At 36.5% G+C, this 144,179-nt stretch overlaps 4 protein-coding genes across 8 annotated transcripts; 3 read left to right on the top strand and 1 right to left on the bottom strand.

The window, feature by feature from the left end:
* Positions 1-6,104: 6,104 nt before the first annotated feature.
* On the top strand, positions 6,105-16,532 carry LOC306860292 (copine-9-like). The gene is made up of 11 exons (XM_079401912.1): positions 6,105-6,477; positions 6,671-6,746; positions 7,417-7,470; positions 7,573-7,634; positions 9,387-9,433; positions 9,585-9,766; positions 11,032-11,159; positions 13,222-13,324; positions 13,426-13,483; positions 13,568-13,641; positions 15,801-16,532. The coding sequence occupies exons 6-11, from the start codon at positions 9,617-9,619 to the stop codon at positions 15,981-15,983; spliced, it is 696 nt and encodes a 231-aa protein (XP_079258038.1). The 5' UTR covers positions 6,105-6,477; positions 6,671-6,746; positions 7,417-7,470; positions 7,573-7,634; positions 9,387-9,433; positions 9,585-9,616; the 3' UTR covers positions 15,984-16,532.
* Positions 16,533-41,070: 24,538 nt separating this feature from the next.
* Positions 41,071-52,072, top strand: LOC306860825 (Krueppel-like factor 15). 2 transcript variants are annotated; one of them, XM_079402771.1, is made up of 3 exons: positions 41,071-41,244; positions 44,955-46,206; positions 49,828-52,072. In XM_079402771.1, exons 2-3 carry the CDS (start codon positions 45,029-45,031, stop codon positions 49,994-49,996), a joined length of 1,347 nt encoding a protein of 448 aa, XP_079258897.1. In that variant the 5' UTR covers positions 41,071-41,244; positions 44,955-45,028; the 3' UTR covers positions 49,997-52,072. The 2 variants fall into 2 exon arrangements, with proteins under 2 accessions (XP_079258897.1, XP_079258896.1); XM_079402770.1 differs by lacking the exon at positions 41,071-41,244 and adding an exon at positions 42,466-42,592.
* A 39,481-nt stretch (positions 52,073-91,553) lies between these two features.
* LOC306860765 (solute carrier family 41 member 3-like) lies at positions 91,554-121,007 on the top strand. Of its 4 annotated transcripts, XM_079402655.1 has the most exons (12): positions 91,554-91,886; positions 100,219-100,305; positions 104,563-104,880; positions 110,116-110,223; positions 110,399-110,470; positions 110,807-110,951; positions 113,078-113,224; positions 113,897-114,041; positions 117,129-117,208; positions 118,229-118,363; positions 118,733-118,881; positions 119,779-121,007. In XM_079402655.1, exons 3-12 carry the CDS (start codon positions 104,587-104,589, stop codon positions 119,950-119,952), a joined length of 1,449 nt encoding a protein of 482 aa, XP_079258781.1. In that variant the 5' UTR covers positions 91,554-91,886; positions 100,219-100,305; positions 104,563-104,586; the 3' UTR covers positions 119,953-121,007. The 4 variants fall into 4 exon arrangements, with proteins under 4 accessions (XP_079258781.1, XP_079258780.1, XP_079258782.1 ...); XM_079402654.1 differs by lacking the exons at positions 91,554-91,886; positions 100,219-100,305 and adding an exon at positions 103,570-103,720; XM_079402656.1 differs by lacking the exons at positions 91,554-91,886; positions 100,219-100,305; positions 104,563-104,880 and adding an exon at positions 106,173-107,220.
* LOC306860766 (carbohydrate sulfotransferase 11-like) lies at positions 120,836-135,043 on the bottom strand. Its single transcript, XM_079402658.1, has 3 exons — positions 134,546-135,043; positions 124,799-124,881; positions 120,836-123,677 (listed from the first exon to the last, which is right to left on the bottom strand). The coding sequence occupies exons 1-3, from the start codon at positions 134,637-134,639 to the stop codon at positions 122,832-122,834; spliced, it is 1,023 nt and encodes a 340-aa protein (XP_079258784.1). The 5' UTR covers positions 134,640-135,043; the 3' UTR covers positions 120,836-122,831.
* Between the last annotated feature and the right edge of the window lie 9,136 nt (positions 135,044-144,179).

Here is a 144,179-nt window from a genome sequence, read left to right as displayed (position 1 = left end):
CACCACTTGGAATATAGATAGACAAGTCAAAAGTTTAAAGTTTTTTTTTTACTTTTTTGAAAGAAGCCTCTTTTGCTTACCAAGGCTATAATTATTTGATCAAAAAAACAATTACTCTTAAATATTATTACAATGTAAAAGATATTTTCTATTGTAATATATATATATAATATAATTTATTTTTGGGATTGCAAAGCTGAATTTTCAGCATCATTACACTCCAGTCTTCAGTGTCACATGATTCTTCAGAAATCATTCTAATTTGCTGATTTGCTTCTCAGTTATTATCAATTATTGGTGCTCAGTTATCAGTGATGGTTCTTATTCTTATCTATGTTGAAAATGCTACTTATTATTTTCTTTGATGAATAGAAAGTTCAAAAGAACAGCATTTATTTGTAATTTTGTAACATTATAAATGTCTTACTGTCACTTGATTAATTTAATGCATCCTTGCTGAAAAAATATATTTTAATATATATTTAAATAGTAAATATAATATATCACATTATTAGTGTTTCTAATATATTTTAGATCAAAGAAATGCAGCCTTTGTGAGCATAAGAGACTACTTTCAAAAAATATTTTTATAAAAAAAAATCACAATTATTTTAACCATTGAATATCCTCTTTCACTCAGAAATATGTCAGTTCATGAATGCTAAATGGTTTGTTATCTTCACTTATTAACTTCCAAAATCAAACTGTGTTCAGCGTCTTTCGTTGAGTTTATGTTCCATCACTTAATTTTTTGCTGCTTCCTCTCTTTCACTCAGAATCCCTCTCTTTTCCCTCACAGTCTTTCAGTCCTCAGCCTTTAATCTTTTTTCTAGCTAACCCTCATCACCTTTTCCCCCTCATTCCCTACAATTTCCCTCTTTTCAGGTGAATCATGTTCTTTTCAGAGGTTCGATGTGGGCTTTTCAGCGACTGAAGTGGCCCACCATTACCGGCAGTGCAATCGAATTGTTCCGCAGAAAGCTCTTAGCAGCAAAAAGCGCTCGAGCAACTCTGTAAAAAGCACACAAAAATGGATTCGTCTTATTTATCCTGATTTTGAGTGGGCTCGCAGTGTGCTTAGAATTGTGCCAGTCTCCACGAGGGGTTGACTTGAACTCTTGTCTTTAAAAACGTTACCCCACATTTTATTGAAAGTTTAAAAGCATTTATCTATCTTTTCTCAAGGGGCATTCCTGGGAAGAAATGCGGGAACATTATCTTCACAGCTGAGGAACTCAGCAATTGTCGGGTCAGTACAAAATATTCTCATACACACACACTTAGTCTGACTCTACAGTCTTTCATCAAGCTGAATGCCTGAGGCATTGTATTTAAATATCAGAGGTGAAGATTTTTTTGTTTTTGCTAAGATTAGGCACAGAGAGACAGAAAAAGGAATGAATATCTAGATTTACCAAGTTCATCCACCATGGATCTCTCGTAGTCGCTCAAGAGTGAACGAGTGAATCTCTTGAAAACTTTCAAGCACGTTATATTTTATCACAGGGAAAATTCTTAAAGTAAAGGAAGCTTGTTGGCGTGTTAAGATTATTTTTATGGAAATTAGCATATTTCCAGCTTCAATTGACATCACATCACTGCTATGCAAAATATGAATTAAAAAATTGTGCAAATTATATATTTTATTCAAAAGGTAAAAATATTTATGGATCATTGAAGTATTTGTTGCACTTTAATTTACTCTTTAAAAAAAATAAAACATTACATTTTGTTTAAAGGAAAGGAAGTTTGTAGGACCATTAAAATTTATTTTGCATTACATTTACATTATTGATGCAAAAGAACAAATAAATAAATGATAGATATATTTTATTTGATATATAAAAATATTGATCTGTTATTAAAGTAGATTTGCACATTAATTTACTGCTTGTTGATTAAAATAAAATAAAACATTACATTTTGTTTAAAGGAAAGGAAGCTTGTAGGGCATTATTTTTTTATGATAATTAGCATGTTTTCTGCCCCAATTCATATTATTGCTAAAACAAACAAATAAACAAATCAAATAAATAAATAATAATACAAAATAATGATATAATAAAATGTTAAATAATAAAATTTACTGTATGTTGGTTTCAAATAATGCTGTATATATATATATATATATATATATATATATATATTTTATTTCTTTTTTTTTTTTTTTTACAAAAATGAGAATTATGTATATACGATATATACTGTACAAATGTTTGCGGTCGGTAGGACTTTTCTTTCTTTTTTGAACACATTTATTCAGCAAGGATGCATTAAATTTATCAAAAGGGACAGTAAAAAACATTTAATGTATAATGTTACAAAATATTTCTATTTCATATAAATGCTGTTCTTTTGACCTTTCTGTTAATTAAAGAATCCTGAATAAACCGTATTATGATTTAAAAAAAATATTAAGCAATCAGAACTGTTTTCAAATTTGATTATAGTAAGAAATGTTTCTTGAGGTGCAAACCAGCATATTAGAATGATTTCTGAAGGATCACGTGGCACTGAAGACTGGAGTAATGATGCTGGAAATTCAGCTTTGCATCCCAGGAATTTATTGCATTTTAAAATAAATTGAAGTACAAAACAATTAATCTAAATTGAAATAATATTTTACAATATTACTATATTTTTGAGTGAATAAATGCAGCTTTGCTGAAACAATAAATGTGACTGACCTCAGACATTTGAACTGTATTTATATGCAGGTTGGTGGGGTAAATGTGCTTAATGATCCTGAAAATGATGCACAAGAAAACAAATTTGGGATGAAATGTGACCCCGGATATAATTTTGTGAGATTCCCTCACACATTCAATCCTAAACCCTTGTAGACTTGGCGATGCCAAGTTTAGCATTTGACTCACTATTTTGACCTGTCCATGTTAATAACCGTTTTAAACCGTCCATCTCTTTTCAGTCATTCCACTCACAATTTGACTGTTTCAGTGCCATGGGCCAGTTCATAAAACCACATAAATATCATTTCAGATGACAGAAATTATGTATATATATTCAATTTCGTCCCTCTGTGTCCTTGTAATAGCATGTAGCTACAGCGAGTGTTTGGCAGAAAGCCGTGACAGTTCACCTCAAATACAGCTTCAGTCTCCCCAAGAGAGATGGGCGTTTTAAAAGGCAGATGAGCTGTCTGTCCAGTGTGACACCCGGACCGTAGTTCCTCGAGTGCTCCCTAGACATTCTCTCTCTATCAAGATCCAATTAAATCTGTTGCATGTGTGACTTCCCTCCTGGTCTTGAGGGTCTCCCTGGAGATCTGGTATTCTGAAGAGAACGGCACCAATAAATAGCTAAACACTGGAGACCTCCGCACAACATTAATATGTATGAACCAATTGCTGTTCTCCTCTAACACGAGTGCGTCCTCTCTGTGGAATTGATTTCTTGTCCTAGTATTTTGCCTTTGTTGTGTCCTGAACTCCTGCTCTGGAGAGATGTTAACTGAGGCTAACGATTAAAATGCATTGTTGGATGTAATAGTGCCGGTATTGAAGACTCTGTGCCAGGGGTGCATGTGTTTTGTTTGCTTGTTTGTGCACCTTGTTTGTTTTTGGTATATTCTATTCACATCTATCCCGAAGTAATCAAGTGTTTTATAACAGGACATTGCAACCATGCAGCTCTGTGCTAACAAGTTGGATAAGAAGGATTTCTTCGGGAAGTCTGATCCCTTCCTGGTGTTTTACCGCAGCAATGAAGACGGCACGTGAGTATCAGCGGATAAAGGAGTCAATTTATTCACCCTCAGACCATTCAAGATATAGATGAGTTTGTTTCTTCTTCGCAACAGAATTGGAGAAATTTAGCATTACAACACTTGCTCACCAGTGCATCCTCTGTAGTGAATGGGTGCCGTCAGAATGAGAGTCCAAATAGCTGATAAAAACATTACAGTAAGTAATCTTCATGACTCCAGTCCATCAATGAATGTCTTCTGAAGTAAAAATCTGCTTGTTTATAAGAAATAAATCCATCATCAAGGAATTTTAACTTTAAACTGACACTTCTGGCCAAAATGTGACTCCATAATCCATAATAATGCTTCCTCTAGCACATAAAACATATTTGTTTAGAACTGTTTTGGACTGTTTTCCCTTGTAAACAGTGCTTGATCTGTGCATGTTTCTCTCATGATTCATTTTTCACATTAGAAAGCAATATTATGGATGGAGGATATTCATATTTAGCTGGAAGCAATGGTTTGAAGTTAAAAAGATCTTGATGGATTTGTGTATTACAGACATGCAGTTTTTCTCTTCACAAGAATTGATGGACTTGAGTTGTGTGAATTACTTATGACCTGTTTTTATCACATGTTTTGCCTCTCTTTCTGACGGCACCCATTCACTGCAGAGGATTATGCTAAATTTCTCCAAATCTGTTTTGATGAAGAAACAAACTCATCTACATCTTGAAAGGCCCGAGGATGGGTACATTTTCATTTTTGGGTGAACTATTCCTTTAACAACATGCCCTAACCAGGCATGATGCAACACGCGCTTTTTTTTGGCAACTGTCCTGAAAGAAGAAACATGTTAGAGCAAAGATTTATTGCTTTTTTATTATAATTTCGTGCCTGGTTGGGTCATGGTATTAGTTAAATGTTTCTAGTCTGAACATAAAACCCCATAAAAGTCAAAATTATCCATAAGTGTTAGCTCACTTGACTGATAACAGAGGGTTATGTTAGTGTTGTGAAACCCAAGAGGCTCTTCATGCCCACCATGAGCTGCTCTTGATGATAACCACTTTTATTGATGTTTTGCTGTATTTGGTTGGTATTCATGTTCAAACGTATTCCTTTAAAGAAAACCATACAGGTGTCATAACAAGCCTTTGAGTAAGATTTCCTTTTTGATTTGGCTCTTTTGTAGGTTCACTATCTGTCACAAAACAGAGGTGATAAAGAATACTTTGAACCCTGTGTGGCAGCCCTTCACCATCCCGGTGCGAGCTCTGTGTAACGGAGACTATGACAGGTGAGGCGCTTAAAATCCTTACGAAGAGTATAACCCTGCTGCATGGCTACTTAATGTTGACATCAAGTCATTTTTCTCTGTATTAACTTTCTTAATACATATTCCAGGTCTTGCTGTGAATAATTAATTGACTCATGTTTTCCAGAGTTATTATATATTCACTTGTTTCACTTAAAAATATATTTTTTATTATGGAGTTAAAATGGGTTTAAATAGCTTTTCTTGTTTACTTAAAATATGTAAGGGTTAATGTGTAAACATATTAGGGCTGTCAATCAATTAAATGCTTTATTGTAATATTGTAATTCCTAGTCAATGCATTCAGTTCATCTTTCAGGAAAGAAAACTAAATAATGTGTAATTATTGTTCTCTACACTTAAATACAACTGCATCAAAAAAGGGGAATTTCAAATCAGAATTACATTATAAAACTTTATTCTTTCTCTACTTTATAGACTTAATGAGGTTTGATGATAATTCAATTTCACCACATAAAGAATGCAAATTTTTGTTAAACGTCCCATCTGGGTTTGGTTTATAAATAAGTTATCCATAACAGGGTTATTTTAGTATCATTGAGATATTATTATAGTATTTATTAATAGTTTGAATCAGTTTTATTTTTACATTTACATTTAACATTTTAGTAACTGTGTTGTGTTTTTGTTATTTTAGTAGTTTTTGTTTCTATATAGTTTACATAAATTTTTATTTATACGTTTTAAATGTAATAATTTAGCACATCAAGTTAAACTAAATTAAAATAAAATGGCAACTAGTTGGAATAAAAGATAGTTTTTTTTATTTTGGTTAATGTTTATTTTATTTCAAGTAATGGCATAACCCTGATAAATAAGAAATGACTTTATTTAATAAGAAATGCAGTTTCTGTTTTCATATTTTATCATATTGAATAAATGCATCAACAATGCAAAAAAACAAACAAACAATTAACTAAAAGATTTTTAAATATGTGTTAGTGCATCATTTTGACAGCCCTAATACAATAAAAATACAGTATGATATATTTATATGTAATATATGATATGCTTTAGATTCTTTGGTGCATTCTGAGAGCCAGTACATTTGTATTTATGTCCGTAACATGTAAATAATCTTGCACAAAATAGAGTTGCACCTTTAAAGCATCTCTCAGACTTGTGTCTCGAGCTCTGAGGTGTTTAAACGAGACGCCGCTGGTGCCGTGAGCTGTGGAAACGGGCAGCTGTGTCACTGTGGCAATCGTAATAATCCCAGCAGTCAGCTGGAGTGAGGTAGCGGCCGGTGCTGGTGTTATTTTGGACTGGCTCTGTGGACTCACCAGGCTGCTGTCATACTCTGACCTTTAGAGAAAATTCAGGCTGTCTGCACTTCATTTTAGATATTGACTTGCTGTGCGGTTTGATTTGTTTGTAATCTCTCCAGAACAGTGAAGGTTGATGTTTATGACTGGGACAGAGATGGAAGGTACGCTGTTCTTCATGGCTTGTGTTCCCCCTCGTGGGTAGTAAATATTGTGTTTATGAATACATAAATTATCCCGTGTAACAAGAATAACTCAAGTCAAATTTTCATTAGCCAAAATAATTTCTTCTCAGCATGCTCGTGCAATGTTCATTAAATATTCCTCGCTCAAGTAAACGCTTTCATTTTTCTTCAGTCATGACTTCATCGGAGAGTTTACGACCAGCTATAGAGAGCTGTCTCGTGGACAGAGCCAGTTCAATGTTTATGAGGTAAAAAAAAAAAATGATTGTTTTGTACAAATACATTTTGATTCTGAGTTCTGGCAAAACATCATTTTTCAGTACTTTTAGTTTTATTTTGATGTGATTTAAAAACACTTACCATGAACAGAGTAAAGAATTAGACTTGCAAATCTTAAAAAGTAAAAAAGGATTTAAAAAATAAAATAAAAAACAGTTGGTTTAATTTTGAATGTGTTGCTTGTATGTGTATAAATTATACAAAAAATGTGGGACACAGCTAAATGTGTTTTGGAACTTAAAATGTTAGTTGAAATAATTTTTTATGACAATGATTTGAATATAAATTCATTAATTGCTGATTTTCATTTTCATACAGCAGTTATAGTGAAGACAGGCCAAAGGAGGTTGAATGTGTTGAAAACTAGTTACTATTCATGCAATGATTTTTTTTAATGTTAGATAACTGTTTATCTAACATATCTAATTTATCTAAATAAAGAAACGAACAAACAAACAAAAAAACAGGTGCTTCTGATGCCTCCAAAAAAGTAAAGGGACAACAACGTGGGCTGTGTTCGTGAAGTGCCAAAAATGTTTCATGAATCATAAGAGAAATAAAAAACCATATGAGGACACTTCAGTAAAATGTCATATTTCTTTCAGCCATGCTTGATGGGTGTCTTTTTGTTTCTTTCAGGTTCTGAATCCTAAGAAGAAAGGGAGGAAAAAGAAATACGTCAACTCTGGCACGGTACGTGTGAATGGATTACCTGTCAAGCGCTCTCCTCTTCTGATTTATTTTCATAATGACTTCCATTATCTCTCCTCTCTCTCTCTCTTTCACTCTCTCTAGGTAACACTTTTGTCCTTCAAAGTGGAATCGGAGTACACATTTGTGGACTTCATTCGAGGCGGGTGAGTGCCCTTTAAAAGTCCCTGGATAAATTAGGCTGGAGAAAGATGCAGATTTACTGGTTAGAGAGCAGCTGGAATAGGCGTGCTTGTAAACTTTTTGTGGAATTATGATTAGTCGATTTGGATAACTTGCGATCAAGACAATACCAATAAACCAGAGTGGATCTTAATGTTATTGAGCCTTTAGGGCAGTTCACTTACTATTTATTTTTTCAGGCATTGCTAGCATGTGTGTTGAATACTGACACATAGAATAGATTAAAAATGGAATATAGGAGATATTTTTGCATTACCTAGTCCTGGATATGTGCTTCAAGGCTAAACCCATAGTAATGGTCAAATAGTTCAATGGATCATATAAAAATGGGACTGTCAATATGATATATTAATTTAATGTGATAGAAAAAAAAGTGAAAATTGACACAATGTCACTTACATAAATTCCATAACTGGAGCCATGCAAGCATTCAAGCTTTCATGTTTTTGAAAGTAGCCAGCAACCTGGTTCCCCAAGCCATGGTTACTGAGAGCAGGCAGTAAAGAATGAGTAAGAAGCACATATTTAATCAACTGAAAAAAATCGAAAGCAAACATCACATACTCATTTCCAGACATCTGAAATCTAGGCAGTGATTCAGTATGCCAGTATATCATACCATATGCTTGCCTTTTAATTGCAGCTGGACCTTTAATTATACATTGACTTGACAAAAAAATTACTTTGTGATTTATTTTAAACAAAAACAAGAGTATTTATTTCTTTTTTATTTATTGATTGATTTAACATGTCTAGGTTAGACGAGTTTTGATAATTTGCTCAGATGATTAAATTCAAGTTTTAGCATAATTTACTAGTATTGCTATAAATATGCTTTTATAGTTTTTTGACTATAAAAAAATTGCATATACAGTGGCATCCAAAAGCTCCATGTTGAAAATCAATTAAATTTAAACCTTGAAATAAAAAAATTAGTAGTGTTTTGAACATTTAACAAAGAAATTTCGATGCAAATGAATTCATTGAATAGGAGAAATTTGGACTATAATATTTGGACTCTGGACTATTTCTAGATTACTAATCATTGAGTATGCAAACTCCTTTGTACTAAAGGTCAGGTGTCTTGCTACCTTTGAAGTATGAGTAATATGGATTAGGTTTTGTTCATGTCAGCTTGAGTACTGCTGTCATTAAAACAAAAGGGAGACCGAATGAATACTAAGATCTTCTGAAGTTTTTCAATTCAGTTTTTGCAATAAATAAATGTGCAATAAATAAATAAGCATTTTGACTAGTAGCCTTTGTATACACCACCAATCAGAAGTTTGGAGTCTGTAAGATTTTTTAAAAATGTTTAAAAAAATGTTTTAATAAATTTTAATATTTTCTATGTTAACGTATTTTAACATGTAATTTATTGGCAAAGCTGAATTTTCATGAATAGAATTCATGAAATGATGAATAGAATTTTCAAAATAACTGCATTTTTTAAATAGTAAAAAAAAAATGTTTTGTAACATAATGAATGTCTTTACTTTCACTTTTGAACAATTTAAAGCAGCCTTTGTCAATAAAAATCTTAATAAAAAAAATAAACCAACAAAAATTTTTTACTGCTGCAAAACTTTTGAACCGTAGTATATATATTTACACACCCTGGACGTGTAATATAGCATGTTATATGAAGTATCCATATGTATGTACTGCATTGGTTACAAACTTTTGACTGTGATTCTTTTCAATGTTGAAAACAGAACACAGCTCAACTTCACTGTAGCCATAGACTTCACTGCCTCTAATGGTAAGACCATCTTCATTACATAAGCATTGGTGTTTGTGTGGCATGCCATTGTCTCATGTCCGTTTTAGATTTAGAGCTTGGCACTGATGTGCATGACCATGATGTCTTTGCACTTGTGTCTAAACTTGTATTGATTGATACCTGAACTCAGGAAACCCATCTCAGCCGACATCGCTCCACTACATGAACCCGTATCAGCTGAATGCGTACGCCATGGCCCTTAAAGCCGTGGGGGAAATCGTCCAGGATTATGACAGTGACAAACTCTTCCCTGCCTACGGCTTTGGAGCTAAACTCCCTCTTGATGGCAAGATCTCTCATGCTTTTCCTCTGGTGAGTAACAGCTTGAAAAGAGCCATCATTAACCCTTGAAAGCCTGACATATCAAATATCAAATCATAGTTAGAAAAATCTTTTTTGCTGTAATTGAACAGTTTTTGAACCTTTAGACTAAATATCAAATATTTTATATAATGTAGTATAATATTTAATATATCAAGCTTTTATTACTCATTTAGAAGGATATGGGAGAATATGGAGCTCATACTTGAATAGGAAAGAAACACCTCAATTTTATTCAGAGTCCCAAACTGTGCAAAAATATGCAATTTGGTGCAATTGCTAATATTTATATAGCCGGAACATTTGATCAAATTCTGATAGCTTGTAATGTACATTAATGAGAGCATTATAACAGTATAACAGACATAAACATACATAAAATGCATTTTTGCCAATCTGTATTTTCCAATAATATGTCTTAGTAAGATGATATTTAAATACTTTGTTTTATGATCAAACACTACAGTTTTTATTGTGGAGGTGAAATAAATGCAATAATACAATTATAACTGAAAGATGTACAAATAAACGTTCCTCAGAAGCCTGAATTATCATATTTGATGCTCACGTTTCTGTTACTTTAGCAAAGTAAGTGTTCATCTTGAAATATTGCTGACAATATGAAAATTATTCTTACATTTACTATAAAAAAAATTAGTAAAGATTTCACAGTAAAAAGACACAACCTGAAGGTGGACGGTTTAAGAATGATACTAAAAGTACATGCTAAAAATGTTTAGTAGATAGTGTACAACAGGTTTTTATCATGAGGATCTTTTAAAAAGTGTATCAAATATGATACAGTAGGCTTTAAAGGGTTAAAAACCCACATACAATAACACAGCAGTAATGCTGGATGGTTAAAAGAAGAAAATGCAAAGTCTGTTATCATTTACTCTCTCTGTCATTCCTTACCTGAATGACGTTTTCTTTCCTCCTAAATTTTTAAAAATCTTTTTGCTAAAATAGACAATGAATTTGAATTTTGAATTAAGTAAGGTTTGGAATAACAAATAGTCACAGCATTTTCATTTTTGAGTGAACTATCACTTTAAAACACAAACCACACAGACGTGATATTCATTATTAAAGCTAAACTATGCTGTCATGAATTTTGAGCTTTGGACATAGCATATAACAATAAAATATGCCTCTGTCCAGTATGAATAAGCCAGAAATGACTGGCGTTATTCCTCATGTGTTATATATGAACTTGTGGAGATCTTCTCGAACGCGTATGTATTCTGACCTCGTAGAACTCGGACTGTGAGAACGCAAACTGCGTTGGCATCGAAGGCGTGCTGGAGGCGTACTATGACTGTCTCCGGAAAGTGCAGCTCTACGGCCCCACCAACTTTGCCCCTGTCATCAACCAGGTGGCACAGTAAGCTAAACAGTTCTCCTGCAATTGACACCAGGTTGAGCTCTCTTTCTGTCTCCCCTGCCCTGCTCTTTTTTCTGTCTCCCCTGCGAGCTGAACTCCTTCCTGTCACTATCCACTTGTTATTCACTCTAAAGCATGTCCTCTCTCCACACAAATGCACTTTCGCGCACACGCGCTCCAAAGACTGCTCCAGAATCCTGCGCTTGACTAAGTGTACCTTCACTCAGTGTACCTGCTGCTCAGATGCAGTCGAGGTCTGATGTTTACCACGCAGGAAAAAATAACTTCTTTAAAAGGAACATGTCATGGAAAACAGGATTTTTCTTGTTTGTTTGAAAAACAAGATTTTGATGTGATACTATGTAGGCAGCGCTCGCAACACAACCCTCTCGCACAGCGATTATTTAATGAGGCTGAGCTGCAAAAATGGGTCATTTAGAAATTAGGATGGTTGTGATGTGAAGCCACGAGCACATTAACATTTGAAATTTAAATATCACGGCATGAATGAGAGTTCGAACTATTTAAAATATGAAGAGGTTAGCCAGTCATAAGAGAGGTCATTTACATGAAGTGTCACAAGTACAGTAGCAAAATAACCAGATTCATTTTAAGGCTCAGATACTGAAATAGAATATATAAACAAAAATAATACAGATTTAAAAAATTTATTTATTTCTACAAAAGCTACAAAAGTGGGGATGAAAATTTTACAATTAAAAATGTTTGTGACGTTAAACACTAAATTTTGAATTAAATAAAAAAAATTTTGGTACCATTTTGAAACAATTTTTTTCTCAGAAATTCCTAGTAAATTACAAAGATAATTACAAAGAAAAGACATATAATACATATATAATAAACATATTATATAATAAATATAACAGATAATAAATGTGACATTTTTAAGCAGACAAATTGAAATGTTCTTTTTTTCTTAGAAATCAAAACTACAGTAATATCTTTCTAGTTGTTTTATTTACAATTTAGAATTTTTTTTTTTTTACAGCATAGAATAAAGATTATTATATAGAATGTTGGCAGGTACAATTACCACTACTATTTGATAATAATAATAATAATAATAATAATAAATTGCAATAAAAATACAGAATATTATTTATTTATATATATTTTTGGTTTATTTATTTATTAAAAATATCCATTTTCCTTTAAGGCCAACAGTATTTTTTTGTACTTTTATGCTATTATTCTGTTTTTAATTAAACAGAATTAATTTCAATGTAATGCAATTTCAAAGTAATATATTTTTTTTATATTTTCCACAGAAATTTGTTATATAATCAGGCCCAGTATGTGAATGTATCATGATAAAATAAACCAGAAAACATGGACAGTTAGTATACTTTAAATTAGCCACAGAAGAAGAATGTTGGGTTTGAATTAAAAAAAAAAAATTGAATCTCTGATCTGCTTCAAATATCACGTATATCATGAACCGCTTATCACACAATATAACAAAAGATCTAAACCTTGTACGTACATGTGAAGAGGCTTTTAATTGCTCTTGACAGTTTCAAGGCTTTTTTCAAATCCAGCTAAATCTCTCAATCTGAAGAAAGTCAAACTCCCAGAACTGCAGAGGTGCTTTAAGAGGCAGATATTGATCGGCCATTGCTGCAGTGGGCAACTTTTCAGAGTTGGTATGAGTCTCCTCTCTCAGCTCTCCACTTCTTACGTGCCGTGACTGAGACAATATCTGGAGGTGGGTATTAGGGTCGATGAACTGGATTGAACAGACAGATTTAATAAGGAAAGTTCAGAAAAAGGCTTATATAAAATAATCAGGATTTTACCAGGTATTTCTAGTCACATCCAAATTATTAGCAGTGCTTGTTAAGTCATATAATGTCCAAACCCTTATTCAAGCCATTTCTTTGCATCAGAATATTTGTTTTGACTTGGGCCCGTTAGAAATCACCCATAATTCCATAGCAACTGCTTTAGCTTTAGTGCAACCATACTGCAACATTTTCAGTTTCTGAAAAGCATGTTCTTGTCTTGCTTAAATATAGAGGCGTTTAACTCTGTAAATCCTCAGGTGCGCGTCAGAGGTGACAGATGGCTCTCAGTACTTCGTTCTGCTGATCATCACAGACGGTGTCATTTCCGACATGGTACAGACTAGAGAAGCCGTGGTCACCGTGAGTCATTTTTGCTTGTAGACCTTCACAATGTTCTGTACAGACAATAATCTTTTTAGCAGGGCATTGATCAAATACTGCTACCCCTTCCCGGTTTACAGGCGGCATCTCTGCCCATGTCGATCATAATTGTGGGAGTCGGCCCTGCTGAATTTGATGGTGAGATTGTGGCACTGCAAACACAGAAGCTCTCAAAATAAGAATATAATATGTGATGTAACTGTTCTCATGTTAATGTAACAGCAATGGAAGAATTGGATGGAGATGAGGTCAGGGTATCCTCCAGGGGACGTGTTGCTGAGAGAGACATTGTCCAGGTACATAATGTTACCCATCTTTATGTGGTACTTTGGTCTTTTTTCAAAAATATTTTTTCCCCCTTTGATTTAATATTTAGAATTTTACCACTTGCTTTTTTGCCATTTTGATTTCTTTTTTTGTGCAATCAAAAAGCCTTTTTTAAACTTCAATTCAGATTTTTTGAAAGGTCCCCTGAAGTGCTTTGAAACACGCAGCGTTATTCTATGTGATGACGTTATTTCAACTGAAACAGGAAAACAAGGCGGGACATATCGAGCAGCTCTGCCGCCTTTTTAAAATAGCCAATAGCGTTTTGTTTATATCTGCTCGGGCCAGAGCCAAACTTGAGCTTGGTAAAGCCGCATTTGACAGCCATAGTCTAGAGGTCTTCACAGGTCCAAACATTCGTACCCAAAAGAAGAGACCTGTAAATGTGCTGCGCGGAATCGACCCGGACCTGAATTTTATTTGAAAGTGGAACTCGAACCCGTGCAGACCCGAGAAATGCCTTAAATGTACTACACGGACCCAACCATTATTCGAAAGTTGGACCCAAACCCAGCTGGGAAGACATAGACCCGACTACACCTGTCCCGATCGGCACATATTGCACAGCAAATGCTATTAAGTCAATAAACATGTTGCGAAAAAAAAAAACTTTTTGCCTCAACTACTGTAGCCCTCTCCCTGACTGCGATGCATACAATCCTCCTTGCCAATAAACTTCCATCCATGTTAGGCTGTTCCTCTCTCTTGCTGTCTGAAAGAGCCTTCTTAATCAACTCATTATTCCAGATTCAAAAGTACTTGCTGTCACGGAGACGGATGACTAATGCAACTTCGTAGTTTTTTTTTCATCTCGAGTCAACTTCGACTGTTACATTTACCCTTTTGAACTACAATAACGATACGTTTTGTTGGTTGTAATAAAGACTCGGAGCAATTTTTTTTTTTAGCAAAAAATGCACAGAATTAGGGTAACGCATGTTTTTTTTACCTTATTTCCCGCTCACACGTTTCTCATCCTAATTTTACAAACTGCAAGTTACAAAACACACGCATGCTGATTGACACTGATCACAATGTTAAAAAGACCCCGAACCCGAAGTAATAGATTAGGACCCGACTCGGACCCGACTGACCATTTAAAATATAGACCCGAACCCTCAGGTCTCGGGTCCTCCGTGAAGACCTCTACCATAGTCTAATCATAGTCTGATTTGACAACCATAGCCATAATCATGCTGAGGCTATGTAGTTTTAAAAGTGTTTAATATATGCCGACTAGCACATATGATCTGCTCCGTGCGATCGCGTCTCTGGACCGGAGCCAAAGTCCAGATCAGACTGTGCGTGCTGCTGCGGTTTGCGTGACACAACGTGAAAGCAGACCTCATTTATCCCAATCGAAAGTATATTTACACTGTCTGAATCGTTCCCTATCGCCTACATTGTGCACTACTTGCCATTCACAGTACAGGAAATACTGCACTGTGAACAATTGACTGATCTCAGCCGCGGCTTCAGCGTCTATTTATAATGTAGGGGGCAGGCGCTACGGATTCTAGAGAGCATTTGATTGGCCAGAAGACTCGATGAGAAGCTGAAGTACGATGTGACGTCAAACAAATCGTTGAACCGTTTTGGCGGAAGTGACGAACTGCAAGCTTTGAATGCTTATATCTTCTAAATGCAAATATTAGGTGCGTCTCAATCAGCTCCCTTGTTCAGTAGTCAGGGCACTGATCAGGGAATCAGCCATTTTAAGGGCTGTCTCAATTGTGAGAAATGAGAACTGAGACAAAAAGTGTTTTACAATGTTTACACACTAAATATGTTTACACACTTTGGTATTCCATGAGTTTCACACAATTTTTTTTTTAATTTTGAAAACTATATTAGTTAAGTAAATTATTGTCTCTCCAATGATAATTTTATTTTAGGATTTCTAAATATTTATAATTGTTAATAAAATATGAAATCCTTATTTAAATTATATAATTTGTATATCATTTTTAATATGCTTTACCACTCACCTTCCATTTTTTAAATAAAATCAATCAATATTATATTATATTATATTTATATTATAATATTCTTTTTTATCACTTACCTTAAATTATTTATTGCAATTAGAAAGCTGTTTTTAATAAGATTCATCTTTGTATTTCTCTAGTTTGTGCCATTCCGGGACTACATCGACCGATCCGGGAATCAGGTGCTCAGCATGGCCCGACTGGCCAAAGATGTACTGGCCGAGATACCCGACCAGCTGCTGTCGTTCATGAAGAGCAGAGGCATTGAACCCAGACCAGCCCTCTCCCCCTCTCCCACACTACAGATAAACGTCCACCTCTGATCCTAGAGCAGTGTTTCATCCACAGCTAAATGTTCACGTTTGAACCCCCCGACTCATTGGGGATGCACATTTTTACTTTCCACATCGGTTAGCAGTAGCACATAATGTAGTTACAATAATAATCAACTGAAATCAGGAATATGTTAATGTAAGTGTGTGGTGTAATACTTTATAATCAACCAGCGATCAATCAAAAAACACAACAGTTTTTGCTTGCCTTGGAATAAAGATGTGGAAGTAAAAAGAGGGTGAAATTACTGAATAGAAATGTCTGGGTCATATTTTCTCAAAAAATCTAAAGACAAGGAAAAACCAAAAAATATGCATAAACTTGTACATGAAATGCAATACATAAATTACATAAAACAAGTGAATCCCATATACAGTAAATGGAAATGCATTGCTTTAAGACATTATTTTCTCATTCTCAAATTCTAAAATCTCTCATTACCTAAAAAATACTTTAGTTAAACTCTATTGAACATTTATAAATGCAATTGTAAGTAGACTAGGAGAAATGTACTAAATTGTCATGAAAATGTCACAATGAACAAAAAAAATCCCATTTTATGTCCTGATTAAATTTATTGATAATAATGTTATAATTGTATAATTATATAATTGTAATATGGTATAGTTTAGTATCCTGTGACTTTTTAAAGCTTTAGAGACACTTTAGACTCCCTTTATTATATCATGTTGTTTAGTTTTTTCTCCTTTATTTGGTGTTGAAATATCATCTGGACATTTCTTATACTGAAATTTCCCCAGGAACATGAGACTCTGTGTTCTCACACCCGGCAGAGACAGATGGAGTGCATGCTTGCACAGGCTGTGCTGTATGCTGTAATACCCAACCACGCATGCACAGGTCACCTTTAACATCATCATCTTTATATTTCACGTAGTTTCTTAGGCCAAGATATTTTTTTTTCATTTTCTCACTGGCTGAATTAGTTGCGCCGGCACACTCTTGAGTGTGTAAATATTTTCTAATTTGTGCCCGGTTTTGAAAGGAGCTAATAAGTAGCTGCGTGTGGCAGAAAAACAGATGCCTGTGCGGGAACACCGACGCATCCGGAGTCTTCCGCATACCTCGAGTGGATACAGCTAATTACCTGCAGAAACAGAGGTGCCAATCAGTGCAATTCAACCAGAGAGAGGAAGATTGAGGGAAGAAATATCCAGAGTGAAATCAGCAGAGGTTAATGGGCACAGGAAGTCGGCAGACGTATGGTGTGACAAAGATAAATCAGGTGATCAGCAGAACGACAGGAAAAGAGGGGGATTTTACAGGTGAATCTCATGGAGAAACGTCTGGGTCAGGGATGGGCAACTTCGGTCCTGGAGGGCCACTGTCCTGCAGAGTTTAGCTCCAACCCCAATCAAACACACCTGAACCAGCTAATCAAGGTCTTCAAGATCACTAGAAAGCTACAGGCAGATGTGTTTGATTAGGGTTGGAGCTAAACTCTGCAGGACAGTGGCCCTCCAGGACCGAAGTTGCCACCCCCCCCCAGACCCAATTATATATATATTTTTTAAGTCAGCACAAATTTAATACATTGAATGCAACCATTATATACACAAACAACTGCACTTTAAAAATATACTTTCCAATTTAAATTAGGTATGCACTATACTGTATATTGGTACTTTATTGGTTATAGGTTAATGTTGGATATCTAATTGTACATCCTGTTTTTGATCATCTTTGGTTTTGATAGTGCTCACCTAAAGTTTATATTTAAAAACACTAATTTAAATACTAATCTGTCTGTTAAATATATTCAGCAAATATCAAAATAAATATCTATTTTTCATACTGTACATTATAGTTGTTTACAATGTTGTGATGCCTAAATTCACTTGTAGCATTTAAAATACTTATTTTTATTAAGTGCTTTATTTTTAATGTATTTAGACAAAGTATTATAGAATTTTAGTATCAGTATCGGTTTGATTTATTGGTTATTGGCCATAACAAGAAAATTATTAGATTTTAATAGTAAAAATAATAGTCAACATTGGTGCATAGCTAATTTAAATAATTGGTCTTTTTTCAGTATTGATATTGACATTAAAAAGCTCTTAACTGCCATGAAAATAATGGTGCAATGCAACAACGACGAACCCCCCCCCCCCCCCCCCCCCCACCTCAAATGTTGAATTCAGGATGACACATGACCTGGACATTTCTTGACATTTTTCCATGGGGTTCACCCTTGCATACACTGCCATGTTGCAAATTTAATTCCAAAAATGATTGTAGACTCATTGAATGTTTGCCAAGATTGGAACATTCGTTAATTTTTCCATTCTTTCATTCTGCTGTACATAATGAATAGTGCAATAACATTTGACATGCATTATTGCATCGCACCACAATTTATGGCTGCATTTCCGTCACAACCCTTGTTGCTGTGACAACATATAATATTGCTCAGATACTTAAAACCGTTTTCTCCATATTTATATATACAGTAATCTATCGGAAATGTTCTAACTGTTCTAACATAGTAAAGACAGCTATAGTAAACTGCTTGTGCCAAAGTGCTACCATGTAAAACATTCCTGCCAAGGTTGTGTATTGATATGTGAGGCAAAGATGTTCCTTTTATATTTCCTTGTCGTGTTTTTAATAAAGCATGAACGTCTTGTGCTGACTTCTGAAGAGTTTGTCATGCTTATTCACAGAATGGATGTGAGGTGTGCGTTTGTGAATCTTGTCAATCCCCGTTCATTGTAATTGCATGGAAAAGAGGAACAAGGACATTCTTCAGAATTTCTCCTTTTGTTTTTCCCTCAAGAAATAACACCATGCAGATTTGGAACCACATGAGGGTGAGTAAACTGTGACAATTTTATTTTATTTCTTTTAGTGATCCAACACATGAACATGTTTCTGAACCACTAATTTTTTATGGGCTGATTGTTAAGTTGAAAAGTCACCAACCATAATTACCAAACCTGATGACAACTATTCGAGAAGAGCAACTGAAAAGCTATTATGCTAGATTCGTGTTTTGGAATTCTAATGTAGGCACTTGACTGGCATCTGGTGGTGAATATATAGCTGTTTATTCCCTCCAGTTGCATGTGTGTAGGAAGGGATGGATGTGTCACAGTTTGCAGAGGTAAAAGGTGAGATGTTGTACAAGTTGTACTCTTAGAATATGACAAAGCAGCCTTAACAAACACCAAAGCACATTATATGATAGTGCACATTTATTCATTTAGCGTTGCATGGCATTCTCAAACTACATGGAGTGGTAGTTTGAGAGTGAATTGTATTGCAAACCATGTTCCAAGACTGCATTAGTCAGCTCATCTTGCTATAGGGACGAGTCTCCAGTGGTGATCAGTGTGAAGTGTTGATTGTGTGTGACACTCAAGGGTCTCTTGACATCCACTGGATCTCTCTAGAACTTACCATCTGTCCTCAATGTTGGCTTGTGGATATGCACATTTCATTCTACTGCCTATGAGAGGAGGGAACATTTGTCATCATTTACTCACCTTCATGTGGCTACAAACCAATGGAACACAGAAGGAGATGTTTAGAAGGATCTCCAAAATGTTGAAAATGCTCCAAAAAGTAGTTCATATGACTAGAGTGCTGTATTTCAAGTCATATGATAGTTATGTGTGAGGAACAGATAAAATGTTTTTTTTTCTTCACATAACTAGTTTTGAAAATGTGGTAGCATGATGTAGGTTTCTTCACTCTTAAAAATAAATAATAATAATAATAATTTGTTACATTTATATAGTGCTTTTCTGGGTACTCAAAGCGCTTTACATGTAAGGGGGGAATCTCCTCATCCACCACCAATGTGCAGCATCCACCTGGATGATGCGACGGCAGCCATAATGCGCCAGCTTATTGGTGGAGAGGAGACAGAGTGATGCAGCCAATCAGTGTATGGGGGTGATTAGGAGGCCATGATGGTCAGAGGCCAATGGGGAAATTTGGCCAGGATGCCGGGGTTACATCCCTACTCTTATTGAAGGACATCCTGGGATTTTTAATGACCACAGAGAGTCAGGACCTCGGTTTAACATCTAATCCGAAGGACGGTGCGTTTTACAGTATAGTGTCCTTGTCACTATACTGGGGCATTAAGACCCACACAGACTGCAGGGTGACCACCCCCTGCTGGCCTCACTAACATCTCTTCCAGCAGCAACCTAGTTTTCTCATGAGGTCTCCCATCCAGGTACTGACCAGGCTCAACCCTGCTTAGCTTCAGTGGGTAACCAGTCTTGGGCTGCTGGCTTCAAAGGTTCCAAAAGGAATTTTCACAGTGATTCCATAGAACTTATGTAAGAGTAAGATTAGGATTCTTCAAAGAAACCTTCAGTGAACAGATCTTAATGATATTTTCTTAGTGTGAAGAACATTTTAATAATCTAAAGAACCTTTATATTATCTTTTGTGCAATGGATAGTTTCTTTATGGAACGATAATACCAATAAAAGTTTCAAATAGGGGTTTTCACAGTGATGCCATAAAATAACTATTTTTGGTTCCTCAAAGAACCTCTTTTCTAAGAGTGAAGAACATTTTAATAATCTAATAAAACTGTCTCCACTATAAAGAACCTTTTGTGAAATAGAAAGATTCCATGGATGTTAAAGGTTCTTAATGGAACCACTGAGGCCAATAAAGAACCCTTATTTTAAGAGTGTAGGTTTCTTCACTCTTAAAAATAAAAGTTCCAAGAGGGTTTGTTTGCAGTGATTCCATAAAAAATAAATAAAAAAACATTCAAGATTCTCCAAAGAAACAGTGAACACATATTTAAATATTTTTTCTTAGTGTGAAGAACATTAACAATACAAAGAACCTTTTTTTGCAATGAATAAGGTTCTTCATAGAACCACTGATTCCAATAAAGAATCTTTATTTTTAAAAGTGCACTTCATTGATGCTTCGATGAAGAACCTGTAACATCCATGGAATCTTTCCATTTCACAAAAGGTTCTTTATAGTGGAAAATGTTTGTTGGATTATTAAAATGTTCACTGAACGGGTCTTAGAGTAACCAAAAACGGTTTTCTGTGGCATCACTGCGAAAGCCCCCATTCAAAACCTTTATTTGTATTATGGTTCCATGAAGAAACTTTCTATTGCACAAAAGATTCTTAATAGTGGAAAAAGGTTCTTCAAATTATTAAAATTTTCTTCACACTATAAGAAATAATGGCTCTTTTAAGAACTATTTACAGAAAGGTTCTTTGGGGAACCCTAAATGGTTCTTCTGCAAAAACTCCTTTTCGGAACCTTTATTTTTAAGAGTCTATCTTATGATTCTTACCTGATTTAAAACCACAACTATCGAACTTTGAGATTTTTCAACATCTCGGGAACGATCTGCCTGGCAACACGTTGGCCGTTCTCAGTTCATTTCTTCAAACATTTCCCCTGCAGACAGATACCGCATGTGTGTTTTATGTAGGTACTATTCTGGCTCTCCTCTCTTTCCCATGGGTCTTCTCAGAAGATTCAAGTCCTCCAGCGCTTCTCCCACATGGATCTCGATGAGTAAACATCTCCGGAAGGCTAAGTTTACCCTCACACCTCTCCACACATGCTTCTCCAGCACCTATGTAATATTCTCACCAGTCCTCCTCAGAGAGACAGAGGTGGGTATAGCAGTACTGCAAGGGAACATTTTGTTCGATCACTGTCCTCTAGTGGTAACAGAAAACATCTTCAAAGTGCAAGTTCTTATTGGCAGTGCATGCTAAGTAAGGCATGTTTGTATTGGAGGTTAAGGGTTTTTCAACCCTATATTTAGCTGTACTTAGGGGACAGATTTCCTCAGAAGTGACCTTAATTTGACACAATGTTTGGGGATATTCCCATTTGAAGAAGAAGAAAAAAACCCCAACCGTAAATCACTTTTTAGTTGTTTTTACTTCTAAAAATGCCTTTTTTTTGGAATATGTTTAGGTTTAGTTTGTGGTAACTATGATTAAATAAGCATTTAATTCAAGTTTAGCTCATTTTCTCTTTCTCAATGGAGAGAAGGCAAAAGGAAAATGCAATCAAAGAGGCTGCTGTATCTTTACAACGGACTGTAACATAATCTCAACTCTCTTACTTCCATTTCCTTTAGATTAGATAATCTTTGGTCTAAATGGAGCTGTTAGGTAATGATTATAACTGAAAACTCTCAGCGGATTGATCGACCGCAGCAGAGGACGTTTGGGAGAGCATGAATCACTCTCATGTTTTTCAAACCTGTATGCATTTCTTTCTTCTGCAGAACACAAAAAATATATATTTTGAAGTGCATTGACATCAGATGGACAAAAGACATATCCTCTGTTATGTTCCACAGAAAAAGTCAGTCATAAGTCATACAGTTTTGGATTGACACGAGGGTAATAAGTGATGACAGATTTTTCAATTTTGTGTGAAGGATCTCTTTAACTTCAACCACACCATATGAGCAAACCTTATGTCAGCAAGACTTAACACAAAATGATTGACAGGCAGATAATAGAATCTGTCAGGCAAATTTTTTATTTATTAATTTTTTTTGGGTGAAATTTAATAAAACAATACTTGTGTTTAGTATTGTAAAGATGTTAAAATAGATATAGGCTACATATAAAGTATGCCGTCTTAAATGTAAACGTTAAAGCTAACAAGAAAATGTTTATGAATTCACCAAATCATCTGGATTGTGAAAAGTGGTGTCTATTTGGTAATGGAGTAAATCTTTATTTATTTTTATTCTTTTTATATAGTAATTTAAATTTGTTCATATATATTATGAACACATAATAGGCAAGGTTATTTTAGTATCATTGAGATACTATTATAGTTATTAATATTTAGAATTATTTATAATTTTTTATTTTAATAAAAATTTTACTAATTTTGTTTTAGTACATTAAGATAAACTAAAATGAGAAATTTTGCCTGGGAAGCTAGCTGAAATAAAGTAAGTGTACATATTTTTTATATTTTATTATTTTAATTAAAGTTTTATTTTATTTCAAGTAACAAAAATTGTTTTAGGATTTAGTTAACTAAAAGTAAATAAAGTAAGGTCACATTTGATTTCATACAAGTCTAAATGTTAAATATAAATCTACGTAGATGCGCAATTAACCTTATGTGATAATTTACAACTCTCAAACTATGTAAAATATTTTTTTTTATTTTCAACTACATTTTCACATTGCCTAAGTTGTGCATTACAGTGTTGAATTACAAAAAGTCCATTATATCCTTTCCTTTTAAATCGAAAAGCTTTCCATCTGGTTTCGCATGTCATTATGTGCCTAAAATGTCATCAAAATGTAAACTGGCAGTCAAATCTCATTTCACTGGATGAGACCTCTCAGGTACGTCATAGCTACCATTTAGATTTACATTTTAAGGTTTATATTTACAAAGTGGCACGTAAAAATTTCTGTTGTTGTGTTTTCTTTTCTCCTGATTTGTAGCTTTTGGCTTTTTGAGCTTCAGAACCCCCTTCAAAACTTTCTTTTTCCTTCCTGCTCAAAGATGAGGATGGATGATGGTTGGAAAAATCGATGAAAGCACAACATTATAGAGCTCTCGCTGGGAAAGCAGCACGTGAGCGCAACAGAAGTGACGTCCCAGGACGTGACCAGAGTTTACTCATAAATGCGAATTCTTGTTAAACGACCTCTCGTTACTCAGGAGGCGCCTGTGCTTCTGAGAAATGTTGTCTCCTGGGCTTGAAGGAGGTGGTGGGGTGGCTGTAGAAGAAATACGGTGTCGTTTACCAATCCTGATCAAACTAGCTGTTTTCCATCTTAACCTGTTTCCCATTACCAGCAACAACTGGCTGACTTTGCGAAAAACAGCTTGTTTCATCATCTTAAAGGGTGTAGAGAATGTAAGCAGTGAAGAACAGGGATATTCATAACATTTGCAGTGAGCTCACACTAAACACAAACACTTAGCTTGCCATGTGTCTTGTGCATTCATGGAAAATAAGCGGTTTGTGGATTTTAGGTTTCATTAGCATACGTAACATCTCCGCTCAGATTGATTACGCACGCCGCTAAGTTGCCTGTGGACTGATGGTTTTCAGGTGTTTATATATTCTTCACTTTATTTATTCGCGCTGGAAAAGTAACAGCAGGACAGCATCATTCAAGCCCGTGACGCTTCGCCTGCTTTAACGAGGGAGCGGAAAGAAATAAGGCAAACATGTGTTGAAAATGGAACGGTTTAAAGAGGCTCAAACAAAAACTGTTTTGTCAGAATGTGGTAGTAGGTCAGACGTGAGCTTAGCTCAGGGAAACTGGGCAAATATCACCAGCGGCTCTGAGGGAGACGGACATGTGTACTTAGCTTCTGGTGAAGTGCGCTCTCTGTTAGTGGAAAACAATGATAGATTTGGCTGCATGATTCCACTTACCTCATCTCCACTGGTTTTATGTAACAATGCGTTTGAAGTCATTTTTTAATGACGCAGACAAAGACGCCTCAGAATTGTCTGCAAAATTAATAGTGTTAGTATCGCTGCTATACATTGCTTATGTTTTCTGGAACAGTGGTATCAGTCCTCAACACACATCTCTCTTTCTCACAACAAACTCTTTTCATCTTATTGCCACCTTTAAAAAAAGCTTATTATTATTTTTAGCAGTTTTCAAGGGTATCAAAGGGATAGTCAGCTTAAAAATGAATTATTTGTTAATATATACTATACAGTTATTTGCTGTTTATATATTTTCATAGAGGTTCAAGTACCTTATTAAATAAGACTGCAACGAACATATGTACTATATACATTTTTACATGTAAAATTAAATTTTAAAAGCCAATATATAGAATTTAAAAGACATTTTTGACCATTCATTCGTTTGTTCGTGCGTTCGTCTGTCTGTTTGCCTAACTATATTTGTCATTCAAAATCTTGGGTACGTCAGTAAGGTTTTGTTTTTTCAAAAACAAAACAACACTTTATTTTGATGGTCCACTTTAGAAATTCTACTAACATTAAGTAACTTTGCAACTACATGTCAACTAGCAGTCATTAGAGTATTAGTAGACTGTCTGCTAACACTTTGTTTTGATGGGTCCACAACATACAACATACTGATTATGAGAAACATTTCAAGTGTTGCAGTTCTACTCGACCTGCTCCAAACGGGATTCGAACTGCGGTCTCTGGCATGGGAGGCGGGCGCTCTAACAAAGAGGCTAAAGGCCATGGCCTCTTGTGTCTGTCGCTAGAGCAGCACTCGAGATCGGGGAGTGAGGTTTTACCTGCACAGCACTTACTCGCTGGCCTCTGCTACACTCACCCCCCTATACCTCACTCCCATCCGGGTCACGGCACCAATGTTGCAGTCCTACTCACCCCGCTCCGAGCAGGATTCAAACCACAGTCTCAGGCGTGGGAGGCAGGTGCTCTAACGAGGAGGCACTTACCCACTGACCTCTTCTACACTCACCCCCCTAAACCTCACTCCCATCCGGGTCACGGCACCAATGTTGCGGTCCTACTCGCCTCTAGCGACAGGCGATGTGTTTCATACTTTTCTGGACCTTGACAGTGTTAATTACTTGTTAGTCAATGGGACAATCACAAACCTCCCGGTTTTCATAAAAAAAATCTTAAATTGTGTTCCGAAGATGAACGAAGCTTTTACGGGTTTGGAACGACATGGGGGTAAGTGATTAATGACAAAATTGTCATTTTGGGGTGGAGTATGCATTTAACATTAATGAAATATTTAACATGACCTAATAATAATGTTGATAAAAAAGCAATTTTAATGTAGGTTAATTATTAACAAACGTGAATTAACAAATGTATTCATAAATGAACAATAGTATTTATAAATGAACATTAACCTTGAATACATGTTGTACAAATTGTTGTTCATTGTTAGCTCATGATATCTAATGCATTAACTAATATGAATGAATTGGCAATTATTGAAAAGTGTTACCAAAAATGTATCCATTTATGTATCTATTTATAGATACTTTTGCTAGACTTTTGCATCAAGATCATATTTATGTCAAATGCTCTCAGATGCTTTTACTTGAAACAATTCTAAACCATACTCTCATTGTTAGGCAGCACATGCACTGATATTTGATTGAGTCAACAATGTATGAGTCAACAAATATACAAACTCAAAGGTGGACAAACATGAACAGATATATTGTAAGTGCAGTTTACAAGGGGGAAAAAGGCAATTTAGTGCTACAGTGAGTAATAAGTATACAGCCTACAGCCCAGGAGAATTGCACTAAAATTGAGAGTTTCACTAGTTACATATAATTTACATAATTGCACTTGATGTGCTTTGTAAGTGTTCAGCCGATGGTGCTGAGGAGGCAGATGGCCGCTTTCTTTTCTACTCTCTCAGCCTTCTGATACTGTGCTTTTAAATGCATCTGAGTGAATTTACATTGATCGGCCGGTGCACACAGTCCCGGAATTATATCTAATGTAATGTTTACTATAACAAAATCAGCTTTTTTTAAAATCAGAATTCACAGTTATGTTTGCATGCAGAAACATGCTTTTTGTCCAGCAGCTTGTGTGAACTGATAAAGCCTTGCTAGCTATGCTGAAAATTGAAAAGGTATTTTAACATCGAAAAAATTGCCCCCATCACCTTTAATCAGCTTCATAGGGTTTGAGATTTGCACCCAGCAACAACAAGGTGGTGTTATTAAGAGTGGAACAACAGGATGTCTGGAAATAAATATTAAAACAATTCGAGCTCCCCCCCGTGACATTAGCACACTGCTTTAACAGCAGGTTGTTTCACTGGTTCAACCTCGCTGTGTGCGAGAGGCTTGAGGCCTTGGCTTTCACAGAGGGTGTTCCCATCAGCCCGCTGTCTTCTTAAGCCCTGCTGAAGTTCAGCGTCTTACAGGCCCTTATCATGTATCACAGGGGCTAAAGTGCTAAAGACCCTCCTGATAAAGATTATAGGAAGTGTGCTATTCCTAAAAAAAGGTTTGTGTTTGCAGCTATATTGAAAAGTTGCACTTTTTTGACCTTGAAGAAATTTTTCACTTGTGTTGGTTCAGAAGACTTAGAGAAGAATTCTTTAATACTTTTATAGCAATGTTTTTTTGTGTGTTTTGGAGTTCGACAGTTGGTCACCATCAATTTTTTGATTTCTGGAAAAGAGCAGCCTGGACAATCTGCTAAATTTCTCATCAGAAAAATCAGACAATGCTTGAGCGACATGAGCAGGGTCTTAAAATGCCTTATTAAAAAGTTTTATATTAAAGTATTACATAAAAAAATCTGAAATCTAAGCCGAAAGTTTAAAATTATTGCAATAAATGTTACGTTAAATGTTTACTACAATTTTTTTTTATTTCTTTCTCAGTATATTTGTCTTATTTTGCAGCTATCCAAATATCTAAACATCCTTAAATGAATATAAACCTACATTTATTTGAGATGAAAAATAAAGAAATTAATTCTTGACTTTGCAAGAAATTACTTTCTATAAACTTTTTTTTTTTCCCTTTGATTTAAGTTGATTTTTCAGATCTGTTCTTGTTTTAATCATAAACTCCATTTGATACATTTATCGGAAAACAAGACTTTGATTTAACTTGATTTAAGATATTTTAGACATTTGCACAAGAATCAAGCAATGATAGCAAAAATAATTACCAAAAATGTAATAAAGATATGTTGGAAATTGTATTTTCAAGTGTTGCTATAATTTGTGCTTCCTGGACACTTAGAGAACATATTGACCAATTGTGTTCCTTTAATTTATTCCTTACATATTCTTTACTTGGTCTTAAAAGGGTCTTTAAAAAAAAATCTTAAATTCACCATCATAAAACCTGAACAAACCCTGATGAGAGTGAGTAAAAGATGACCAAATTATAATAAATAACTATTGTTTTAATGGGACCAGATGCATTCTGTGATTTTCAAAAACCTTTTAGATGAAGTTAATTTACATTCTGTCTGTTGGCTGGTTTTAGAGGGGTTTTGGACAGGTTTTTTACTGGTCAGAGTGGAATATTAGCAGGTAAACAGCTGGCTAGGAGACCATATGAAACCAGTTAAGACCAGTAAACCAACCAGCTTTGTCAGTTTATTTTATTTATTTATTTATTTATTTTTGGCAGAGCGACTACATTGCTTTTATCTTTCATTTTTCAGATTTTCACAGTTTAATATTTCATTACAATGGATAATTTTTTTTCTTCTTTTAATACTCTGTCTTTTGAATTCTTGAGTCTTTTATGTGTTTTCTCATTCAGTATTCAGACCTGGTTTTGTCCGGTTTTCCTCTGGTGGTGTGACCAGCATAAAGTTCAGCAAAAGTTTCGTGTCTCGAGACGCAAGGCCTCCCGTCCCACCTGTCACTAGGGGAGGAAATTAACATGTCCAGGTTGCTGGTATTTATAGGTATGTGAAAGACTTAAATACTTTATTTTGACCCAGAATTCGACCACACTAAAGTTTTCTCCTTTCTTAATGATACGCTGCTAGTGACATTTACATAATAAGTACCTTTTGGACTCAAATTGTGCTTCCACCCAGCAAATTGTGCCTTTTTTAGTTACACTTTATTATTTATGGACTATTACCAGCAGCCAAATCACCCTGCAGCCCAAGACTGGTTACCCACTGAAGCTAAGCAGAGTTGAGCCTGGTCAGTACCTGGATGGGAGACCTCATGAGAAAACTAGGTTGCTGTTGGAAGAGGTGTTAGTGAGGCCAGCAGGGGGTGGTCACCCTGCAGTCTGTGTGGGTCCTAACGCCCCAGTGTAGTGACGGGGACACTATACTGTAAAAAGCACCGTCCTTCGGATGAGACGTTAAACCGAGGTCCTGACTCTCTGTGGTCATTAAAAATTCCAGGATGTCCTTCGAAAAAGAGTAGGGGTGTAACCCCGGCATTCTGGCCAAATTTCCCCATTGGCCTCTGACCATCATGGCCTCCTAATCATCCCCATACACTGATTGGCTGCATCACTCTATCTCCTCTCCGCTAGTAAGCTGGTGTGTGGTGGGCGTTCTGGCGCAATATGGCTGCCGTCGCATCATCCAGGTGGATGCTGCACATTGGTGGTGGTTGAGGAGGACCCCCCCCCCCCTTCTATGTAAAGCGCTTTGTGTACACATGCAGAAAAGCACTATATAAATGTAACAAATTAATTATTAACAGTGATAAAAATATGAGCGATTTGATCAAAGTAGAGATGTGTTTTTCAGTTGATAATGGCTCAGTTGATGACTTGTTTTTGTTGCTGATATGGCTCTGACGTAAGAAAGCTTTAACAGATGACAGGTGTTTGACAGTTCAAGGCTTGTTGGTTGACTGACAGAAGGATTCAATGGTTCGCCATGTTATTGTAACCATTACAAAGAACAATAATGTTTTGTTGACAGTGTTTCTGAACAAATAGTCCAAATTAAGATATCTAATTATTGGATACATCAACAACAAAATTATTATATATGTCATTTCAATAATTATTATGACATTCATTACAGTAATTAACAATATAAAAATAATATTGTTTTGTTGACAGCATTACTGAACAAATAATACAACTATATCCTTTTTACTCATACATATGAATAATAATAATATTAATAATGTTGTTTTCTGGTATTAACACCAACAATAATACATCTCATATTGTTATTATTATTATTGTTGTTAATAATTTATCAAAATCATTATCATTAGTATTAGTTATCATTACTAATACTACTACTAATATAATTGTAATAATTATAATAGTAATAATAGTAGTAGTAATAATTCATATAATAAAATAATAATAATAATGATTATTATTATTCTTGTTATTGTTGTATCTAAAGATTTGTTATCATAATTAACTATAACAACAACAACAACAGTAACAATAATAAAACAATTATTATTGTAATTATGACAACAATAACAACAACAACAACAACGATGATTAATATTCTTGTTATTGTTGTATCTAAAGATTTGTTATCATAATTAACACCAACAATAACATAATAATAAAACAATTATTATTATTACTATTACAACAACAACAATAATTTTGCTGTTGTTTTCTGGTAATATCACCAAACATATCATATTGTTATTATTATTATTATTATTATTTATTATTATAGTTGTTGTTTATAAAAACAGCACTGGCCCCCTGTGAATATGTTCTTTGAACCTTGGCCGCAGAAGGAAAACAGCAATTATCATTCTGTGTAAGTTTACTTGTTGACCACACTGTGGCTAAAAACGACCTTGAGGACAATCAAAGTGCAAGTGCCCCTTGAACACAGTGAACTGTGGTGAAAGCTCTTGCCTCTGTCCCCCTTTATGTGTTATGATACAAACGCACATTCATCAACACTTGTCACAACAATGTTAATTTCTCCTTGTTTTCCTTATTTGAAAATCTGAGGCCTGATAAACATCAGATTTTATAGACACTTTTTTGAATTTCACGTTGTGGAGTAAAACGGCAGTATATTCTGTTTTAATAGAAAATACATCACATTATAGAAATAAATTGAGTGATCTTGACTTCAAAACTATAACTTCTTTGAGTTTTAAAGAACTCTTTTTTTTTTTTTTTGCTTAAAGTGTTTGTTTTCATAGAAAAAAATGACAAATGATAGTATATTTGTTTAATCTCATATCACCTGGACACACACAGTCTGGCCTGCTATCATAGGAAGTGGGTGAAAGGCTGTACAGTAATCCTCTATAGCAGATACAGAAACACTCTTAGCTGCTTAACACATGTAGTAAACGAGAGGAAGTTCAGCAGGGGACGAGCCATGTGGTGATTTCAGACAGCATTAGTGCTCAGAAAACATCTTATGTAACATGTTGGTCTCGTCTTGTTTGGTGACTGGCATTTCTCCAGTCCCAGTCTCTGTAAATGTTCTACAATGGTTCTTTGCAGCACCTTAGAACCCTTTTTCGTTGTATACATAGTGTTATTAGTTGATTATACTTGTTCTTCTTGTTATGTTATAAGCTTCTTCAGGTCATTTTATTGGTTCCAGGCATCATGTTACCAGAAGAAGCCCATCTGGGTTTCTTCTTCTGTTTTGTCACCACTGAACTTCATAAGGTTCTCCTACAGCATCCGATGAATAAAAAAATAACAAAATAAAATAATTGTGGCATCAGGCTGTAATACCTTTAAAGAACCATTATTTTAAGAGTATGTTAGAGTATGTTAGTGTACATTATGTTTAAGAGTATGTTGTATGTCCACTAGGATGAGTTTCACTGACAGATTTTACTTTGAGTGGTTGCTTCGAAATTAAGTTAATTATAAATTAATCAGCTAATCCAATGGCATTTTTGATGTTTGTCGGCATGTTCTCTCCTTCTTTTGCCAGGAATTGTAACAGTGTTATCAGACTCAGAATAAGAGTCACTGGTCTCATGACTCAAGACTTTCATATCTTTCTTGATGTCCTGTTGTCTCTTCAGCTGATGGATTCAGTCTCCTTTGTCCTTCTTCTTGGTTCTTCAAGCAGTTGGTGCAGGTATTGTGGTGTATGCAATGTAAGTTGGCCCCCTTCCTGATTTTTTATTTTATTGCATGTTTGTCACATTTTAATGTTTCAGATCATCAAACAAATTTAAATATTAATCAAAGATAACAGAAGTAAACACAACATGCAGTTTTTAAATGAAGGGTTTTTTTTTTATGAAGGGAAAACAAAATCCAAACCCACATGGTGGTGGTAGTGTGATGGTCTGGGGCTGTTTTGCTGCTTCAGGACCTGGAAGACTTGCTGTGATAAATGGAACCATGAATTCAGCCGTCTACCAAAAAATCCTGAAGGACAATGTCCGGCCATCTGTTGGTGACCTCAAGCTGAAGAGAACTTGGGTTCTGCAGCAGGACAATGATCCAAAACACACCAGCAAATCCACCTCTGAATGGCTGAAGAAAAACAAAATGAAGACTTTGGAGTGGCTTAGTCAAAGTCCTGACCTGAATCCTAATGAGATGCTGTGGCATGACCTTAAAAAGGCGGTTCATGCTCGAAAACCCTCCAATGTGGCTGAATTACAACAATTCTGCCAAAATTCCCCCACAGCGCTGTAACAGACTCATTGCAAGTTATCGCAAACGCTTGATTGCAGTTGTTGCTGCTAAGGGTGGCCCAACCAGTTATTAGGTTTAGGGGGCAAGCACTTTTTCACACAGGGCCATGTGGGTTTGGATTTTGTTTTCCCTTCATAATAAAAAACTTCATTCAAAAACTGCATTTGTGTTTACTTGTTATCTTTGATTAATATTTAAATTTGTTTGATGATCTGAAACATTGAAGTGTGACAAACATGCAAAAAAATTAAAAATCAGGAAGGGGAACAACACTTTTTCACACCACTGTATATTACTATAATGTGGTTGTTTGTTTCTTCATCAGAACACATTTGCAGAAATTTAGCATTACTTCACTTGCTCACCAATGGATCCTCTGCAGTGAATGGGTACCGTCAGAATGAGAGTCCAATCACTGATTAAAAGAATCACAATATTCAACAAGTAATTCACAACTATCATGTTTGTGAGGAATAAATCCATCATTTTTAACTTAACTGTTGTTTCCATATAAAATATGAGGAACTATCCCATGTTTCTACATACATTTCAATAGTATGTGAACACTGAGGAAGGTCCTGCATGACCAAAACATCTTTTGATTTTAATATGCACTGAGCACTTTATAAGAATAAAAAGATTGCTAGGATCTCAGCATGTAATCCTTTTATTTGGATACACGGCGGGAAAAAATAAAATAAAATCACTTGCATAGGGGGATTGAGGTCCTGGGGCAAACTGACTTGTGGTCCCAAGAGACTGGACAGACCCACTGTGAAATCTACTCATCCCTTGTGAGGCAAAACTTGTAGAGGCCCCAAACTGAGCCCCAGAGCTGCTCTGGGAGGCAGAGGTAAACTGCTTCTGTAAACTAGACTGACTAGCAACACCTTGGGGTGAAGACAATGATAAATCTGGATACGAGGATGGAGACCCAGGGGCAAACGTGCCAGCCTTATCTTGAGGTTGAGGTGATCCACCATAAGCACGGCTTCCCAGCAGGGTGAAGCGAGTAGAGGACCCTGCCTGGGTGCCAGAGCTGCCTGTGAAGATAGAGGTAAGCTGCTTCCGAGAGCCCTGAACAGTAGTAGACCGACTGGTAACATCTTGAGATGGGGATGATACACTTGGATATGAGCGAGACACAGGGGTAAAATGACTTGCAGTACTTTGAGGCTGTGGTGACCCATCATAAGCGATACTTCCTTGCAGGGTGAAGGTAGAAGACCCTGACTGGGTGTCATAGCCAGAGGTGAACTGCTTACTTGAACTCTGAATAGTAGACTGACTATCTACACCTTGGGGTGACAGCACACACTTGCAATATAAACTATCATATGGAGAGCCAGCAGCAAACTGACCTGTGGTACCTTGAGACTGGACAGAACCACTGGAAGAACTGCTCATTCCCTGCGAGGCAAAACCAGTACAGGCCCCAAACTGAGCTCCAGAGCTGCCCTGGGAGGCAGAGGCATATTGCTTACGGGAAGGCAAGACACTGGCAGACTGACTGGAAGTCCTTTGGGGTGAGGAAATGGGCTTGGAATAGCCAAGAGCATATTGACTAGAGGTAGCTTGAGACTGTGGAAGCAACCCACTGTAATAGTTCCCTCCCTGAGATGTAAACGGACCAGAAGCTCCCGTTTGAGACCGAACCAACTTGTGAAACTGTTCTATAGGAAGACACGCTACTTGTGGTCTGGCTATAAATAGCTTGGGGTGAAGACAGGGGTGCACTTACATATTTGGTAGGGGATGCAGGAGCATACTGACCCAGAGCGCCCTGAGGCTTGAAAGAAAAACTAGTAGCGCTACTACCTCCCTGTACAGGGACATAACCACTAGAATGTGCTAACCGAGTGCCAGACCTGCTCTGGGTGCTTGACGTAGACACTAGGTGAACTTTGAGTACTTGTTGAATGGCTAGAAACCCCCAGGGGTAAAGCATCAAGCTTGTTAGACAGCAAGGATCCTGGAGTATATAGACTAGAGGCAGTGAGAGACTGGGACACACCATTGTAATTGTTACTCCCTTCTTGAGTGGGGAAGGATTGGACAGAACTTGCAGACAATTCAGCCCCAGAGCTGCCCTGAGAAGTGGCAGAGCCTTGAGCCTGGCTGAACAAGCTACTATAAGAGACACTGCCCTGAGTATGTGGAGATGTAGTAGCATCTGTTGACTTGGAATCAAAACGCTGAGGACTAACTACATGCAGACTAGGGGAGCTTTGACCACTAGTAGACTGGCTAGATACCACCAAGGGTAACCTACAAATAATAATAATAAAAAAAGTATAATTAATAAATGTTTGCAGAATCAAACTCACTTTTTCCACCCTTGATACAAAAAAAAGACACAAGTACTCCCCAAAAAATAAATAAATAAAAATCCCCAAATGTTCACGTTCTCAAACCACTCCACATAATCCACAAATCCAAACATATGTGCAGCTGGAGGTACGTGCATTTTAAAAGCCTTCACCAGTGCAATTAGAGCAAATGACTAATTACATGACATATTGTTCTCCTGGGAAACTGGTCGTTAAAATATAATTAATGCTTGTTTTGTGAAGGCTCTGATACCCTCTGCAGTTTCAACATTCTAAAGCAGCTACTTAATCCCAGAACATTACTTCACTGTGTAACGTCTACATAAGATACCCCCATTCATACACTTTGTACAAAATATACCACATATATAGAATATATATATATATATATATGTATAAATTGTATTTATTGGATTATGTACTAATTATATTACTTTCAAATATATGATATGAAAGTTATAGTAAATTAAATGGAGATTAAAAACAATCCTGTCCCTTTTCTTATTATCTGAGTTAGCAAACTACATGAACAAGGCTAAGCAAAACTACAAAATTTCCTGGTGAAATTAATATTTACATTTAACGAGAAGCACCTTATATTTTGTAAAGCCCCTATACCCTTTTGCACAAATTACATCAGTATAGAAATTAATCAATACCAAACCGTCAATAATTATAGTTGATTACTAGCAGAATGATTATCAATTTATATCACATCAAGTTTTATTTCATGAAGCGAGTGTTCACATACATATTTTCAATATAGCGTTCATGCATTAGGACACAACAATCACTTAATTTATGAATTCACTTGATATCACACACTTTAACACAGTACATATATTCATGGCACAAAAATAAATTATAATAAACAAATTGCTTACAAAAACAGAAAATTACACATATTTATACAAAATGTAAAATAACTAACAGTACATGTTAAAAGATAAATCTATTGCTCTGTTTGGTTTTCATCCTTTGATTTGATTGTGCCACTATGCTTTTCCATACCTTTGTAATGCATTCTATGAACATATGGCTTCTTTTTCATACTTTATGATAATATGACCATCGACAGCTCGACTGTGGAGAGAGTCAGCAGCACTAAATTCCTGGGGGTGCACATCACAGAGGATTTCACCTGGACCACCAACACCATGTCACTCTCCAAAAAGGCACACCAGCGCCTACACTTTCTCCGCCGGCTGAAAAGAGCAAGTCTCCCTCCACCCATCCTCACCACATTCTACAGAGGCACCATTGAGAGTGTGCTGACCAGCTGCATCACTGTCTGGTACGGGAACTGCAGTGCTGCTGACCGCAAGACCCTCCAGCGGACAGTGAACACAGCTGCAAAGATCATCGGTGCCCCTCTCCCCTCCATCCTGGACATTTTCCTTACACGATGCTCCAGCAAAACCAACAGCATCGTGAAGGACTCCACCCATCCCTCCCACAGTCTCTTCCAGCTCCTACCATCAGGAAGACGGTACCGGAGCATCAGAGCCCGCTCTGCCAGACTGCTCAACAGCTTTTTCCCCCAGGCTGTGAGAGCCCTGAACTCAAATCACCCTGCCCCCCTCTGAAACCCCATGCAAACCCCTACCTCCTGAAACATGGACCACCCCCCACCCCAAACCTTACCACACCAAAGAAAAACTGTATGGAACTTTTTTTTTTTTTTTTTTTTTGTGCAATTCGAAGTGTGCTACACACAGGTGAGTAGGCCTGTACAAACCACCTGTAGTAACACACTCTCCTCTATGTGCACTATGGACACTTTACACTATGGACACTTTACACTATGTGCACTATGGACACTTACACACACTGCTGCGTGTGCACAATCCCACAAAAGACTCAGCAATATATGTATGTTACATGCTCATGCACTACAAATCATCCTGCACTGTTCCCCAACCAGCTGCTGACTCAAATGTCTCTCTTTGCACATGTACAGTATTTGTGAAGCATTCGTATAGTTTGTATTTTTTATCTTCTATTTTTTAGTTTGTATAGAGTAATATTTATGTGAAGCATTCGTATAGTTTGTATTTTTTATCCTTTATTCTTTTAGTTTGATAAATACTTATATATAGTATATTTAATGGCCAAATCAAAGTCTCTTGTATTCCAAGCAGGTCGAAATTCTTATCTAGAAATATTGTTTTGACCTATTTGAGAGCCTATTATCAGTACTTATTGTACTGAATGGACTTATTTGACTTAAATGTGAAAGCCTTGTTTTGTTCTGTCATGATCTTTGGGCACACCCTGGAAAGGCTGCAAAAAAGAAAAACAAAGGCTGGTTCAAAGTCTTACTTCCCTCCCATACCTTTAAATTAGACTGGTTAAAGTTAAGCCAATGTTGCAGGCCCCGCCTTCAGAGACCCCGCAGACAGATTACTGTTACCTGTAAAACAGGAACAATGTCAGAAGAACGGGAGAGTCGCGCCTATTCTTTCACAGCTCCTCTGCTGATCTGAGGATGCATGCACAGTTCGTCGTTCTGTCTGTGACTCTCCAATCAGAATGTCAAAATAAGAGTCCCTTTTGTTCTGTCCATGTAGATCAATATACAATTGTTAATATGCACATAAACACTGCATTAGGAAATAATGCAATCGATGAACTTAAAACAATACAAATAATCAGAGGAAAATAAAGCAAACATAACACAATCGTGTACATACTTTGTGTGTATCACACTCTCCCTGACAAAATAAGAAAAGCTCCAGTGATCAACCTCTCATTTCCCATTTCCAAACACTTTAACCATTCTCAATAAACAGCTGTTGTAACCCCATAAGGTGTGTGGACTGAAGGTAAGTACCAGTGAGGGTAAGTAATGGGTGTGGTGTAGTTTTGTAAACCCCAAACAGGTATGTGTGGGATGGAGTAAAGCAGTAACTGAGTTCAGTGTGGGGGTGTAGGGGTGGATCGCAGGTTGGCCCAACATGTCATACGTATAAATCTGCCTTGGTCTCCTCTCCCTAGCTGACCTTCTCACACTGGTCTCTTCATCCATTCCCATAGCCTCAGCTCTGTCAACAAAATCAGGCTCAAAATCTGGAGCTTCTACTGGTAGGTCGTCCACCAGTAACAACAGGTTTCGATGTAGTGTCCTGGTCTTTCCACAGTCACTGTTCTCAAGATATATGACATACACAGGGTTGTTTGATACTTGTTCCTTCACCACATATACAGCTTTTTCCCAGTAGGACCGTAACTTTCCTGGTCCTCCTTGCTCCCCAAGGTTCCTGACCAACACTCGGTCTCCTGCCTTCAGCACAACCCCCCTCACTTTCCGGTCATACTGCGCTTTCCCTCTCACGACTCATGACTTTTGGGACTTCACCTTGTCCGTCCAACAAAGATCTTTACTGTTGGCTGCTCTCACAGCAGCAAAAAAATTGCTGGTCAACCGTTGGAATCCTCCTCACACAATGGACAGACGAACCTGGACTGTGTATTTGTTGGACATTATCTCAATGGAACTCTCTACTTCTCGTATACATGGATCTAACGTGAAAACTGTTAATTCATGGCATTCAGCTTTTAATGCTGTCTTCTTTTCTAAAATCTTTGTAAAAATGATTTTATTGTTATTTGTTTATCTATTCATATTAATTCATACATTTTTATTATTATTTTTTATTTTTTATTTTTTTAAGTCTACCAAGGGGTGGGATGGGTTGGGGTGGGTTCTAAATTTGTACAGCTGCTTTTTGTTTAGTACTACTGTTCCACAGAATAAAATTCAATAAACAGTTGTTAACGATTAGGGTTTGTGCCTTCTCGTTTGGGACATCAATAGCTCCAGCTAATAGAGCGATGAGTGTTTGCATGAGCTGTTCGGGTTGCCCCTGAATCAGTTCCTCAATCACGTTGAAGCCCAGGAGTGGTCTCTCAATTGGCATTTTGCTTACCAGGAACGGTACATTGATGGAAAGGCTGGGATCCTCGTTTCCTTGTAAGTTGACTGTAATGACTGTCCATCCGTCGAATGGAATAGGATCTCCATTAACCGCACATACCTCCAGATCTTTCCCATATCCCAGTAGGTCTCGCAGTGGTCTCACCTCAATATCAGGTAGGTATTTCTGTTTCCACACACGATCAACTATGCTGACCTGTGCCCGTGTGTCCAGCAGTGCCCTAACGTTCAGTCCGTTCAAGTTGCACTGGGTTAATGCTTTGCTTCCTATCAGTTTAATTATGGTGTCAGTTTTGGTCTGACAAGTCCTGTGTTCCACTTTCAGGTCTGTTGATTCGCCATTTTGTCTCTGGTTGGTGCGTCTTTGATCTATGGCTTTTCTTCCTCCAGGTCTGTACAGCATTGAGTAGGCTGAATCAGTTTGGGACATTCGCTCTGTGGTCACTGGCTGTCCTTCTGCAGTGGCCGGTTCCCGTTTCCCTGCCGCTGAGGTCGTCTCAAGCATCCAGCTGCCCGGTGCCCCTCCTCACTGCAGATGAAGCAATGTGGACAGTCCTGTCGCCCTTCTCCTGTACACTTTGGACAGCACCGCAAGTGACTCACTTTGCGGGAAACTGGTTGACTGGCTAAGCATTGGCAACCTCTCTCCACCTGTGTTGCCATGGAGTGTTGTAGTGCATCCACCATGTTGGTTAGGGCGTTGATTCTCGCGGTCAGTTGGGTCATTTTGGCTTTTTTTCGCAACAGCCTCTGTCCTTCCCCCCGCGTCACTGCCAGGTTCACTGTGATACTTGCTGTGGATGGTTTTGTTCTGGTCGGCGGGCCCAGCCGTCACAGTCTCTCATTTTCATCGCTTGTGACTTTCATTACGTGTCTGAGGATGGCATCATCTGTCACATTACTGTCAACAAGCAGTGGCTTCAATTCGCTGCGAATGTCTTTGCATCGGTGACTCAGTCCCTGGTACACTGTGTGTAAAAACACGTCTTGCACAGTGGCTGCACTATACTTGCGGTCTGAATCAGCTTGCCTCGCTGCAAAAAGTATTTTCTGTTTCAACCCCATTACACGGTATAAGAACTGTTAAGGGGTCTCGTGGTCGCTTTGTTTGGTGCACATAAATTCTTGAAATAGTTCTGTGCTGCTCCGATCTCCCAGGTGTGACTGTAGGAACCCTTTTAACTCGTTTACCGTCATGTCGTCTTTTTTTATCAGCATGTCCTTGAAGATGCCGGGCTTAATGATTCTTAGCACACCTCCGACAATGTCGGTATCGCTGAAGTTCTCTTCTGGGGCCCCCTTAACACCCCTTAAATCAGTTGCAGCATGAGGTGGTGTCAGGTAAGTGCCATTAGTAGTCAGCGTCTGTTCATCAGTGGTGAGTGGATGTGACACATGTGTAAGGTGAGTGTCTGTATCAACATTAGGTGTACATATAGCAGTGCAAATCTGTTTTGCTGATTTTACAGTCTCTTGCAACGACAACAGTCCACTCATACCTTGATCCTCAGTCTCAAGCAAGGATTCACTTGACATGAAGACATTGATGTACTCGAAACAACCCTCACTGTCCTCCAGGTCCAGTTCAGATGAATCTTTACCTTGTACAGGCCCGATGGCCTTGGCAATGTGGAACAGTTCATCCTGCCGGTAGTGTGATCAGATCTTTTCGGGTGTCCCACACCAAGCGTTTCCTTGTACGATCCGCCATGACGTTATTCTCCGTCGTCCTTTCCGGAATCTCCTTAACCTCAGGATGAAGACAGGCAGTCTGTGTGCCTCGTTGTCACCGTTGACGCAGCAGCCACGGACTTCTAGCCCCAGCGCTACCTGGTCCCACGGTCCTAGAATCTTTGAATCAGCCTCCGCATGTCACATGGAGTCGATCCCGGACGAGCCCCCAATAATCTGTTGCAGGCCAGAGACCTGTAAAACAGGAATAATGTAAGAAGAACGGGAGAGTCGCGTCTGCTCTTTCACAGCTTCTCCTGATCTGAGGACGCATGCGCAGTTCGTCGTTCTGTCCGCGAATCTCCAATCAGAATGTCAAAATAAGAGAGTCCCTTTTTTTTTCTCCATGTAGTTCAATATACAATTGTTAATTTGCACATAAACACTGCATTAGGAAATAATGCAATCAATGAACTTAAAACAATACAAATAATCAGAGGAAAATAAAGCAAACATAACACAATCGTGTACATACTTTGTGTGTATCACACCAAGGCACAGAAATATTTTTGGAAACTCGTAGCCTATTTATCAATGAAAAGGCATGAATAGAGCAGTCATTAACATGTTATCACATTTAAATTTTTGTTATGCAGTTTGTCTTTATGGGGTCAGTACTTTAATCCCATATTAAATTGCCAGCAGTAAGCTTTTCAATTTAATCTCACAACACCATTTGAGATACATTTATTATATTATAGTGCTGTTATTAAAATGTGAAATAAAATACTCACTTCATTAATGATCTTTCCGTTAATGACAGCTTTTGCACTTTGAGCTCATTTTCTGTAGTTAACTTTCTTTTGCCAGATGCGTTGCTATTACAGCACCGCTGCAAGAGTTAAAGATCCCTCAGTTGACAGAAGCAAATGTCTACTTCAGTAAAAGCTGTTCATTGACGACAAAAGGCAAGACTCCTGCCTCCATCGACGGCTCCACCAATCCCAGCGTGTGGAGCAGACGAGCCTTCAGCAGCCTTCCCCAAATCTACTCTTAAAGCCCACAAGACAAGATCGTGTGACAGCAGCGTAATACTAGTGACGAGAGCATGATCTGCCACGAGACGCTTTATGTCTCAAGGGCACATTTAACGGTTTATGAAGCATTCTTCAGCAAAGAGAAACGGATCGTACTAGAACTTTAAACACCAGGGATTAATGCGAGTGATTTAGAAAGGTAAGTTTGCTTGTTTTTATGTTTTCATTTGCGCGTCGAGTAGTCGCGTGGCAAGCGCGGAAATTGTGTGCAACTCTGTGCTGCGTCGAAACGTGAGGCGCGTAATGCAGAATAACAATAATAATAATAATACTAAAATGCAGAATAGCCTGGATTAACTGTGCTCATTATACAGTTTAACTATATACCAAGACAGGGAGATCAACAAGTTTAGTGGGTAAACAGGGGCTGGATATTTAAATATATTAAAGCTTTATGCAGTAATAGTTTATAAATAGCATAAAGCATGCACATCCATTTTTGTCATAGTTTAGTTTTGCATATTTGAAACTTTATTCTAATTAAAAATGTTTTAGTTATAATTTATTACAATGATGATAATAGAACAAATTTTCAGTAATGTAATCTTACTTTTGTAACAATCTACATTTGAAAAAAATAAAAAAATAAATTTGTAGGTAAAAACTGCCTGGAGTTCGTTCACTGCATATTTCGACCACTTTTAAAAACTGATGAAGAAAATTTATTTTATTTTGAAAACTTTATTACAAATGGCAGAACGTGATTAGGACAAGTTAGATGGGACCACAGAGATGAAGTGTAATGTTAAGTAATTATAGAGAGATTTAAAGTGATTTTAAGGTGTCTAAGGGCATTTGAAAAAACAATGTCTCCTGAGTTTGCAGTGAACACATGCGGGTGTTAACACTGCCTGTAGATGTCAGGGTTATTCTCGGTCATTCTGCAACAGACAGGGGGCGCTAGAATCACCGCCGCGATTAAACACCAATCAAAGTTTCCAGTATTGATTACTGAACTACTTAAACCAACCGCGAGAAAGCCTAATGACGGTTCTATAGACTTAGAACTAACTAAATTAATGTAGGTTTTAAGGTTGTTATATGCTTTTACTTTTTGCTTAAAGAAAGATTGGGTCTATTGTCACTCAATAATAATGATTTCATATTTTTGTACATTTACACTTACACTTGTCTACTCCATATAGTGTGTATGCTGTATCTTTTTTTTTTTTTTGTAGACAATACTAAGGTTTGTTTCTGTACAAAAGTATTCACTGGAATCAAAAATGTGACAACTAACTTCCAGTCCCCCTATAGACTTATTCTACTTCTTATATGATATGTGTAAAGTCTCTGTTGGAGTGGTTATTATATTGGTGTTGCTGCAGATTCTTTTTTTTCTTTTCAGTGCATGGGCCAAGGAATGCTATAATGAAATTACTAGCTGCAGTATTGAAGTTAGGCTTTGCTGGTCAAATTCCCAGAAATGAACAATGTTGCCTTCTTGAATGTCTTACAGTTGATATGCAGATAGCAGCAGCACTACAGTAAGTCTTTCATGCTAACAATAAAAACACCTCAGAGAGAAAACCAAACATATTATTTATGTATCAAGTACAACACATACCAAAAAAGGAGAAAACGCTAAGTTACTGAACATAGTTCATTGATTAAATGGTGAGTTCTCACACATAACAACGTCATTTTATGTGCTCCTTTGGCAAGAGTCTTGGTTTCCTTGGTTTCATCTGTTTCCATTTGAACACAATAATCTGAGACTCATTGTGTGCAGACAATGCTATCTTGTCTAAATGGTTTAGCTTATAGCAAGACTTGTAGTGAGGGAGTAACATGTTCACATCCTTATTTTAGAGTTGAAGTATACAGCTATTACAGTAAATTGTTTCCAGTGTCTCACACATCCACAAGGCAGGAATTGATGATAGCTTAGCCTTTAGCTGCTTCTTGGGTTTTAAATTTTCTTGTGGACTGGAAAAGAGTCACTGAATCATAATTCGGCCTAGCATCGAGTTTGTTTACATGCATAGTAATACTCTGACTACAGCTGGTTTTTGCCACGTCATTGAATATTTAAAGGATTAAATGCACATTGCACATCGCCTCTGTCTTTGTGTGTGTGCGTGTAAACTGCCAAGGCTAATTGTAGTCTAATAATCATGTATACAGGACATGCTGAATGAATTCAAGCTATTTACTGTAGGTCTGTTAGTCCCTTTGCAAAAGCTGGACTGCTATGAATTCAGTAGGATCAAAGCCTTTTACAAATTATTGTACTGACTGAGATCTTCATCAAAAGTCTGTTCTCAAGATTGCTTCAGTTGGACTTAAATTACTTTGAATGTTATGCATCTATGAAATGTAGGGCTGCACGATTATGACAAAAATCATATTTGTCGATTATTCCCTTGAGATTGTAAATGCGATTATTAATAACGATTATTTTGAACAGATTTATGCCATTGTTTGAAGCTGCATGCCATATTTTTATATAAAATTATTATATATTTAAAAAAGGCTGAAAACACTCTTCCTGTACTTTAATTGCTATTATATAGCATTGAGCCTCAAATGTCAACTATACATTGGTTTGGTTTCTTCTTTAAACAAAAAAAGGTAAAATTATGCATGGTATAATAATGTTATACTAAAACTAAAATAAAAAAATGGTTTACTAAAGCTATATACTTCATTTACAATTAAACAGACAACATTTCAATTTACAGTAACATTTTACAGTACAATTTATATTATCAGGGCTCCAGACTAACATTCGAGAGCAGTGGCACCAGCACCTGATTTGGTAGCACTGAACATGTAATATTACAAGTTTTGTCTCTTAGAAATGCACATTAGAACAGGAGCTTGAGTTCAGAGTAGCAGGAGCTTGAGTTGGGATGCAGGTGTACATTTGACAGTACCATTGTGAAAACTGTAACAGCCTCATCTGTTATACATAACCAAAAGAGCAGCACCTCATTATCATGGTAAAAAAGTAGCCTAACTAAAAGGTTTCTATGGTGTTTGCATTGAAAAACAGTAGCCTAAATACATTCAGCCAATTACAAATCCACATCAACTGATAGAATAATTAACAAAACAATGTAATTATATTCCATTAGGGTACTCCTTTAAAATATTTAGTATATTAATAATATAATAATACTCAATATGAATATCCTACTTTTCTGCCACAGTACCAATGTTGCTGTTAGTGTTACTACAGTAAAACTATGGTAAATGTGGGTGATTTGTGGATTGAAACGTCTTCTAACTGGATCGTTGTTGCACTGTTTCTGCTGCTTTCTGCATCAGTGTTGATGAGAATAACAGCTCCGATTTATTTGGCTTTAAACTAGTTTAAATTAAAGAGATGTGATTTGTACTGGAGAACTCTGCGCTGAACTCGAGTACTGGATTTCACAGCGTTGTTTAGTGCGTGATCGCGACTGGTCACTGCAATAAACTGCATACGCTCTAAGCTCGCGCTGCGCTGTTTTCTTTTGAGGCGAGCGGATGACAGGTCTGTGTGGCACGCTGTTCAAACGAGTACCACTATTTTGTTCTGCTTTTGACACGTTTGGCATTTAACATGTCTATCATGCACAACAGAATGACAACGACTATCGGTTAGACAAAATGTCTTTTATCCAGAGTGTTTGAGTTTGTTAAACCCCGCGCTACAAACACCTCTTAAGCACCCAGAATAATGCAAGTGGGCATTTTTAATTGTTTATTTATTTTAATAAATAAATATCTCGGCCTTGAGCGATTATGTAATCGTGGCATCTATAATCGTAATCGCGATTAGAAATTCGATTAATTGTGCAGCCCTAATGAAATGTGACATTTTTGCTAATCCTGAATATGTTTTTTTTATTTTTTTTATAGACTGAAAACCTGAATCATTCATAGCAGGGAACTGTACAAGTGGTCGCCGCACTTTGGACAGGCAGTAGCCAGGAATGGTGGATCACTTGTTGCTTGATAAAGAGACTTTCTTTCCTTACACTTGTTTGTTGCCAGCCCACAACCCATCGGATATGGTGACAGACGAGGGGGTGTACCATATGCTTCCATCACCATTCTCAGAGGATAACCTGAGTGACTCATCTAGCCCATGTTCCTGTTCCAGCCCTGAGTCTCAGGGTTTGGGCTCTAGTTGTGGGAGTAATTCAAGTGGAGAAAGTCAAGATGGCCTCCTTGACTTCCTTCACTCTCAGTCCCTAACTGTGAGCCAAAACTTGTCATCCTTCAACACCGTGTCTCCCATGGTCCCTCCAATTCTTCCCATGGGTCTGGCTTGGGAGTCACGACGGGACCGCACCACCAAAGAGGAGTGCTTTGAGTTCCCTGTTTTCCCTGGAGATTTGGAGGACCATGCAGGGCTACTGTTTCAGCCCACTCTGGAGGAGATCGAGGAGTTCCTGGAAGAGAACATGGAAGTGGTAGCCTTGAAAGAGGAAGCTGGAGAGGGTCTATTGACCTTTGAGGGCATCCAAGGACCTACATCAGAACCTTGGGCTCAAAGCTTAGACCAAACAGTGCCTGTCTCAAGTGACATAGTTGATGCCAACTCTGATCCCAAAAGTGTACAATCCACAGGAGGGGCCTCCACAAATCCTCAGAACATGTTGAAAAAGGAGGACTCTTCTGGGAAGGTAGTAATGGTGGAGAGTCCTAGCATGCCCGTGATCTTACAGCTCCAGCCCATTCAAGTGAAACAGGAATTGAGCCCTAAAACTGCCCCCTTGACACCAACACCACAACCTGCCTCAGACGTCAAAATAACCCAGCTCCTCGTCAACATCCAGGGTCAAACCTTTGCCCTGGTTCCTCAGGTGATCCCACCGGCAAGCCTTAACAGCTCTTCCTCCAAGTTTGTCCGTATTGCCCCAGTTCCCATTGCCGCTAAGCCCTTAGGTCTAGGGGAGAACGGAACAGTTGATGGCCAGGGAACAGGGCTTGTAGTTGGGGGTCACAAATTCCAGAAGAGCTCGGTAGCTGATCTTATTAAAATGCACAAGTGTACTTTCCCTGGATGTGCCAAGATGTACACCAAGAGCAGCCATCTAAAGGCGCACCTGAGGAGACACACAGGCGAGAAACCATTTGCCTGCACTTGGCCTGGCTGTGGCTGGAGGTGAGTGTTTTTGTTCTGTACATTTGTGTTTTTTTTCCACTCAAGCAGAGGTTAGATGTCAAGGTCTGCATATGTACAAATGGCTTTCACTGCAGTAAGTTGTAGTTATTGCGAAAGCAGTGCGGTACATCATTATCTTTGTTGACCATCCATGAATGGACTTCAAACAGAGACTAGGTAGAGCTCTAGTATGTGGACTATCCAAATCTAAACATCTGTTAGCTTGTCACAAATTTTCCTTGTTTTTGAGGCATTTCGTATCATGCAAGTTGCCAAGAACCAATTACCTTAAGGGTTTCTGAGCTTTTTGCTAAATGGCCAGTGCCTTGCAGAGTTTAATTTAGAAGTTTCTAGTAATCCCGAAGACCTTAATTAGCTGGGTCAGATGTGTTTAATTAGGATTTGGGGTACACTGATTGATAGTGGCCCACCAGGAGCAGGATTGGACACCTCTGAATTACATGAACCAATTCACAAGAACTAATCAAACTTTCCAATGCTACAAAAAAAAAGATATCTAACATTTAGTAGAGAAGTTAAGTAGAACACGTTTGATTATTACCTCAACTCGCTTATGCTGTAAGGTTGCAAAAGGCGAAATACAATGCAATTTAGCATGCAAGTGGTCATTCTGTACCACTACTCATTGGAAACTTTAGCCTGTTACTCTAAAAAAACTATACTATTTTGAAAAGCTGGTCACATTATTGATAAATGTAGTCTACGGTAGTTAGTAGTCTTGCTATTTTTAGGTAGTTACTCCCCAACACTTGATAATGACTTTGTATTGCAGCTGTAAAATTTCATTCAGAATTTGTCCTTAGATTTTGAGTCTTGTTTTGTGTTATCTCTGCTGTTTGGAGATTAGATAAAGTCTTTGAAGAGGCAGACTTTGCTCTATTCACTGCTTCATTTGTTTACTCTTAGTCTATGTCCAGCTTCAATCTCTCTGAACAAGGCCTGGATACTGTTTAAAGTGCACCAGCAGTTGTAGCGAGGTCAGGTTTGACAGTATAGATAAAGCTTCAAGAGAAGAGTTTGGTTCTTGTATTTTTGCATGCTTGGGGGTGTTTACACTTAAAGTACAATCCTGAAATGATTGCATGAGTTACCAAGTTTTGAGTAAATATATTCTTCAAGCACTTGGTTGCAGTAGTATCCCTGATTCCCAGGTTCATCTCTCAGACCCTCTCTCGTTTTGAGAGGTCTGTTGTTATCAGTGACCTTGGTTAGCCTTGCTTCTGGATAGCAGTTGGCAGTGACTGGCCTTTAGCAGTCTGTGAGTCTGACTGAGGTCTCCAGGACACTGTCAGGAAATGGATGTAGGGAAGAAAGCAACAGAAGAATGCCCCATTGGCTGCCTTAAGCCTGGCTGCGGCAATGCTGTGCCAGCATTTTTAGCATTCCTATGGTACTCCGCAAATAAAACTGTCCTAGTGACACAAACACACAAAACCATACTCACACATAGACTGAAAATTTCTTAGACCTAAAAGCACACACAATAGCTTTAAACATGCTACTTGACTGGAAAACACACCAGTTGGCTTGGTGGCTAGATGATAACGTCTTGGCACACATGTCCTGTTCTTTGCTATTTCCCCATGCAGATGGAAACAAACCAGGAAGTACATACTTTGTTTTATGCAGTTTGCACACAAAGGTTAATAGAGGACAAAACTTGCATGAAAACGTTTATTTGAACTAATACAGTTTGCAGTATCAACATGTGAGTGTGGTAGAGTGAACCAAAGTGCTTTAGCGTAACTCTTTTTGTTTTGAAATGGAAAATACAGATTTTCAAGGTGGAATCAAGTTGAGAGCGTACTTATAGTTGGTTGCAAAGGATTAGCTCTTCAAGCACAATGCAAAAATGTGGCCATTTGAATAGAAGTTAATAGCATGTGCAGTAGAGCGTGCTGGAACAGCTCTGTTTGTGAGCTCTGCCGTCGAACAAAGAGGGGCACCCCGTCCCATCCTATCCCACAGGGCAACAATTAGTCTACCACCATCCCATCCCAACGTACTTCAAAGACTTGCTCGCATACCGTACATGTGGTATTTCAGAATGTGAGATACTTTGTCAGTCAAAAACGCATGATGGTATAATTAGCATTACAGTTAGCATATGCTACGTGACTTAAGATTCTGATGTGTTCTCTTTTGATTAAGAAATGAGAATCTTCTTGTTAGATTTGTTAGTCAGGCTGTCGCTGCAGGGGGTTTATTTTTGGATTCAGCACAAAGTTAGCACATTGCTGTTAGCATAGCTACAACTATACCATTCCTGTCTAAGCTTGTTGTAAAAGTGGAAGAAAAGCCAAGCAGGAGAGAGAGACTGGTTTTTATAGCCTTGCAAATACTCTACACATGTTCCCGGGACATTAGAAACAGATACTACTTCGCCTATGGCTTCATATGAAACCATGGCATGGGGTTGAGCAAGAGTTTGTTCTCCTGGTTTTCTCATTTTAAACAGAAGTGAACACTACCTTTAGGTGCTTAGTAAGATGTCTATTGGTAGTATAAAGGTGTAAAGTTGACAGTTATTTGTACACCAGAGATGTAATACAACTGATTTCTCATGAGTCTCTATTACTTTCTGTGCAGAATGTATGGCATAACTTGAGTAAGAGAGAACAGCAAATTGAGTTAAGGAAAATGCTTCCCTATTTTCTAAAAAGAAGCTGTGAGATTTCCCTCTTCTGGGTCTTGCTTTCAGAAAACATTAACAGTCATGAATGTGGTGCAAATCTTCTTTTGGAACTTGAGCACTGGGTTAAGCGCCGGGTTAAATACAGTTGCTCATTAGATCTGCTCCAAGCTCAAACCATTTGCTGCTCAGTAGTGAAGACACTGAGCAATTATTTGACGGTTTTATTTGACATTGCATGCGCTCCGTGTCAGAGTATTCGCCTCAAAGCCTGTGAAAGAGATTTGTTACTCAGTAACTCCAGCACTATTTTCACCTTTTGCCTGATTTCACTGTGACGGTTGCTCTTACCAAATCACAAATACAAGAGAACAAAAAGACGTGCCGTAGGGTTTATTAATGTGAGTAATGAACTGTCTTGTCCAAATAGGCTTTGATTTATGATCTGTTTTGCTCACTATTATATGTTTCCATTATCTTTATCCAGCGATTGACTAATTTATGCATTTATTGTTTAAGTAAATGAAAAATGTTGTTTTTGGCCTTTTCTTTGATAATCTGATGCATTTCTTCATGAAATAAAATATTAGACTAGAGAAAACTTGAAGTGATATTCGTAGGATCAAGAAACGCTGGGCTAAGATTGCAGAGCAGTGTTGAAAAGTAAAGGATAGTTGTTTCAAAGGCGGCTCAAGTTGATATACTTAGATGAATGATTACAACGAGCAACACAAGGAACGTACAGAGTAAATAAGGACCATGTTAACTTCAAAACAACTGTAACTGAAGCATTTAGGCCCTCTGCCTTTTTTAGACATGGTCATAAAACAAAACACCAACGAAAGCAAAATGCCAAGTAGTGCATTTTCTACAATGCGTATTGTTCCAAAGCAGCTTTACAGTAAAAAATGAACTGGATCAGAGCACAACCATTGATATTTGGCTTTATCTCTGGATTCTTCTTGCAGATTCTCCCGGTCGGACGAGCTGTCACGGCATCGTCGGTCTCACTCTGGAGTTAAGCCCTACCAGTGCCCCGTCTGCGAGAAGAAATTTGCCCGCAGCGATCACCTGTCCAAACACATCAAAGTCCATCGCTTTCCACGAAGCAGCAGGACAGCGCGCACTGCACACTGACCCCACACAACCCCCCGCCATGGAGAGAGAGAGAGATAGAAAGACCGAACGAACGAATCAAAGAAAGAAGGAGAGAAAGACAGATTCATTTGTGGTACTGTGATAATTTATTACGTGAGGCTCGGATGAACTGAAGAAGAGTTTGTTCTGAAACTGTTACTTGACTCGTCGGCCTCACGGATGTTGTATGCTTCGTAGATTGTATTTTTGTAGCGTTCATGATTTTTTTATGTTTTGAGAACAAATTTGTTTGCAACATTTAACGTTCAAAGCATTTTTGTTGTACTTTGAGGTATGAATTGTTGATGTATCTGCCAGTCATCAACATTCCTTGTTTAAAATCACGATAAAGTCACTTCTTTTTTGCCAACATGTAATGTGTTTAGCTCCTCTAAACCAAAAAAACTCGGGTTCATTTGAACTACTGATCATTGGTAGGACTGTGCCATTATAAGCTATTGGCAAACACAGAGGCTTTTCCTCTTGACTTTCAGTTGTATGCTAGCAAACTGTGAAACGCCTCTGGACAGACCATAGAGTGAATTTGAGGGAAGTCAAAACACGCACATTTGACGTATGTGAATGGGCCTTCTGATCAGTATTGAATTTTTTACTGATGTTTTAGTTGATGATACAAACTTTTTCATTTTATTCTTCGTTTGTCATTGGTTGCTTTCATCTGAAAAAAAAAAATGAAAACAAGATACCTTCTGGGCCTTTCTCTAATCTAAATGTTTGCAGCTGGGGCCAAGGCATTTGTGGTTAAGTGTTTGCGGTTAGAAGTTATTTTCGACAGCAATGCAACACATTTCATATCTGAGAAATCTGATGATCCGAGTCAGTAAGTTGATAGCTAAGCTAGGTCAATACAGACGATCAAACTTTTCTAACCTGCCTCAAACAGTCCTTTTGACCTGGGACTATCTGCCAAAATGTCTCTGCGAGACGAGCTTGAATGACAGAAACTGGAATTGCAAGGTGCTAACCGGTCTCAACCGCGAGCTCCTGCACAGGGGACGCTTGCAGGTAAAATCCTCCTGCTTGGGAAATGTAGTCTGGGACGCATCTGGAGTTCAAAGAGGACATTCTTTATGGGAACTGTAGTCATGGACACAGCTTGACAACTGACAGGGCACACTGACCATGTGTTCGCTAAAGAATGTGTGTAATATCCAGTGGGGTGCTGATAGTTAACGCTAATAGTTAACGAATTTATACAATTGGATTTTGATGAGAGCTTTGTAACAACCTTGACAATGCAATCTCTTCTATGCAGTCTGTTTTTGCCAAAACAATAGCCCGAATGGAAACAACTACAAATTTACCCAGAGTGCCTCAGGTGGTGAATCAACTCATTGCTCTTTGTACTGCGCTAACAGGCACAACAGGCACCTATAGATGCGTCCACATGTGCACACACGTATAGTGTGATGACAGGAAATTATCTCTTCTGGTTCTCTTACTTGCTCTACGAGTTGACATGTGCTTCAGAGGAATGCATAAAAATTATTATGTATCATTTTGCTGCTCTGCTTATAATATTTAGCAACAGTTGTGGTCAGGAAATCCGATAAGATCAGATATTGTAGAGCGGGAAGAAACCAGAACCACTCAGACCTCTCGCAGACCAGAAGAGTTCTGTAGGAATGAAGGAAACTCGTTTATCTGCATATAGTATAGGGATGTTTTGCTGCTGTTTGTGCCTGTTTAACATACAAATCAGTGCCATGGAGGATCAATATCACTCCAATTACATTATTGTTGCTCTCTGAAAGAGGTAACCATGCACAATCGGTTGTTTTAAAGCCCCACTCATCTAAAACTTAGTAAAAGTACGTCACGAGTAACCCAGACACCCAGGCGGAGGTTGCGTACTGTTAGCATTGCATTCCTTGCCATCTATACAAGACATTTTTGGTGAAATTGGTGCTTATGGCCAACATTGAATGTATGTATACTGTATGTACAGACTTTGTACAAAATGTTGTTGGATCAGAGAGTACCGGATATTCTTCTACTGGCGTATCTCACGTCTTTGATTGTATAAATGTCCCCTGTAAAATGTAAACCAATGTACATAACAATTCAATATATAAATATATATATATATATATTATATATATATAAATATTATATATTTTTTCTTGATATACATCAGATGCATTTACAAATAAATTGAAAATAAGATTTGTTTTGTTTTTGTGTTGTTTTGTTTGTATTTATGTGAAAGCAGAAGCTTCTAGCTACACTGATTTCACGTGAATGCAGAAACGTAGTTATCCACTGCATTAGCGCAGTTTTTTTCTAGTTTGAACCACACAAGTCTTTGCAGAATAATTTAATTCAATAGTTGTGCTTGCAATGCGTCACTCATGCATTCAGTTTATACACCGTTGCCCTGGAATGATTGATGGTCTCATACCAGTGATGTCTAATTACAGTCGTACCAATTTAAAATACTATGCAAGGGGTCGAGAGAGAAATTGTGGCTTATAATTCCAAATCCTACATTAAAACCACTCACTTCCTAAAGAAAGAATGCAATGAAGCACACATGTGCCTCTCTTTAACAGAGTATAAGTGAGCCAAACAGTGAAGATTAAGATGCCATACAATAGGTTTAGTATATCTTTTAAATCTTTTAAAGTTAAACCTTGCATATAGTGATACTGATAAAAGAACCTTGTTTAATTCATTATTTAAAAACAACAGCATTTTAATGTATTATATATTTAGTAGAATTTCTATAACACACACATACAGTATATATTATACTGTCCAGATTATAATAAATAAATATATATATATATATATATATATATATATATACAATGGGGCAAATAAGTATTTGATACATTGCCGATTTTTCAAGTTTTCCCACTTACAAAGAATGGAGAGATCTGTAATTTTCATCGTAGGTTCACCTCAACTGTGAGAGACAGACTATTTAAAAAAATCCAGAAAATCACATTGTATGGTTTTTAAATAATTAACTTCCATTTTATTGCATGAAATAAGTATTTGATACAATAGAAAAATAGTTACATATATATATATACATACATGGAACATTGTAGCATATATATATAATTTTAGATATGTTTAAAACAACAACAACAATAACATAACCCCCCCCCCCCCCCCCCAACATATCCATATATATATGATTTAATAGTGTTTATTGACTTGATGTACATAATCAGATCAGTACATGTGCTAACCTCTAAACAGCAGCTCCAACAGGAACAACAACCAATAGTACAGGAGTCCAGCTCAAAACATTTGCGCATGTTGTTTATGCTGAGTCACCCTGGATAAGGACATATTGAGCATGATGCTTGTGAAGGGCCCTGATGTTTATGGCTGACAACTCCAATTTATGTTGCTCCCTTCACAAGCCCCTGAGCACATGTGGCACTCCTAAAGATGAGAGGAGGCAGTCAGGAAGAGAAGAATGCAGTGAAGTGATGTTCTTTTTATGGCTATCTGTTAGACAGGTTCACTGATGTGAAGGAGATCCTCAGTCTACTGCCAAGTTCTCCAGACGTTAGCTAACATGATCTTGGACCTGCTTGACCATAAACGGCAGTCCTGGCTGGACGATTCCAGATTTGCTTCTTGAAAACTCAACATTTTATATTTGTTTTCTACTCGCTGGATATCATACAGCTCAGACGGGCTATGAGGAAACATTTGGGGTCTTTGAGGAGGGTCGGTTGTTTACTGCCATATTCAGATTCATAGTAAGGGATTGACTTTCAGTGTACCATTTGCAGTAATGAATAACGCAGTTCTGATTCATTCATGTAAGCCTATTAATGTCAGTGGGTTCTTTAGGCAGCTTGATTTATAGTATTATCCAGGCAACTTATTAAATGAACGTGTTTCATGATTTCATTTCAATTTAAAGCTATCAATCAGTCTTCCTGTGTGGCTTCGACACTCGCTGTTGTTTAGGGAACTATAGTTCCTCGGCTCTCCGGCTCTTGTTGTGCTCGGGGAAACGCAATGGTCTTCCAGCCATTTGACAGATTTATTTTTGGAACATTTGCCGTTGTTGGAAAGAGTAGATCCATCTGTCATGACACCAAGGTAACTTTAGGTCAAGTGAATGACAGGTCACAGGAAATGATGTGGTGACTTATTCAATTAACGATTAAATGCAGCTGTTTACAAATGTGGCATTCAGTGAAATATGGATAAGGCTGCAGTTTCCATTTGGTCAATTTCTGTAAGAATTTATATGTTCTGTTCAATAGTAAATGTCTTTTAAGTGTTAATGAATTGCATTGAGCAAAATAAATATGTTGGGACAATTTGGAGCATTTCAAATCAAATCGCCTGTTCTTCGTGTTATCAAGGTTATAGCATCCTGTCACTGTCATTAGATGAATACAAAAAGTTTAAATACTGAACCATCAACTCAAATGTTGTCACGTCCTTTTTATTGCCATTTTTCAAGGTAAAAAATGGGGATACCGAAATATTATTATTATTATTTAATGTAAAAATGTATTTTTTTAAAATATCCTTTAAAATATTTATAAAAAAATTAATCCATCACACCAACATTATAAATAAAAATTTTTAATAAAAGTTTTTTAAATGTTTTATTTATTCATTATCAATATTAACTAGTTTTTTTAAACTGAGGTTTCTGATCATTTGTAAATTATTATATCATAAATATATACACATATCAAAAATAATATTTATGTAATAATAATACAAATAATAATAATACATTTCTATAATATGAAAAACATTATATGATATATTTCTATGAGTGTCTATAAATATTAAAGTGTAAACAATCTTTTAAATATTTATTAAAAACTACTCCATCACACTAATATCATAACTAATATTTTAAATATAGGTTTATAATAAAATTTTAAATAAATCAAATGACTATTTCTATAATATATAAAAATCTGTAATATAATATTTCTATAACAAATTTTTTTTAATATAATATTCAGCAGCAACATTTGACTGACTGTCTGTACATGTAAAAATATTAAAATAAAATATATTATTAATTAACATAAACAGACAGTTTTGTTATAAACAGAAGTTTATAATAATGTTTAAATTAAGTTTAAATTTCTAAAATATATTTCTCTTTTAAAAAGTACTCCTAGTATGAACTCATTTCTATATAGAAGTTGTAAATTATTAGAACTAATTAATTAATTATTTAAAGTAATACGTTTTAAATATTTTTAATATTTTATTAAACTTTTTTTTTTTTTTTTTTTTTACCATTTTCTTTGAAAGGAATGACTCCACTGACAATGAGAAAGCAGTGCATGTTTTATTCTCATTAGAAGCTGACAGCTTTAGTTTGAAAAACAACTTACTGGCGTACATGTGTGAGATGATGTATGAATATTCCTGCACATATTGCCTTGCTTTTGTTCCCTCTGCACAGGATTTCATTATAGCTCACAGCTTTGCGGTGAACATTTGTAGGATTCTCAGTCGAACCTCTGACCGCAGCATTACCATCGAATTCATCTCAGATAATAAAACCCAGATTTGAACATTGTTGCTGTGGTCAGTTTTCTGAAGGCTCTCAGTTATTCCTCTTTCATGCTGTCATATCCAAACTTCATGCGAGCGGGATTCATTTTGTCTTGCAGGAGGCCTCAGGATTTTAGATCCTAGTCCAAAGGATATAAATGTGCTCAAACGTGATCTCTTCATCAAGGTTTCAGCCTAGAAACATCTTGAGGGAACGGAGGAGATATTGGCAGCTCGTCTCGTCTCCATTTCCAACCTGAGACACATTCTTTTCTACCGGAAATAAAACAGGCCATACAGGCCTGATTTTGCAGAAGTGAACTTGAATACATTGGTGTACATAAAACAAAACAAAGCATAAACAGAAACATGCTTTGTTTAACATAACATGATCAGAAACATACACACTGGCAGTTTAACACCCGCAGATTTCTTACACAGGATAAAACACACTAAGTTTAAGGAACAAAACCGTTGAGCTTCAAAAATTTAGTCAGGCCTCAATCCTTGGCAGCCATTCCTTTCCCTGGCGAGTACAAGTCAGATAACAAAAGTGCATTTGTTAACTCTGAAGCCTTTTTTCTTCACAGTTCAAAGGAAAGGCAATTGATTGCTGAAGGGAAAGGACAGCAGCACAATAGAAGATGTCAAACAGCATGGGAAACCCTGTCTAATGTCTTACATCAGTGCTATATACACTCTTCAGAAGTCTGAGGTCAGTATGAGGTTTTTAGTCAACAATGGTGCATTAAATGTATCAAAAGCGACATTAGGTGTAAAGATCTTTACATGCACAAAAGATTTCTAATTTAAGGAAACACTGTTCTCTTGAACTTTCTATTTATCAAAATATCCTGAAAAATCAAGTATCACGCTTTGCCAGAAAAAAAATTAAGCAGCACAACTGTTTTCAACATTGATAATAATAAGAAATGTTTCTTAAGCAGCGATCTAGCACATTTGGTGCAGTTGGTTTCAAGTAAACGCTCAAAATCCATTATTTAAATCCAAGCAGGTGCATGATTTGGCATGGCAGCCAATACAACCTTTCCTTACCTAAATCCTGCATTTGGACCAGGCTCGGTTGCAGAATCACATCACTGTGTGCTTCTGAAACTATTATCTTGATCTCTGTGTCGTAGGCTACGTGGCCGCTGTCAAGCATGAAAAACACAAGTTTTATTTAAATTCTCAATTTATTATCGTTTACAGCTTGCAAAGAGCGCTCCCTTTAAATTTATTAAAAACTGTAACTCATTCATCACGATCTTACAAAGTTCCGTTGAACTTTTCTTACAAAGTTCCGTTGAACAAATGAATGTGACCACACAATGAAACTTTTTTTTAATGAAGTTACGAGCATGATAGGATCGGCGCTGGACAAAAAGCGGTGAGTGCGTGGATTCCAACGTAAACACCTCTGATTGGCCATTGCGTTGTAGAAATCAACAAACATGTCTGTGATTGGCTACTTTGCTCCCCTCTGCTAAAATGCATTGTAAAATCATTTGACGCTTTCCAAAGCAGATGATACATTGGATTGTTTCCCAAATCTATTTCGTGATGCTATTGTTACAAAGAAAACAGATCCTAGACCAGGAGTTATGGGCAGCTTTTCCATCTAAAACCAATCAATTAGACTAATATTACACTATGAGTTAGACTATTATAGACGCTAAACTAAAGTCCGACCATCCCCCTCGGTCCGGTGTAAATATATACACGGAACAAAATTATAAATGCAACACATTTGTTTTTGCCCTCATTTTTCATGAGCTGAACTCAAAGATTTAAGACCTTTTCTATGTGCACAAAAGGCCTATTTTTCTCAAATATTGTTCACAAATCTGTCTAAATCTGTGTTAGTGAGCACTTCTCCTTTGCCGAGATAATCCATCCACCTCACAGGTGTGCTATATCAAGATGCTGATTAGACAGCATGATTATTGCACAGGTGTGCCTTAGGCTGGCCACAATAAAAGGCCACTCTAAAATGTGAAGTTTAACTGTATTGGGGGGGGCACAAGGCCACAGATGTCGCAAGTTTTGAGGGAGCGTGCAATTGCCATGCCGACTGCAGGAATGTCCACCAAAGCTGTTTCCCGTAAATTGAATGTTCATTTCTCTACCATAAGCGGTCTCCAAAGGCGTTTCAGAGAATTTGACAGTACATTCAACCGGCCTCACAACCACAGACCATGTGTAACTACACCAGCCCAGGACCTCCACAGCCAGCATCTTCACCTCCAAGATCATCTGAGACCAGCCACCTGAGACCAGCCACACCTGCTGCAACAATCGGTTTGCATAACCAAAGAATTTCTGCACAAACTATCAGAAACCGTTACAGGGAAGCTCATCTGCATGCTCGTCGTCCTCATCGGGGTCTCGACCTGACTGCAGTTCGTCGTCATAACCGACTTGAGTGGGCAAATGCTCACATTCGATGGCATCTGGCACTTTGGAGAGGTGTTCTCTTCACGGATGAATCCCGGTTTTCACTGTACAGGGCAGATGGCAGACAGCGTGTATGGCGTTGTGTGGGTGAGTGGTTTGCTGATGTCAACGTTGTGGATTGAGTGGCCCATGTTGGCGGTGGGGTTATGGTATGGGCAGGCGAACGTTATGGACAACGAACACAGGTGCATTTTATTGATGGCATTTTGAATGCACAGAGATACCGTGACGAGATCCTGAGGCCCATTGTTGTGCCATTCATCCACGACCATCACCTCATGTTGCAGCATGATAATGCACGGACCCATGTTGCAAGGATCTGCACACAATTCCTGGAAGCTGAAAACATCCCAGTTCTTGCATGGCAATAAAAATCACCTGTGCAATAATTATGCTGTCTAATCAGCATCTTGATATAGCACACCTGTGAGGGGGATGGATTATCTCAGCAAAGGAGACGTGCTCACTAACACAGATTTAGACAGATTTGTGAACAATATTTGAGAGAAATAGGCCTTTTGTGTACATAGATAAAGTCTTAGATCTTTGAGTTCAGCTCATGAAAAATGGGGGCAAAAACAAATGTGTTGCGTTTATAATTTTGTTCAGTGTATATTACAATAGAAATCAAATAAATGCAGCCTTGGTGAGCATAAGAGACTTCTTTAAATAATAATAAAAAAATCTGACCTAAGACTTAGTATTTGGACAAACTGCATATAATGCTGTGATATATTTACTGCATAGAATAAATATTTATTTTTCACACTGAGAATGAATAACTAACTCATAAACCCCAGGGCACCTCTGTTCCACTCCGATACAGATTGAGAAATATATTACCCAGCTGACTGAGGCTGGCATGGACAGGGGTTATCATTAGACAATATGGTGTTTCAAGAACAGAGAGATGAGGCACACACACATTTCACTCTGCTGAAGGTTATTGGCTCACAGCCCCAGTGTGTGTGTGTGTGTGTGTGTGAGTGAGAGAGAGAAATTGGAGGGATTCTGAAGTTTGTTTAATATTGCATAACGTGGTGGCCTTATTTCACACAGCTGTGCAACATTTGCATCGCTGAGACATGCACTTTAGTATGTCTCGGCTGATCCATGGATGTATGTTGTGTTTTGAATGTGTTTTTTTTTTTGACTGATACAGGTGGGTGATATTTAAAGGCAAAATACATAAATGAGCACAAAACAAACAGAACTGCAAGAGTAACGACTGTTTTTGAACAGCTTTCCCAAACAAGACTGGCTTTTTCATCTCAAAGCCGTTTTCCATATGTCATCAGAACAGAACATTTCCAAACCCGCTGACCTCTTCTGGAACTTCAGAAATATTCTGATGAAAAATGTTTGCTCATCACATGCATATGGAACCGTTGCGTGTATGAAAGTACATTTTGTCTACCCTTGGGAACAGTGTGGTTTCAACACTTGAACTGAGTAATCAATATCAAATAAAGCAATAACTGCAGATGCTCCATTTGACCACATTTTGTCTTCAAGTATTCATATCCAGATGTCTGGAAACAGATGAGATTAGTCTTTTATATTCTCAGTACTCTGATGCATGCCATGTAGAAATGCAAATGAATCTCATCACAGAATGTTCTCCTGAACTTTTATGGACCTGCTCAATGAAACTCTGAAATTGTGGCTGCTGATCTTTCTTACAAATTAAAACGCTGTATTTCAGACAGATGAGTCTCTGTGAGCATTTCCCCACATAGAGCTCAAGCAATTTACAACAACTTACATGGTGGCCATAATTTGATGGTTGAGGAATCAAAGTCTATACTAGAATAACAAACCCACAGCTCTAGAAAACACTATTATCTGTGGTTCAGTTTACACACAGGAGACCTAACTTTATATAGAATTAGTCAGCTACAGTTTGTACACATAAAAAGACTTTGATCCAGTACAGAGCAACTTTATCCAAAACTAATAAACCACATTATGTATAGTATATGCAATTTTATTTACTAATATTATTGGAATATTTTCTTGCATAAAAGAATTTGCACAGTTAATGCACAGCGCACAGTTTTGTTAGGTAACCTATTTGAATAAAATTGATGAAAAATTATTATTATTATTTTTTAAAGAAAATTATAATCATATAATATTAATAAGCTATGATTAATGTATTCAGATATAAATCTACTTTTTTCCCCTGAAAGTACAGTAATAGTCATTTATTTATGAGTAAAACTTTTTTAATAGGGAAAAACATGTATATGCAATGAATTGAGACTGGTTGGTAAGGCATATCAGTTATGATAATAAAGAAATATGTTCAAATATGTAGTTTAAACAAACAGCAACCTCTGACGCTTTCTGACGCAGCTTTGTTCGGCTTGACCAGACACAACTTTCTCTCAGTTCTCTGCGTTATCGATCATGTGTTTACAGTGACGGTAACAGCTCAGATTCAATCAATATTTGTCTCTGTGAACCATTGGTGTTCAGGTAGTGGTGACGTAAATGATTTCCAAACAGTCTGCTCTCTGGCAGATAAATGGTTCATAGGGACGTTTTCATCTCGCTGGATGCTGATGACACAATTCAGTTTGATAAAGATTTTTGTCACAAAGTGCTACATGAGGACAGGTCCTGTACGGTGTGTTATTTGCTCTTTGATTAGAAGCTGCTGATTTCTTTTAATTTATTGGTAATGCTGAACAATGACTGTTTTCAAGCAGGTATCCTAAACACTAACCCTACTGGCCAAACAAAAACAATTTTCCCCCCATAAACAACATTTGAAATATTTTATTAATTTTGTTTTATAATAAACATTATTTTACAATGTTTAAAGCAAATATTGCATTCAGTTATTTTAAAAGAAAAAAAAAAAAAGTTGACGGTAGCCATTGACTTCCATACTATTTTCTTCCATACTATGGAAGTCAATGGCTACCATCAACTGTTTGGTTACCAACATTCTTCAAAATATAATCTTTTGTGCTCAACAAAAGAAAGACAATCATACATGTTTGGAAAAAGCGGAGCGTGAGTAAAAAATGACATAATTTTCTTTTTTTGGGTGAACTATTCAGGAATGTTTTTTTTTTAGTCTCAGTAAAATGGCCATAAAAAAAATTCTGTAGTTTTTACAAAATAATTTTGGCAGCTGTGGTTGCCAGAATAATTTAGTAAAAAATACAGAATAACTGTAAACACATTTACAGAACAAAACAGTGTAAAACGGTAATTTACAAACAGGGAAATTTGAATGTAAACCACTAAATTCAACAACACACACTGCTATTAAAATCTGTTTTGTACCTTTAACATACTGACAACCACCATAATAATGCAGGTGGTAAAAGAGAAAGCCACATGAAGAATCAAAGCACATCATAGATAGCTTCACCACAAGCAGAAATATATACTAATATATAGAAGGTGCACAGAGTCATTCATGCAAACACAAAACACCATCATAGTAACGCACATGATACTTAAATAATGCAATAAACTTTCATTAAACAACAGAAGATGTAACATAAAGCCCAAATGTACATAACTGATAACAAAAACTATTAAAAAACATGATTATTTAAACAAAATACTTTCAAATGTGGAGTGTCACGCAGGGAATTCTGGGAATATCAGTTTACCGTTTTTGACTGTAAATTATACATTGATTTGTTATTTTTACTTCTAAAAACAGCATTTTACTGTAAAATTACATGAAATGTCTGGTTAGATCTTTTATAGTTTTCCCCTGTATATAGTACAGGAACTCACTGTTAACATATTAACAGTTTTTTTCAGTAGCGTTTTTACAAAATTTTACAGTTAAAATGACACTTATTTTTTACAGTGCATATATACTATATGGCAGTGTATAGTGTTCCATGAACATGTCTATGTTTCTTGACCCCACTTCACTGCTGCTGTTATTTATGACGTCAGTATTTTTGGGTCATTAAATGCATCTCCAACTGATGTAAGGTGACCGTGGCCTGTCGACAAAAGCCATGTGGATTGCATTGAGGTGGAACGGCAATCCATCTCATCTCAGAAATGGACTGAGAACTTGCAGGCTAAATAGGACACTGCCTTTTGAAAGTTTATCTGTTTCTATTGAAGATTTTAAAACTCTGTAATCATCAGCGTGGATACAATACTATACCCCGAGACTTCAAATATGTTTTTACTAAAGCCTTTTAGTGCTAAGGCAAGGTACAGTTGAAGGTATTAAACTTCAGTGCATAACACATCCAAGAATCCTTGCGCTAACCTCCTAAAAATAAAGGTTCTTTAATTGGCATCGATGGTTCCACAAACAACCTTTGAAAAAGAAAAAGGTAATCCAGATTATTAAATTGTTCTTCACACTAATAAAAAAAATTGTTCTTGTTAGAACTGATCATTGAAACGTTCTTTGAAGAATGCAAAATGTTTCTTTATGACATTGCTTTTTGGAACCATTGTTTTTTTAAGAGTGAGAAAGATCTAATTGATACATCAAACAGCACACTTATGAAGAATGGTGAGCTTTTACTTTTATAACTGATTATTAGAATTGCAATTTTCACTTAGTGAATGATAAAATGCATGGAACCAGATAACTGGGAATGTTGTCAGAACATTGGCTAATGTTCAGGCAAAGTTCTCTCAAAGTTATGAACAAACATTTCCTAAATAGAATATTTATTCAAAGTTATCTGGTTTTCAATAATGTTCTCAAAACATTAGCACAAAACATGATTTGTAACCCTGGACCACAAAATCAGTCTTAAGTCGCTAAGGTATATTTGTAGCAATAGCCAAAAATATATCGTGTGGGTCAAAATTATTGATTTTTCTTTTATGCCAAAAATCATTATGATCATGTTCCATGAAGATATTTAGTAAATTTCCTACTGTAAATATATCAAAACGTAATTTTTGATTAGTAATATGCATTGCTAAGAACTTCATATGGACAAATTTAAAGGCGATTTTCTCAATATTTAGATTTTTTTGTACCCTCAGATTCCAGATTTTCAAATAGTTGTATCTCGACCAAATATTGTCCGATCCTAACAAACCATACATCAATGGAATACTTATTTATTCAGCTTTCAGATGATGTATACATCTCAATTTTGAAAAATTGACCCTTATGACTGGTTTTGTGGTCCAGGGTCACATTTATACATTGAACTTTTCATGGAACTTTTTTCTTGAAACATTTTAGTTGGAAGTTTGTGTAACATTTTATAAATGTTAATACTTGCTTCAAAATCAAAAGGAACATTCCCACAATGTTTGCAAAATGATAAATATAAAAATGGAACATTCACTTGCACATTTAAGCACATTTAATTTGCATAAAAAATAAAATAAAAAAGGTTTTAAAACATTAAAAAGCTGGACATTTTAAACTCTTCAGAAAACTTAATAGGAATGTTAGCAAAATTTATTTTTGATAGCTGGGAAAACAGATCCACTACAGTTTGAAACATTTCTGTAATGTTTTCTTACAAAAATCAAGATCTAAACTAGATAAAAATCTGTTTGTGCACTTGTACCTCAAACACTACGGTAATGAAGTTATTTTCACCCAGCTTATGATCTGCCAACACTCACTTGGCAAAAAAAAGCATAAATCTATCTCATTAATCTTCACTCAAAGATGGAATACTCTAATCTAAGCATGTATACAATAGCTCTGCTTGCCCATGGGTAGAAACAAGCCAAAATCAACACGGCACTTAGTAGTAAAGCGTATTCCCTTAAGACAAACTACTGATCGTATAATCAGGTCTTGAACCACCAACACAGAGACACAATTTAGAAAGAAACGGAGCAATTGTGCCAACGAGCCTGCGGAGAATTACTCAGTGTTGTGTAACATTATACAATGGGCTCTCTTCAACTGTACAAACTTTAAATAAAGCTCTTTCTAAGAGCAGTGGAACAACGCTCTTACGTCCAATAAGAGCTTTTCTCGTTTGCTTCACTTCAGAGTTTGTGGTTGCCAATTTTTTTGCTGATCTCATAAAAGCCACAGCTGTATGTCACCCTCACGGATCTCTCTGCTGAAGTGTGACGCAAGTGTGACGCATGCATACTCCTTGAATAGCATGAATGCTGAGTCATATCTGCAGGCCTAATCGAGGCGATTGCAGAATTTATTCCACTCTGTGAGCTAGTGATCTGTGATCAATGGTCCAAAGAACAGATGGGCAACATCTTGAACAGTTTTACAGGCCCATCGATCAGAGCACAGACAGCTCTAGAAGGGTCAGTGGATATTCGGAGTTTAGCCAGACCTCTGTGGATGCACATGGGCCCATCGCTTGATTAAATATTGCAGTATGATGTTATGAAATTAGACTTTGTTGAAAAGAAAAATCAGTAGGCCTACAAAGTCATTTTTGAATCATAAATAGTACCTACTAAATGAGTTACAACCTCATGCATTTTCAAAGATCAGAAGTCTTGTGTTTGTATTCTTATATGTTTTTTAAAACACAACAAAGTAGTTTTGCTGCTTTCTGCACTTTGTTATTCTTCCACTTATTTACCTATGATTAATTGAAAGTCATGCACGTCCACAGAAAATAGCTATTTCCATGTTGCAAAATAAGGTGGATACTGATGCTAGTTTCTTTCCAATGAGTTTTATTTAGAGGTTAGCAGGATTTTAATGAGAGCTTTCAAGGAAAATATATTTGCCGGATTCAATTTGCAAAGTTCATGCCATCATTCCTTCATAAATGGGTTTTGCAAAAAATGCAAATGTCTTGGCTTGTGCTTTTAAGTTTATTGAACACCACTGCATATCTGCTTTATTTTCAGATTTGAATCTGTGGAAACTCGGTGCTTATTGGATGAGAATGGAGGGAAGCTTTTGCAGCAAAGTCAGCTCCAACAGGAGTTCATTGTTGTCTGAAGCAGCATTATCTCTGCTGCCCCCATCAGGTCTGGAGAATCCACACATTTATGTGATTTTACTGCATGCTTTGGCTTGTGCACCACCGGACAGGTTCACAGTCTACTGGAGTTTAAAGAAGGTGGCTCGAAATTTATGTTTTGTAAGACAGGTTTGGTTATTTTACTGCAAAATGTCTGATGCCTGTCAGTGTGGATGCATGAAATGTATTTACTAACTGCTACCAGTTCAGACTGAAGCTGTAGGTCAATATCTTTTGATTTGTTGTTGTCTCATATACACACATTAATGAAGTGACATTTTTTGGATTCAACCCAACAATTTTCATGTTTATGTTTTGTAATGTGGCTTGTGCATTGGCTGAAAGTTCTATATGAAGAAAACATATTGTTGCTCTTCATAGTTTTAACTGGGTAATCTGCATAACTTGGCAGGTAAAAATGTGACCTCAACATGGCATTGTCTGTTAAAAGACCATCTGCTGTGTTTACACTAAAAAGTTATTTCTAGGCCACTAATAGGACTAATTCTTCAAATAATTCCAATCATATTTCTCAGAATAATTATATATATATATATTTTTTTTTTTTTTTTAATTTAGCATTTCTTTAAGGGATAATAAGAATAAAGGCACCCCATGTCTTAACAATAAATGCCATTAGTCTATTATATTACACATTTCCCCTTTATTTTTATGATTTCTTTATAATAACTTCTCATGTTGTGTTATATTACATTTTCATTGTGCAATTTGCAAAGAAGATTAGACTCCTGGTACACTTTGTATCTGGGGGCACACTTCATTTATACAATTTTTTAAATGACTATTTTCTGCTTGTTACTGCATTTTGTTAATGAGTCCCTGTTTGAACTATCTGTCTTATCCTGAAGTATTGCCAACATAACATGCTTTTGTGCTGCTTCAAAAGGAATGAATTCCGGATATCAGTCTTTGTGCCCAAAATAGAAAATGAGCCAGAGAAAACACTGAATAGATAATGGTAGACTTTGATTGCATCCTGTTTAATTCACTCTGTCAGAACTCATCAGAAATAGACGACCTCGTCAGCTCTTAACAAGCTAATTTCAAAGAATGGAGAAGTAGGCCACAGGCTTCTGTTTGTGTGTGTGTTTGTGTTTTGCTGGCACACGGGGTTAGAACTGGAACAATGAGTGTTTTTCTCTTGTTTGGGGCATCTGGGGTCCATCAGTCTAATATGTTATCATATGATAAATATTTAATAAAAAAAAATGTAGTGTCTGCTATTGGCTACATTAGTGGTCTTTTTCATTTTAATTTTTTTATGAAAAAGTCGCTTATGCTCATCAAGGCTGCATTTATTTGATCAAAAGTACATTAAAAACAGTAATATTGCAAAATTTAGCAAATAAACACTTTTCTTTGGAAACTATTATTCCTCAAAGAATCACAGTTTGCACAAAATATTAAGCAAATGATCAGAAACACTGATAATAATAATAAAAACCAATATTAATAATTGAGAACCAATAATAATTGATCATAAATGAGCATCAAATGCATTAGAATGATATGATTAGGATGTGACACTGAAAATGGAGTACTGACTGCTGAAAATTCAGTTTTGCATCACAGGAATAAATTTAATTTTAAAATATATTAAAATAGAAAACAGTTATTTTCAACTCTAATAATATTTCCCACTAAATTCCTTGTTGCGCTTAAGAGAACAAATAATAAAGTATTCCAACATTTTAAATAGATATAAATGTGTATATATATATATTTATATTTATATATATATATATATATATATATATATATATACAGTGCCCTCCAAAAGTATTGGAACAGTAAGGCCAATTCCTTTATTTTTGCTGTAGACTGTAAACATTTGGGTTTGACATCAAAAGATGAATATGAATAGATGAGAGATTAACATTTCAGCTTTTATTTACAGGTATTTTCATCTGGATCTGATACACAACTTAGAAGATAGCACCTTTTGTTTGAACCCACCCATTTTTCATGTTACCAAAAGTATTGGAACATGTGACTGACAGGTGTGTTTTGTTGCCCTGGTGCGTCCTATTAATTGATTATTCAAACAATAAACAGCACTGAATGTCTGCGCTCAGTTAGACATGTGACCAACATGAAAACCAGAGAGGTGTCTATGGGTGAAAAACGAGCAATTGTGAAGCTGAGAGAAGATGAAAAATCAATCAAACCATTGCACAAACACTGACAATAGCAAGTACAACCATTTGGAATCTCCTGAGGAAGAAAGAAACCACTGGTGTACTAAGTAACACACCTCAAGCAAGATAATGACCCAAAACATAGTGCCAAAACAACAAAGGAGTTCATCAGGGGCAAGAAGTGGAAGGTTTTAGACTGGCCAAGTCAATCTCCACACTTAAACCCTGTAGAGTATGCATTTTACCTGCTAAAGAAGAGACTGAAGGGAGTAACCCCCCAAAACTGAAAGAGGCTGCGGTGAAAGCCTGGAAAAGCATCACAAAAGAAGAATGCAAAAGTTTGGTGATGTCAATGGGTCATAGGCTTGATGCAGTTATTGAAAGCAAAGGATTTGCATCTAAATATTAAGTCTTTTTCACTTTAATCTATGTTAATTCTATCTGTTCCAATACTTTTGGTAACATGAAAAATGGGTGGGTTCAAACAAAAGGTGCTATCTTCTAAGTTGTGTATCAGATCCAGATGAAAATACCTGTAAATAAAAGCAGAAATGTCAAACCCAAATGTTTTCAGTCTACAGCAAAAATAAAGGAATTGGCCTTACTGTTCCAATACTTTTGGAGGGCACTGTAGATAGCTTTGAAAGCACAAATGGCTCATAACACTTGTGTTTTTGTGCACAATTTTGCTAATGATCATAATCTTTATAATAATACTTGTGGAGTTTGATTGATGTTGATGTGAATGGAGTCCTAACAATATTTCTTGGACAAGATAATGATTAAAATTGCAGTATACGTATGTGCGTCTGTCTTCATGTGTTTTTGAGAGTGAGAGAGAACACTGGTACATTTTGTGCCCTCCACAGCCCCGTGACTGCCAAACACATCAAATTAGATCGGTGTTGTTGTGTCTTTGGCTACGAACGGGCACCAGAAGGCCCTTTGTGGTTCCTTCCTTCTCCCGTTTTTCGCATTTTTCCGCTCCAGTGCTTTTAAAAATAAAACAAGCCATTATACAGATCAAATATAGGAATTAGTGGCCTTTGAGATGTATCTAAATTTTCCGTTTTGAATGTGGCACAGTATCCGCATAGTAAATACAAAGTGTATGCTGTAAGGGACATTTTGAACACTTCTTGGGGACAGAAAGGTATAGCAAGGCTGTTTCTGTCTTTTCTCTATATATTTAGCCCTCTTTAACATGCTGTTATGAACGTGATATCATCGCACTGGACCAATCGAGAGCCAAGGAGCCGTCTCTCGTGATCAAATTATATTATTCTTATCACAGAGGGGGTCGTAGAGAGAGCACAAACACATTTCCTTAGCACAATACAGCACGGCTCACATGGAAAGATCGTCCCTCCTCAGGAATGGGAGGGGGGTATTGCTGGGGCCCTTCATTGCTTGGAGGGGTGTTGTGGGGCCCCTGTATCCCCATACCCAAACACGCTCCACAAGTCTTTCACTCGGCACATTTCAAAACAAGCACGTTCTGGCTCAGTTAGGGACCGTGCAAAAGCTCGCTCTCAAAGACAGGACTGGCAAAGCACACTCTGAAAAACTATTCCTTGAAAACCACTCTAAGCCTCAGTCTGGCCCCAGTGAGATGAATGAAATGAAAGGAAGACGATTATAGCCTTTTTTTCTTTCAAATTGCTATGCAGAAAAAAACAGCAAATGGAGTCTGGCATAAAAAGATGAAAACAAGTCTTAATATCAAATGCATTTGGGCTTCTCAAGTAAATTTCTTGTGTTAAGGATATTTTAGGGATTTTTTAAATGGAAAACATGACAAATATACTAAGTCTTTCTTTCTTTCTTTCTTTCTTTCTTTCTTTCTTTCCTTGCTGTTTGGTCTTTGAAACAATGAATGTCATGATGACTAATTGTCAACTTCTGTGTTTTCTATTTATTTTATTTTATTTTATTTATCAGTTCTCGTATTTAGAGTGATTTGAACAATTTGTACATTTATTCAGTCTATGTATATGTGGTAACATATTTTGAGTCAGCTTTGAGGTTTACCAAAAATCGGCTAAACTTCACCTTCAGCAGACATGCACATTTTAAAGTTTTGTCTTTTGGAAAATTTTGCTGACTCATCCTGCACTGCATAGCTTTATGTTCAATAAAATTCTTTCTAGAATGAGAATGTCCTTGAAACAATAAATGCCATGTCTAAATGCCAACTTTTCTCCTTTTTTTACATGTACAATTTAATTAAATAAAATGTATTAGTTATAATCTTTAAAGTGGTTTGAACTGTTTGTACATTTATACAGTCAAATTTGGTAACACGTGTATTGTGTCAGCTTTGAGGCTTACAAAAAATATGCTACAATTTACCTTCAGCAGATATACACATTTAAAATTTTGTCTTTTGGAAAATCACCCTAAAAGTTTTGCTGATTCATCCTGCACTACAAAGGTTTTTGTCCTATATTTGTTCCTTGATTGTTCCTATGTGAGAATGTCTTAATGAATACCATATCTAAATGTCAACTTTTTATTTTCTCCTTATTTATTACAGTAAATTAAATTAAAACATTTTGCTAACTCATCATGCACTATACAGCTTTGTCCATTAAAATTCTTTCTAGAATGAGAATGCCCTTCCTGTTTATACCACATACAATATAAAGTTTGATATGTCCTGCCCCAGCTTCCTAATTGTAAAGTCAATAAAGTCAATAAATTTAATGGGGGAATCTAACACACACTATGAAGGATTCTATAAATCCCCCAGTGTCGACTCGTCACTTCAGTATGCCTCAATCTGTGGCCACTGGGGCTTTCGGCACTTTGCCAAACCTCCTGACAACAGGATCCTGTTCTGCCATTTCACTGATACCCACATGCAGCTTTTTCTGTATGTCCTTGATTCTTTCTCTCTGTGTCTCTCTAATTTTTTCCTGTCTGTATCTCTCTCTCTCTCTCTCTCTTTCTTTCTATCTCTCAATAGACACAGTGCTTGTACCGTGAGGCCCATTGTCTGACTAAAAGCTGTGCTAGTATCTGTAAACATGCTGCATGGTCTGGCCTCATCATGTCCTCAGAAGACTTTGAGGACAAGGCGTCTTGCATAAATTAACATAAGCACTGTTAAGTGTTTGGAATTTCCCTAATTACATTATTATCTTGGGATCCTCATAGACTCGCCTGTTACATCTGATAGCAGCAGTTCGGCGAAGCATTACCCAGAAGTTGTTCAGGTGTGGTGAAAATCACACAAGAAGCACCGCAAGGATTCAAATCAAATTCAGACTACAAATAAGCTAGCTTCGTAAATAACCTCACTTGTGTCAACACAAACCCCTAAAAAAGTTGCTCTCTCAAAAAAGATTTGCTCGGCTGTCGAGTAAACACAGTGTATTTCTATCTTCATGAAAGATCCCTGTTCTGGATGATACATTTTTAGAGGTGTTTGCTGAGGCAAGCGATACTATGACTGTTGCTTATGCTGTGGTTTACTGATCTGAACAAACTCCTAACCATAAGGAATAAATTTAGGTCTTGCACCCACAGTGTTTGAGAAACATACACAAATGATACCTCAAAACTTACAGTGTGCGGCTTTTAGAGAAGATGTGTGCTAGTAGTAAGTAGTAAGTAGTAAGCGATCAGATTTGAGGATTCAAGCTATGTAAAGTAACCAATACAATGGAATAACTGTATAGAAACCACTCAGAACACCCTAGCAACTACATAGTAACCTTTCAGAACCTAGCAACCACCCAGAACACCCTAGCAAAGGCATAGAAATGTACTGAAAAACACCCAGAAAAACCTCTCAGAACACTCTGAATCAACTGCATAGCAACCACTCAGATCAGCCTAGTAACCACATAGCAACAATCCAGAACAGCTTAGTATTGACATGCTAAGATGCCCTAAAATCATAAAACTATCATAAAACTTAGATGCTAAAACATCTCAGAACACCTTAGAAACTGCATAACAACATGCTAAAAGCATTTTAGCCTTAAGACCCTAGCAACCGCATTGCAACCATTCAGAATACCTCATCAATGGCATAGAAATGCTCTGGAAAACACCCAGAAAAAAACAGTCAGAACACCCTAGCAACAACATGGCAACATCCCAGAACGCCATAGTATTGACATAGAGATGCCTAGTCTCAGCCTCAGACATCATGCCCACGGACCGTTGGCTGAACGTCTGATGCATATGGCACACAAAAGTGGACACACTTCAGCAGTTTCGAAGTTGTCATCGGATTGGTTGAATTATACAGGATTTCTAGGAGACGCGTGTGTCGCGTTCTTTAACGTTCCACCTGGAAACAAAGATGCCATGATGCCATACCCCCTCACGAAAGAAGAAAGCCATGGTGTTTACAACTGTGACGACGAGCACTTATCAGGATCAACTAAACGCTGGATTTTCAAAAGTAAGTCAAATATTCAAAATTCGCAGCATAGAATCTTTAAAATACGTCTGACAGTTTTACACACCGGTCTGTTATTGTGGCGACATTTCCATGCCCAGAAACGTGACGCTGAACAAAACAAACTGTGATTGGTTGTTTGACATGTCGGTCAAATGGCCTCATAGGCGGGCCTTGGCCAATAAAAGCTGCCATGGATTCCAGACCTTCAGCTGTCAGTCTGAACGTCTGGCTACACGAGACTAAGAAATGCCCTACAATCATAAAAATATCCAGAACATGCTAAAGCCTCTTAAAACACCTTAGCAACTACATAGTAACCTTTCAGAACACCCTAGAAACTACCCAGGACACCATGGTGTAGAAATACCCTGGAAAAACACCCAGGAAAACCTTTAAGAACACCCTAGCAACTTCATAGCAACACACTAAAACCCTTTTATAACACCCTAACAACCATTCAGAAAATCCAAGCAACCAAATCACTCAGTCAACTTTTTAATCACTCTAGCAACCATCCAGAACACCCTATCAACGGCATACAAATGCCCTGGAAAACATACGGAAAAATATCTCAGAACACCCTAGCAACTGCATAGCACCACACTAGAAACCTTTCAGAACACCCTAGCAACTGCATAGTAACCTTTCAAAACACCCTAGCAACCACACATCAACACCCTACCGTAAAATGCCCTAGAACACCCAGAAGACCTATTAACCATATAGCAACACACAAAAAAACCTTTCAGAACACTCTAGAAACTACATAGCAACACAATAAAAACTTTTCAGAACACCCTAGTAACTGCATAGCAACTTTCCAAAACACCCTAGCAACACTACAGCAACAGAGAACACCCAGAACACATAGTAACCATATAGCAACACACTAAAAACCTTTCAGAATGCCAGGGTAACGCCATAGCAACACCCTGGCAACCGTCTGTACAAATTTAGAATTGTGGTAGTTTTGGGCAGGATACAGCATAAATTGTAAAAACAAACAAACAAAAAAAAACCAAATAAATACACAAAAAACATAATTAGACACAATAAATAAATATCAATTTAAATTTCTGCCTATTTAAATATCTATTTTAATTTAATCTTTAATTTTCGTCAATGCTGTAGAAAGTGTTTCCAAACTGTTTTTCATTTCTTTCGGTAACTCATTAAATTTTGATTAGGAAAAAGACTGTGAAGTGTGAAATGGAAATATGAAGTGCAAGAAACAGGAAAAAGAGTGTTGGGGAAGAGAGAAAGTTTGTCAGCTACAGTGGTGAACAGAGAGAAAAAACAACGCAGAAACCCAATAACCCTAGAGAACTAGTCCGAAAACACAATAAAACTAAAGACCCAGATAGAGGGATTCTACTAACACTGTGACAACAGTAACTATAAACAAGAATGAAACCGAAGGGCCGGAGAAGCTCCACCCCTCCCTCAATTCACTTCAAAGATAGGTGATAATGATCCTGCTTACATAACAGTTGGAAGGAGAATGAGAGAGAAAGAGAGAGAAGCCCGTTCTGTGTGAGTGAGGGTGGATGGGGGCCCGTTTTGTATAGGCCAAAAGAATGCCCATAAAGTGCTGCTTTTCACAGTAATTTATGAGCTCGGGGACATGAGGCCTGTGTTATGTTATTTACATTCACTTTCCATTTATTTTTGCAAAACAGCTCACATCACGAGCCAAAGGTGAAGCTGTATAAAAATGCACGTTGTATGTTGGGCCGGTAAAGTTGTGCTCTCTGCCCTCTCAGAGCACTTTTATGAATGTATGGACCCCACTGTGTGCAGTTTGTACAGAGGAACATTTTGCACGATGGCTGCGCTTCGATCACACACACACGCACATGTGCTCAACAGGGAGCACTTAAACGAATGCAAAGCCAGCTTTAGAGCTGCATGGCTTTCTGAGGCATATTTGTTGCAAATGTAAAGCAGATTGTGGATGTTTGTATATTGTAATGTATTGCCAAAGAAATAAAGCAGGCATTTTTTCATTAATTATCCATTTATTAATGCATATCATGCTAAAATTCAATAGTCTTGGCTGGAATTAGTATGAAATGAGTTTTTTACTTAATTTCACCTCATGAATGCAAGAGCCTCATGCTGCACTTTTCTGAAGGTGAGGCTCATGTTTGCCCTTAACAGGTTTGTTTATTCAGTGGAAAATAAAAGTGGAAACAGTGAGCTCTTTCACCGCGTCTTTACCGTGTGCATGTGTGTTTATGTGCATCTGTGTACGTGTGTGTTTGAGTGGTCGGACAGAGAGAGACCCATCTGGTTCCAAACACCCCCTGAGTTCTAATGAACAGTGCTGTACACATTTTTGCCTTTTATTTTTATTATCTGTTGCATGAGCCAGAATACTTTGATTAGCTGGCCTCATGCTGCATTCATGCCATTTTCACATTATTGTCATCCAACTCCCCAACTAACAGGGGAATGTCAAGTTTCTGGTAAGTTCTGAACAAATGTTCTTGTAAGGTTGATGGAACGTTTGTTCAAAATTCTCTAGTCTTTAACGATGTTCTCAAAACACTGGTACAAAAATGTTATTTATACATCGTTTATGCATCCTTTTTCTGAAATGTTTTAATTGAAAGCTTTTTAAATGTTGATAATTGTTTTAAAATGTTCAAAAATCATTTAAAAGTAACATTCCTATAATGTTTGAAAAATTGAATATTCCCTTTACGATCGCATAACCAAGAAAAACATTTCTAAAGCCTGAGACACACTGCATGATTTTTGGCTGTCCCAGACGAAAGACTGGCATCGTGAAACAATCGTAGTGATTTCTGATTCGCCACGATTGTTTCACGATGCCAGTCTTTTGTCTGGGACAGCCGAAAATCGGGCAGTGTGTCTCAGTCAGGCTTAAAAGGTTTTAAAAACTGAACATTTAGAGCATTCAGAAATAATATTTTTAACATTACCGAAATGTTCTTGAACATCTTATACATCTTTAACAAATTTTTTTATAACAATATTTATTAGCTGGTTCAAAGTCTTTTCTCAGATCCTTGAAATTTGTGGCACAATTTTCTGTAAAGCTAACTGAAATAAATGTATAAAGTAGGGGTTTAATGGTACATTTATTTGTACCAAATATTTTCGGTACGGGTCTTTCGGTTCGGTACGCATGTGTACCAAACAAATGCAGCATTGTTTTTCTCACTGCACAAGTGAAACTTCATTGGAAACTTCCAGTTTTATATATTGTTACTTTTTATAAGAAACAAAGTCTCATCTTTCAAATTATATACTATTTTTCAGGAAATTCAAACAATAAATGTCCCTTTGATGCTCTTTGATGTGGCGCGACAGATTGCTGTATAAACACTTAAGTTCAAACAGCAGCGCAGAGTGCGAGTGAGCATGATAATTTCTTCCTCTTTACTACTAGTTTTAATGTGAAATAAACGTGAATGAACATCTCATGTAATTGCTCAGTCAGTGTTTCAACAGCTTATAAACAAATTGATACGTAGCATTTAATTTACCTCAGGCAAGTCATCCCTGTCCGCAGGTCACTAGCTCGCTAGAGAAATGAAGTCTAGAGAAGAGCATTTCGTGAAATATTAGACTATGTACACATTGTATTTTACTTTAGGCTACCTGTTAGTAATGTCTTAATTATTTAATGTATGTTTAATTAAATCTGTTATGAAACAAGTTATTAAAGCCACTGTAAATTAATATATTTCAACAACAAATAGAAATTTTATAATTTAGTACAACCCGAATTCCGGAAATTTTGGGACGTTTTTAAAATTTGAATAAAATGAAAACTAAAAGAATTTCAAATCATATGAGCCAATATTTTATTCACAATAGAACATAGATAACGTAACAAATGTTTAAACTGAGAAATTTTACAATTTTATGCACAAAATTTGTTCATTTCAAATTTGATGCCTGCTACAGGTCTCAAAATAGTTGGGACGTGGGCATGTTTACCATGGCATCTCCTCTTCTTTTCAAAACAGTTTGAAGACGTCTGGGCATCGAGGTTATGAGTTTCTGGAGTTTTGGTGTTGGAATTTGGTCCCATTCTTGCCTGAAATAGGTTTCCAGCTGCTGAAGAGTTCATGGTCATCTTTGACATATTTTTCATTTAATGACGTGCCAAATGTTCTCTATAGGTGAAAGATCTGGACTGCAGGCATTGTCCTGTTGAAATACACAAGGCTTCCCTGAAATAGACGTAATCTGGAGGGGAGCATATGTTGCTCTAAAATCTTTATATACCTTTCAGCATTCATACTGCCTTCCAAAACATGCAAGCTACCCATACTGTATGCACTTATGCACCCCCATACCATCAGAGATGCTGGCTTTTGAACTGAATGCTGATAACACACTGGACGGTCTCCCTCCTCTTTAACCCAGAGGACACGGCGTCCATGATTTCCAACAAGAATGTCAAATTTGGACTCGTCTGACCATAGAACACTTTTCCACTTTGAAACAGTCCATTTTAAATGAGCCTTGGACCACAGGACACAATGGCGCTTCTGGACCATGCTCACATATGGCTTCCTTTTTGCAGGATAGAGTTTTAGTTGGCATCTGCAGATAGCACGGCGGATTGTGTTTACTGACAGTGGTTTCTGGAAATATTCCAATTAGATGTTTTAGTAATGAAAATTATCTACATTAAAAAATTGTGAGCTCAAACTTGATTTTTACCCCTATTTTGAAGTTAATGTACTCTGCTTTTGCATTATCTGCAAAAAGTGAGAAGTCACACCAGGGCAAAAGGCAGTAACTTCCAAATTATCAATATTTGATTGCTGATCACCATTTACAAAATCGTTATAGTAACACCTGTATAAAATCTACTGATCATGGGCTATCTCAAATTGGCTATTGCATATAGTAATGTGACTGTATTAATTAATTCATTATTATTTTTTTGACCGTAACAAGCAGACTAAAAGTTAAACATGTGAGTGGATACTGTTTTGCAACCAATTTATTTGCTATGCTCAGTAACGTAAAATAATTCTAGACATACCATAATTGCTTATATTGACTTGAACGCCAGCAAACAGGCATGCTCAGAAATGCATGTGGATTAATCATCTCCGACGACGTTCAGCGCCATGGATTGATTTTATCGGGTTACAAGAAAAGGTAGCATATTGATTTAATTGCGAACTGTTAGGCTACTGCTTTTATGATTGATCATGCTACAAGCTACGGCATTCAAGTACACATGCATCCAACTAGAAGTGACAGCCAGGTGAATAATCTGCATTACAAAAAGGGAAAAAAAAATCTTTAAAGGTTATTCATGATTATGTATTGCTGCCGAGGTGTCTGGTCTTTACAGTGCTTTGTTATATGGCGCTGTTTGGTAGATCGCGATCCAAATCGTTTGTCTACACCGTAATTAAAATGCGGCAGACTTTAATGGACAGTAAAAAAAAAGGAACACCGTATAACTCCAACCGGCACCATAAATCTGTAACTTCATTTTGAAGCACGGCTAAACAAAGGCAGAACGCCGTAATTAATTTTGAGTGTTCCAAACAAAGTCAAAGAGCGATTACTGGTGTTATACGGTGTTCTGCCTCGGTTTCTCCAGGACTTTTTGAAGTTACGGTTGAGACCCATTATTTTCTCGGAAAAACAACTAAATTGACTCGAGATACTTAAGTACATGATAAAGGATGTCTTGAATGTACCAAAAATATCAATAACTCATTGTCGACAAAAATGGTCGAAGTTATGGTCTTTTGCCTTTGCACGGCAGTGTAGCAGGTTGATGAATTTGAAATGAGCTCATTTAGTGGATAAAAGTGTAAAATTTCTCCATTTAAACATGTGTTATGTACTGTATGTTCTATTGTGAATAAAATATTGGCTCATGTGGTTTGAAAGTCTTTTAGTTTTCATTTTATTTAAATTTAAAAAGCGTCCCAACATTTCCGGATTTCGGGTTGTAGTTCATTTAAAAACTGCATTATGTGCAATTTACCTTTTTTCATACAATTTTTAAAGTTAAGTGTTGATTATTATATTTAAAAATAAATAGTAATTAAATAAAATTTTAGGCTCTGTTGTTAATTGTAACGTAATAATGTGTGTAAAATGGCTTCCTATAGTTAGAGCGTAAGCTGAGGAAATTTTAAGTATAATTTAATTTATTTAAAGAAAGAACAATTTATTCAGTAAAGCACTGTTTAATAAATAAAGCAATTTTATGTTTAGTTTTTTCCCTCCTGCTTTACAGAAACCATAGCAAACTGTGACATCAAAACCGAGGTACGTACCGAACCTCAAGTTTGTCTACCGCTACACCGCCAGTATAAAGTATATATCCTTTTGCAAAAAAAATAAAAAATGAAGCAACAGGTTACATTAAAAATAAAAATTTATATTAAAAAGGCACAGAGGTTTCTACCAAATTACCTTGTGGTCATTTTGGCTAATTTTGCATGATGTTTAGGTTTGAGTTTGAAGCTTTAGTTTTCTTTTGAGTTTACTAATTGAGTTTGACAAAGATGTGGATAATTTTTTACAAGCATTCACAATTATGTGAATGTTGAATTTATTACCCTAGCAAATTTACATAGATACAGTCTAAAGATACATCTGAAGAGTGTAGTTTGATTGTATTCAAACAGGTTTCCAATGTTTCCAAAGTATTTTACATTGTCTGTAGAAATGACACTGCAATAGTATTTTAGAAGAAATAAATCAATCAATCAAAATCAGTTTAATTAGGATGTGCTTTTTGAATTCATACACTGTAAAAAATGAATCACGGGTCTTGTAATTTTCATAAAAATTAAAGGTGATAATTAAAAATAGTGAGTATATTTCATTAAAGAAATTGTGATTCAGTGTTATATAGAAAATATTGAGGACTTTTTACTAATAAAAACAAGAGATGTGTTTTCCTCATTTTTTTTTAAAGGAAACCTAAGCAGTTTTGAGGCTTGAATTGAGGAACTGATTAACCAAAAAAAATTAAGGAAAGAAGGCTACCAATTTATTTGAAGATAATTATTTTGCTCAATTTTGCTGTTTTATTTTAGAGGTGATTGTTAGTTCCCAGCATGCTTTGCATATGGCTGGATATGGAGAGTAAATTTTGAAATTAAATGCTATTTTAAGTGTTTTTGAGTGAAGGGAAACATCTATTAATGTTTAATGTTTAGTTATGTTTGACATTTGAAAGAGTTTCTGTTACATTGAAGATTCCATTGTGCAGCGCAATCGTTACCGTTGTGCAGAAGAATAGAGCTTATGGTTATGGATACCACTCCTATAAGGAATTAAGTCTTGTTCAATGAGCAGTATTGCTTGTGCTAGTGTAGTATTTCTCAAGTGTTTTCCTATTTGGGCTGTTTGGCTGTATAGTCTTTTAAATGTACAAAATAACTCAAAGTCAAATACAAACAGCCCTCACTCAAAATCACAGACTTTTGAGAATCAACTTAAAATAAATGAGCCCATTTCACTAATTATATTAAATTCGTTGTGTCATAGATTAATTAATTTAGGAGATTTTACATGATTTATTCAGGTAGATTCCATTAAAAAACTAAGCCTTAAAAACTACTCAAAATATTAAGTGTAATAATGTTTTTAAGTAAATAGCCCGTTCCATTTTTTACAGTGTAGCTATCGATGTGGTTAAACAAAGTGTGGTCTTTCCTCACAATATTGCCAGTATTGTGTTGATTTTGACTTTGATTTAAAGGTGCTTGCTCAGCGTTTGCATTTGGAACAGACCTTGAGGTTATCTGAAATTAGGTAAACACAAAAAAGGCCAAAAAACAGCCACAAGAGTTTATGTAACTTTAGGCAAGTTTTATACTAACTTAGATATGGCAAACGTTCATAAGCATATGGATCATAAGAGTTTGCATGCACTTCCTCCTCTGCGGGACGCAATGTGCTCAGGAGTACACAGGTGGGCTTACCGCTTATAGCAGAGGTATGTGGTATACTTACACGCTGCTCTGGGTTGTTTACGCACAAGCATGAGAGGGTCAGAGGGACTGGAAATATCCAAGGTATATCTGTGACTCGGCTGTTTGTATCTCAGGGATGATGGGGTTTAATTTTACACACGTTTAATAGAAAGAGCATTGAATCATGAAAGAGTTTTTTAAGATTGATGGTGACACATTACTGGAGTGTTAATGCCACAGGCCGGTGTGTGTGGTGAGCGAGTGCAGCTCTTTAACACCTTAGGCAGGTCTCTGTAAAGTGCCAGCCGCACCCATCATCAGCAGCTTATAGAGGAAATGCAGGTCTGGAGGTCTGGGACAGGGCAGACAGTGCAAAATTTCCATTAGGGCCTTCTGGCTTGACGTCAACACGAGGTACATTACATTATACCTCATTTCAAAAATACATTAAGTTGTCGTACATGTTTGGGTGTATGAATCACAGAACAAGGCTGGTCCCTTTGAGTCATTTAGAATGACTGAAACCTCAGACTTATTAACCTCTGATGACCAAGGTTTATTTGTATTTTAATGAAAATGTTGCCTGTTGGTACAAAATATTAAAACTGGAACCTGTAATATTACATAAAATAACTACCAGACATGTCACACCACATATAAATGTTACTGCAAATCATTTATAGTGCCTTGGGAAGAGTTTCACCCCTTTTTATAATTGTATTTATTTTTAATTTACATATTTTTTTGAAAATTTCTAATTATATTTTTAACACATTTGTTTTTGTCTTCATTTATAAATTATTTCGATTATTTTAAATATTGTTTTGGGGAAAAAACAAAAAAAAAAACTTTTCTCATTTTCCAGAATGATTTACTCTTCATTACTTTGAATGTGGTCCACTGACATGAATGTTGTGAATTTTTACCAATTCTTCCCAATCCAAATATACTTGAGTAAGCTCATTGGTAGCATCCAAATTTCAGGCCAACCACATATTTTAATTGGATTCAGTTAAATGTTCGAACAATTCCAGAATACTAAGAATTCTTGGACGTGACTTTGTTTGAAAAGATTGAGCTTTATTTCGATTGCACCAAACATTAAGCTTTTCTCTCGAGACAAAGAGCTAAAATGCAGAGTCATATGTCTTCTGGTAAACTGAGTGACTTCATATTGGCCTTCCTCAATAGTGGCTTCCTTATAGCCACTCAAACATAAAGGCCAAATCTGTGACACGCTGAGAGATTGTCCAGACATCCACAGTTTCTTCCATTTCATCCAAAGAGTTCTCGCTGCCTGGTCACTTCTCTAACAATTGCCCTTCTTGTTCAGTTGTGCAGTTTCAGGATGGATTGTTGCATGTTTTTTCCATTTTGTTGTAATGGAACAATCCACGGCCACTAGGAAGACATCAGGTTTCACCAATCATTTTTTTAACCTTTTTAACTTCATCTAAACATACCAAAGCAGTTCTATGGTCTTGAAGATAGCAGAACTAATCTGACCTGATACCTTAGTTATGGTACAAAGCAGATGTAGAGTAAGGAGGAGGCACTTTTTGTGACATACTGTACCAGTAGAAGTTTGTCCCACTACTGTTATATTGTAAACACAGACTACAAGCAAACTACACTATGGTTGCACTATCTTTCTGGGTTTTGGCCTACAAAAAATGTGATCCTTGCAGCACTCTAGACCCAATTTAAAAGTTAAGTTTGTGCCACCAAAGTCTATTGTAATTGTAATTACAAAACAATGATTATTTTCAAACAGGTTTCCCAATCACTCCATCTGCCACTTGTCAGTTAAAACTGATAGTTTCGCCCAGAATCCCATTGGAATATTTCAGAATACTAGAGTGTGTAAGAATCTCAGTGTGTCATATCTTTAGCACTGTGATTTACTCTTCCTCAATATTTGCCGGAAATGTCCAATTCCGAAGTCAATTTTTAGATGCTTACTTTCACATTTAAAATCTAGATATTTTTATTTCATGCTAAGTTAACACTGTGGACGGTTACTGGAGGAACTGAAAAACAGCATATTTAAATCTGTTTGAAAACACTTGATTTATAGCAACTCATTGTGGTTAAAATAATCACTCTGAAACTAAGCCTCAACTTCCTACAGTGCACGGCATCTCAGTTTCTCTGAACATTTGTGTAGCTTAAATTGAAGCTGAGGGATTTTTTAGTGCTGCACCATTCCTCACTGGGTCCCTGTGGCGTAAACTGTCCCAGCAGTAATTGCTCTTGGCTGACAGCAGTGTGTTTAGGTAAAACAGCTCGTAAGCCCCACTGGTGGGTATGGGGCCAATTAAGCAGGAATGAAGCTTACTGTATGGATTATAGTAATCATCATTACTATTACTATTCTACTGGTTAAAGACTAACTAGAAAATTATCATGTGTGTTTCTGCGAAAATGTGAGTGTACATTTGAGTGTTTTTCAAAATTAGGTGTGCACCCAGGAATTGCACCCGAGGCTGATTGAAAATAGGGGTCTGGGGTAGAGTTAGGAAATCAAGAACCGGTTCTCATTTTGAACTGCTTCAATTTAAAACAACAACAACAACACTGTAACCAAATGATTTTGAAATGTGATTTTGAAAATTATTTGAAAATAATCTGCTTTATGATGAAGTCTGGACTATTTCACCAATAGACAGTCTTAACAAACAACAAACGTATGATGCAACCAGTAAAGTTTGATTTACAAATAACTCAGTGAATTGGACAAAAAGACTCATCAATCCATCTAAAAATCATGAGCAGTTTAATATATGTACTAGTATATTTATACAAATACTGTACATAATTCTTGTGAAACTTAAATTGAATGTAAATAATTTCTAAATGATCATGTAACACTGAAGACCAAGTAATGGCTGCTGAAAATTCAGCTTTGTATCACAAAAATAAATTACATTTTAAAATACATTTATATAGAAAACAGCTATAATAAATATAATAAATTATAATAATATTTCATGATATTACTGTTTTTACAGTATTTTTAATCTAATAAATGTAGCCTTAGTAAGCATAAGAGACCTCTTTCAAAAATATAAAAAAATCACATTTTATTTTATTTTTTATTTTTATTGAAAATTTTTGTTTCTGTGGGAATAAAAAAAATCCTATAGTGGTTCGCAATTGGTATAAAATCAGCCCATCCGATTTGTGAAGGTGAACTATCAGGTGAATGAATTCATTTCTGCTTTGCACTTTTGCTAGTAAAATCTAAGAGCCAGAAACATGAGAAAAACTCAAACAAATAGCACTTTCTATTTTTGCCGCCTGTCTCATGTTAAAAATACAATGAGAAAAGAGACCTGCAGAGACAGAGCGAGTAGTGTAATCGAACTTGGGTTTAGACCAAGCAATCGAAGTGTGAAACCAGAGTGTTTGTTTTTCCATGTAAGAGCGATGATACCTGTGAATGTGACAGAGCACAGTCACATGTGTCTAGTACCTGACGAATGTACAGTATGTAAGGACACACAGCTGAGTCACAGTGGTGTGACAGTCAGCTGATAAGAGTGGCTGGATACCAGAGTGCCATACTGGGCACTTTTGGCTCTCTCCCCCCCTCCTCTGTTTCCACAAGCTTTCTCACCCTATGCCAGGATCACAGGGACTCAATCCGAACTGGCAAGCCTTAGGCTGGTGCTTTGAAACCTGACTGACAGAGTTGGCGTCATTTCTACGATTGAGACACAAGCTAATTCTGCTGATTTTGCAGTGTTGCTGTCACGTGCGGAGCCTTTCTATATTTATAAGGCTTTTAATGGGACAGCAGCTGCACTCTCTCATATGTTGAAAACGGAAGGAGAGTGTGTTTAATACAAAAAGCATATGATTATGGTAAAAAGATGATACTCCACAGTTTACATTTGACATTCAAAGTCGGGAGGCCCGTAGTCCCTCATGCATTTTTGCAATTGGTATGATCAAAGTACCACAATATTGCTTGTCACTGCTCTGAATTTCAATAGTTTCCTGTCTTTCCAATCAGTTTATATTAATGGAGTTCACTCAAAAATGAAATTCTGTCATCATTTATTCACATTCTAAAAGCAAATCTAAGTGAAGTGACAATGCCTAATAAGTTAACAAAATGCTAATTTGAGTCAAATCCTTTCAGTGAATCAGTTGAATTGGTTCACAGATCCATTGATGTATGGTTTATTATGATAGGACAATATTTGGCCGAGCTACAACTATTTGAAAATCTGGATTCTGAAGGTGCAAACAAATCAAAATATTGAGAAAATCGCCTTTAAAGTTGTCCAAATGAATTCCTTTGCATTGCATATTACTAATCAAAAATTAAGTTTTCATATATTTACGATTTTGACAAAATATCTTCATGGAACATGATCTTTACTTAATATCCTAATGATTTTTGGCATAAAATAAAAATCGATAACTTTGACCCGTACAATATATTGCTGGCTATTGCTACAAATATACCCGTGCTACTTAAGACTGGTTTTGTGGTCTAAGGTCACATATATATTTAGATTAAAGGTTTCAAAAGATGAACTTCCATATTTTTTGGTGAACTGTTAGTGAAACATCATTCATGCCACTAACAAAAAAGTACTAATAACATTGAAGATACTGAAGATATTTAAATATCTTTATATAAATTTTTGATCTAACTATTTGAGCTAAATGCTTTGATCTAAATTAGAGACGCATTTCTGCAGCACCAAAGCAATAAAGGTTTTTTAATGAATGAAACTGTGATCTGAATGATCTAATTTTGGGAGAAACAATTATAGGAAGTAAATCAAATGAATCGAATACATCCTAATTCATGGAACTGCATCAATAACAAATTAATGAACAGCTGCATTTAAGTCCAGGGACTCAAATTTGTGACTTGTTTTTCTTATTTGGTTTATTTAACTGATTCGCTAGAATGAATCAAGCTTTCCAATGCCTTCATATGTACAATAATCCACTTTTACAACATTGTTGTGTAAACGGTGGATGACGTTGTTTTGTCCACAGAGCTAAATGAAACATATCTGGCCCTGGTTAATAAAGAGAAAAAGAGGACTCTTTCTGTACACTGGGATTATCTTACCTTGTAAACATGGTCATTTATCTTGATAGGGTTTTAAATTCTGATTTGCGGTGCATGAGTTCTCTGTTTTTACTGTATCCATCTGGATTGGAGCCGCCAGGCGCAGTAACGGAGCTGTGGTTTGAAAGCTTGCAGTCCTAAAAAACATGAAGGCTGCATAACTTTATTTCGTATTTGCTTAGCGCAGCATGGCCCAGGGCAGAGGTGCTGTTTCCTGAGCCCCCACAATCATGCGAGACCACCTGCCCACTTATATTCACTGTATGTGGTTGAATATACAGCACGGGGAAATGGCAGGCGAACGTTTCAATCTGACTTATTGGAGTTGGTGTAAATTAAACTAAATTGAACTCCTACCACACACTATTATAAGCTCTCAGCATGGATCTGATATGCTCTTCCAAGATTCAAGTGGGGATCAAAATGAGCCACACAAACACACGTTCTTGTGGTGCTGTTGGCAAAAACAAACCTGCATCTGTGCCTGTGAGCAAAGACGGCAGTATTTAGGTCCCATATTTGCAGGGGAATCATGCGGTAGCCAAATAATGAATGGAATGGAAATCTAATGGATAGCTTTCTATAGGTATTACAGACCTTCTTGGGGAAACCCAAGTTACTGAATAGCGTTGATATGTAAGCGACCGGGTGGTTAGGTGGTCATATGTTAACGTAATCATGGTTTTGACATTAATACCTTCAAAAAAAAATTCTATTAGTAGTCTTACATAACGTTTTCACATACACTATCGTTCAAAGGTTTTTGAAATATATTATTTTGAAAAAGGCTCTTGTTCTCTCTGCATTTCTTTGATAAAACATGTAAAGAAATTTAAAATGACTTTTTAATATATTTTAAAATGCAAGTTATTCTTAAAAGGAGCAGCCGCTACTCTAGAAATCATTCTAATATGCTGAGTTGTTGCTCAAGTAACATTTCTTCTTCTTATTAAAGTTGTGCTGCTTAATATTTTTGTGGGAAACTGTGATTTTTTTCAGGATTATTATTATTTTTATAGAAACTTCAAAAGGACAGCACTCATCTAAAAAAATGTCTTCTATAACTTAATAAATGTCTTTACTGTCACATCTGATCAATTTGATGTGTCCTTGCTGAATTGAAATATCAATTTCTTTAAAAAAAAAAACTTTTGAAGTACTCCAAACATTTAGTGTACAATTTTTGAATGCTTAAACACTGAATCATACAATATCAGCATATTGACAGCATCATGTAAACCCTTTCACATACATACAGCAACATATAAATATTAAAAGACCATCTAATGACTGTCAGAAAATGATTTGCAAGGGCCTCCTGCAGGTGAATGAGCTCTCAAGACCTTTTAAATGGAAAATGTTTACCGTAATTATCATCAAACCTCAAGAATTATGAAATATAATTAAAACAACATCAACGTATGGTGTAACATTCAGGTTTCATATTTTTACTTATATGTGTGTGTGCTATCACTGACGATCTACTAATACCACGAATGAACACTGTATGAAGCTCAAATTATACATAAACATTTGTTAGCCTGAAAAGTTGTTAATTCGTAAATATTTGTGTATTTAGATGCTGTACATATTGGACCACACTTTAAATACAATTATCTATATTTCTAATAAATAAAGATTCTAACTTGTTTTTTGTTTGTTTTTTCAGTGATCCCAAAAAATAACCATTTAGGGTTCCCCAAAGAACCTGAACAGTTCTTAAACGAACCATTATTCATAGTGTGAAGAACATTTTAGTAATCTAAAGAACCTTTTTTCCACTGTAAACACCCTGCATTGGAAAGGTGCCAATAAAGAACCTTGATTTTTAAGAGCGTATGAATGATAATGACATCATGTTGGTTTTTAATGACGTTTTGCATCCTAGTTTTCATAAATGTTCTATGTCTACTAATATATCAGGGGCAGGGCTCTCAATAGATTATGTGTCATACAGTATGTCTAAATTGTACAAATCGTTGTGGATGACACTTAACATACAGCAAAGGTGCATGAAAACCATCTCGCTTCATAAGCGTTTGTAATGCACCAGTGGTTTGTCATTGTTATTCTGCGTGTATTCATTATATAAGGAGAGAAATCTGAATGTATGCCATGATTATATTCCACGGTTCCAGATGAAATCTGGTCATGAAAGATTAATTCCAGCAGCCGAAGCGTTTGTGGTTTTTGTTAGACCATACATTATAGCCACTATTGTGTTCGTGCTTGTAATTGTGAATAGTTTTAACCCCTGTAGTGTGTACTGGGCTGAATGACAGAATTTAACAGGACACACTCCATTCATCATCCTGCAAATGAGAGATGAACGTGTATTTTCATGCATCATTAAGACAAAGGACGCATTATTCTGTCTGCATCAATGCCACAACATCATTTATAAAGTGTTTTTTTTCTTTTCGGTAAAGCAGCATAAGATGGTGTCCAGTCATCTTTGATCAACCAGCAGACACACACACGCACATGATTTCACTTCTGAGAGATGTGTTTTATTACTGCACAAATGCGCTGCTGTTCGTTGTTGCAAAATATTCCAGAAATTCAGTCGAGCTGTTTACAATTAATTGATCAAAAAACATTAATACTGAACATCATATGTCAGGCTAGTCAACAAAGAGCGATCCAAGCCCACCATGTGTCTCTATCGGTCCATATAAGCATGTGTTTGCTTTTCTCTGCAGTCACGCAACAGTGCGCTTAAACTGATTTCCATCCGTTGCTTTTGAATCCTCATACTGTATTTTGTAATACTGATCCTAATGGCCATTGCAGGGACGGATAGACAGATTGTGAACAGAGAGAATAGTCCGCTGTGAAATAAGCTAAAAGAACAAGAGCTGGCAGAGCAGGGCTGAAATTCTGCCAGAGACTTCCATAAGAATGTCTGAGTGAAACAAAACACACACACACACACACACACACACACACACACATACATTTGGGTTTAAGGAGAAGCTTTTTTTGTATCGCAACATATCATTTACGATGGAATCTTGACAATGGGTCTCCTAACAATTGTGGCTTTGGCAGTTTTGTATACAGACTTACAGTGAAAATAAAAAGAAAAGTACAATAGAGCGAGCAGCCAATGACACCTGAGATGGTGAGAGACTGACCGAGGAGAACAACAGAAGTGGCTGGGGAAACTTTGTGGTGTGGGGGAAGAATAATTTTAGCTGGTGTGGGTTCAGAGGTTTATTCTTAAGTGAAAGTCTCTTATACTCACATGCCATTGTATTTACACAAGCTCTAAAGTACTTCCGGAATACCATAGTTTTAGCATGTCCAAAGACTTCCAAAACAAGTACTAGGGTGGTATAATGATGGGATAACTTTATATTATCGTAATACAATTTAAAACATGCTATGTATGTAGTGTGGTAAACATGGTTATACAGTGTTCTGCACCACATGATGTTACCATATTAAATGTTCAAAAAGCCATGTTGATACCATGTTGTAAAAACATGGCATTACCAAGTCCAAAAATATGGTGTTACCATAGTACACCTGAAAACGTGGTATTACCACAGTACATGCACAGTACAAAATTGTATTACCTATAGTACTTCACCAAAACACACGGCTAAGACAAATCAAGGTAGGAGCATACCCTAAAAACCAAATAACATATTTGTACCAGGATCTAAAAAAATATGAAAATATGGCATTACCTTAATACATATTGGAAAACAGGGTATTACTACAGTACATGTCCAGAAACAAAGTATTACTATAGTACAAGCCCCCTAAAAAAATAGTAATCCCATGTAATAAAAAAACAAGGTATTACATGTCAAAAACACTGTATTACCATAGTTAAAGTGAAAGTGAAGTGACGTGTGGCCAAGTACGGTGACCCATGCTCGGAATTTGTGCTCTGCATTTAACTCATCCAAGTGCGCACACACACAGTAGTGAACACACACACTGTGAACACACACCCGGAGCAGTGCTGTGGCGCCCGGAGAGTAGTTGGGGGATCAGTGCCTTGCTCAGAGGTCTCACCTCAGTCATGGTATTGAAGGTGGAGAGAGAGCTGGTTATTCACTCCCCCACCTACAATCCCTGCCGGACCTGATACTCAAACCCACGACCTTCGGGTTACAAGTCCGACTCCCTATCAATTAGGCCATGACCGCCGCATGTCCAAAGACATGGTATTACCATAGTACATATCCAAAATATGGTGGTACTATGACCTACAAAAATTTGTATTACTATAGCACGTTTGAAAACACGGTATTACTGTATACAAGTCCAAACTAACATGGTTGTAGTATGTTCTGCACAGCATGGTATTACCATAGTATATGTGTATAAAAAGTGTGTTCAAACAAAACATTGGTACCATGTTCTAAAAAACATGATATTACTGTAGTACATATCTGAAAACAGGGTATTACCACAGAACATGTCCAGAAATAAAGAATTACCATAGTGCATGTCCCCTAAAAAGTTATAGAATTTTCTTCTTTTCACTGTTTATGTTGGCATTTCAGGTACAGTAAGTAGAAATTAAAAAATAAATTAGTGGGCTGAAAAGATCCTAGTTTCAAGCCAACTTTTCAAACCATATTGTGAATGAATGAATGAATGAATGAATGAATGAAGGATGCATTTATATAGCGCTTTATTGTGTATTGCTATACACCTAAAGCACTTTACAATCATGTGGGGGGGTCTCTCCTCAACCACCACCAGTGTGCAGCATCCACTTGGATGATGCGACGGCAGCCACAGCACAACGGCGCCAGTGCGCTCACCACACACCAGCTACAGGTGGAGAGGAGAGAGTGATAGAGCCAATCAAGTGTATGGGGATTATTAGGAGGCCATGATAGACAAGGGCCATTAGAGGGAATTTGGGAATATTGTGAACCTAAGAACCCTGTGTTATTCTTCTGAAAACACTGTCACTAATATCTGCTATGACTGTCTTTCAGATGACAGGACTGCAAGCAGTGAAATCTCATCTAGCTTCTGTGTGGCGATCAAGAAACCCAAAAAGAGTATCTCAGAGGAGAAAAAAATATTCAGAGCCACTTATAATAATCTACATACCATTGAAATATCACTTGTCTTTCTTTTTAAGACCTTTTTCATCTTAGCAAGTATCCATATCTCAGAGATGGTAAACGAAGACATGATCGATGCCTGGTCCCAAAGACCCTTTATCACATGGTGTCTAGCTTTTTAATGGATGTATTAAATGACTTCTCAGATGATTCTATCTTTTATCAAATATCTATGATATAGTGTTATATCATTACATAACATTACTACTAAACCTGAATCACATAGTAAAAACTGAAGTTCATTTCCCCATTAAATCTTCAAGACTAAAACCACACTCTGGCAGTAATTCAAATACTAGTAAGCACTTCCTGGTAAGGGTTTTTCTAAGAACGGTGATAAGACAATTGCATGAATGTGTGCTTGATGTTCAATCAAGCACAAGCAATATTGTCACATGAAACTTTACAAAAGCTCAGTAAGTAGCATTTGAGCTCAGTGAAGAAGAACAAAAGCTCTTTTTTTAATGAAAATTTATTACACTGCAAAAAAATAGTAATTTTAATGAGTATAATGAGTATTTGACCAATTTAAATATATAAAACACTAAGTTTTGTTTTTTATATAAATTCTATATTAAATATTAGTGTATTTTGACTTACTGCACTAGCAGAGTTCTTTCTTTCTTTCTTTCTTTCTTTTTTTTGTACAAACAGGTTAATAGCAAAGAAAAAACTGCCATTGCAATAAATCTACATACGCTTACAGTACTGTTCAAAAGTAAGATTTTTTAATGTTCACCAAGCCTGCAATTATTTGATCAAAAATGTAACAATATTCTGTAATAATAACAATTTAAAAGAACTATGTTCTGTTTTAAAGTGTGTTAAAATTAGTGCTGTCAATTGATTAAAAATACCAACTAATTAATCGCACATTTTTTTCTGAAATTAATCACGATTAATCTCACCTAACATTAAAGTTTTTAAATCTACTTTTATATTGCAATAATTTCACATGCAATCTAGAAACTAAACAACATGAAGACAATATATTTTTTTATATTTATTTAACAGTATATTTTTTATGACTGAAGGCGAGTATCACTGATTAATTTATTTTTTAGGATTCTCTGATGAATGCAAAAAACATCAACAGATGTTTAGTAACAATCTCTTCGGTGTCACTTTTGATCAATTTATTGTTTTCCTGCTGAATAAAAGTATTAATTTCTTTAAAAAAAAAAGCGTACTGTCCCTTGTTTATTATAGATTAGTTTATAGATATTATAGATGTAATCTATAAAAAGCAATCATATAATATGTATCTTTTTTAAAAGACTTTTAAAATATTTAATGCCACAACTAGTTTCAAAATTTTATATAGTATTTCTTGTTTAACTTTTTTTTTTATCAACCAGTTCTTCATGCAGTGTTTCTGTAATGGTCATTCTTTGAATGTATTTCTAATTGAAATGCATTTGAACATAATTTTTTTAAAAACATTGTTTCTGAAGCACCTCTTCAAACACACCTTTACTGCTTAAAGCTCAGAAGTACTCTGGACTCTTAACACATTCACTTCATTACTCTTGGCATCAGATCATCTTGTTTTTGAACTGTTGTTAAGTACAGTTTTTTCCTCTACTCCTCTGCCACACTATTTACTAGTCTTTTGCGGGTCAACCCAAATGCAAGTGCTATTTCAATTAAAGTTAATTCAAATTCTGCCTCACCACCCCGCTGATTGAGAACAGTTGTTGTTCACAGTTTTCTGAAAGGTGACATTATTAAGCTTCCAGAAGCGTTAAACTTTTGGCTTCAGGAGGTCTGGCAACTTGCCCTCCTGGCTTTTTATCTGTCTCCTGCATCTTTTCTCTCTTCCCTTTTCATTGAGCGTCAGCGGTTTCTTGACTTGTGTACCTCATTATTTCTTAGGTTTGTTTAGGTTGGAGTGGGACGTGGGTGTGCTTTCTGCACTGATATCACTCCAGTGAGCTTGACTTTTTCACAGAAGAGATCAGTCCTCCGGTTAAAGGCTCTTTTTTCCTGCTCACTCTGCAGGTTTGGCTCTTGGGAAATGCTATCAGAGACTCAAGTCACAGAACCCAAAGCGCCAACTGTGTAGACTGATTCATGCGAAACCTCAGTGATGTTTCATTTTCAAGCACAGCGATCACATTCAGCTAATGGAGGGCCACGCCGTTCCCAGCACCCACTGAGACAACCGTCAGATGACGAGGCAAAACAAAGTATCAGTGATTGTGTATATGACCTTTGAACTTCAACTGAGTGAGCAACAAGGTTTTGAGAAATTACTTCAAAAAGGTGTGTGAACTTTTACAGGATGTCTTTAAAGTGATGCTTTGTAAATTTATTGTAGATACCATATTTGACAGCTTTGGCTCATTTAGGCCAGATATTTCAGGGAATTCACTAAACTACCACCACTTTTGCATGTGCTATCAGCACCATCTTATACACTAACCGTTGATATGAAGTTGAGTTCTAAAGTTACATTGTGAGTCAATATGTAACGTTATATCTTATATTTTGGGATATTACATCTCTCAATGTGATTTTATGTCTCACAATATAACTGTATCTCACAATATGACTTTATATGTCACAATGTAACATTATATCTCATAATGTGTCTTCATATCTTACAATGTAATTCTATATCCCATAATGTGACTTACAATGTAACTTTATATTTTGCGATATGACTTTAGCTTGCAATTGTTTCTCATATTTGTGACTTTATATCTCAAAATGTAACTATATATTTATATCTCATAATGTGACTATACTGTATCTTACAATGTATATCTCACAATATAATTATGTAACACAACATTCAATTACAACTTTGTTTCTCATACAGTAGTTTTTTATCTCGCAATGTAACTATATACTGTATTTTGCAATGTAACTGTCTCATAATGCAACTTTATATCTTCCAAAGTAACTTTATATCTCATTCTGGGACTTTTTATTTATACTAATTCATTTCCCATAATATAACTTTATACCTCACAATGTAACTTTATATCACACAATGTAACTATATCTTACAATGTACCTTTATCTTTTACTTGCAGTTGCAACAATCACAGTTGAGACTTTATATCTCATAATGTGACTTTATAACTTGGATATAAATTCACATTGTTACACTGTGAGTCAAAATGTAACTGTATTTCTTATAATGGGAAGTTATATCTCACAATGTGAATTTATATCTTACAATCAACTTTATATATCACAATGGGACTTTTTATCTCACAGTGCGACTTTAATATACATTTACTTTACTACTTGAATGAATGAATAAATACTTTGAGTTGGAAAAAAGGCTTTCCTATCCGTTTATGTAAATTAAGTTTGTTGTAAATTGCACCGTATTAAAAAAATGTCCAGTTCAATAGATTTTTTAGTTTTTTTGTGAATTCCATTCAACATAGATCATAAAAAGGAAGCATGAAGGTCCATACTAACCTGAAAATTTGGAGGAAAAGATTAATGCGAATTAGTCGCATTGTCTATTGTCTGTGTCTGCATCGGTCACAGCGAGATCATCTTACTGTATGGTTGGAACCAGTTGATCTAGTGAGACCTTCTTACTACTTTTTCTGTCAGGGAAAGAGAAATTAAACACTCCCACATGGCTAGAAGAGAAGCGTGATGGAGCCCAGATGTGTATGTATGAGGAGAGCCAGCACTAGCTGCTTTTGGACTGAAACTACACCAGATTGTATGTAATTTTGTTGTCCAACACTGATGGTTTGGAGCGATAGTGGGGCTGATTCAAATGAGTCTGATTGCTGGCCGTTGATCCTATGGATTCTGAACAAATACAGCCATAATGGATGAAGGTCAAGGAATAAGAGTCAATTGATTTGATCCCAAGAGCATTTGCAAAACAGTACAGCAATGTTCATACGAACAGTGCTAGCAAGAAGGTACAGCAGCACTCAGAGTAAATTATGTAATAGCAGTTGGATGAAGACAGAAATACTGTTCTAGAGGCCAACATCATCTTGCATATCATGGTTAATGTTACCCTTCCGTGTGCCGAATATCCCTCTCTGTGTTTCCCCTTCACTTTAAGAGTGTGAGGACGCTGATGTTCCTGTTCCAAGAAAGGCTATGGCCAACCCTCCAGCCTGCTTTAATGCCATAATGACTGTAGCAAATCACAACCAGAAGATAGAGGCGCTCTGACATTTGCCTGCTTCTTCTATGAATGATTGTGAACGCAATTGGTTGTGCATTCTTAAAAATAAAGGTTCATTAATGGCTTTTTGCAGGTTATCGAGCTCAGCAAAGAACCTTTTTTAGAGTTCTTGAGGTCTTTTTTGGAGAATAAAAAGTGTTATTGATGTTGCATTATATGTACATGTCAGAATGCTGTCACCAACACTGCCACTGGGGTCTCAAACACCGCCTTCACCAGACGTTGGTTGGCTTGACGCCTGGCAGCTAGACTGAGTTGCAACTTTAGCCGTAAGGCCCAAGAAAGATTTGCATACAGCAAAGGCAGTCTTCAAGTCCAAGTGATTTTATTTCGACAGCTGTCTCGTCACACGTGTTCACACCAAAAAAAAAACATAACATAAAAATCAAACATGCTAAGAGCAGCAAAGCAACACCTGCACACTAATTTCGAGGGAAAACCCAACTCGCTCACCTCCCATCAAACAGATAGCTTACATAACTGCGACATTTGGCTTCACCAATCATAGCCTATGGCCGCCCAGGGAACATTCCATCCACAGGGTTCACTTAACACCCATGACAGAAAATACACATTTAACCCCCCATCAATATTCACCCATTCACATTCCATTGATAATCATAATCACGAATATCACAGTTAATCAAGCATACACAATACCTACTTAGAATGGAGCCAATTATCATTTCCAAACCTTCAAATGAATCCCCGTGTCCATAAATGGTATAACCATCAATTAAAGGAATTTCGGATATCACATCATCAAAACACTCCCCTACTGAACTCAAGACCACACAGGCAATTCATATTACATCATATCTTACACAATAAACATATGCAAAATAAAAACATATGAAACCTTTAAAGTCTCGTCCCCTTTTATACACAAGTACAGGACACCATTTGAACCCTAGACATTGGTTCCTTACACACATCAAATCATAAACATAAACAACAAATTCATAAACACAGTAACACCTTGAACTGATGGTCACGAGATAACCATGACCATCATCACAGTACATATTAATATCACGTTTTTTTATTGTATACCAATTTTATTTAATATTTTTCTTAAATATTACAAAGACATTTTATATTATCATTATTTTATTTATCAAAATATATGATTGCAACATAATACTTACAGCTAATTGTCTCTTTAAAGCTATTGTTTTTGCTTTTATGAACTTTAAACAAAATATATAGTACATAAAATATTTTTTTATTGTTAAAATAGAATTTTAAAATAAGATTAAAACTGATTTATTACAATTGTGTACGTGCACAAAAATGCAAGCTTGTTGAAAAAGTAAACAACACATTTTCTGTTGTGTTATGTACAATGTTTGCTTTTAATCTGGCCTTTAAATCTCTCTGTGTAATCTTTGATTTTTCACCATTGATTGAATGATATGGTCGGATGCTTTTTGGCTAGTCTGGGCCTGTTTGTTTATCAAATGAAGAACAGATTTTCCTGCTACCATGGTGACTTTGAAGACTTTCAAAGGGGACTGTAACTGTTACAACTGCCACTAATGCAGCTGATGAAGATCATGAGAGCAACAAATGAATTAGATTAAATCAATACTGTACTAATATAGAAACAGGTAGATTCTTCGAATAGATGACAAAGCTGGTCTGAGCTGTTAAAAGCTGTGCTGATGCCAACATTAAAATAATGAAAGTGCATTTCTAGTGAACTGGAATCTGCACATCTTTCTATTGTGAACCTCATTAACACTACATGACATTTTTGGCAAATTAGGAAAAATGTCAAGTTTGTATGTGGAGTGTGTCATTTCTGCACCAAATGAGCAGAACCAATTAAAATGTGTTTATTTGGTTGGCCCAATTGGGATGGACAAAATGGCGCGACCTGTTTATCGACAATGAAAGATGAGGGAGTGTTTGAAAACCTTTTTTTTTTTTTTCTTCAATTCTGTTTGCTGCTGCTGATGGAGAAAAAATTACACACTTCAAGAACCAGTTGCAGATGGAAGAGGTTCTTATGGTTTTATCTGCTTTGGCTCAACAAAAATACAGATGATATTGAGATGATTGTTTTTGACAAATCAACAGAAACTAAATATTGAACAGCCAGGCATTCTTAGATTTTAAAACAAAGTGACTTCAAAGATTCAGCTATAAATGAAGTATGGATGAGGATGAGTCTCACGAGTCCTCAGAGATGTTTTGCAACTCAAAGATGTTCCAGATGAGTTTCCCCTTTTTTCCCCAGGTTTTGCGGTGTTGTTAACTATAACCTCAAGCAGGAAGTTTTAGAGTGAGGCTAAGAGTAAGCTTTTCCTTGTGTGTCATCATCACTATGTCTGAAAATAATTGTGGAGATCATCTAGTGTAACAGAATTTATTTTTAAAACCATAAAGATACTACCCAATACTCTCAACACATGTATTGTATTGATCTATCTATCAAACTTGGGTTCATGAAGTAACTGTGGGGGTTTGTGTATTGATGAAAATCTAATAATTAATATATAATAAAAATGTAAAATAAAGGAATACATCACTTAAATCACTAAAGAAATGTTGCTTACCTGCATGTGACCATTAGTTGACATCAGAGAATCAATAAATTCGGAACATTTTACTACCGATGTTTAATATGTAGTCATTTTATTGATAAATAGTAACTTTAGTTTGACTATTTTGAAATGTAATATAATTTTAAATGTTTTTCTTGGTAATCTGATTACATAATCCATGTTTAATTAGTTACTACCAAGTACTGTTTATTATTTTTCACTTTATGTCACAACTACTTTTTTTTTTACTCTTTTTTTTGTCTAGTATGACAAACCTTATATATAATAGGATATTCTGGTCCCTCGATGGCTGAGATAATGAGATTTTTTTTTTTTTTGCCATTTTATGATCTGCTTGTTTGATGTCCTGAATGTATATAATAGCCACTACACAACTATTCGGGTAATTGAACTATTGCTCATGTGCATATAATACAAACAGTGCAGGATGAGTTATGTGCTCAAATGTAATGTACTTTGATTTAATATTCAAATCCTTACCTCTAATTATGAGCTAAAGCAATAGCATTGCTGCCTTCGCACACACTACTGAATATTAATTAGCAGCTGTCACCTCTCAGGGTAAAGTTTGATTAAGAGTGAACATGTCTCTCTACACCTATGAGTGCTGTAACAGTCCCTAAAAAGCACTGAAGCTTGTTCTGTGAGTCTCCTGTTCAATGATGTGACGTCAAAGAAAGAATGGCTCACTGTCCCCATGAAACCCATTACAGAAGTTTCCCCCCTCTCTTCTCTTGCAAAGTCTGTTTGTTTTTTTTTCTTCTTCTGCTGCACAGTAAAGTTCAAACATTTGATCTGATAAGAGTGGAAAAAAGTTGATAACAGATGTTTAATGGTCTGGCCACATATCAGAATTGAGTAACACTCCGGGCCATTGCAGAAAACCCAGTAGTGAGTGAGCAGCAATGCAAGAAATGTAACATTGCTAGAAAAAAGTTCTGCTCAGGAGACCTTTCTGTTTTCTAAGAGTGCTGCAAGTGCAATACATGTCATTTAATCAGCTTGGTGCATGTTGTGACATGAATGAGATTAAGCTCATAAAACTGGATGACTCAGATTTGCACTTGTGCCCCACCAGCAGACTGTCTTATCATTTCTATTTCTGCAGGATTTGCTTTGCCTCCTCGTTGTCCTATTCTGAAGAAGAATAGATTGAGGTAAGAAAGCGGCGAGAGATGGGAAAGTTTACGCAGAAGACTGAACCGAGGACAGAGAGAGAGAGAGAGAGAATGGACACTTGGCAGTGTGCAGAAATCTGAGAGCTCATCAATCACTCTGTAACGTTATGTAATGGAGCTCTGCTGGAGAGGGTGGAGACCTACACGAACAGCTGCGGCCGATCTGAGCACGCTAAGAAAGAGTAAGCAGCGCTGTGGGAAAGCGAAGAAATGTGGGAGTAAGGGTGGAAAGCAGCTACACTGCATTTACCCTGCGGCTAACATCACGATTGGCATAGTCAGGATGATTTTTACATTATAATGAACTCTGTACACTGAGTCGACAATTCCTTGGCATGTTCGCTAATCCTGGAAACTGTGAATCCATGCATAATGTGTGCACTCCATACACACAGTTTAACAGATAGCCAGTAATGTGGTGGTGTTTTGTTGTAGTGGTTACAATGCAGAGCCTGTAACGGGAACATTCCATGGTTGGGTTCTGGAAATAAAAATCCCATTAATTTTCTTCATAGAGAAATCAATTTTTAACGATTATTAAATCTTGACAGACAGATGAACCATGAGCTTGGAGGTTATTAATTAATGTTATATGCTTCTATTGAAGCAATCAGACAGTGCAATTTTAACATCACTCCAAAAATGATATTTAGTAGCCAAATTTTAGGTGAATAACACAACCCATAAATATTAAGAGAAAAATCGAATGTCAAACTCCCATGAAGATATAATCAAGTCAGTTTCTATACATTCGCAGCTCTCTTGTATACACTGTTCAAAAGTTCGGGGCATGCTAAAACATACAAGAAACCTGTTAACTACATGCTAAGCACATTAGAAATATGTTAGCAACATGCTAATCTTGCTATCAATATGCTAATCATACTAGAAACATGCTAGCAAGACTATCATGCTAATCAAGCTAAAACATGCTAACAACATGTTAGTCATGCTAGAAACATGCTAACAACTTGTTAAATCACGTTGTCAATGTGCTACATAATGCTAGCAGCATGCTATCAACATCTATCTATCTAAATTTTCAAACTGCAAGGTTTTACAACGGCCTCATAGCCTCAGGTTAGGCTTTCTCAAGCCAACCTAAAGTTTACCATGACAAACATTTTTTTAATCTAGTTTATTCCTGTGATGGCAAAGCTGAATTTTCAACGTTGTTATTTATGGTACTTCAAGGGGGTTATGTGCTACAGAAGCCGAGCGTCTGCAATTGAGATGAATGGGAATGCTATGGGCTCTGTGTATTACAGACCTCTGTGGTTCATTCGCTGCAAGGAGCGAGCCAAAAGCCATCACCACTGTGCCCTTGAGGAGGCACTTAACCTCAGGTTTCTCCATGGGAATTGTCCCTATAATAAAATCATGCCATCATTCTGTTGGAACATCTCACAGGCTGTTCATTTGGTAATAACCAAAGATCATATTCTATCCCGAGACAAAATCTGCTAATAACAAATGCACTGATTTCTCTTTGGCAGGCTGTTTGACAGCTACGACAGTAAGACTTGTGTGCCAGACTTATCCTTCATTCAGCATGTGCCATGGCAGGCATTTTCTCAATTGGATCAAACCACGTTTTCATGCACGTTAGGGCTCAGAAACATGAGACATCACGTTTGGTACAACTGTGCCATTGCTCGATCAGGAACCAATGTTGATGCCACTCAAAATAAATTAATGGAGTTACAAGCAAGTACGTGTTGAAAGTTTGCCTCTCATCTTTAACAGCTCAAAGTAGAAAGCTGTCAGTCACGCTCCTGACCTTCACATCAAGAACATGACCTCAGAGGCCTAAAATCAGAGCCATATGATCACCACGCTATGAACGCAGAGCTGAGAGGTCATTTGAGAAGCTGTTATTAGCCCTGATCTCAGGGTGAAGGAAGCATGTATAGTGTTCACAATCACGGTGTAGCTTCTGCTTCAGTAAATGATCCAATTTGCTTTAGATTGTTCTTATCGAATGTGCATCGAGACTGCGAGAAACGTTTCAAGGGTTTTACTCGAGCCCCGCCCAGGTGCTACTAAGCTCCTCGGAATGTGTTGACACTAATCCCATTTCAGTTTAAACTATTAAACCATCTAATAAGTTTTGATTTATCTGTTACCCGCTAAGACCTTGTTAACATGTGAAAAGCTACTGCATTTCAGGAAAGGTTAGGGGTTATGTGTTTCTTGGAACTCTTGTCGATTCCCTCTGTTGGAGTCTCTTCATGTTAGTGAAGAACGCTAGAGATTAAACATATGTAGTTATGGGTTTCATAAAAGCTTCACTGCCTTGTAATTTTTGTGGAAACCGGGCCTGTTTACTTGTTACTGTGATTTCTTTTGATGTGACAGTTTTATGGGGTATGTTTGAGGTGATCTGCTCTGGGGAAGCAATTAGCCATCTTTTCCTGCTTTAGAAGTGGGAAGAGTCCGCCACTTGTCAACTTTTGAATGAATGACTTTGATGGGCACTTACGGGTTAGAAATGGTATAGCATGTAAAGCATGTCTGCATTATGCTCCCTTTTGTCGCTAAGCAATGTTGCATTATATACCGACAGAATGCGCTTTTCCCTTGGTTGTCAAACAGACTGATAGATACAGGATCGGTGCGTTTTCCCCGGCATAACATTCTTTCATTTTTGCTCCTTCTCTTTTGCTTTGAAGTTTGAGATGAAGGGGAGAACAGCTGGGACGTCTGAAGCCAAAGGAAGAGTGTGGGAGGTGGTGTAAAGTGAAAGTTAAGCATTGTGGGTAAGTGTTCGTGTGTGTGTGACAGGTGTCCACTGTGTCTCCTTGGAAAGGGACAGCAGCTATATTTAGCACCTCTGACAAGTTTCCACCACTTCTGTCAGGCAACAGTATACCCATAATTACAGCGTATATGTGAGTGTGTTTGTTTCAGTTTTACTGCGTTTTAGTCTGGTATTTAATGTCAGAGGTCCATACTAGGCATTGTGGGAGTTCTTGTTATTTGTTATCCATCCACCGACATGTTATTTTGCTCTGTTTCTTGATTAAGATGCAAACCCTGCAATTCAACTGTTTCATTTCAATTTCCACGTACTGTTTGCACATAATTACTAAAACACAGTTTCTCCTCAAAATAACCTTCATGTGGCTTATTTCCATTCAGCAACAGAGGCACATGTTCTGCTGTACTTTATTTCCACCTAGTGGATGACTGCAATATCACACAGGACGCAGAAGCATATTTTGGGCATTCTCAAATATTTAGAGAATATTTGTAATAGTAATACATATACTTACTATTCCTACAGTATATACTGTGCACAAAATGCCCATTTTCAGTATGCACACAACACTGTAGTATTTTATGTTGTTTGCATAATTACGCCACCAAATGCGGTCTAAGAGCTTTTTCAAAACCTGTGAATGCAAACATTGTCATTTCAAATTGGGTGGCAGTGAAGTGACTGTGATACGTGTATGGAAAGCGGTTAACTGGCTCTTTAAAGGGAGAGGAGCGGTGGGTTTCCCTGTCAATACCATGTTCTCAGTGGCAGATGAGGTCAGACAGGAGGGGGTTGTTCTAAACTGCCAACAGGATGAAATTTAAGACACTCTCCAAGGCCCCCCTATTTGTGACTCCTCCAATCCTACTTCACGTTGTTATTCTTGGTGCCCTCTTAGATTTATGCTGGTCACTTACGACTTTCCTTTCCTTTGCGACATTGTGGTAGGTAAGACGTTTAAGTGTTAGATTTGCATGGACAAAATCTGTGCTGTATACTTACACCGTAGCTGGATTTGAGATTGATTTGTGTTATCAGCGTCCCATAAAAGGGACCATTCATACACTCAATTATAAGTTGTCTGCCTGTTATGCAACTTTTCATGACCTTTGGAAGTTAGATGCATGCGTGGACACCTGCAATGTGAAAAAATGCAAGGTAGAGCAGTAACGTTATTACATACTTAACTTTAAAAGTAGACAGCGTGTTTATTTTCTCATTCCTTAATATTGTGTTTCATTACAAATTGAGTAATTATCGCTACAAGCAGTGTTGGGAAGGTTACTTTGGAAATGTAATAGGTTACAGACTACAAGTTACCCTACTTTAAATGTAATAAGTAGTGTAACTTTTCAATTACTTTATTAGAGTAATGTAACTAATTACATTTGATTACTTTTTGATTACTTTTCTAAAGTTCTGTCTTCAACTGTTAATGATTTTCAAACATGTAAACCAGGCAGGGTTAACCTTACAGTAGAACTCAACACTGATAACTGACTTTGAAATCCTTCATCTCTTGAATTAAGATTATAATATTTTAATTTTAAAGGAGACATTGGATGCAAAATATCTTCATTTGCATATGAATGTGTCTTAGCAGTGTGTGGACACAACCACCCTGCAATGATAAAAATTCACTCCTTTTTTCACCCAAAAATCTAAACAGTCTCAATTATCAAGCCATTTTGATTTTGAAGTGAATACAGGCACTCTCTTCCACCTTCAATACCATGACTTAGGTGAGACCCTTGAGCAAGGCACCAAACCCCCAATTGTTCCCCGGGTGCCATAGCAATATGGCTGCCCACTGCTCCAGGTGTGTGTGTGTTCACTGCTGTGTGTGTGCACTTGGGTTAAATGCAGAGCACAAATTCAGAGTATGGGTCACCATACTTGGCCACACGTCACTTTCGTGGCAGGGAAAATTCAAGGCAGGTTTTGTTAAAAAGTTAAAACTCAATGATGGATCAGTACCCATTGTTCATGATCCAGCTGCTCCTCCAGAAGAAGTAAGTCTCACTTTTTTTTTATAAATGATTATTTGCGAATCACGTTTGCTCTTCCACAGAAGAGAGGGGCGGGGTGAGCAGTGCTCATTAGCATGTAAAGAGATATGCACCGAAACGAGACGCTGTGAACAGAGCTGTTTTTGACAAGGTAAAAAGGGTGTTGTTTTACACGACCATTGAGACCATTTCAATAATACCCTAAAGAATCATACCGACTTGTGGAAAATGGGCATCCGATGTCCCCTTTGAAGCACAGCCACCACAAAATTCTGACTTCCTTTAAAATCATTCTGAGGTTAAATACAGATATAAAATCATAACAAGAAATAGTTTAATAGCTATGATACTGTTTTTGAAATCAAATCTTTGCATAGCTATGACAGGGAAACTGTAATCAAACAATGCCTTAGAAAAAAACAGTTAACCTTAAAATAAACCCTAAAGGAAATATAAAAGTTATTGGATAAGCATGTTATAAACTTCTGAAACATTGGTGTTTCATATTTTAGAGCAGTCACTGCAATTTATGAAAGAACTCAATTAAATCTGTATGTGGGATTGTGTGTGAAAAAATCAGATGTAACCCCCTTTGTAATCATTAACATTTTCATAAGTAACTGTAATTTAATTACTCAATTTTTCTTAGTAACTGTAACTGATTACAATTACTTTTATTTTGTAATTCCGTTACATGTAACTAGTTACTCCCCAACACTGGCTACAAGGTTGCATTATGCACTAAATAAAACATCTGTATGTATAAAAAGATTAAACGAAATGTATAACTAAAAACACGACATAATTTAAAGTAGATTTGGGTTTGAATTTGGGCATCCTTTTGAAGCACGTGACTTCCTCCCTACCCTGTGATTTGAGAATATCATACTACTCTTAATATTTAAATATATTTATTATTTGTAAATAAGCATAGTAAAAAAATATTCACTACGATAGAAGCACATATGCGTAGATTAAATCCGAGTAGACGTTTCACAGAAAAAAAGCACCTCAAACTAATTTGTAAACATTAAAACATTAACCTAAAATGTTAAAGTTTTAAAACAACAGACTGTGTTAGTTTATTATTTTCAAAAGTACTATAATGTTGTCTTCTGTCGAATTACTGGACAAAATCACGAATCTGCTCATGAATATTAATTTATGCATGCAGACGTTGCTTCGTCAGCTACCAGGCGCGTCCCGTCACGTGACTAATAAATATTCATGAGCTAAGCTTTCTCCGTAGTACTATTGGTGAATTCGTTTCCTATCTAGGAAGTTAAACATTTCGAGTAGTGATTCAACGCGCTTAAGCATTTACAGTGATTAATATCGTTATCGAAAGCGAAGTTTCCTATAATGTGATGAATATAAACTCGAAAGAAGGGCTAATTTGAGACGGTAGGCTGTTCTTTACGTGACTTTCTATTGCTGATGTGGAGCACAAGCCATCATGATCCGTGTGTAAACCATCATTGTTTTCCGCATCTGTCCTTCTCATCAATAACATTCCGTTTCGATGCACACACGTGTGGACGTACATTTATTTGTTAGAGGAACGCTTTATTGTGAGATTTGTCAGTGATATCTATGGGAATGTGCGACTTGATATTGCTATGGCAACGTGTCATCAGTGCTTATGGACCAAAACATGAATATCATCAGTGTGATGAGAGATCAAAGTGAAACCTTTTAGATCAGATTGTTGATACATGTTAGATCATTATATTTGTTTATTTGTATCATTATATTTCTATTTAAAAGTAGCTTGAGTCATTTTAGTATCATTGGTTTTAACCCGTTTTCTATTTTCATTTTATTTATTTTTTCATTTTAAAATAAAATGACAAATTAATTTTTTTTTGAGTTAATGTTTACTTAAAATAACGAAAATGTGTATTTTTTTTATGGCCTTTAGTTTCAGTTTTAGTGTTCAAGTGTTGACTTTTAACATTTAAGATATAAACATTTAAGTGAAAGTGAAGTGACATGTGGCCAAGTACGGTGACCCATACTCGGAATTTGTGCTCTGCATTTAACCCATCCAAGTGCACACACACAGTAGTGAACACACACACACACACCGTGAACACACACCCGGAGCAGTGGGCAGCCAATGCTGCGGCACCCGGGGAGCAGTTTGAGGATCGGTGCCTTGCTCAAGGGTCTCATCTCAGTCGTGGTATTGAAGGTGGAGAGAGCACTGGACATTTGCTGTCTTTAATTGACTTTCTGTTGCTCAGAGGGAGTGGATCGGAGACTCCACCATGGCAGGAGATGAAGTTCGGCAGAGGAAAGGAGGTGGCCGCAAGAAGCCCAAAAAGGGGAAAGGGAAGGGGCAGGGTGGTTTGGATCGGACTGGCAGTCTAGATGGGCAGAATGACCTGCTGTTACCCCCTCCCGCCATACCACCCAAAAAGCCTGTGGAGGACAGGACCAAAACAGCCCAGGCTAAGATAGAGGATGAGTCAGCCGTTTCTATCTGCCTGCAGGTGCTGTTCCCCTACCTGCTGGCTGGGATGGGGATGGTGATGGCAGGCATGGTGCTGGACAGTGTACAGGTAAGAGACTTTTGAAGAACTTTCTGCAAGTTTATGTAACATGTTATAGCCTGACATGACTTTCCAATAGTTTGAGGTTGATGCTATAGCGGCTAATGTGCCCACTTTAATTATCCAGCATGTCAAGTGCTGATATTTATGGTCCTCACTTACAGGAAGCAGAGTGTGAGGGAAATTAATGTGATGATTAAAATTCACTCGGAAGGCGAGGGACTGGAAAAACATTCCAATCATTAAGCATTAATGCAGGTGTTCACCCAAAAATGATGTCATTTTGAAGTCATTGCAAACCTGTATGTTTTGTGGAACACAAATTGAGATGTTTAACAAAATGACCAGGCTATGAATGAACGGTTTTTGAATAGCTTTTTAGGACAGTTAAGCTCCAAAAATGGACAAAATAAACAAACATAATAGGACAGCGTTATCAAAATAGCGTAAAAGTGGTGACTCGTGTCCCTTCTTGAAGCTGGAAAACTGCAGTCACTAGAAAATGAAATGTGGCAAAACATATATTGATCCTTATGTTCACCAAGAGATAAAAACTCAGATCTCAGAAGAAATCAGTCAGAATTGCGAGATTTAAAAAATAATAAAAAGTCGAGATGTAAACCCAGAATTACGAGAAATAAGTCAACTCGGAAATAAGATGTAAACTCGGAATTGCTTGGAAAAAAAGGAAGAATTGTGAGATGTTAATTCATAATTGCAAGATATAAACTCAAAACTGTGAGAAATAAAGTCAAAATTGTGTGTTATTAATTGTGTGAATTGCAAGATGTTAACTTAAAATAGCGAGATATAAATGCAGAGTTGTGAGATAAAAAGTCACAATTACCTTTTTTATTTTTTTACTCTGTAGCGGAAACAGGCTTCCATATGAGAGTAAGTAAATATTGAATAATATATCCTGTGCCTTTGGAACCAGTTGTCATATAATAGTCTTAAGAGATTTGGTGTCCTGACGGTGTTTAATGAATGAGATCAGAGATGTGTGTTGGTGATGTGGGTCTGGATTTGCTGCATCACTGTGCCGTGTTCAAGACCAAGTGGGTTTTTTTTTTTTAGCTGAATTGTGCCCCTCTTTCCAACATGTCCTCTATGTACTGGCAAGCGGTAGAGTGGTGACTAATCGAACAACGCTGGTCTTACAACCCCATGGGTTCTCAATCTGTCTCTTTGTCTCTCGTATACACACTTGTTCAATCTCGATCTATCTTTTCTTCTCCTGTTTTCCTTTCCCCCCTCTCGTCCCTCTGCCAAGCACTCAGCCCATTCACAGCTGATAAGACAGGTTCAGTAATACGTCAGAGGAGACATTAGCAGAGAGCAGGACAGGGGGACAGACGCAAGACTCTGAGCAGATGAAACGATTGATGGGAAGTAATAAGGGTTAGACGAGTGACTGTTCGAGGAGCTGATGCGCTGGTGAGGAGGGGGCCTAAAGGACTGCCCACAGGAACGAGTGGAAATAAAGCCTCAACATGTGTTTCTGTCACATTCTGGACCTGTTAGACCAGGCCTGATGGAGAGGAGTTTAAATCGACGCTGATACGGACAGGACTGTTTGTCATGTGAGTCACGACTCACCGAGAAGCCGCGCTCTGGAGAACGTAGTGTTCGTGTACATGGACGTTCCAGTGACCTGTGTGTGAAAAAAGAGGCAGCTTGGGAATTATTGTTACAGCCGTGGAGAATAACTAGATACTTAATTTCATCAGGCATAAGGCAAGTCTTGAAGTTTTTCAAGAAGTGGATTTTGGCGTTCAGAAAACCAACTGAGCTGAGACTTTTTTGAATGTGAAGGTTCCTGTTGAATTTTGCTCGAAAACCCATGTGGCATTGTTAGATGAATGACTTACATCTTCAAGAAGAACTGAAATATATATACTGCATGCTTCAGCCAACTTTTTGGGCCTTTGCTATCGTGGGACAATCTGAAGATACTAAATCGCCTCATCGTTTAATCGTAAGAACATCCAGGTTTCTGAGTCAGCATATTATTATTGTTCTTCCCAACCTGTTTTGAGCTTATTATTTAGTTTCGAGACATTACAAAAGGAACATTCAGCCATCTAGGAGGGTTCCAGGAACCCTCGTCAATCTCAGCTGTGGCCCTCACCATTGGGGAATGGGGTAACAGAGATGGTGGTCACTCAGTTAGAGCTGGAGCTCTGTTATCAGGGGAAGAAGCTCAGAGGTTTCACCTGCAAGCTCACTCGTTCGGCTCATGGTTTCTTGCCGGAGAGCTCATATCTCATCGCTGCGCAGGTCCTACTGCCTTATCTGCTGGGCGGACTGGGGATGGTGGCGGCCGGTATCGTCATGGACATTGTCCAAGTATGAGCGACTTAATCTAGATTTGGTGTATTTCTTGGTTGTATCTATTATTGAATTTGTAAATAATGCTGTTTTCCAATCGGTATTGATAACCATTGGCGGCACCATGGTTCATGGGATCAGATGATAATAACATGGTATTTTGATATACGAAAAAGTAATTTTTTTGGACATGTGCCATGGTAGTGCCATGATTTTCACTGAAGTACCTTGGAGTATGTGTAACTGCAGTATTTTAGTAAATACTATTATATTCATATACCATGTTATGCTCACGTTACTTCAGAAATATCATGATATACATGTCTAAAAATATGATATTAGCGTTTTTTAAGTTTATTTAGTTAGTGGATAAGTGTTGAAATAGTTGAATGTTAAAGCCGGGCTAATAAGATATGGGTAGTTGACAAAAAAAATTGGACTGTGTCCTATGGTGTGACATAGCAAAAATGTAGAAAAAAAAAACTTCACATACAAATAATATGAGAAAAATGTATCTTCATTCTTAGAGTTACAAATAGCACGTGAGAGGTTTATCTTCAATGTTAGAGGTTTGATTTATTAAACTTTTTCCGTCACACCAAAGGACATAAGTCAACTATCCATATATAGAATAAGAGAAAAAAAATGAAACTTACTTATTCTAGGTAAAATCACTGCGATGCATGGCTTTGAATGGCTTAATGCTTTAATAACATGACAGCAACAACAGCTTGATAATGAAAAAAAAAAATAATAATTTCATAAAGTTAATTGATCAATTCATTTATTTAAAATTTATTTAATTTTTTTTATTTTTATAGAAATATTTTTATATAAAAGGTTCAAATGTTACATTTTTAACCACTTACAAGGCATTGTTGTTATTTTTAACTAACTGTTTTTAACTTTTTTTTTGTTAATTGAAATAAAGAAGGAACTAAGTAAAGTATTAAAGGATAAAATAAACTTAATTAAAACTTAATGAGACTCCTGAAATTAAAATTATATATTTTATTACATAAAAAATTAAATGAAAAATGAAAAAATAAATTAAAATAATAAAATAAAGATGAATAGAAATACACACACACACACACACACATAAACATGGCAAAAACCATTACAAGATTACTGAAACTTTAACTAAAATTATGTAGATCTAAAGTTATTGCAGTCTAGCACAAAATATTATGGATATTTCATATTTGGATATTTCAGTTATCAATTAGCATACTCTTTTTTTGAACACAATACAGTCGTCTCATAGGATATCAGCACACTTCAAGTTCACAATCACATGCTAGCTTCCAGTAACGGTTCCTTGTGTTCCTGTCCTCTAGATAGACGCGGTTGGCATGGACTGTGTTTTGTGTCTATTAATTGAATTCTCATGGGGGTGGGTGAGATAGACCGAGCGAGAGAATGAAAGCTTGTTTCTATAGCAGAAGTGGGCTAGATCCCAGACGGGCCTGTGACGTGACACCCCTCAAAACAGCCTGGACTGTGCCTGTGGTAAAAATACCGGCCCCTGGCTGGCTGGCACCGGTCTCTTATCTGTTCATTTAAACATTATGGCTATTTTTAACTTCTTGAGTGGGTTTGAGAAGAGAGGAGTGCTCAACACATATACTGACACGTACTAAATATAAATGCACACTCGCTCAGTGCAAGAGGCCATTCATATTCAGTGAGTCACTGACACTTTTGTCAGTTTGCCCGTTATGAGATGATATTTATGACTTTGCTGATGACTAGTCTGTGTTTTGACTGGAAGTATCAGAAAAAAAATCTGAAAACTAGTTTGAATTAATCTGTACTCTTTCATTGGATTGAGAGCATCTCAGTGTATAGCTTGTACATTAAAACGTCACTCAGTTTTAAAATATTGACAATGATGGTCACATTAGCAGTGAATGTGAAAGCCAATGCGATGTTCTGTAGGTGTGGGGCTTCAGTTCCCAGCATGCAACACAGCTCAAATCGGTAATGAGAATCACTGTTTTACTGTTTACTGTTGTATTATTGCACCACTGTTGTTATGTTTGTTGTCCCTTTGAGTTATGCAGTGTCAATTTTGAGTGCAATTTCACATGTAAATCATTGTGATTTGCACTCCAAATTAATAGTGGTTATTCTAATTAATTTCATTGAGTGGGTTCGTTTGGATGGATTGCTTCAGTGACTGCATTCAAAAAATAGCTTGTCAGTTTTATTTAGTTTGATAATCTTTTGCGACATTCATAACAAAATACTAGCATTCTCCATGGTATATATTAAATGGCTGCAAATAAAAAGGGAAAAATGCATTTAAATGTTTAAATTAATCAGAATTAATTTATTTTATATATAGAAAATATTAAGATTTTTTTAAATGATTTAAGATTTTTTTTTTTTGTCATGGTGATATTAAAAAAATAAAATAAAAATATTTTATTAAGCATATTCCTTTTCCCAGTGTGTCATTAATCTAATTAAATCTACTGTACTACTGTAATAAAATAATGCTAATGATTTTTATTTAATGTTTTTAAAATGTATCTTAAATCTGCATAAATTACATTAATCATAGTAAATACTACCTTGAATTTCATATAATATGTTGACAATATTATCATGTAATAATGAAATATTTGACAACAATTTTTTAAATAAATTTTCCTGAAAATAAACTTCCTTAAAATTCCAAATTACAGTTTTTAAGAAGATTTTGAAATCTGAGTGTGTTTGTGCCATATACTGTGGTTTTAAAATGCCACGGAAATCTGTTTTTGTTGTTTTTAATTGCTTAATTACACATTTCTCTTTACATTTCATAAATAGTGTTTTAACAGTTCCAGGTCAACCTCTGTATCATGGAGACCTGTTAACTGTTTCAGACTGTTTTTCTATATATCATCTGTATGTGTGTTTCAGCATTGGGATGTGTTTAAAGTGATCACAGAGGTGTTCATCCTAGTACCTGCTCTGGTCGGGCTCAAAGGAAACCTGGAGATGACTCTAGCATCTCGTCTCTCTACTGCTGTATGTAAAAACTCTTATCCAGTTGGATAATATATTCATTAGTGTATGCATATATTACTTATAATCTATCTCAAGCTGTAACCTTAGTGTTTAATGGCCTTGAGATGATCAAGTGTGTCTCGTGATTAAATTAAAATGCTTCAAGCGCTTATCTGCTTCACTGCGTCTTCCTCAGGCTAACACCGGACAGATGGACGACCCCAAACAGCAGTGGCTGATGATGACCTGTAATCTTGCTCTCATTCAGGTGGCTCAATCAGAAACACACAGATGTTTTATATTATTTAGATTATTGATATTTGACCTAATCCACTGGAAACCGGCTTTAGTTCCCGTCAGAGATAAATTATACAATACAAACATGAATTAACCGAACAAACATTCATTAAGTGTTAAATAAATATAAAAGAATATGAACAATTACTCTATGAGACTTCATTCTGCAGGAGTCCTCGGTCTTGAATACCAATGAGTACTCATTATGAAAATACATTTTTAATCCGTTTAATTATGAATGAAGGCATATGATCTTAGGCTCTGATGAGCAGCTGTGATTGTGGAGCTGCTCTGTTGTCTTCCTCAGGTTCAGGCCACTGTGGTGGGCTTCCTGGCAGCTCTTGCGGCCGTAGGTCTTGGCGCTCTGTCCAGAGGGGGTGTAGAGCTGGACCAGGCGGCTGTCCTGTGTGCTAGCAGCGTTACCACCGCATTTGTGGCAGCTCTGTCCTTAGGTACACGACTCCTTATTTCTTCAAAATACCATGAAATCACCATGTACTTTCTTAATAAATATTACAGGTCTTATTGTTTATGATTCACTAGTTTTTGTTATGCTACACAAATATAATTTTCTCATTTGCTACAAATATACAGTCATGGCCAAAAATATCGGCACCCTTGGTAAATATGATCAAAGAAGGCTATGAAAATTAATCTGCATTGGTAATCCTTTTGATCTTTTATTTAAAAAATTGACAAAAATCTAACCTTTCATTGGATAATAAGAATTTAAAATGGGGGGGGGGGGGGGTCATTATGAAATAAATGTTTTTCTCTAATTACACATTGGCCACAATTAACGGCACCCTTTTATTCAATACTTTTTGAAACCTCTGTTTGCCAGTTTAACAGCTCTAAATTTTCTCCTATAATGCCTGATGAGGTTAGAGAACACCTGACGAGAGCTCAGAGACCATTCCTTCATCCAGAATCACTCCAGATCCTTCAGATTCACAGCTCCATGACGGTGCTTCTTCTCTTCAGTTCACCTCACTCATTTTCTACAGGGTTCAGGTCAGAGGACTGGAATGGCCAGCAGAAGCTTGGTTTTGTGCTCAGTGACCCGTTTTTGTGTTGTTTTTGAGGTTTGTGTTTGGATTATTGTCCGGTTGGAAGATCCAAACATTATAAGATTTCTAACAGAGTCAGTCACTTATTGATTTTTTATCTGTTGGTATTTGATAGAATCCATGATGCCATGTGTCTAAACAAGATGTCCTGGACCTCCAGCAGAAATATAGGCCCACAACATCACAAATACAGCAGTATATTTCATTGTACACATGGGGTACTTTTTATCCCTGTGTTCACCAAACCCATCTTGAGTGTTTGCTGCTAAAAAGCTCATTTTTTAGTTTCATCTGACCATAGAAGCCAGCCCCATTTGAACTTCCTGTCGTGTCTGATAACTGAATATGCTGGAGTTTGTTTTTGGATGAGCTAGGAGAATTTTTCTTGAAACCCTCCCAAACAACATGTGGTGATGTAGGTGCTGTTTGACTATTTTTTTTTTTTTAAGGTTTTCTGACCCTGAGACTGAACTATTTTCTGCAATTCTCCAGCTGTGGTCCTTGGAGAGTCTTTAGCCACTCGAACTCTCCTCCTCACCGTGCATTAGGATGATATAGACACATGTCCTCTTCCAGGCAGATTCATAACATTTTATGTTGATTGGACTATGATGTTTTACTCATAAGAATTTCTAGGGGTGCCAATAATTGTGTCCAACATATATTTGAGAAAAACATTTATTTCATAATGAGATTTCCCCCCATTTTAAATTCTTATTATCCAATGAAAGGTTAGATTTTTTGTGATTCTTTTAAAATAAACAATCAAAAGGATTAACAATGCATATTTACCAAGGCTGCCGATATTTTTGGCCATGACCGTATATAGATATTTAATTGCTTCTAAAATGATTGTAGTAACAAGCAACCAAGATTGCATAGGGAAAAATTACATTTCATAAATAAAATATCTTTTCACAATGTACAGTGCAGATAAAATCAAGTTCCAATATTACTTTGTGCTCAGTATATACAAAAATAAGTTAAAAAGTTTGGGGTCAGTCAAAAATGTAAAAAAAAAAAAAAACTTTATTCAGCAAGATTTTATTAAATTGATCAAAAGTGACTGTGAAGACGTTTACATTGATACAAAAATTTGTGTTCTTTCTATTCAACAAAGAATAAAAATAAATAATGCATCACAGTTTGCACATATTAAAAAAATAGGAACACTGAAATCATAGTCGGGGTGTTGTTTGTTATTTTAAAATATTCAGAAATGTATTATACACAGTGCTGCTTTGCACAACATGAATTCCCATTACATTTCCATTAAAATAGCCAAAAGAATGGCAGTCATTACTCCAGTCTTCTGTGTCACATGATCCTTCTAGAAATCATTCTAATAGGCTGCTTAATAAAAGCATTTGCATTCCAAAAAGCAGGACCTTTCTGGATAATGCAACACAATCTTTTAGTCTTTTTCTTTGAATCTTACATTTGTTTGAATATTAAAATCTAACATTATCCTGTCAGTTACTGAGTCTGCTGCTTTTATCTGTGTCCAGGTCTGGTGATGATTGGTGTGGTCATTTGCTCCAGGAAAGTGGGCATCAACCCTGATAATGTGGCCACACCGATAGCAGCCAGTCTGGGAGATCTCATCACTCTTTCTCTGTTGGCTGGAGTCAGCAGCACACTGTTCCAGTACAGAGGTGTGGGGCCTTTTAGTTCATGTATTAATAACTGCTAGTTTAAAATCTAAAAATTGTTCATTACATATGGTTAAAAAAGACTGATATTTATTAACAATTAATTGTCTTAATTATTGACAATCATTAGATTAAAGCAGTGTTTAAAAACAAAACAAACTTTTAGAAATTATTGTGCAATTTAAATTTTCACTTGCTTTTATATATTAAGTGATATGTTATTATATATAATAAAGTATTATTATTTTTATTTATATTAAATGACATCTACATTAAAATATAAATATATATTAAAATATTAACTATAAAAGTTTTTGTAAATTACAATTAAATCAATTAAAAATGAATCACTTTTTCTTTTAGAGCCTCTAAATATCCCTTACTTAAAGAGCATGAACACTTTAAAATGTACCAGAAGAGGGCAGTAGAAATTCACTAAAATATGACTTTATTACAAAGATGTGCATTTTAAGGTGACATGGTTTCCATGGTTAAAGAGTGGGAATCATCTTTGTGTTTAGAAACATCACACATGCATGTACTATGCAGTTTTATTCTCTAGAGTCCTTAAAATCTGGATTTGCTCAAATCATAGCACATTATCTGAAATATTTAACTATTTACTATGTTTAGCATGTGTCACCAGGGTAATCTACAGTGTTTGTGTGTGTCCAGATGTGTGGTACTTGTCTCCGTTGGTGTGTGTCTTCTTCCTGCTGCTCATTCCTCTCTGGGTGCTCATCGCTAGACGGAGTCCACAGATTAAAGAGGTTCTGAAATCCGGCTGGCAGCCTGTTTTAGTGGCCATGTCCATCAGCAGGTACAAATGTGCATACAGAGACAGTCTTCTTTGAGTTAGAATAACAATAAAATGGTTATATATTCATTAATAACAAATTAATTGGGCCTGTAATAGAGGATGCAGGGTTCCCACAGACAATCTATAAATATCAAGAAAATAAAAAATTTATAATTTTTTTTTTAATAATCAATCAGTTGATATATATACATTTTTTTTTTGTAGAAATTGACTTTAAAATGATTAAACATTATTAGCTAGAAATTGCTGTTTAAAGTGTAGTCACTATCAATCAATCAATAATCAATCAATAATATTTTTTTTTTCAGTCAATAATAATTTTATTCCGGGCCTCACAGACAACGTTTCACAAAATAAATAAAAATACATAGTTACCGAAAAAGGTGTAGGCCTACCCTTTATACATAGTTAACTGAATGGGCGACACTTTTCACTAAGTTAAATAATACAACATAAACAATATTACAAAAACATTTCCCAAAATGTACAAACATAATTCAAAACAAACAAAACAGAAATACACAATCCAGCTATTACTTAAATGTTTTAACAATACAACCACAATTTATGAATACTGAGTCATATAATTTATCAACTTATTTTTATAAATTTTCTTAAATTGGCAAAGTGAATTACATACTTTTAGTTCCTTATCACATTTATTCCATAAATTTACCCCTTTAACAGATAAGCACCTACTTTTTGCATTAGTTCTTGCCCTTACTTTTTTGAACATATACAACCGTCTTAAATTATACTGACTTTCTCTTATTTTGAACAGCCTCTGTATACAATTTGAAAGTATATTATTATAAACTTTGTACATTAATTGTAAAGTGTATAATTCAACTAAATCTCCAAATTTTAATTAATGTAAATTAATAAACAATTTATTTGTTGGTTTGTAATAATAAACCCTTTTAACAATCCTAATAGCTTTCTTTTGTAACATATATATATTGAATTTAAGTTGGATTTATATGTGTGACCCCACACCTCCACACAATAAATAATGTATGGAACTATGAGCGCACAATACAATATATATAAAGTTTTATTCTATTTAATATTGCAATGGATTTGGACATCTTTGTTTTTACATGATTAATATGTGATTTCCAACATAATTTATGATCAATTATAACACCCCAAAATTTATTTTCTATTAATTAAAAATGTATCTATTTCCTCAGTATTTATCATTAGTTTCACTTTATTGTTACCTTGTCGATTACTGAATATTATAAACTTTGTTTTACTTAAATTCAGTGAAAGTCTGTTATCATCAAACCATTTTTTGAAAACCCTGTTTGATTTCCGCTGTACTCAGAAGCTGTTCCAAACCTTTCCCAGAACAATATAAATTAGTATCATCCGCAAACAAAACCATTTTTAATACTTTAGGCACTTTACAAATATAATTTATGTACAGTACAAACAACTTGGGGCCTAGCACCGAACCTTGCGGAACACCACAAGTAACTTTTAGTAATTAGTCATTTGTGCAAATTGATATCTGTCATCGAGGTAACCTTTTATCCAAGCAAAAGCTTTTCCTCTTATGCCATATCTCTCCAGTTTCATCATTAGTAATCCATAATCAATAGTGTCAAAAGCTAGGAACTAGCTAGGATCTAGGAACACTCCCACATTATATTCATTATTATCCATTGAAGAAGAAATCTCTTCTACTAGTTCCATCACAGCCATTGAGGTCGAACTGTTTGTTCTAAAACCATACTGTTGATCACTCAATAATTAGTGTTTATCTATAAAATTATCAAGCCCGTGCACAAATATTTTCTCTAAACTTTTCAAGAACTGGGAAAGAAGAGAAATTGGTCTGTAGTTGGAAAAACAGTGACGATCTCCATTTTTATATTACTTGGGAATAGTCCTGTTAAAAAGGACTGATTGCAAATGTGTGTAAATGGTTTTACTATATGTTCTATCATATTGTTTATTAACGACATGTCAATATCATTACAATCAATGGAATATTTATTCTTACAGTTGTTAACAATGTCGAGTATTTCCTTTTCGTCAACTCCCCTTTTAAACATTGAATAATCATTACTGGAAATATTAATTTAATCTATCCTATCCCCAGTTCTTTGCTCCTCGATCACTTTTGCTAAATTGCTCCCAATATTTACAAAATATTGAAAATGTCATTCATTTTAGTTATACTTAATTTATCACCATTAACAAAATAATGTGGGTAATCTACTTTTCAGTATTTTTTAATTATACTATTAAGTACTTTCCAGGTTGTTTGTATATTATTCTTATGCTTGTCCAATAACTTATTGTAATAGTCCTTATTACTAAATCTTATAATACTTAATTTATTTTTATATATTTTTACTATCATAAATAATTGGACAACTAATGAAAATTAGTTGGCCTGAAAGTATGAGAACCCAGATGATTAGCTGTGACATAATTTTGACATTTAATTTTTACATAATTTTTTAGAGTTCACAGAAAAAAATAGAGATTGTTCAGTTTACTCGGTCACTTTATTTTTTTGTGATCTGCACAACACAATTTTGTTTCTCTTCTAAAATATTAAATGTAAATCTCTATGTGTAACCCTAACCCTAACCTACCCTAACATTACAATATATAGAACTATTTAATGTTGAAAAGGTTATTTTTGTTGATATTACTCAAACTAGCATATTAGCATGTGATAGCTTCTTTACTGCATAGCTAGCTAGTACAACTTTGTAATTCAGTAATATAACAAATATAAGAAATATTATATTAAATAAATTTTTCAGGGAACCATATACAATGATTTTTATGTTTTTAAGTGACCCAATTAAGTTGGTCACTTAAAACAACTTAATTCCAATTAAGTTACATGAGCATTTCCTTGTTAGAAATTAGCAAATTGTTTCCTGATTAAGAATGATTAAAAAAAAACAAAAAAATATGTGCATGATTAAACGATGTAAATTCAAAACACTTTATTGAATTTTCTTTAACGTTTACTATGGCAGAATGACCAATGACAGAAATATAATTTGTGGGTTAACTAATCTAAACATTTAAAATTCATGAAACTCTTTCCAATTTAAGTTTCGGAGGCCTTATTCTTGATAAGACTGTGAGCGATCCGAACTTTGAGGGCATGGCGGTCTTCACTCCAGTCATAAATGGTGAGTAAATGTCAATGACAAATCATACTTTGAGCAAAGACACCTTTCACATACTCAGAATCACACTGAATGCACAGTATACAGTACAAATTAACATCAAACCTGAAAAACAAGTTCAGAAACTTAATTTAAGGCCCCTTTCCCTCTTCAACTTCTCATTACAATAAATTGATCACATCTCTTTCTGCGGTTGGAACTCGATTTGTGGATTCAAGGAGGTGATCGGACAGCGCTGCCAAAATAAAACAGTCTCATTCCAAAATCGTCACAATAAATCAGAGCACTGGCTCTTCGCTCGTGACATTTTATAATACATGAAAGAAGTCAAGTAATTTGATGGGAGTTACTAATAGACTGAGGCAGGGTTTGTTTGGTTTTACGTAAAATATCACTTGTGGTGGTTTGTCAATTCTAGCAATCTGGTTTAGATTTCCCCTCGCTGGTTCTGTTCCTACCCAGCTGCACATGTGCTCTACCCGTCCCGTCCCTCTCGAACGATGACTCAACACTATATTGGCGGAAACTACACGCTTCCCAATGGGAATAGAGCATATCGGAGTAGTAAAAGTGGCCTAATCCAGTAGTAGCTGTGATTTCTCAGCCAAAGACTTTTCTGACGTCTTCTCTAGTTGTTTATCTGGATCTGGCACCTTATTTTTCCAGCTCAATCCTGGGACAAACTGCCCTTAATGAGGAGCACATGATGGCTGTGATACAGGAAGACTAATTTGATACTTCATTACCTAGTTTGATATGCCCTCCTGCTGTAATATTCCCCATAGAGCGTCGTTTGCCAGTTTTACATCGAGCAAAATCATGGAAAAGCTATTAATTGTGAACAAAATACTCTGAAAATATGCTTACAATGTATATTTGATGAACGCCAGTGTACATACACCCCTAGCCGCATGCTGCGTTCCAACATACGTTTCATTTGCGACTGAAATGAGGAGAATATGAGAATTGTAATGGTGTAATGATTGGAAAGCTCTCGCATTCTTTCCCTTTTGAACTTTTCAGGTGTGGGGGGGAATCTGGTGGCCATCCAGGCCAGTCGGATCTCCACCTACCTTCATTTCTGGAGCGTACCTGGAGTCCTGCCCTATAAGATGAGACAGCACTGGCCCAACCCATGTGCCACGTTCCTCTCCTCAGGTGAGGTCACTTTCAAACAATTTTTCAACCTCAGATGAATTCTCTCCTTCAGATCCTTGAGATAAAGTGGGCAATTAGTCGTGTTTGATAAGTCAAGCTTTGCTATTGCTGAACAAAGCATGAACCCTGATATTTGCACTTCAGCACATTAATCATCTGAACCCATTGTGCTTCACACATGAATGATATCTCAAGCCATGCTGTTTTTTGAGGAGGGGTGTGCTATTCATTTTCTTAAGTGTTAGACTGTGATTTCACAACAACTATACTGTAGATTTACATTGAAGGAGAGGCTTGAACCTTATTTAGAGACCACTTGGAGATGGGCTTTTGAAGTAGACTAGTAAAGAAGCACATTTTTCTCCTCAGGTGTGAACTCTAAGTCAGCGCGGGTGTTGTTCCTCCTGGTGGTTCCAGGTCATCTGTTGTTTCTTTTTGCTATTAATATGCTCCAAGGAGGCCACACTGCCATCACGCCAGCATTTATCTGCTGCTACCTGGGTGCTGCTCTGCTTCAGGTGAGCCTTAGTGCTAAAAGCGCAAGTGTTGCAAAAATAATTACTAATTGACCACAAAAAAGTGCATAAATTGCTTTTAGGCCAGTTGAAAGATTAGATGAACACTGACTCTTTATTAGTTTTTTTACAGTGATATGAAATAAGCAATGAATTAAATAATGAGATCACTTTAATTTTAAATATATTAATATTTTAGATTTTCATCATCTGGCTAAAAAGCATGAAAATAGAGCTTTTATTGTTTCAGGTCAAATTGGCGTGACTATTCATCCTCCTCCCAACTTCCTAACTGAATGATGTGGCTAAAAATACAATTTATTAGCATTATAAAATAGGGTGTGTTTTTAAATGACTAATCCTGAATTTTACTTAAAGTCTAAGAAATCTCTAAAGGACCCCAAAAGGAAGTAAAGACATTGGTCAGTTTTACTACTATATGTAGAGGAATACAATGTGTACAGGTAATAGTGTGAAATATTATTCTGTTTTTAATAGTTTTTTAATATATTGCAAAATGTAATTAATTCCTGTGATGAAAAGTTGCATTTTCAGCATCATTACTCCTGTCTTCAGTCACATGATCCTTCAGAAATCAATTTTATATGCTGATTTGCTGCTTTATGGGTATCAGTGTTTATCTGTGTTAAAAAAGTGCTGCTTTCTTGTAGTTTTTTGTTGTTGATAAATATAAAGGTCAAAATAACAGCATATATATGTATATGTATATATGTCCTTATACTGTCCCTTTTGATCAATTTTGTGCCTCTTTGCTGACCAAAAGTATTATTAAAAGTTGAATTAATAAAAGATTAATATTAATTTTATTTAAAAAGAAAAATCAGTCTGTTGCCATAATATGGGAAATAATTGGATGTTTATTCTTGTTTTTCCTCACAGGTTGGGATCCTAATTTATACAGCAGACCTGATTGTGCGTTTGATGTGGAGGAAAAGTCTGGACCCGGATAACTTCTCCATCCCATACCTGACTGCACTGGGAGACCTGTTGGGCACAGGTTTCCTGGCCCTGTGTTTCCGTTTGGTCGTGTTAGTGGAGGGGCTTGGCTTGTAAAATGCTAGATGCCTCCTTTACCCACTCCCACCTCCAGATCCCAGTTCACGGGACCTTCGCTGCCCACGTTGGCTACAGTGGCTTTGGAAATGTGAACTTGTCTGTGGGAAGCTAAAGACAGATTATCAGCCACATTGTTTTTGTGCTTACAGGATAGGTTGACTAGAAATATGAAAAACATCGGCAGGTATGGCTTTATTGCCTGACAGTCTGTTATATGATTATACTCTTGGTGTGTTGTCCTGTTACCTCTGTGATGCTGCTTTCATACACACTAGTCACCTGATTACTGTATATTAAGGTATAACTTTAGGTGCAACCGTTACAAATTTTTATGTGCCATGTATAAACTGAATTTGAAGTTTACAAGATTTAAGACCTTGAAGGATTCTGGGATGTTTGTTTGATTTTTTTTTTTTTGTCATATTGTTTTTGAATATATGATTTAGGATTGATTTTAAAGAAAATGGGAAAGTCTCATAACTTTTACATTTACATTTATGCATTTAGCAGACGCTTTTATCCAAAGCGACTTACATTGCATTCAAGTTACAGTTTTTACATTTTATCAGCTCTTGCTTTCCCTGAGAATCGAACCCGTGCTCTTGGCGTTGCTAGCGCCATGCTCTACCATTTCAGCTACAGGAAAGCTCTTTTACGGTCATTCCTTTGCTGTTTTAGTAACTACATACAAGGTCATAATTGCTGCTAGATATTTTTACTAGATACTATATCTCATATACAGAGGGTCTAACGTACCTCTCAGTTTGTAATTTATTTGCACCCGAATTATTTTTTTTTTCTCTCAAAATACCACACTTTGGAAAAGGCAAAATCTTATAATGTTTGTTCTCTTGAATGAATTGATGACAATTATATTGTTCATGTGGCAGTTTTATTCAACACATTTGTAATATCACTCTGAATTATAATTAACATTAAATCACATGATTTTCTACAGTTGAGTGTTGTGGTCCCTAAAACGATAAAAAAAACGTCCAGAAAACAAAGTTTCACTGTCGTACCAGAGGCAGTTTGCCTTTATAATTAAATGTAAAAAAGAAAAAGAAAAAATTAAAGCACATGAAATAATCACTGTTGGTTGATGTATTCCCTGTTGTCCACTGAGAAAAAAAATGCAAAAGTTTATTTACCCTTCAAAGCAGGATTCCATACTGTCTAGTGCACATTGGCATTCACAGTTTTGCAGCACATGTATGCCCACAAGCTTTCAAAACAGGTGCAAACTGTTAGTTACATCACAAATGGCACATACTGTTGCCACACTCTCAACAGCTCAGCTCATTCAGTGAAAGGCTTTCCCACACTCACATTTCTCATATGAATCCTCTAACAGCACATTCATAATTTGACATCAGAATAATTGACATTATGACAGGACAAAAGCACTGGGACTCCTGTAACTTTCAAATCAAGACATGACGTTCCTCTTCAAATAATTACATATAATTGCCCATTGAAATGTATTACAAACCTAGACTTATAGATGACTCCCTTTGTCCTTACAAAAGGCTGTAAGATTCCAGCTCAACATTGAAATAGAGCCTAACTAGCTAGATAGAAAATATTTTCCAACAAAACATTTACAAGAGCAATTTGGGAAGGTTCGTTATGCAATGTGGCACACAAGGTACCCACTGTGCACCAGGACATGTCTGCCTGTCCGCCAGATATTAGTCAGACTCCTTCTCACCCTTTCTCTAAAGATTTCATCATCATTTCAACCATAAAAACGAGGCATTAGCCTTTTTCGCAGACAAGAAGAAATACCTAAATTATTGAGGGTCATTTCAACCACGTGCTAATGACCCAAAAGAACAGTCGTGAAAACTAATAAGACGTTAAACTGTACTGTCAGGGATTGATTTTCTCTCACTTTAAGAGTTCTAAGGGATAGATAATCCCCTAAACATATACTGGTACCTCTCCAAAAACCTTTATTGCACTTCAACCGTTATAAATAGACGAGTGTTTCCTCCCAGGGTCATGCTGATGTTTGACCTGCAATGCCCAGTGAGTAGTTTGCACCTCACGTTGCATCCATAGCTTAACAAGAGCCGCACTGATGAGGGTCTACCTTTCCCCAACCGCAGCTATGCACTGTTTACCCAGCCCGTTGCATGCTAAATAAAGGGGTGACTCTGTGAGAACACCATTTCTTTCCAGAGTAGCTAAACCGGCCAAAGTAGACAGCCTTGTCCAGTTTGCGAATGCAGGACAAGTCTAAATTCATCCCTTACCCTTGACTCCTTCCAACATGTTACCAGTTATCTGCTTGAAACAGTTGACAGTTTGTGACTTGGAAACTACCTTTGTGATTGGGCATAAGGTTAAGGTCTGAAATCATATCCAAGGAATGCTAAAAAGGAGGCTCTGAGATCAGCTTCAAGGAATCTCTTCGAGATTAACGTCAAGGCTTTGCTGGTTCCAGTTCAAGAGCAAAATCCAAAATAAATATGCCACGTAAACAATACCATAAATATCCTTTTTGGTGGTGAAGATTAAAGGAGAAGAAACATTCATAGCATTTGTCTGTTGATGAAGAATCCCGCTTCACTTATCAACATTCAGGACAAAGGCACATACTTGGAGCTTGGTCGCAAGTTACCAAAGTCAAAGGAATTACAGACAGTATTTTGTGAACTTTCGGGATGGGATACAACATCCCAGCCAGAACTAATCGGTTCACAATGCTGAATTTCGCCTCAAGGGAGCGAGGGCAACGCCATATCCAAGGCGCATCCTCTACAGGTTCCCTCAGGTAATTCACTCGAATTCAGACACAAGAGTGAAAGTTTAAACATCAGTGCGCGCAAGACTCACATCCATTTTTGCAAGTTATGGATCAGTTGAAACCCTCATCTCAACTTCAAGTATGCTGGCACAGAGTAGTTAAAAAGCAAGAAGTCCATTCGGTAAAGGTTGAATAGTTTCTTCTGGTAAAATGGACTGATGTTGTCGAAGAACATGGCGGCCATGTCACCCGTGGTCCTGGTGCTCTTGGACGTGGCTGGGAATTTGACCTCTCCTTCGGCACCTGCTAACTTCAGGATGTAGCGCGAATCTTGCGCAAGAGTCTCGTACTTGCCCACCACGTCATAATGGATCAAGCAAGGGTGGCAAAGCGAGTGAACCCTTTCCCAGTGCTCATTGAATGGTTCCTCTCTCTGAGTCTGGGGGTCTACTAAATAATACACAAATTCCTCAAAGGAGACGTCGTTGCCTTTTTCCAGTGCTTCAGCCTGGGGGTCCGCACGATGCCTCCGGATGATTTTGGTCCCGTAGCGTTTATGAAAGGCTGTGTTGTAGCTACGGGTAAACTTGTTGCGATATGCCGAGACAAGTCTCTCGAAAGGTTCGCGCACAAATACGAACTTCAGATATGTGCGTAGGCGCTTGTTGATCTCAGCCGTGGAGTACTCCGAGAGCGAACGCAGGTTGCCTGCTACGTGAGCCTCGTTGGCCGGAATAGCCAGTGGTTCACGATAGCGCCCATCTCCTGTTAGCACCATCAATACACGTTTCCAGTTTGTACATGCCACTTTGGGGACATAGCAATACAATAACTTGTGTTTATCATCCACTATGAGGTGGCGGAGGTCCTCCGGGCCAAGTACTCGTCTTTTGCGGGTGTGGGTGCGACAGGTTTCCTCCAGGAGTTCCCTTCGATCCTGCAGAGTGGCCTGCACTGCAGACTGCTCCAGCTGGAGGACAGGAAAGAATGGTACAAGAGGAAATGGAATGAAAAAAAAAAAGTCACACGGGTTCAGAACAGAATTTCATATTTTTGGGTGAACTATTGCTTTAAAACTGAAACCTCCTGAAACCGAATGTAGGATTTCTTAACAGTGCACTTATGGGAACCACAGATTGCACTACATGCAAACACATGTATTTGTGTGACTTCATGTGATATGACAGTTGCTGTTTGAGGGAAGTTATTGTGAAACCATGAGGCACATAGCTGTTATGGGAGGGTAACGGTTTTGCCTGGGGGATGAGCCACAGATGGGTTTGATAACGGCAAGTATATAATAGGATTTGATGAGCTGGTAGTGTTTCAACTGGAAGGATTTTATCTAGACGTTCCACTAAGACCTTTAAATGAATAGTTCGCCCAAAAATGAAAAGTCTGCCATCGTTCACATAATGTCATTCTAAACCCATACAACTTACTTTTGTCCGTAAAACACAAGAGCACCCTGGCTGTTTGCTTCCATTACACAGTGACCAATGTCTGTAAATCTACAAGTCTAATGTATAGCTTAAACAAAATAATAATAAGATGCACAAGTTGGATTACTCTTTACATACTATGTTCGCCAATTTTGACAGACCCAGTTATCTTTAACATTTATTATATGAAAAGAGCAGCCAGGATTTTCCTCTTTTCAACAGAAGAAAGTCAGTCATACAAATTTGGAAAAACATGAGCAGACTAAAACATTTTATTTTGAATTATGTCAAGTATTACCCTGGCACAGTTATGATGCATATAATTTAGTTTTGTCAGATGGTTTGCATGTGTCTTTATGAGATGAGATTGTGTAAAAATAAGGTGTTGGGGGTGTGAATGAATTGAGCCACTCCAGGAATGTGAGGTTGTTATTTTAGTAATTCAACTTCCACTGCTGTTAGAATCTGTCCCTTCAACACCAGGGGCCTGAAAAAAGCACTCCGTCCTCAGTTAATCAGAACTATCCCCCCCACCCAATTGCTTTCAAACGTATCATCAAGTTCACTTTGTCTTATTTAATAATTGCATAAACTATTTACTAACTGTTAATCTACATAATTTCAATGATTTCATTGCTGAAATACATACCTGGTCATTTTCTTGTAGTGTCTGCAAAGGACTTCTTCCCGATTTAACTGAGAAACTGTTCTGGCCCGAAATCTGTTCAGAAGCTACAAACACACAACAAATGCAAAAGATGAGAAATGGCAACAGAAAGATAATGGCTCCAAAAGCAAAACATTTAGACATCCATTAAACATGTGTTACTTAAACACTGGTTAATTTTATTGCTTTTACATATGGTCATTGCAGGTTAGAACAAGCCTCTAACCCTAAGTTTCAACTTCGGTGTGCATCTCGCATTGCTATTAAAAATGAATGATACATCAAATTGGTGATGAGAGCTGTACTAGTAATTTATGCTAAATATCTTTTTAACAAAACATTGTACGCATTAGCTTATATTAAAAGAACTTAAATTGACCAGAATATCATAGAGACTCAAAGGTGGGGTCTTTTGATGTGGGCTAACGAAACCACACAGAACACCCTAGAAACCACACAGCAACATGCTAAAAACCACTCTGAACTCCCTAGCGACCACATAGCACTGCCTTGGCAACCACTCACAACATCCCAGCACTGTGACAGCGAGTTCTGCATGTTCAAGCACCACTCAAATTTTCCTCAGAAAGAGCTTCTTTGGGGTTAAGAGACTTGTGACCTTGTGTGGAGAGAGCAGAGATCAAAGCGCTTTGTCTGAATGATCACGTTATTGAGCTATAAAAGATTAGAGCTGTTAATTCTAAGCATATGGGGACCAGCAGGGTTCAGGCTGGTCCACAATTACTGCCTTCTCTGACTCCTGCACCTAGCCGATCAGCCATAAAATTCCTCCTTCACATTTGCATTCTCTATAGGAACAATCTGTTCTCTTCAGTCCAAGCCACTTCCCCCATTACTCCCCTTCTCACCCACACACACACACACACACACACTCCTTCAGTCTGTGTTGGGGCCCTTGCTGCTAACATAAGTGATTGGTTTTGCACATGTGCCAGCTAAGTCAAAGGGATACTTTAAATGCTCAGAAAGAGAGCGCAAGCTAGGAAGTCTGGACACTAAGAGAGTGGAGGAGTAAGCAATCATGGCAAAAAGAGAAAAGGCACTTTCCGTTAATGGCTTCTATAAAAAAAAAAAAAAAGAAAAGTTTTTCAGTAAATGGCCAGTGAACGTAGGTGCTCATCATCAATATCAGAAGGACAAACTAAAAAGATTTAAAATTTGGGGGAACTTTTTTGTCTTTTTATATCAATAAACACAAAAAACATCATAATTAAATTTAAAAATGATGCTAAAATCAGATAATTTATAAAAAAATATCTAATATAATACAATTTTTAAAAAGCTTAAAAAGAATTAGTGGTACACCAATTTGTACCATATCTGTGTAAAGTGTCAAAAGACCTAGTAGAAAAATATGGATTATATGTGGATCAAATGTAAAATGGAAGGAAAGAAGAACATGAAATAACATGGAAGGGGTAGAAAGAAGGAAACGGGGAGGGGGTTGAGTACATATACAGACCCAAATTTGTCCTATGAAAGCAGGCGCTGATGGCTTACCCAGCCTTTACATACACTCATTATTCAACTGGACAGATAGATAAATTAAATGAATAGAAAACTATAAATAAGCCAACACAACATGTAAATTAATAACTTCTACAGTGAAACGTAAGTCTTTTGTTTGGGGGCTTTTAGGCTTATTACTGTATTACAGTTACAGTAAAGAGTGACAGTGCAACATTTGCAAGTGGAATGCTTAAAATTTGCACAATGAAGTCTATACCAAGGATGTGCATACCTAAGTTTTCAAAATCATGATAAGTACTCTAAACAACTAGTAGAATCTGAACGGCTAGTTCACTGATCAGCCCTGTATAATAATTAGGCTGCAAAATTAAGGCATGTGAATATTAATTAATTCAGTCATGAAGATGTTGCTTGGTAACCTTCCAGGAGCATCTAGTCATAAAACTTAATTAATATTCATGATTGCTTAATTCGCCATTTGATTAGCACCCACTCAACAACGTCTGCCTTTCAGCCAATACATTAGGCCCGCTCAGTGAATGAAAAAAAACAATGTTAGCATAAAGTCTTGAGCTGTGCTGCTCACATACAGTTCAATGTGAAATATTTGAGGTAAACTATGCTCCTATCTGTTGTAAAAACTCATATTTATGACCCAGTCGGTTTCCTCACAACATATAATTCAGTCGCTAAATGTTAGTGTACAAAGTCATAAAAAAGGAAGTATTTAGTGTTACCAAACACCATAATCTAATGTATGTGCCAAGTACAAACATATCAGAGCTGCCATTGCAAAATGATGTCTTTTCACAAGATACTCCTAATCATAATCAACAGATGAGTATCTTCTTTTTTTTTTTTAAAGGAAGTTTTAAAGTGTGTGCAAGAGGCCGTTAGGAGCTGTCTGATTCGCAACCACAGAATGACATGCAAGCTTACTTCCTCTTGTGACTTTTTTTTTTCAACAGGAACATAGTAACCTGTAGAGAATTGCTAGAAGAAAAAGACAAAATTGAAGTTAAATGATGACTAAACAACACAGTATCACCCCAAAAAATACTAAATGAGTTCCTCAAAACAATCCTAAGCTACTTGCAAGAAAAACAGCACTAAACGGCTTCCAAAGGTGGGCAACAATGAGGTCTCTTTTTAAACTGGTTAGTATGCACTATGAGTGAGGTTCCACAAGTCAACCGAGGCCAGGCGGCGACAACAAAGGTTGTTTGCTGGAATGCTACACAGGCTTGTGGACATTTATGTTGGCCTGTGAGAGTTTATAGAGGACAGCACAAATCAGCAGGCTTTTATCAAAAGTTTGCAAGGTAATGGACAGGAAGCCCTCCTGCGGCGCTGCAACTGCTCCCTTACTAATCAAATTCTACTCTGCCTCGTGTGGAGAGAGTTTTTTGTTCTGTGGTGACTTTTGAGTTTTTGTTTTACTCCTGAAATCAAATGATTTATCTTCTCAATTGCCCTCACAGCTGGTGCTCTCGCCCCTATAGTCTAAATATAATTAGACTGCGGTACATGGAAACACATTCAAATGACTTTGAGGATCATTTTACTCTGGTTGAAACAACAGTGGAAACATAAGAGCTTGTGTTTCCTGGACACTGTGATGTCAGGAAGCATCATATATGTGTCATGAAACCCATCAGAATTAGAAATGAAACTAGTCTGATGAAATCAGAAAGTTTCACAAGTTGTTCGTATTCATGCAAAATGTGCATTAAAACAATTTGCCACAAGTCTCGACATGTTTTCCCAGAAATTGCTACTTCAAAAACCCAATTTCCAGTAGTGTATCGAGAAGTAAGATACCGCAGAAAACTATGAAACTGACTTATTCTAACGTCTAGTCTGTCAGCGTCCTCTTTTGTACCTTGTAGGGCTTTTGTATAATATTGTAGCTCAACATTGAACATTTTTACATGACCATTCAGAAAGTTTGGGATCATTAAGATTTTTTTTTTTTGGACATTTTTTGAAAGAAGCCTCTTATGCTCATCAAGGCCATTTATTTGATCAAAAAGACAGTAATAACAGTAATATTGTATATATATTTTCTTTTTACTTTCACTGATTTCTATATATAGATATAAATTTATTTACCAAATTGAATTTTCAGCAGCCATACTCCAGTCTTCAGTGTCACATGATTCTTCAGAAATCATTGTTTTTCTTTCTGATTTGCTGTTCAAGAAACATTTCTTATTATTAAAACTATTGAAAACATTTGTGCTGCTTAAAAGTTTTGTAATATATTTTTTTCAGGACCTTTGATGAATAGACAGTTGAAATAGAATTGTTTGCAACAATGTTAAAAGTTTTTACGGTCACTAGATCAATTTAATGCATTCTTGCTGAATGAAAGTTTCATTAAAAAAATCATACAGACCCTAAACTGTTAAATTATGATGATTTATATATAAGGTAGACCATAACATTTATTTTAATTTCTGTCAAACCTTTGAAAATTTAATTATGGTGAATGCTCTATACATAAGCACCCCATAATTCTAGGAGCTGCAAAATCGAGGCAGTAATGAAATATTAAGCTATGAAACAAGAACGGACATGATTGAGAATTACTGATTTTATTAAATTACAGTGCAAAATTATTAAAATGCTTAGGCTGAAATTCTAATGAATACCTACTGAGACCTGTTTCTGTAAAAAGTAGTTTTACTTGCCATAAAGTGTTCTTAGGGCAGAGGGGAATAGTTTTCTAGCTAAAGCAATTATTTTCCTTTCTGCCTCAAGCACACCAAGAAGTAGAACTCCAATGGATGCCGTGTTATGCCGTATAGCATGAGCTTTACTCTCATAACTTTAGATGAAATTGAGAAGAGGGAAAGAGATGCATGTGATATGAAAAGGTGAAGAAAGACTATGCTTCTTTGTCTCTTCAGAGCCTCAATGTGAGGGTGTCACTCTATCCCTGACTAACAAAGATGCGTAACTGTTCATCTCAAAATTCCATTTTAGGCTGGATATTTCCCCTTATTTATTAAAAGGACACTGCCCTTTTCTCTTTCCCAGTCCTGAAGCGTGAACAAATTAAGAAAACAAAAGAGAAGATACAACAAACTTGCGTCCCTTAAGCTGTTTTACATCAAGAAAGTGCCTTTTATTCAAATAAGTGCCAGTGTTTGGCAATCAAACAATCTGTTCATGTTTGATTGCCAAACACTGTTCAAACATTTGTTTATTCTATCCAAATCTCTGACGGCTTAAAATCCATCTCCAGTCTCAGCTGTCTGAAAGGAAAAGTGAAGGATCAAGAGGGCTGGCGGGATGCTGACCAATGTCCCGGCAGCATGTTAAATCAAAAGCATCTTGTGCGCAGTTCCTCATAAAATATAAAACAGGTCTATTGGGAAACTTGGTCTCGTAGAGCAGAACGACTCCCAGAGTTATGTCATTTTATGAGTAATGTAATGCTTAGACAAAACAGCGATGGCTGATGACGCTATACCAAACGCATATGCCTGAAGGATCCTGTCAGAAAGTGGTTTTTAAACTGTTGTAAGTTTATTTATTTGTGCAAGAGAGCATCAAAACCATGCTTCAAATCAAACATTAAAGGGTCAGATCAATGAAAAATGAAACTTCTGTCATCATTTACTCACTCTATGTCATTTCAAACCTGTATGACTTACTTTCTTCTACTGAACACAAAATATATTTTTGAAAAATGTCTTTTCACTCATAGCCAGCAGGATCCAAAACAAACAATTCTTCAAAATTCCTTCTTTTGTGTTCTTGCAGAAGACACCAAGTCATACAGGTTTAGAAAGAGTGTGAGGATGAGTAAAAGATGTCAGACTTTTCAGTTTAGACTGAACTATTTATTCAAATTGGTTGTTAAATGCAGGTTTTAAGTCTAAATTCTCAGATTGTAGCATCCTAGGTGGTTTATCCCAAAATCGATAAGACTGACTCCAACCTGTGCGAGCTTAATCACTTGAATTTACTACAACTAGAGCGTAAAATGTGTAAATGGCACATAAACAATTGACGAAACAATTTAGGCTGCATTACTGGAAAAAGTAAAAATCCAATTTGACCTTCAATCACTTCATAATGTGCCCTAATTTTAAAGGATAAAAGAGTTTTGCTTCTAGGCCTCTGGAGTAAAGAACTTCATAAACTTTTCCAACAGACTCACATATGAGCATTGGAAGTTTGCTTGATGGTGAAGGGTGAGCTCATGTTTTACAGCCATGCGGTGTAAATGCTTCGGAACAATTTATCTGTGAAGAAATGAACACCGTATCCTTCTATAATTAGTTGACTATTTCCCATCTCATTGCTGCTATAAGCAATTATGAAAGTGAGCATCAAGAATATCTAAAACTACTTTAAAATTACCCTTAAATATGCAGTTTTACCAGGACGAATTGTGAGGGAGCTGAGTAAAACGCCTAATCAGGCTGTCTATGTCAAACTAAACAAGCGAAAAGAAGTGTGACGTGTGGTGAAGTCAGCAACATTGCCTCTGTAAACACGAACAGCAGAAACTGATGGTGGTCAGATAAGCAATGAAACTGCTGCACATTCAGCAGACACAGTGCTAGTATTATCAGGAGAACACGAAGTCCACTCTGGGACTTTAAAAGGACAGAGACATCGTCTTACTTTCAAATCGCCCACAGTGGAGCTAAGGTCAAAGAAATGACCCACTGTCTTGAAATGTTTAAAGGTCTTTTAACAAAAGCTCAGCCACAGTCCAGCTGAGTATTTGATCTGTGCTCTGACTCACATTCACTTACTGCACAGAGAGGGTAGTAGCTCCATATGTTTCTCATGGACAAAGCACTAAACTTTCATTAGTTGTACCTCACTGGTTGCATTTTGGCTGGACAAGTTTTCTTGATGTTGGCTTCAGGTAAAAAGAAGCATATCAGTAGAAGAATGAGGGGAAATTCAATATTTGATCATTAAACAAACTTGATCACAGGATAAATGAGCCAACACATGAGGATGGTTATCAAGTGGTTTTGTGAAGAAACATACATAAACACAAAAGCCATTTTAAGGTAATTACTGATAGCTGCTGCAAGCATTCGGCCAAGACACCAAGAGAGCACTACTTTTAAGATCACTTGTATCAGCTCTTTTTATTGGAACCACTTTTTAGAAGCAAAGAGGACACAGTGGTATACAGCAGAGCCAAACTTCCTGTGAAGTGTGACCGTGTGACCATTGAAGTGGTGTGGCTCAGCAAATAACTGTCTATGAGCCAAAAAAGAAACGCTTTAAGCAAATAATGCACAGTTTGAAAATGTGAGCCTAAAATGAGTTTAATCACGTTCAGGCCTATATAAAAGCTTCCCAGTTTAGAATGACTTGCCTTGATTCACCAACATTAGAAAGAGATTAAAGGAATATTTCACCTGAAAATTAACATTTTATCATCATTTCCTCATAATCTAGTTGTTCTAAACCTATATGAGTTTCTTTCTTCTGTTGAACACAAGTTATTTTGAAGAATGTAGACAGTTGACGGTAGTCGTTTCTATGCTAAATATCTCAAGAAAGAAAGAAACTTGTACAAGTTTGGAAGAAGTGAAGGGTGAATGATGAAAGAACTGAGGCTTTGTTTACAACATGAAAAAACAAGAATAAACATTAGCTATTACTACCAGGTGATCTCTATTTGTTCAAAGTCTCTTACCATAATCTACATATCTTTTGTGGTTACATACTTCACTACCCCGTGCTGCTTTTGATCTTGTCCAAGTGGTTTCCATACTCATAAATTACTGTCACAGCACAGGTTTACCTCCATAACCTGTCATGAATCTAAGTAATCTCTGGTTGAAAAATCTGACATAGTCATATGAAGCCTTTCCCAAAACTCTGGGGAAGGTCAAAGCCACTGACCTTTAATTCCCCCTTCTTCTCTAATCTCACACTATCCTTCTTCAAGGTGATCCGTTCCTCTCCGAGGCATCAGGGGAAAGGTTTAAAAGGTTTTGGATTGCCCCAGAATCTCCCAGTGGGGGCTTTCCAAACATTCCAGGGGCAGTTTTACTCTTTGTCTGCTTTGTTTCCAGTGGGTTTCAACAGCCGTTTTTTGTTCGCTGTTCTAAACAGGCTGAAGTCTACACGTATGCACTCTAAAGTTTGATGTCCTTTTTAGTATGTCAGAGGAACTGCTTTAATGTGGCATGCATGTCTATGTTATCTAAACTTTAACTACCTAAGCTTGTCAGTTGGAAGTGATGACAATGCACTAAATCATTCCCAGTGGCAATTGACGTAGAAAAGACGTTGGTTTGATGTCAAAAAACAGATCAAATACGCAAATCAAACTTACGTAAAACTTGATGAGACATTGATTTGATATAAAATGAACGTTAAATATATTGGCCAACATATACATTAGACCATTTTCAGTGAGGGATTAACGTTCTACTTTCACGCAATTACAACTGGAAGAAATTGCCATCCAAACTGAATTTAAAATGATGTTACAGCATCTTGATCAAGTCTTGAGTAATTTTGACGTCAAGGTGCCTGCTGGGTTTTTCAGGGGATTTCAATCAGACAGTCTTTTCTTCAGGCCTTGTTTACAGTTGGTATTAAAATGCTTTTCGGCGACCACAAGTGGAAAACATTAAATACAGGCATAAATGTTTTGAGCTTGTCCATTTTCAACCACTTCCAGAGGGAGTCAAAAATGCATGTGATCTTTTATGGTGTAGACCTAAAATGTGAGCATTATGGGACATGCGTTGAGTAAGCACACCAAAACAATTGATTCCAACTAAGCTATGTTGTGCCACACACAGATGAAACTGTTGTTACCATCAATATCCTTTCCATTTGCTTCCATTTCCTACTCGCTCATAAACAGTGTAATGGCTTCAGTCATTTAATCATATTCATGCTCCGGAGTGGTAAGTGTGCCAAAATAAGATGTGAGGAAATCTGAACACAAGTGGTCACAGGAAATGCATTTAAAAATGCATGCTAAGACCAGGTGCAATCGGTTATGCGTCTCATCTTATAATATGATCAGACCACTGAGAACATTTCCTAAAACCAGGAGCAAACAAGGACAAAAACCTCACAGGGAAAGAAGTCATTTAAAGGTCTTTCAACACAGCTTAGAACAGTAATTGTTAACCAGTAAAAAATGGGAAAAGGTTCTAGAATGGTTAATGGATCGGCCTGTTTGAGATTAAAACCAACAACCTTTTGACTATCAACCTACATTTTAACAATCGCACCATTTAATGTACAGCAAAATAGCACAACCATTCCTTGATGGCAATGACCCAAGACATTTAGGATGTCTAGACCTGGGAGGAGCTACGGGTCAAAATGCACTTGCATCATCATTGCCCACAGTTAACGTTTAAAAAGGTTAATGTCATCAATCCAAGAACGAATTTAGGATGTGGTCATTACCTGTTGCAAGAAGTCTGATTTGTAACCTACATTTGACGGGTGAAACATGTTATCTAACTTCCCTTTTCCACCGATTGAAAGAATTTGCTGTGCACCAATAAGCTTACAGCCGAATATGCTCTGAGGTCACAGCCCTAACTTCATTTCAGTAGGTACATGGATGTGACCAACACAATCTTAAGGCAATTTGTAACTATTTTACATTTTAGCAAATTAGTAACTACTTTGTTTGATTTTGCAGGAATCACATACATAATCACCTCCTTGTCACATTTCTCATTCAATCAGGTTGCATATTACAATATTCCAAAAAACCCACACATAGGCTATAAACATAAACATATGATTGTTTTATTAACCCAAGCTTTTCTATTAATTGTTAATGCAATTAATGTACCCAGTTCATTCGTTGACTGGACCCAAAAATAAAAAACATACCCAGCTTCCATATGACTGACCTTCAACGTTGAAATATGGTTGAAATTGTCAGTTCTTGTTTCAACGTTGAAACAACGTTAATACAATGTTTAACGCTGCACGGCTGAAATACTTAAACATTTACAGTGAACAATACTAAAATTAAAGTCTCCAGTAAAAACTTCTCAACATATTTAAATCGAAACTATTATGTGTGTGTTGACAAAACTGTTATACAAGCTAATATGAGTCAAACAATTGACATCTGAGCGGGTGTCATTATTCGAGAACCACAGATTCAATTCAATTTGCGAATATGATTCAGTTCATTTAAAAGATCCGACTCAAAAAACAAATCCTTCACGAATCAGACATCGCTACTTTATTAGTAAGACTCACCTGATCTTGAGATGTTCTGGAAGTATAATAGAAGAATAAAAAACGACCCGACGCATGTCGCCAGAAACATCCGACCCACTTTGGGCTTTATCATTCTGATACTCCTCTAACGGGCGATGCCTGACTCTCGCCCGGCGACGGAGGTCCGTGAAGGGCTGTGGTCGCCGAAGAACAATCCTAAACGCGTCTGTCCAACGGATTCCTCATTTTACGAAGAAACACAAAAAGAGTCCAAAAAGCAACTCGGTGTAAACTAATTCCGATACACGCTTTATCCAAAACAGCCCGCTTGTCTACCGGAGAACAGACCGCTTTATAGTTGGGTGTTACACGAACCATTCACCCAAAAAATTTAACAGGTCCAACACTATTTCAGCGAGCATTCGCGTCAATTACGCAAAAATTCCATTGATCACCTACATGTCTTCGGTACATGATCACATGTTACTGTTGTCAGTTGCACACTCAACTTCCCCTAAACATGGAGGGCATTGTATCAAACTTTCGTGCATGACGTCACGCCCACCAGCATCTAGCTGAGTGCCCAGGGGGCCCTGGATGTGACGCAACAACTGGAACCCCCCTAGAGAGCGAACGTAAAACTCGAGCGTTTTCTGAATAAAAGTAAAGAGACTTAAACAGACTTAAAGCACTTTAATAATTCGCTTTCATGTCTTTAAATAAGGAATAACTCATCTAGGCCATTTTTTCTTTTTGATGCTTTTAACAATTTCAAACGTTTCCATGTGATAACCACACACATTTTATTTACACTAAAGTGCAAATAGCCCACCTTGTTGGCAAAGGCTATTTACACAAACTCCACCCACCAACGTGTGATTGAGTTAGTCAACACTGAAATAAGACACTCCACAAGTATTATCTTCAGTTGCATAAGAGGTAAGTAGTGTACTTTTTAACGCAATAATAATGAAGGAAATTTGAAAATAAAAGTATCGGGTAGCAGATGGAAGCATAAAGTTCTCCAAAATCTCCTGGTAGACGGCTGCATTGACTCTGGACTTGATAAAACACAATGGACCAACACCAGCAGACGTCACGGCACCCCAAATCATCACTGACTGTGGAAACTTCAAACTGGACTTCAAGCAGCTTGGATTCTGTGCCTCTCCAGTCTTCCTCCAGACATTGATTTCCAAATGAAATGCAAAATTTACTTTCATCTGAAAAGAGGACTTTGGACCACCAAGCAACAGTCCAGTTCTTTTTCTCCTTAGCCCAGATAAGATGCTTCTGACATTGTTTCTGTTTTAGAAGTCGCTTGATAGCCCTTTTCCTGAAGACATATGAGCGTGGTGACCCTTGATGCACTGACTGCAGCTTCAATCCACTCCTTGTGAAACTCTCCCAAGTGTTTGAATCAGCTTTGCTTGACTGTATTCTCAAGCTTGCGGTCATCCCTGTTGCTTGTGCACCTTTTCCTACCCAAATTCTTCCGTCCAGTCAACTTTGCATTTAATGCTTTGATACAGCACTCTGTAAACAGCCACACCTTTCAGTAATGACCTTCTGTGACTTACCCTCTTTGTGGAGGGTGTCAATGATTGTCTTCTGGATCATTGCCAAGTCAGCAGTCTTCCCCATTATTGTGGTTTCAAAGAACAAGAGATACCCTGAATTTATACTGTAGAGATGGTCGTTTAATGAAACTCAAATACAAATATTGTAATATATTGAGATACTGGATTTTGACTTTCATGAGCTGTAAACTCTAATCATCAAAATTAAAATTAAAAACTTTTGAAATGTCTTAATTTACATGTTATGAATGTAAAATATATATGAAAGTTTAACTTTTTGAAATAAGTTACAAAAAAATGAAGTTTTTCCACGATATAAAATTTTTTGAGATGTACATGTATGTGTCAGAAGTGATTTCTGTACAAATATTGTATGTTTAGTGACATCTGGTGGACAATACAGGAACAGTTTGACTGACTGCTTCACTCCCCTCTAAACCAGGAATCTTCAAACTTCAAGAACTCTTTCATAAATAAAGAGACATATAGCCTATACTGCATAAATTTGAGTGTTGCATTTTAAGCCTATTAATGCATTTACATAATATACTTTATGTTTACATTATTAATGTAGGCTAATTCAAAGTTGTGGGTTATTTTTTAACTAATAACTTTCAAGTTCAAGTTTGGGGTGGGGGGTGGTCCATGTTTCAGCAGGTAGGGGTTTGCATGGGGTTTCAGAGGGGGGCGGGGTGGTTTGAGTTCAGGGCTCTCACAGCCTGGGGGAAAAAGCTGTTGAGCAGTCTGGCGGAGCGGGCTCTGATGCTCCGGTACCGTCTTCCTGATGGTAGGAGCTGGAAGAGACTGTGGGAGGGATGGGTGGAGTCCTTCACAATGCTGTTGATTTTGCTGGAGCTTGAGGGGCACCGATGATCTTTGCAGCTGTGTTCACTGTCCGCTGGAGGGTCTTGCGGTCAGCAGTGATGCAGCTGGTCAGCACATTCTCAATGGTGCCTCTGTAGAATGTGGTGAGGATGGGTGGAGGGAGACTTGCTCTTTTCAGCCGGCGGAGAAAGTGTAGGCGCTGTTGTGCCTTTTTGGAGAGTGACATCTTGTTGGTGGTCCAGGTGAGATCCTCTGTGATGATTTGGGAGGTACAATAAAACATATAGCTAAACTTCTTGAGTCAATGTAATATTGTATTTTTTAACACTTGTGCATGCTTGCTCTAAACTGAAGGATATAATGTTTTTAGGTTCATTTGAGGTCTACAGTAGTGAGTATGAATTCTCTTGAGGTTGTGGTGAATTGGCCTTGCACAGCCTAAGCATAGCTCCCAATAATGAAAACAGTACAGTCAGTAGATAATTGTTTCTATGATAAGTTATCATTGCCATGCAGCCACACCTTCTGTTAAGCTCACAAAGAAAAGCATGCATGCATATAACATAATTTACTGTTAAGTAAATAAACTGTGGATGCAGAACTGCTAGGCTGCTACAAGTTTCCTGTATTAGATCAAGACTTCAGTGTAAATGGGAAGCAGGTTTTAAACAATGGAAGTCATAGTGATAAGCCCTATAGGAACAGGTCATGTTGATTCAGGTCAGAGTCAAAGTCCAATAACAACTGACCTGGTTCATGTTGATTTAGAGTCAAAATGACCCAGGCCCAGAGGAAATGCGGTTTCACTATTAATATACATGCAAAATATAATATATTTACAAAAGACTTACATTAAGCCAAATTCAAGGACAATCATTTATAACAGCTAATATATAAATACTTGTGAAAACAGATTTACAACTCTAAAATGACCTATTCTGAAGTGCTGGATATGGAGATACACGGAGATGCCATATTATATAGTTTCAATGAGGTACAGACATACATATGCATTGTAAGGCCACATGAATCTAGGAATTAAATAGGTCAGCTATATGAACAGATGACCATTGACTAATGCATCAACAAGTATGCTACATGGAACACATGCATCTAATATTTTTTTTGCTTGGCCACAGAGATACACTGAAAGCACAACACCACATTACAGATATTCGGATTACAGATATTACAGACCGAGACACTTTCTTAATGCTCAAAACATTTCCTGAAATCCACAAGGTCAAGCTGATTTACATTTGTACAAGTTAGATGCAGAAGAACCAGAACTCATAGAGAGGTTGTGCTTCCTTCTTATGGGTTTAATGGTAAGGTAAATCATATTTTTCCTCATTTTATCTCCCTGAGCAGATCCTTGGAGATCAATCGGTGTATGAAAGTGAGAAAGAACCAGGTGTGTGTGTGTGTGTGTTAAAGTTCACAGGATTCAGTTACTGCTTTTATTGAGTGACATGAAGACACTTCATAGGGGTGTTTGATGTGAAATATGATTGATATTTAGCCTGGCTGTATCTTTCCTGTCAGGATGGTCAGTGCTGTGGGATTGAGTGATCCACTGCTGTATCATCTGTTGCTCTGAGTTTTTCATGATACTTTGTGGATAGGCCTATAGACAAATTTAGACATTTTACATAAATGTACTCTACATTTAAGCATTTGGCAGATGCTTTTTATGCAGAGTAACTTACATTGTATACACTTTATCAGTTCATAACATCACTTAATTGCATCTTACGTGTGATTAAATTAAAATAGTTTAAACTTATAGTAAATGCAATTAAAGTTAAATATTCTTTTTTTATATACATACTTATTTCAAAGTTATTTATGCTGTCTTTGAAATATGAGTAAAGAGTACTGCCAAATGTACTGACAAGCATTTATGGTAACTAAAAATGCTTTAACTTCTATTGAAATGTAAAACTTTCTATTGACATTGAAAGTTGCAATATAGTACATTTAAAATGTACTTGTAAAACATTATCAGAAAGTGCATTTTTATTTCATTAATATTATATTGTCTGTTTTTTAAATCTACTTTTTGAAGTACACTACAAGTGCACATTACATAAATTTATTTTTTACAAGCGTATCTCTGCAACCCTCAATTATTAGACACTTTTGCTTTAATTATTAATTGAATTTCACTGAATTAATCAAAAACTAGTCATAACATACACACAAAGACTTCAAGCAACTTTAAAGCTTAAAACATCAATAAACCAAAATAATTCATTCATATGTTTACATTTTTTAGATGAAACTTAATAAAAAAATAAAGTCATATATCTTTGAAGATATCACTGAGCAAATAATCAGTCCAGCCTCCCTCTGCATTAGAACTATAGCTCTTTAATGTTATGTTTTCTCTGGCCTTTGTCGTACTTGTTTTGGCAGACGGCTCACTGTCTCTGTGAGTCAGCATGAATGTGCTTCAGCCAGAGCTGCTCTCAAAAAGACCTTTATCTGAACCCTTTTTATTCAGGACGTGCATCGCACGAGGCTGTTGAAACAAGATATATTTCATGACCACCTGACCTCTGCTGACCTCTGTCCGGGGGTATGAAAGTCTGTCATTTATCTCTCTCTTTTTTCAATCTATCTATTAAAAGCAGCAGGATGGGTCACTGACTTTACGGTTATCTGATCAGATCAACAGATTTCAGAGCATCATTTTAACATGATATTCTTATATGATAAAGTCATTTATCTTACAAACCAAATTCAAGGTCAATAATGTAACAAAATATATCAATTTGCTCTGAATTGCTGGATAAGGAGATGGACAGGTCAGATGGTGAGCTTTTTGTGGATGTATTGCGATCTGAGAGATGTTACGGTACAAATCATGCATTTCAATACTATATATTTTTAACAAATTAAATAAAAACGGAAATGCAATTAACACAAAATATGGGTGCAAACAACAGCTCCTCCACCTCCTGAGGATTCTCTCCTCTTGTAATGAATAATACACAATTAACTGGCTCATATAAACTAAACTAAAATAAAAATAATAAACGTGAAAGTGAAAATATTACTCAGTTTTCTGCCCTTCATCCATCTTTTCCATTAGTGATTTTCCATCTGAAATTGTAAGCACTTTTGCTTTGTGAGGCGTTTACAGAACGGGACCGACACCACTGATCCATAATTCATCACTTAATCATTCAGTGAAATCTCTACGTAAAAAAAAAGAGTCAAATGAGACCTCATTCCTGTTAATACATTCACAGGGTTGCAATTTTACTTGATTTATTTAAAAATGATAAATTCATTTATTCCAGCATGTGCACTGAGCTCTTCTGCATAAAGAGTCTTATTACTACCTCAGGGCCAACCACACAATGCCTGATTCAAGTGTATAAGAAAATGCCAACTATTAAGTAAACATGAGTTTATAACCTTTTTAACATTTAGGTAAGCAAGGTTGTGCAGAAGTAGATTAAACCATACACTACTCTTCAAAAGTTTGGCATTAGTACAATTTTTTTTATTTTATTTTTTTTAAAGACGTCTCTTTTGCTTACTAAGGCTCGTCTATTTTATCAAAAATATAGAAAAGACATGAAATATTATTATATTATATTATATTTAAAAATGTAATTTATTCCTATAATGGCAAAGCTGAATTTTTAGCAGCCATTACTCCTTTAATTCTTTGATGAAAAGAAATGTAATTTTTAAAATATAAATATTTTGTAACATTATAAACATCTTTTCTGTCACATTTGATTAATTTAATGCATCCTTGCTGAATAAATTGATTAATAAATGTATTTATTAATTAAAAATTAATTACTACAAGTAACTATAACTAAAATGAATTCATATTTAATAATAATTATTAAATAAATAACAATTAAATAAATTATGAAATAACATAAATAATATATGCATTATTTTACATGCACATTTTTTCAAGCCCTGGTCCACTTCATTAAAAAAAAAAGTAAATGAGAAGACCCCAAGAGCTTTGACACAATTCCAACGCTGATGTGAACTTTAATGAAGTTCTGTTAATCACAGTGGCACTGGACTGTGAAAACAAACTCAAGGTATGCCTCAGTGTTGGCGTTCTGCCTCTCAGGCTCCCCCTGGTCTTGCTTTAAACATTGCTCTTGATTCAGAAGCTTAAACATTTCGTCACGAAGTTAAAATTCCTCATATATGCCTCCCATTATTCAGATGCATTAGGAAACCTTCTTTTCCTTTGAGAAGGTGACAGACTGGTCAAGCGTGATGAAAGGAGAGGTGCCAGATGGTTCAGAGGAAGAGGAGACTGCGGGCTGAGCAGAGACTGATAGGTGGGAGATGGTATATGAGAGATTTTTTGATCATCAGAACTGAACTGCAGTTCTTAAATGCAATCAATAAAGATATAAGGATTACAGTAAATTAAACTAAGTAAGGTACGACAATATCTATAATCTAGAATAACCCACTAAGATCAATCATTTGTGTGATCATTCTGAATTCAGGTCGGCAGTTCTACAGTTCAGCACAGATAAACATTTTGAGTTCATAAGGTCTTACCTGTGAGAGTGAGCTGTGATTATGAAGGCTCGACTAGAAGATGAGAAAAAGGAAAAGTAGCAAGTTCAGGCCAAATTTGTCAGGTAAACAGGCTCAGAAAGGAGGCTCAGCCAGCAGGTGGCACTACAGACACGCGCTACTGTGTAACCAGGGGTATGAGAGGAGGAAATTATTGTGAGGATATGGAAAGAATTTTAACATTGTTTTTATTTATTTATTTTAATTTTTTATATTGAGATCATTATTATATTTAGATTGGAAAACTGAAGTGTGCAAATTAAGCACACCTCATTAAGTTCTTCAGAAATATAAATTCCATTTACAGTTTTCCTCAGTTGTGCATTTCCTTCTGTGATTTTACGCACAGCCCCCGGGACATTGAGTTCTGAGATTAATGTGAACAAACTGTAAAACACCACTTCAACAAACGTATGCAATGGGCAATTACTGTAGTTACTCGGAACATCAAATCCTTTGTTTTGCCATCAAATGTATTATAGTTGGTTGAATAAAAATATTTGGACTTTATACTTAAAAATTACCTCAGGTTAGCATCAGGTAGCTAGTTAGCTAGCCAGTTATCATCAGCTAACTTTTTTTTTTTTTCAAATAGACTATTAGAATTTTGTAATTCATAACTATTGATTATATTCTTTTTTTAATTTTAAGCTAAAACTGCCTGTACTCTGATTTTGCTGTATAAGGTTTAAAGCAAATTGCTTTGTCAGACTGGAGGGTATTTTGCCCCACGGATGGGGTAAAACGCCCCCTTGGCACAAATTTACTTTTTGTTAAAAATCACTCTGGACATTTTTCATACTTCATTTATAATTTATGCCATTATTCGCATCCAGTAGTTCGACTCCCGAACGAATTAGGCCTACTTCTAAAACAGTTCTTTTAAGTGAATCAAAAAAAAACAAAAAAACATTTGACTTTCGAACAAATCACACTTTTGAGCTGGTTCTTTATTCTCAGTCTAAACATACATCAAGAAGTTTGACTTTCCAAAAATGTCTCCATTAAAATCCCTAAATTAATCATTATTGGAACCTTTAATTATTAAGAGGAATGGAAACCTAAACTGTTGATTGTCCTCCCTGATAGGCCTACACACAACCACACAGATGTATCAAAGTGTCAAAGAAAGCTTATAGTTTTAAGAAAATAATAATTTCATGAACAATTCATTTACTTCACTTCAAAACAATTCAGCTCATAAAACATACCACTCCCTGCTGTGAATTTCAACCAGATGTTACCTTTTAATCTAGATGGTACATTTTTTCAGAAATCATATTCCATATCCCTGTATCGCCTGCAGTGGGCAACACATCAAAGGTGTCTTGATCTTCTCCTCTGTCCTCTGCTGCCAGAGAGAAACTGAAGAGATGTAAGAACTATGATAGGACCAAAAACAGCAGGTCATCCCAAAGACATGAAAGATCCTCAAACCAGGCTATGCACTGAGAGCTTTTTTAACACAGCAAGGTCAAAGCTGTCACAAGTTGGGGTCAAATCTGAGACTACTAGTTAGAATGCTTCAAACTTGCATTTTTTCTAACTAAAACATTAGTTTATGATACAAATTATATGATCAGCATACAAATTCAGTGAAAAGTGATTTAGTATTTGTAATGTCTTATGCTTTACTGTGCTTCAGTGGAAGCTAGAACATCTTACAAAGAAGTTCACATATTCTAAGCATAAAGAGGAATAAAAAAAACAACCAAATAATGATGACACTAGTAAAAAACAAAAAACAAAAATCAAACAAACACTCATAACAGTGTAAAATGTAATTAAGACTTGCAAGTGTTAATATCTGAAAACTTGCCCACAACTTGCCAAACCCTACAGCAACATTGAAATAGCAAATGTTTGTCAGGAATGTCGTTTTAAAGTCTCTCAAATAGAACATGAAAGTGTGACTTTTTAAGAGGCGCTCTGGCTGTTCTTCTGTTCTCTGCTGGGTGTCTCTCACATACGGCACAGGTTCTCTTCTGAGCATAAACAGAATAAAACCTGCATGGATTTTTGTATCAATTCTGCAATTCAGTGGAAGTGTTAACGCATTTAGACCGTGAGAAAAAAGAAAAGCACATTGCCAAGGAATAATACAGTGGTCGACTTTAGTGATAATTTATTTATTTTATAAAATAAATCCTGTCATAATTTACTCATTCAAAACCCATATGATTTTTTCTTATGTGCAGCTGTTCTGAAAAAAGGAAATAATATTATATTGAAAATTTTACATTCTCACATGGCAATGTGGGAACATATATATTTATTATTCTGTTTTATGCTACCATTTTAGGCCTGTTTTGTTTATAAGATATTTGTTAACAATATAAGTGAGTGGTGCTTGCCCATACACAACTCCCCATCACCACAATGTTGAGGGTGTTGCCGTGTGATTGCTAAGAAGTTCTGAATGTTTTTTTTTTTAGCATGTTGCAATGTGGTTTTACTTACTGATCCAAAAAAGTCAAAAGAGCCCAACACCAGTATTCTAGTCTCTAGATGCAGTTGATGTAACTTCTTCAATGTAAGTCTCTGGGAGTTTTCACAGCAAGATAACTGTAGTCACACTAATCAGCAGGGCAGAGCACAGATGGTCACACGCTGGTGGCCGCTAGTCACACATGAAGAGCCTTGCGAGGGAATTCAGGTATCAGACACAGATAGTTCCACCTAGAGAGCCAGAG

This window comes from Barbus barbus, assembly GCF_936440315.1.
Source record: "Barbus barbus genome assembly, chromosome: 41".
Taxonomy (NCBI): domain Eukaryota; kingdom Metazoa; phylum Chordata; class Actinopteri; order Cypriniformes; family Cyprinidae; genus Barbus; species Barbus barbus.
This window is presented reverse-complemented; position numbering and strand designations above follow the sequence as displayed.

Bases quoted from the DNA above. Each gene is read 5' to 3' on its own strand.
- LOC306860292 (XM_079401912.1), top strand. From the start codon at position 9,617: ATGAACCCGTATCAGCTGAATGCGTACGCCATGGCCCTTAAAGCCGTG. The intron at 9,767-11,031 runs GTGAGTAACAGC...CTGACCTCGTAG, and splicing joins TCTCTCATGCTTTTCCTCTG to AACTCGGACTGTGAGAACGC. The intron at 13,642-15,800 runs GTACATAATGTT...GTATTTCTCTAG, and splicing joins CTGAGAGAGACATTGTCCAG to TTTGTGCCATTCCGGGACTA.
- LOC306860825 (XM_079402771.1), top strand. From the start codon at position 45,029: ATGGTGGATCACTTGTTGCTTGATAAAGAGACTTTCTTTCCTTACACT. The intron at 46,207-49,827 runs GTGAGTGTTTTT...TTCTTCTTGCAG, and splicing joins TGGCCTGGCTGTGGCTGGAG to ATTCTCCCGGTCGGACGAGC.
- LOC306860765 (XM_079402655.1), top strand. From the start codon at position 104,587: ATGGCAGGAGATGAAGTTCGGCAGAGGAAAGGAGGTGGCCGCAAGAAG. The intron at 104,881-110,115 runs GTAAGAGACTTT...TGTGTGTTTCAG, and splicing joins TGGTGCTGGACAGTGTACAG to CATTGGGATGTGTTTAAAGT. The intron at 113,225-113,896 runs GTGTGGGGCCTT...GTGTGTGTCCAG, and splicing joins CACACTGTTCCAGTACAGAG to ATGTGTGGTACTTGTCTCCG.
- LOC306860766 (XM_079402658.1), bottom strand. From the start codon at position 134,639: ATGATAAAGCCCAAAGTGGGTCGGATGTTTCTGGCGACATGCGTCGGG. The intron at 124,882-134,545 runs GTGAGTCTTACT...GTGTGTTTGTAG, and splicing joins CCAGAACATCTCAAGATCAG to CTTCTGAACAGATTTCGGGC. The intron at 123,678-124,798 runs GTATGTATTTCA...CCTGTCCTCCAG, and splicing joins CACTACAAGAAAATGACCAG to CTGGAGCAGTCTGCAGTGCA.